We start from the raw sequence: 138,336 nt of genomic DNA, 5'->3' as shown, positions 1-138,336 counted from the left end.
GAAGAAAAATCAGTGTAGGATTTTGAAAGTCTTAGAATATTTTGTTAACTTTTGAGCGACGTAGTCTAAAACAAATGTATGGATATGTCATTTCATTGGGAATCTCCGGTAAACGAAACTTGTGTATAACTAGTATATCATGCATTATTGAAATGATATGATCCTTTTAATATTTAAAAAAAAAAAAAGCATTATTTATAATCTTAAATGGTTGATTTTTTAAAAATTAAAACACGTATACAATAGTCATACTTTAGGCCAAAATATTTGAATACCCAAAACTAAATATACACAAGTTGATGAAAAATACACACAAGAATTTTCTTAATATGTTGCAGACATTTTCCCTTATGGAACTTACTTTTAATAGATCAAATGTTAACCTTTTATTTTGTTATTTCGAATAGACAGATAAAATTTTACAGTTATTTCTTATAATTTAATTCTAAATTCCATTTTGAACCAGAGAGAATAATGAAAAAACGTTGATGACGTCACGGTCACATGACTTAATTTTGTCTGATAAACTAAACAATGTCGGCAAATCAGAAGACTCGTTTCATCCAAAATCAAATTATTCATGGAGGATAATTAGTAACGGTAACGTAACGTCGCAATAATAAGTCCGTAACAATACATAAAATGGACGTAGCCCTTACAAAAGTAGCGTCTTATATGTAAAGGTTTGGTTTGTACTTTTGTATAAACATATTTTTCTTTATACAATAAATATGTTAAAGTTTTCCTCAAATCTTGTGTAGTTCAAGCAACAAAAATAGTTTTTGTCATGCATCCAATTTCACCTTCAGAGATGCACATGATGAAGTTAATTTGTTTAGCGAAATATTGCCTATTTCTATTTAAATCTAACAGAACCTTTTAATATATAAATTAGCGTGTTTAAAAGTAAAATCACAACAATACTGAACTTAGAGGAAAATCAATTCGGAAAGGCCATAATCACATGGCAAAATCAAATAACAAAACGAATCAAAAACGAATGGACAAGAACTGTCATATTCCTGACTGGTACAGGCATTTTCAAATGTAGAAAATGGTGGATTAGACCTGGTTCTATAGCGCTTACCCTGTCACTTCAATGAAAGTTTCATCAAATTCCGTTATATTTACATTGATGCGTTAAATAAACAGAAACAATAAATAAAATAGTCAAAATATGGGTACATCAGTTATCATCGTATAACAATTTTAAAAGGGACAATTTAACAGAACACAAAAACATCTACTATCTACGAACACATTCATTGATTTGAGTGTCTGACGCAGATTATTTTAATTTCATATAGTTATATTCTCAGACATTTATATAGTTTTAATTCAGTAACTGTATTAGTTTAGTTTAGTTTATTTTCACAAACTGATCCACGCTTAAATAGATTGAATGTTGATTGCTGTTATTTTTAAACATTATATATATATATACAACTCGTCTAAACATCAACCCAACAATGTTAGATCTGTAAATTTGCTTTTGCAAAGTTTTGGTTCTTCCCTCGCCTGGATTCTGCGATATCGTGACACCAAATCGCCTGCACTGCAGCCGTCCCGCTAGACCACACGACCACCTGGGTTCTACAATAAATGAGCTTTCGCTGCCCGTGTGTTACCTTTCCTCGTCAGTTTTAATCTAGCGGCGTACTACAGTACATGATATATAAGGCATGAAGATGTTTTGGTTACAGATCAGCTAAATTATCTATAGTTAAAGATCCTACAAATTAATGTAAGATACAGTCACAGAAAATAATTATATTCATAAGTACGTCTGAGTCAGTGACAACTCTACAACAGATGTATCCATCGGATCGCCATCAATGATGGTGATACATGGCTGTGAACATAATGTATATACAACTCGTCTAAACATCAACCCAACAATGTTAGATCTGTAAATTTGCTTTCGCAAATTTTTGGTTCTTCCCTCTCCGGGATTCGAACCCATGCTACTGTGATATCGTGACACTAAATCGCCTGCACTGCAGCCGTCCCGCTAGACCACACGACCACCTGGGCTCTACAATAATAGAGCTTTCGCTGGCCGTGTGTTACCTTTCCTCCTCACTTTTAATCTAGCGGCGTACTACAGTACATGATATATAAGGCATGAAGATGTTTTGGTTACAGATCAGCTAAATTATTTATAGTAAAAGATCCTACAAATTAATGTAAGATACAGTCACAGAAAATAATTATATTCATAAGTACGTCTGAGTCAGTGACAACTCTACAACAGATGTATCCATCGGATCGCCATCAATGATGGTGATACATGGCTGTGTACATAATGTATATACAATTCGTCTAAACATCAACCCAACAATGTTAGATCTGTAAACTTGCTTTCGCAAATTTTTGGTTCTTCCCTGGCCGGGATTCGAACCAATGCTACTGTGATATCGTGACACCAAATCACCTGCACTGCAGCCGTCTCGCTAGACCACAGGACCACCTGGGCTCTATATATATATATAAAACGTCTAAATTATAGTCGACGATTTTCCTCACAAGGGCGCTTGATCGTTACGAGTAACGATACATGAACAAACTAAATGAATTAGGCGTTTTATATATGATATGAAAACTACGTTCAAACCTATGATTGCGTTGGATAAAAACTGCAATTTTTATACGTGTGCATGTCAAACAAATTTCGTTGTAGAAGGGTCTAAAAACAGCACAAACAACATTTTCCAAAAGACCAAAAAAGTGAAAAAGTATATTTAAACCAAACACATTTGACTAACAGGTCGAACAACTGATGTTCTTTAACCCTGCTGACTGCCATTGGCGATTGCCAAATAAAATTGATCACAAGATGTAACAAAATGGATCTTAATATGAATTTAATACTCAACAGAAAAAAAAATTGTTAACTTGTGACCACGATGTTGTGCCACAAACATACGGTGTCAATATTTCTTTAGTACACCAGATCCGGATTTCGACAATAAATGTCTTTTCAGTGATGTTAGGGATCGAAACGGTATTTGGAAGGCCACAAAAAATGTACCCTCATTTTTAGATAAACTCTTGAATTTTGAGAGTCAATATAGGATGGACAGAGCATACAAACCGGAGGGAAAATATGATACATGCCCAAACAAAAAATATAAACAACGAGTCTAAATTGAAAACTACGTTCAAACGATAGTCAATTGGATTTTAAATAAACCTTTGCAGATAAAGTATCTCAGTGCATATCACGGTTATATAGATTTGAAAATCTGCCAAACGGATCAATAATGTTTTAAAATAGTTATCAAACAAAGTGTCATAAATTGGATTTTGAAAAGGACTTGTCAGATAGCCAAGCAACTTTCTATTTTAAATCCTCACATATTTTGTTATTTCATCCGGGGTGATATGATTGAGAACAACCTTGAAGGGAATAATACATCCGGTTGCCATCCTTTATAAAACAAATTCTGTCATATGCATCAACTGAGAAGGAAAAAAACTATATTATAATGCATATATTTTGCCATATATAGACCAATGTAGTTCAGTCTAATGTATAAAATTGTAAATGGACTCTTTTAAATTGTTATTTGGATGGAGCGTTGTCTAATTGGCACTCTCACCACATCTTCCTATATCTAGTAACACCTGATTACTAAGCAATTTTAAATATTTGGAATGCGCAACACCACAACTTACGATCTTTCTCAAATAATGATCTTTTTGTTCCAAAGACAAAATACAAATTTAAAAAAAAAAATCTTTTCATCATTCTGCAACCAAAGTTTGAAATAAATTACCACTCAAAATAAAAAAAAACGTCGTTATGTGGAATCATTATAGAAACATTGTTATCCTGGTACCTTTGATAACTAATTATAATCATTTTCTTGAAAATTTTTAAATGCATTGTGTATATACTAGTAATATGTATTGTCATATATATTGTATTTTAATGTATGAATGTATGAATGTTAACTGTATGCATGTATTTTGTTAGAGGGTCTCAATGAAAATTAGACTAGTTCTAATTGAGTTACCCTCTTTAAATAAAGAATTTATTATTATTATTATTATTATTATTATTATTGTTATTATTATTATTATTATTATTTTTATTATTATTATTATTATTATTATTATTATTATTATTATTATTATTATTATTATTATTATTATTATTATTGTGGCCACGATGTTGTGCCACAAACATACGGTGTCAATATTTCTTTAGTACACCAAATCCGGATTTCGACAATAAATGACTCTTCAGTGATGTTAGGGGTCGAAACGGTATTTGGAAGGCCACATAAAAAGTACCCTCATTTTTAGATAGACTCTTGAATTTTGAGAGTCAATATAGGATGAACGGATCATATAAACCGGAGGGAAAATATGATATATGCCCAAACAAAAAATATAAACGAGTCTAAATTGAAAACTACGTTCAAACGATAGTCAATTGGATTTTAAATAAACCTTTGCAGATAAAGTATCTCAGTGCATATCACGGTTAGATAGATTTGAAAAACTGCCAAACGAATCAATAATGTTTTAAAATAGTTATCAAACAAAATTTAATAAATTGGATTTTGAAAAGGACTTGTCAGATAGCCAAGCAACTTTCTATTTTAAATCCTCACATATTTTTTTATTTCATCCGGGGTGATCTGATTGAGAACAACTTGAAGGGAATAATACATTCGGTTGCCATTAATGAAATGCACCGACGAGGGTTTGATCCTTCAACTGGGCCCAAATATTTAATTATAAAACAACTTAATCAATATTAAATCTTAAAAAAAAGTATTAAAAATACTTCTCACAAATAAATTCTGATTGGTTGCTTAATGCTGCGGCTGAGCTACAGGGACAGCTTTTGGCTTATATAAGATAAAGAATGACAGTCTTTTCTCGTCTCAGGATAAGACATTAAAAAAATGCAGTTCCAATCAACTGTCATTAATTCATGTTCAATTTACTATACAAATATTGCACATTGAAATTCAGTTTTGAAATATCAACTATTAATGCGTGTTTATTTGCTTTGTTAATCTGTAATATACACCATTTGTTTGGCTATACAATGTTCTTTTACAATTTTACAGAAATCCATTATCTGTATCTTATAACTTCTGCCAATTTAGGCACACATCCATAGAAGCAGAGTCGTGTCTTTTTGTAAATGTTTTCAACAAGTAAAGTTAACAATTTTTTTAAAAGCATGGGTGTATAACGCACACTCTTTAAGTAAATCTAATTTATATCAATCAAAATATAAAATACCACATTTCCAATACTTAATAAACAACCACATTCACACATATTTATACCTTAAATTAGGAAAGAGCAAATCAGTCCTCAGCTGTCTAGAAAGCACAAAGTGTACCCTAGTGTTTATTCAATGATAAACATAAGGAAATTTTAATAGAAAATCAACGGTCTTTCCCCTTGTATAGTTATAGAAAATAATTGTAAAATAGAATCCTTCGGCTCTTGGGCTTATAATGCATCTGATATGACAATCTGCAATGTTATGATCGTCATCTCAAATGTTCCAACAATGGAGAAACATTATCCTTTTTAATGATTCTCCAGTTGGAGTTTAAAAAGTGCAAAGTTTACGGACGTCGGACGGCAAATGAAGTACATCCTTTATAAAACAAATTCTGTCATATGCATCAATTGAGAAGGAAAAAAACTGTATTATAATGCATATATTTTGCCATATATAGACCAATGTAGTTCAGTCTAATGTATAAAATTGTAAATGGACTCTTTTAAATTGTTATTTGGATGAAGAGTTGTCTCATTGGAACTCATACCACATCTTCCTATATCTAGTAACACCTGATTACTAAGCAATTTTAAATATTTGGAATGCGCAACACCACAACTTACGATCTGTCTCAAATAATGATCTTTTTGTTCCAAAGACCAAATACAAATTTTGATAAAATATCTTTTCATTATTCTGCAACCAAAGTTTGAAATAAGTTATCACTCAAAATGAAAAAAAGTCGTTATGTGGAATTATTATAGAAACATTGTTATCCTGGTACCTTTGATAACTAATTATAATCATTTTCTTGAAATTTTTTAATTGAATTGTGTATATACTATTAATATGTATTGTAATATATATTGCATTTTAATGTATGAATGTATGAATGTTAACTGTATGTATGTATTTTGTTTGAGGGTCTCAATGAAAATTAGACTAGTTCTAATTGAGTTACCCTCTTTAAATAAAGAATTTATAATTATTAATCTTATTATAATTATTATTATTATTATTATTATTATTATTATTATTATTATTATTATTATTATTATTATTATTATTATTGCCACAATGTTGTGCCACAAACATACGGTGTCAATATTTCTTTAGTACACCAGATCCGGATTTCGACAATAAATGACTCTTCAGTGATGTTAGGGGTCGAAACGGTATTTGCAAGGCCACATAAAAAGTACCCTCATTTTAGATAAACTCTTGAATTGTGAGAGTCAATATAGGATGAACGGATCATATAAACCGGAGGGGAAATATGATACATGCCCAAACAAAAAATATAAACGATTCTAAATTGAAAACTACGTTCAAACGATAGTCAATTGGATTTTAAATAAACCTTTGCAGATAAAGTATCTCAGTGCATATCACGGTTATAAAGATTTGAAAATCTGCCAAACGAATCAATAATGTTTTAAAATAGTTATCAAACAAAATGTCATAAATTGGATTTTGAAAAGGACTTGTCATATAGCCAAGCAACTTTCTATTTTAAATCCTCACATATTTTGTTATTTCATCCGGGGTTATCTGATTGAGAACGACCTTGAAGGGAATAATACATCCGGTTGCCATTAATGAAATGCACCGACGAGGGTTTGATCCTTCAACTGGACCCAAATATTTAGTTATAAAACAAATTAATCAATATTAAATCTGAAAAAAAAGGATTAAAAATACTTATCACAAATAAATTCTGATTGGTTACTTAATGCTGCGGCTGAGCTACAGGGACAGCTTTTGGCTTTTATAAGATAAACAATTACAGTCTTTTCTCGTCTCAGGATAAGACATAAAAAAAATGCAGTTCCGATCAACTGTCATTAATTCATGTTCAATTTACTATACATATATTGCACATTGAAATTCAGTTTTGAAATATCAACTATTAATGCGTGTTTATTTGCTTTGTTAATCTGCAATATACACCATTTGTTTGACTATACAATGTTCCTTTACACTTTTACAAAAATCCATTTTCTGTATCTGGTCCGAGTACACAGTTATTTCGTAGTGCATTTCTTTTAGACAATAAATGAAAATTAAAAAAAATCCCACCTGCGCTTTCTCAATAATATTTTTACAGTGTGTTGTACTACTTTTGGGACAAATAATATCAAAATTATAGAAAACTTCATCAGCTCTAACTCAAAATATGGACAATTTTATGTTAAGGGGGTCTTGAAATCTTTTGACAGCTTCCGAAGTGCTATTTTTTTACCTTTTTCAGCTGGACCTTATCACTACTTTACATTAATATTTATGACCCAAATTTTTTTACAGTGTCATTTCATCCCCCAACTTGCTATATGAGGCATAAAACATGGAGAAATAAATTTGGAAGGGGTATAACAAAAATTGACATGTAAGACACTGTCCACACTAAGGACTAGATTCGTGGAAAACGAAAATCAGATGACGATAACTGTGTACTCGGACCATCTGATAACTTCTGCCAATTTAGCCACACATCCATAGAAGCAGAATCGTGTCTATTTGTAAATGTTTTCAACAAGTAAAGTTAACATTTTTTTTAAAGGCATGGGTGTATAATGCACACTCTTTAAGTAAATCTAATTTATATCAATCAAAATATAAAATACCACACTTCCAATACTAAATGAACAACCACATTCACACATATTTATACCTTAAGTTAGGAAAGAGCAAATCAGTCCTCAGCTGTTTAGAATGCTCAAAGTGTACCCTAGTGTTTATTCAATGATAAACATAAGGAAATTTTAAAAGAATATCAACGGTCTTTCCCCTTGTATAGTTATAGAAAATAATTGTAAAATAGAATCCTTCGGCTCTTGGGCTTATAATGCATCTGATATGCAATGTTATGATCGTCATATCACATGCTCCAACAATGGAGAAACATTATCCTTTTTAGTGGTTCTCCAGTTTGAGTTTAAAAAGTGCAAAGTTTACGGACGTCGGACGGCAAATGAAGTACATCCTTTATAAAACAAGTTCTGTCATATGCATCAACTGAGAAGGAAAAAACTGTATTATAATGCATATATTTTGCCATATATAGACCAATGTAGTTCAGTCTAATGTATAAAATTGTAAATGGACTCTTTTAAATTGTTATTTGGATGAAGAGTTGTCTCATTGGCACTCATACCACATCTTCCTATATCTAGTAACACCTGATTACTAAGCAATTCTAAATATTTGTAATGCGCAACACCACAACTTACGATCTAACTCAAATAATGATCTTTTTGTTCCAAAGACCAAATACAATTTTTTTTTAAATATCTTTTCATCATTCTGCAACCAAAGTTTGAAATAAATTACCACTCAAAATATAAAAAAACGTCTTTATGTGGAATCATTATAGAAACATTGTTATCCTGTTATTATTATTATTATTTTTATTATTATTATTCATTGACGATAAAAAAAAAAAAAGTCGACAAAACATAATTACAGTGGAAACTTTTATAAATTCTTTTATTGTGTCATATTTTTATTGGCATTTGTATTCTAAACGATATATTTTCCTGTATCCTAATAATTGGTTTGAAACCTACTGTGTATTGTTTTTATTTGAATTGACAACGTACCATTGATATGTATTTTCAGGAATTTGCCGAGTATCATCAGTACGCCATGCGATAAATTTACGGAAAGGCATGTGATAGAAGTCGAAGCATCTGATATATTTTCATATCAGCCCGCTAAACACCATTTCGAAAATATATAGAAATCACGTAAATTAAGTCCATAATATCAGCAGGGATGGGGTCCATAACTTAAAAATGTAATCGATTAAATTACAATTACTTTGATAATGAAATGTAATGGATTACATTACAATTACACCCTATTTCATTTGTAATCAATTACGTTAGATTACTTTTGTTTAAAGTAATCATGATTACTTTAGATTACTTATGAATACATTGTATATTGCAATATCAAAGTTTTTTTATAACTTTTTATCCTTACAAAAAAGCTAACTTTGGTGATTTTGTGTTAAAAGCCTTAATTTATTCATCTTAATCAAAAGAATTTATAGACAAGTACGGTGTAACATGTGTATTTTGATAAAATAGCTATTATAGACAAGTGTTCTTTCTCTATGTAAAAGATATAACTTTATTTTTTTTCTACAAATTTTAACCAACTGACTACTTAACAAAAAACCTGAATCAAATAAGAAAAACAATCATTAAGAATAGTTTTAATGTCTGTTGGGACATAATTGACAAATCCATTAATAATCACTACTTCCATTTTTGTTAACAAACAATAGGTGAGCTTTGGTATTAAAATTTTATTGTCTTAATAACAATATCAATAAAGTTAAAAGTGGTTGATTGTCATTGTTTGTTTGAAATTTTTCAATACTTGATCTAATTAATAATTAAAAGAATTGTTGTCTAGTGAAAACACAAAACAGCTTTGTAAGTTAGGAAAGTAAATACGTTTCTCTTTAAAGTACTATACTGATGAGCCGTAAGTCTCAAAATTGATAAAGAATACAAATAAGAAAGCACATATTAAACATGAATTTATTGAAAACGAAATTTATTCAAATTGTCAATAAATGAAAACTGGTTTTAACTTCCATTTTGAACTAAGTGGGCTCATATATTTATGTCAACCATCAAAGTCAAATTGGAACTGAATATTTTCTGCATTTGAATTTCAATGTAGTTATGTAAAAATATTGGTTAAATTTACATGAAATTGGAGTTTACATCAGAAAATCAAGGAAAAAAATGCTTTCAAGACATATTCTTGTATCATAAGAGCTCAATCTCACAACCAAATATTGGAGAGGCAATTTCCTTTAGTAAATTGTTAACAAAATAAAACACTTGGTTTTACAAATTTTTTATATGGGTGATACAATTTATCACATTAAACAAGGTCCCATCATTGTGAATACTTGTTTCATGATTTTTCATTCAAGCTTTACATTTTCTTATTTTCATCTTGTCTATCAAAAACTATATGCATATATACAAGATTTGTAATCAGCAAGTAATCATATGAACGTAATACTAAAGTAATCATGATTACACCTGTTTTTGCATTGTAATCAATTACATTACGATTAATTGTAATCAGAAATGGCATGATAAATGATTACATATGATTACACTGCAAAATGTAATCGATTACAGCTGATTATGATTACTGATTACGATTACCCTATGTCTGAATATCAGCCAGAGAGCCAACAGGGATGACTTTGACCATGGGCTGATAAGGTTTCTGATATTGAAAATGACAGGTTATGTTCTTTTCATCATAAACTTCAGCAGAAGACACAGAGAAGAAATATATTTTTAAACGCAATTATTGTATTATTTGTTTTGCATTTGTTATTAATACATTTTTCCTGATTTATGATATTTTTGTATTCTACTTAAGTATGGTTTAAAAAAAATAAAAACAAAAAATCAACGTACCATTCAGGTTTATTTTCCGGAATTTGACGAATAACGTCGAAATGCCATGTTATAACGTTTCAATGTAGAGAGCATTCAATAATAACCGGAAGCAGTTGACAAGGAAGACTTATCATATACTTCGACTAGAAAACATATATTTTTACTGCATGATAATAGAATTAAATTTACGTAACTTCCATATTTTCGAATTGGTGCTTAGCGGGCTGTCCCAGGTTAGGGTTGGGATCCCGCTAACATGTTTAACCCCGCCACATTATTTATATATGTGCCTGTCCCAAGTCAGGAGCCTGTAATTCAGTGGTTGTCGTTTGTTTATATGTTACATATTTGTTTTTCGTTCATCTTTTTACTTAAAAAAGGCCGTTAATTTTCTCGTTTGAATTGTTTTACATTGTCTTATCGGGGCCTTTTAAAACAGACTATGCGGTATGGGCTTTGCTCATTGTTGAAGGCCGTACGGTGACCTATAGTTGTTAATGTTTGTGTCATTTTGGTCTTTTGTGGAGAGTTGTCTCATTGGCAATCATACCACATCTTCTTTTTTATATGATATGAAAAGTTTATCACATGCTTCGATTGTTATCACATGCCTTTCCGTAACGCTATCGCATTGCATTCCGGTGATACTCGGCATATTCCGGAAAATACACCTCAATGCTACGTTTTCAGTGAAAAACATTAGAAAGTAGTGCTGACTACAAAACATTTATTTGGATATTGGGAAGTATATTGTGTAAAATAATAATGAAACATGAAAATAAAATAAAAAATTATTAAATAAATGCATTTTCTAAAAGTTTCAAACATAATTTAGAAGGCTACTTTGAAAAAATTGACTTTTCCAAAAGTATTCATTAAGTCTTATTTTTTTTTCGTCGATTCGTCCATATTTAAAGGCTTTTCTTCTCTGTTGAGGCATATGATAGAAAGATTTCATATCGACTGTACTAATTTGGGGTCCGACGTTCGTGAACTTTTCACTCTTTGAACTTCTCTTTGAGAACCACGCAAAAGGGTCAATATATGAATCTCTTATTTCTATCCATTGTTGAAGCATATGATAAAAAGATCATTACATGTCATTTTTCATATCGCATGTATTATCAGCCCTCGAGCCATGCGGCTCCTGGGCTGATATTGAACCTAGTGCTGATAATACATGCGATATAAAAAATGACATGTAATAATCTGATAATATCACACGGCTAAGACAAATCCCTCTATTGTTTATGCGCACATACCAGGTGTATTTTCTGGAATTTGACGAATGACGACGAAATGCCGTGTTATAACGTTACAATGTAGAGAGCATTCGATAATAACCAGAGGCAGTTGATAAGAAAGTTATATCACACGGCTAAGACAATTCTTCAAATTTAATGAATAAATATAGTTATATCAAGGGGTACACTTATATCTTTATCTTCTATAAGTAGATGATAAATATTTTTAAAACTGGAAAATATACTAATAAAAGTGTAAAACAAATATTACAAAAAATGTTTTTTTTAAAGTTTTATCAGACCCTCTATCAGCTCATGCCCAAAATCATTTCCTAAGACTGTCGGCTCTTGGACTGATAAGAGGATTGATATGAAAAATGGCATGTTATTATCTATGTTTACCATACACTTTGATAAAAATTTACTTTTCACAGTATTATGTTAGCACCAAAATTTACGTAAATTCCAAATTTAACCTTATGAAGTTTAGCCGGCTTATACTAAAACTTTATCAATTGCTTCCGGTTATTATCACATGCCTTTCCGTGAATTTATCGCTTGGCCACTCGACGTCACTTTGCAAATTCTGGAAAATACACCTCATTATATGTCATTTTAAATATCAGATGATATTATGGTTTAGTCACGTTTCTCCAACATTTGATAATTAGACTAAAACAACATTAGGGATTAGGGGGTCCTCGTAAGGACTGGCATCGTGATAATTACCTGTAATTCACCTATATCAGGTCTTCACTAAAATATTGTAAAAGGGATATCGATAAATTTATTTAATATCAAAACATTAACAAACCATATATTTTTGGTCGAGTATAACCCGAAACTGTTACGTAATTATTTTCATCAGTATTTGATTAACAAAATTAAAAGGGTTATTCAACAAAAAAATCCTTATATAGACAAGTGAAATCTTAATCAAACTGAAAATTTCATAAAAAAATATCAAGAAACAATCTGGAAATTATTTTTTTCTTAAGTTTTTTTTTTTAAAAGTAACATAAAAAATCGAAATGTTCACTGACTGTGCCTCATTTTATTTATTTATTCTATTACTTGATATATATTTGTATTTGTGTTACATGTAAATGTCAAAATCTCAACTAATGCAAAACAGCCAAGTTTTATTTATGTAAAAAGTCACCGAAAGCTATTGTCTTCTAGTGCGAAGAACCATATATCTACTAAGTCGTTCTGTCTGTATATCACAAGAGCCGAAGTCAGTTTTCATGGTATGCTGTCTTAGCAGACGAAAGAGTCAGTCGTATATCTGTCCACTTTTTCCACGAAAACGGAGCTGATACAAATTGGGTACATCACATCGCGTCGTGATCTAAATATAGTCTTTAACTGTGGGAACTGGCTTGGTGAATATTGTGCACTACATGCACTAGTATTTTCGATTTGCACAATTAATGCAAGTTGACTAATAATTTGAAATAAACTGTATCGGTGATAAAAAGCTGCGTTTTGTACTTTTATATAAGCTTAATGACTCAAGATATATATATGTATGATGTGAATAGTTTTCTCGTTGGCAATCATACCACATCTTCTTTTTTTATGTATAATTGTTAACTTCAATGTCATATGGTCTCTTGTAGAGAGTTGCCTTATTGTCTATCATACCATGCACATATTTTTTTTTATACAAAATAAAAATTACATCACTGCATTAGATAAAGGAAGGCAACAGTAGTATACCGCTGTTCAAACTCATAAATCCATGGACAGAAAACAAAATCGTGGTAACAAACTTAAACCGAGGGAAACGCATTAAATATTAGAGGAAAACAACGACACAACACCGAAACGCAACACAAATTATATCGACTTTTACAATTTTGGGAGACTATTAAAAATATAGATGTCTTTCAAAAAATATATACCTTTTTAACAATATTTTGGTTAAGAACAGGTGAATTACAGGTAGATATCAAGATCCAGTCCTTAAGAGGACCCCATAATCCCATATGTTATTTTAGTCTAATTACCAAATGTTGGAGAAACGTGACCACACCGATATTATAATGCATCGGATATGAAAAACACCATGCAAAAATCGGACAGCGTTTATTGTCATTTAAAACCCATTTTACTACTAGTTGTCTAGATTTTTTTAGTTCAGTGTTTGCTGCTAAATTAATGTATACCTCATTTCTGTTTATTAATTGTATTATCGATCAATATTTAATAAGAAAATATAATCGATTGAATTTTAAATAGAGCCACGAAGATAAGGTATATCAGTGCACAACACTAATATATGGATTTTTTGACAACCTGCCAAACCAATCAATACTGTTTTAAAATAGTTATCAAACAAAATATGACTAATCTGATTTTAAAAAGAACTTGTCAGATAGCCAAAACGATGAGTATGGTACATATATAGATTTTTAAAAACCTACGTTGTATCTTAAAATACACACTAAAAAAGAATTACATTGAATCTATCATAAGAATTTTGTTTTTCACGTTTTCTCCCTTCGTCAGTAGGAAAATAATTAAAAAAATACGCTTATATGTAACAAAGTAATTTTATTTCTTTTTTAAATAAATAAATAAAAAAAATCAACATGGAGTTTCAAAGAACATTCTTATCCTTGTATGCTATTTGCAAAATAATGTTTGTCCTGAGAAAAAAAGCAAATATTTGAAATTAAAGATAGGATATGTAGATTGTAATTTTGACTTGTCATTTTATAAATATATTCGCCGTTCATAAATCTTTACATCCTAAGGAAATGAAATGAAGACCAAAATTTAGTCTCCGACTTAAAGCGATGATAATCAAATTTCACAAGAAATATAGGTTGGTCCCGTTCAGTTTGTTGTATTAGAAATAATTGAATAATTAATTTACAATATATCCCAGGAGTTCCCTTTCAATTTATTGGTGTTTTCGTTGTTTTGTTTTGTTTTGTTTTGTTTTTGTTTTGTTTGGTGGCAGATTATAAGATGTCTCCTCAGTATATAAAAAACAAGATTTCTTTGTTCTTGAAAACATTTTGAATTCCTTACCTTCATTTTATCATATCCATACTGATTTCAGATTTTTCAAACGTCGGCCATATTTAGCTTACTTGAAAAGGTTTTTGGTTCTCTATATGCTTCACAATGGCGTAACAGTATAGGCCAATCAGAGCTTACAGCCATGGAGAATATTCAAGGCCAACCTTGTAAGGTAACAAGATATCTTTATAAAGAACCGATTTTTTTTTATATTTAAACATATGATTTGCATTTAAAACATACTTGCATATACATTCAACATGTTATGCAATATCTTGTAATTATAAAGTGGGGGTTCGGACAATGTATATACTCATTGCAGTGATATGTTATATTATCAAACACGTCTTAATATACGTACACTACCACAAGATATTAATCACTATTGTTTAACAAATAAATAAATAAAACCAACCATATTTTAAAAAAATATATCTCAGTTGCGATGTTATAATGGTTACTTTATAGGGTAAGAAATCCTAAATATCTTATAAATTGTGTTCTATCTTTAACAGTTCTAATATGGTCGATACAATTAAAATAAAAGCGAAAGTCTTCAATCAATATGACACAATATACATGTACCTGAAAAACACAAATAAAGATTGGAGTACACTGTGGTTGAAGGGGCACTAGCTGTCAAATTCACCTTCCCCGATTCTAATCAAATTCTCATATTTGATTTATAACAATGTAAAACATTTATCCAAACTATTAAAAGTCTAAATAAAACAATAAACAAGACACATGCATGAAAACACGTAGCTTCGTTTCGCGTGTATTTGAGTCTAGACGCCATCTAATTATTTATCGAGTTGACCTCTATAGTCATCCGATGACCATATAAGCGATGTAGACATACAAATAGATATGAATAGATAAAGTAACCACGTGTTGTGGAATTTTCAAGGTCTCTTTAATTTCATATTACTGATGAACGTTTTTACCTGTATTAGAATGTTTATTTGTGGATCGAATCAGTCAATCAAATTATTTACCTTTGTTTCACTTTCAATGTTGACATTCTCTTCCTGTAAATAACTTGACACACAATTCATGTGTGTTCTCCTCTTATATTTAATGCGTTTCCCTCGGTTTTAGTTTGTTATCCCGATTTCGTTTTTTGTCCATGGATTTATGAGTTTGAACAGCGGTATACTACTGTTGCTTTTATTTATCCATCTCAAGCTAGGAGGTGAAATTAAAGTTCACATGAATATGGATTCAATGAGATCGAATAATTCACTTGCAAGTGAATACTTTTTGGCTCATTTTGACAAAATTGAACCTTATCGGCTACTAAAAAGGAAGTTATATTATTAATTGTATTTTATTACTGATTGAGCCAAAAAAAAAATATATTAGGTTTTTATATATATCTCGTAGCTAGTGCCCCTTTAGGTGTAATATGACCAAATTGTGGTACGTCGCATCCGGTTGTATACGAAAATAGGTCGAAAAAATATTCCCTTGAATTTGATAGTTGTAGGTAATTCATCCTACATTTTATTGCAGTAAAAGAAGGATAAAGTGTCATAAACATATGTCTTGGGTATTTCAAAGCACCATTGTTTTTCTATTTGGGATTTCTAAAGAATATTTTGTAATATTGAGGTTACATGGTGACTAAACCTTGTACACAGATAAAATAAGGGGAGAGATTTGATTTGTTAACTACCAGTGATGGTTATTTTCTTATATGCAATGAAGTGTTATGTGAAATTTTTTCTATAGTACTGGACAGGTTAAAATTTTACTCATGCCAAGTATTTATTGGTAGAGGCTGCGGGTAAATATGTTCAAAGATAAATTCTACACATTTTTTTTGAAAAGTGCAAATTTAACAAAGACTAATAGGGGAAAATTAATGGTGGTATTACACCTTTAAAGCATTTGTTTAATATAAAATATATAAGAATTTTGGAATACAAATAAAAAAAATTATGTTCTCAATTTCACTGAATAGAGAATTCGCCAATTTTAGACAAATTTTAAGAAATGACTTGATTTTTTTTAAGTATTTATATGTATAGTTTTCATCAAAATACCTTATTGATGTTTTTCACAACTGGTTGATTTTTTTTATATGCAACGTGTTTTTCGCTGGTTAATATTCAATGTTCTTGCTTTCCTCTGAAAATCCTGTTATGACGTAATGAAAAAAGCCGACCATTCATAACGACTTCACATTTAAAGAACACATGTTTATCTTTTTTGTGAACAATTATTAGAAATTTAAGTTAATCCATCGCATTCAGCTTAAGGCCGTTTATTAGATACTTAGAACGATGTGAAACGTTTTCATCGTCAGTCGTCTCTACGCGCTACGATTAACGTCATATATTGAATATGAAAAATTGACATTCTTTAAAATCGTTTTTCCCCTGCATCGAAAGAGAGTTACACTATACCAGAGTGACATTCAAACTCACAATAATAAACTGACAAATAGATCATTTAGGTTTATATTCAATGTTCTTGCTGTCCTCTGAAAATCCTGTTATGACGTCACAAAAACCCGACAATTCATAATGACGTCTAAGAATACATGTTCTTGCATTTGGTGTTATTACAAAATACAGAATAAAGCCATTTTTATACACGAACTTATTGAGGGGAAGGCATAGACGGAATTAGATATACAGACACTTTATCTTGTTATTGCATTGAAAACGACATTATGAGACAAAATTCATTGCTTTTGTTCGAGGTATTCGAGAGCAGTCCGGGTTGTTTCGAGTGTGTCTGTGTTTTATCAATTGATTTTACAATCTTATAGCTTTTAATGTTATGTGTCAGTGTATTTACGTTTAAAAACAATAAGAAAAGGGTTCAAATTTAGTAATTTTCAAGGCACGAAACCAATACATACATTAAATTGATAATGGTATACTAACATTTACATTTATACAAGTATCGTTCATATGTACATTATGTTGTTTGTCACATCCTATGAATTTCATGTACAGTATATATTCGTTATGTAAAAAATCTTATGTAAGCATAGACAATTTGGATTTAACGTCCATACACATAGTGTGTTAAGCTGATGAACTATTCATTTCATTGTTGAAAGTACTAGAATATGAAATTTAAATTGTCAATGGGAATAAAATTGGGGTGAATTAAGTGTGTTTGTATTTCTTATTAATAGATTTATTTGTGGGGCGGGGTCAAGCCTCATTTGGTAGAATATTTTATTTTACATAGCATTTTTGTCTGATTCTTCACTGCTGTCAAGAAGGTTTCTTACTTCTTTTTTAAACAGGGGTCCGCCCAAAAAATATAGTATTAACTGTAAAACCAAAGTGTCAATAAATGAAGTTGAAACGATTATGAGTGCCCAGTGCTGTGTGTTCTAATGACGGTTTTATAAAGGTTATTGTAATTTCAAATTTTACACTGGAAACGTGTGGTAGAACGTTTTCCAAACAGAAAACATTAAATTGAAAAAGGTTAACTTTGATCCTCTTCAACTTTGTCAACTTGGAAAACTTTCGGCCTTGTAAATTTGGAAACCCGTGTAACCGTAATATAATTGCTGTATACATTTCGTTAAAAAAAAAAAATGTTCAGAGTACTTGATTAATCCCAAGTTTGACATGGTTGATATTTTTGAATTCACAAAAAATACTGAACTTAGAGGAAAATCAATTCGGAAAGTCCATAATCACATGGCAAAATCAAATAACAAAACGCATCAAAAACGAATGGACAAGAACTGCCATATTCCTGACTTGGTACAGACATTTTCAAATGTAGAAAACGTTGGATTAAACCTGGTTTTAAAGCGCTAACCCTCTCACTTTGATGACAGTCTCACCAAATTCCGTTATATTTACCATCCTTTTGAAATTAACTAAATCACACCTTTACACAGCAGCGTCAAAACCGAACCCTCAAACAGGATGTAAAATATTCATCTTTCAAGCAGCAAGCAGCAACAACGTCAATACTGAGTATCATCGTTTCCAACCTTAAGCACTGGCGACAACATCAAATCCCAGAATTTATTGACTATACACAATTCATTCACTGAAGCAGCAATAAATAATTTCGAAATCAACTTCATCATATCATTGTGCAGTATCAGCAACAAAATCCAGCACCAGCAACCACAACACCGAAATGAGTGAAACGGGTGTACTTTACCAACTGAAGCAGTTAAAAACAATTTCGAAACAAACTGAAATCAAAATAAAGAGAAAAGTTCTAATGATACCTGTAACATTAGCATGTACAATCCTGCCGTTACAACACCGACCTCAAACAATGCAAAATACCTCTCTTGGCAAAATAAAATAAAATATATGAAAGATAAAAAAAATTATATATTTGTAGACCTATTTAATGGAAATCTAAGAAATGTATGCAGCTTCCTTTTGAAACACTGATAAGTATATCAATCACATGCCTTGAGAGATCGACATAGGAATAAAATATAAAGCCAACGTCATTCGAAGTTAAGAATATGGACCTAGCTGGAATTTGAAACTTTATAGGAAATGCGTACATATGTCTTCTTGGAAAGCATTATTATCCGGACTTTAACCACTTCCGTCTAGAAACTACTAGTAAACAGAAAATTGAATCCTAGCAACCATATGTTAAAACCATTGATATATTATAATCTACATAACCAACTGAGGAAAAATTGCAGATTAATCCCATGCTCATATCTTTTTTTTTTTTTGTGGTCCTCTGACGTCGATTTCGGTTTATCACTTCACAAATCCACATTCAAAATTCAAAATAATTCTCTATACTATAGTAAAGAGGGATAGTTTAAATTGTATTTCTGAGCAAACTTTACAGCTTGGAGCAATAACAGCATATTTCAATGTCTACCAATCAATAAATATCCTTAAACAAACCATTTACCCTCCCGGCTCATGGATTCTTTTTTCAAGAATCAACACTTATTCATTACATATAACTCCTTCTGTCAGGGGATGAACTGCAATAAATTGAATATGACTGCAATTCTATCTTAGGTGTGTTGGTTAGAATTATCTGATTAATAGTTCAAATGTTCAAATCTGTACATACAAATCGTATAATGTTGAATGACAATGTCAAACGAACAATCTTTAACAATCTTCAAGTTGACGGTGTGTTTATATGAGTCATGTCTAGAGGTACTCGAGTATAGCTCGGTAGTACCGAGAATCTATACCAAATCAATACTCGTCTTATCGATTTCCTGTTACAAAATTGCTGTTTGCTTTATATAAAATTCATCTTCTTAAGAACTGTGTTCTGCTTTAGTCGAGTTGTTGACTCTTTGACACATCACCCATTTTCATTCTCAATTTTATCACTGGTTGAGCATACTGTGAAAGTACTTTTATTCGTGAGGTACCAATTTTCGTGGTTTGCATGGATGAGTTTATCCACGAATTTAAGTGTCCAAAGAAATAAAACAACCATTGTCCAGATCAGGACATGGAAAGATACCCATGTAGGTTTAACTACTGTAATGATCTAGAGAATATGTTGAATAATGCCAAGTCTGAGAATACTTTAAATAGTAGTCACAGGGCAAATGCACTATGAAATACAACTGCATGCAGGATTATATCCATTTAATCTTAAATAACCTAACTGTACAACTTTTGATCTTTTAAATCTCATAAAAAATATTTTTGATTGATGAAAGTCAGATTTCCGGTATTGATATGCTAGTAAGATAAAGTGTTCAGTTTAATCCTCATAGTTCTCGTACATATGGGAAATAATAATTTCATGCTGGGCTTGATTTTGATAAGAACTATTTTACAATTCAAGTTTTGTTTATAGCATTTGTTTATGTTACTGTTTTCTTTAGGTGACATGCTGATGGCCTTATTATCACATTTGATGGTCTTTTATCAGTTGGTCACCTTATCTTGGGTTAATTAGTTTTGTCACTACGGTTAATACGGGTTAATGTTTACTTAGCAATTTCCTTCAATCCAGACTAAGTGTAACCGTTGTTTCTAAAGGCTTCAATTTTTCATATTTTGTTTCTTTCTAGAAAACTTAAATCCACAAATTTAAAAACCCACGAACATGTAAATACTGCTGAAACCACGAAAATTGATACCCACGAATTAAAGTACTTTAACAGTACTAGTAAATAAAATACATGTTTTTCGAATTCTTCTGCTAAATTAAAATGTCAACGAAAATACGTGGGCTATACATAGTTAAACACTTTCAACTAAACATGTCTTAACCATTCCGTCACATCAGTACCGTCAGAGCAAATATTATCGTCTGCAGTACTGTAATACTGAGGCCATTTTGTCTCGGTTGCTAACCAACCAGTAAGAGCTGTTCGACAGTAATACTTTGTCTCTTTTCAGTAGTAATTTCTTTTCTTCAATCAGGGGGATTGGAATCTCTTTGACACTATTTCCTATTTATCTTTTCTGTCAGTTCTTTTATTTCTTTTACTTAATTGGCGACAAACGTTTTATTTGAACCTAACCAACTCGATACAATTTCGATATCGTTCCATAATATGACACAATTAACATTAATAGGTATCAAAATGTTACTCAATTTCTTGACATTAAGGTGGATCATTGGTATAGTTTTCTTTAGATAGGATTCTCTTGTACTTATGCTAAAATGAAAATTTTACTATGGGTTTTTCAAAAATATAAAAAGTATGGGTCTTACTAAATGAGCTATCTCCCCTTTAATGACTTAGTTGAAAAAATGATTCTAAAACCACAAATTTAAATATTTTGGATAATGCAATAAATAACATTTTTCTTTATTCAAATGAATAATCTTTCACACACATTTCTAATCTGTCTAAAAATTTGCAGATTCAGGCAAAACATTAGACCGATTGTGTAATACTATTATACAATCAAAGAAAGCGGTATGTAATTAATCTACTTTTAGAGTTTGTTTTTTTTTTAATCCGAAACGAGGTACGAACTCATAAGACTCATCAGTGACGCTCAGATAAAAATAGTTAAAAAGCCAAATAAATACAAATTTGAAGAGCATTGAGGATTCAAAATTCCAAAAAATTGTGCCAAATACGACTGAGGTAATTTACTCCTGGGGTAAGAAAATCCTTAGTTTTTCGAAAAATTCAAAGTTTTGTAAACAGAAAATTTATAAAAATGACCATATAATTGATATTCATGTCAACACCGAAGTGCTGACTACTGGGCTGGTGATACCCTCGGGGACGAAACGTCCACCAGCAGTGTCATCGACCTAGTGGTGTAAATAGTTATCAAAAGTACCAGGATTATAATTTTATACGCCAGACGCGCGTTTCGTCTTCATAAGACTCATCAGTGACGCTCAGATAAAAATAGTTAAAAAGCCAAATAAATACAAAGTTGAAGAGCATTGAGGATCCAAAATTCCAAAAAATTGTGCCAAATACAAAATACAACGACATGAAACAAATGGTAAATGAACCAACTAAAGGACAAAATACACTAGACCTACCCATGACAACCAATCCAGGACTTGTAAGTAAAATCGAAGTACCTCCTGGAATGAGTGACCATAGTAAATATAGATAAGAAGACCATAACATCAAAAATGAAACACAGACTGGTGCACTTATTTAAAAAAAACATAACACCAAGAAAAATTGGAACAAGTACAAACAGATGAGATACCTTGTCAAGGAGCCAATGAACGAGACCCACATAACTATGTTCGACAAATCCTAAACCAAGAAGACGAAGAAAACACTTAACCAAACCTTAGCAAAAAAATCTGGAAGTATATACCGGTAAATCAAGGATAAAGACAAAACGGGAATATGTTACATATCACACCGAAAGGGGTTGAGAAACTGCTTAAATTTCTAGACCTAACAAAAGCAAACGGTCCAGCTGAACTTCCGACTAGAATCTTGAAAGAAACACACTGCGAAATTGCACCCGTCCTCAAAAATGTTCCTGTGACAAGTAAACATCACAGTTATCTACGGAAAGGGTAACAACAGTCGAGCAGTAAACTACCGCCCAGTATCGTAAACCACAAAATGTCATGAAACACATAATCTATAAACAACTCATGGAACATCTTGAAAAAAACTAAAACCTATCCGACTTCCAACACGTATTCAGACCAACTGACCATGTGAAACCAAAGTCATTAACACCATAGAAAAAGTTGCAAGAGAACTGGACCCTCGAGGACAAATATGCATGCTTATTCTTCATTTATCGAAAGCGTTCGATACAGTTCCCGACCAAAGACTTCTTAAGAAAATCTCACACTATGGGATAACATAAAACGCAAAACACTCTACAATGGATTTCTGCATGGCTCACTCAGCGACACCAGATATAATGTCTTAATGGAGAACCCAGTGAGAATAAACCAGTGCGATTAAGAGTTCCACAGGATACAGTATTGGGACCACTTTTTTGTTGCCTAATATACATCAACAATAAGGGAGAAAAAATCTCATCCGTCTATTTGCTGACGACTCGCTACCATATCGATCAAGGGTAGTGAGGACAGCTTGCAACTACAACAAGATCCAACAGAACTGACTAAATGGTCGGAAAGGTGGCAAATAACATTCCACCCAGCTTAATGCTGCACACTGAGAAACAAGAAAGAAAAATCCAATAAAACAGTATTCTCATTTGGGATCCACACATGAAGTAATAACAAAAACAACCCGAGTACAAGTATTCATAAGACGTATCTGGAAGTGTCCACAAGACATCAAAGCGAATGCCTATACATCGCTAGTACGCCCTCATCTTGAGTACGCCTCTGCAGTATGTGATCCGTATCGACAACATCACATTGACTCCCTAGAAATGGTCCCCAAAAAAGCTGCCAGATTTAAGACATCAACATACAGTCGACAACAGGGACAAATACAAACATCCTGAAAATCAGACTGGCAAATAGAGTTTAGACGAAAATCCAGTAGACTGGGCATGTTTTACAAAGCAACACTTGAAAGGCGACTGTCATCATATACCATCATACGTGAAAAGACCATATACCTCAACAAAACAATACCATCCTGAAAAATTCCCCAAGACCTGTACCTCTACAGATGCTTCATATTGCAGCTATATACAACCCACCATCACCGACTGGAACAGTCTGTCTCTTGAAGTCTTCCAATCTACATCTCTGGAACGCGTATTGATTTAAATTATTGTAATCTATTTTTCATGATTTCCAAAACCAAAGTAAATTCAAGTGAGCAAACACCAGCTTTTGTGAGCCTCTAGTTTTATAAATATTTTGTAATACAAAAATTTGTAACTTAAGCCATTTCATACAATAATTTGTATAGTACTATACATATCTTTGGTAAAACAAACCACGGGGGATGGAGCACTTCCTATATACAAGGAATAGGGATATGGGATATGGGAATAGGTTGGGAAAACAATAAGAGATATGCATAATAAGGTCAATAAAGTTCCAATTACTTGTAGTATATGAAAAGCCCTGTCATTTTTTTCACAGCCGGAAGTCTCGCCGTAAGTAAACATTACGAACAGAATCTTAGCCTTTAATATTCCTATTTTCAAACACAGAAAACCCAACCAGTATGGGAAAAGGTTTTAAAGATCTGGATTTTATGAAAAGTATGGGGTAACAAAACCCCAGCGACACCCCGTAACATTTAAGTATTGAAGTGAACGTAGATTTTTTTCGCCTGATTTTCAATGTTTTGAAATGGAGGTATCCCTGAAATAGGGCATTTTCTAAAGGAATATGTTTAAGCCGGAAAAAACTTATGGGGGCCATATATTTTCTTTTGATATTCTCAAACATTCTTTAAAAGCTATCTTCGCGTATTTTATCTTACAATTCTGTCATTTAGTTAAATTAACTTCTATAATCACATAATGCTGCTTCCCTGTATAATCTATACAACATTTGTCTTTTTGTCTTTTTTGTCATAACTTGTAAATTGAGAAAATTATCGGTAACCTATTATTGTTATATTATTTACATATTGAAATATCATGATATATACTATATTTATACTTCCATACCACCTTAATTAATAGACGTGTATAGCCCCGGTCACAACAGATCGTACGATTTTTTGTCGTGAAGATCTATAAAAAAAAAGTTGTCGTGGCACTATCATGCAAAATGTCAAAATAAAATATTTCGAACAGTCACATCAGCTACGACATGTCCACGGTGGATACACGACTGAGAAAATAATTGTAATTGTAACATTGTACTGTCGTAGGTAAGTCGCAAGTCGGTCGTGCGACGGTCGGACGACAATCGTAGTTGTTGGAGCTATTTCTAAGGTTTTTATGTCATGGGATGCGCGTGTTACTGTCGTGCCATTGTCGTTCCACTGTCGTAAGACTGTCGTGAAACGGTCTTGAAACATGTCAGTCTCCATTCGCATGAACCCAACGAAATCACCGGCAGATTCCCGCTCCACCTCTTGCATCCGTTTATACTATACAGCCCAAACATCAGGCGCCGTTCGATCCATGGCCTAACCCATCAGCGTCGGGTGTTTCGTTGGTTCCTATACTGTTCCTGGGCTTGAATCAACGCTAACAGGACAATATTTTGCTTTTGTTGGAGTCCGGCAAGGCGCCTATTCAGCAGGGCCAAGTGTAACCGTTCTTATGGAATAGCCATCCCCTGTAAACTGCATACGGTATGTTTTTCGAAACATTCATTCCCGCCGAATTGTATTCTTCTAAATGAAACAAAAATAGGTGGCACGATAAACGTACCACTGTCGTACGACAGACAATAAATGGTGTGCGAGCATCGCATGAAATTTGGTATCGTGAAACAATCGTGTGACTGTATCACGAGAGTCTTGCGACAATCGTAGGATTGTTGTGCGACAGTCGTGCAACAGTTTTACATTTTTTCTTTATTGAAATGGTTTATGTTGGCACCCACAACAATGTGTTTATCACACGACAGTCGCACAAATGTGGTTAGACACTATCACGACAGCCACCAGACAGTGACACGACAAAAAAAATCGTAGAGCAAAAAAGGTTCATGTCCAATTTTCGTCCCATGACACACGACAGCGCCACGATGCTCAAAATATCGTGCGATGTGGTACGATGATCACAAATTACTCACGATTTGACCAATTTTCATGTCGTGGCGCTGGACAGATGTGTCGTGGGTTCGTTGTACCAGGGCTATGGAACGTCGTTACTGTCTTATAGTACTTCCTTCTTACGATAAGGTTTTCTCTATTACGATAAGGTTTTCTCTATTACGATAAGGTTTTCTCTATTACGATAATGTTTTCTCTATTACGATAAGGTTTTTCTCTATAATGATGAGGGTCTTCTCTCTACGCTTATGATGAGGGTTTGTTTCTATTATAATGAGGTTTTCTCTATTAAGATGAGATTTTTCTCTATTAAGATGAGATTTTTCTCTATTATGATGAGGGTTTTCTTTATGATGTTGAATGGCTGAAAGTACCTAACAGCTACGTTTGTCTATTCGCCAGGACACAACACATTGTGTTTCGGTTGTACAGAATAGGATAAACTCTACAATATTCCCTGCTCATTTGAAGAGTGGGTGCTTCTTCAGGGTTCACGACCCAATCCTTCGTGTTATACTAAGCTTTGACTACCGCGCTAGTCAGTATTTCTTTTTAAGTTCCGATGTCTACTATACGCCATCATTAATGGTTTGGGAAAAAGCTCTCTACATTTCGCATTGCGAAGTAGTTTATTTATATTTCGTAACGAAAAGAGATATTTAGTTACAAATACTAGTGGTATCTGCTTAAGTAAGTAAGTAAGTAATTTTTATTGGTTTAAAATCCAAAGTTACAGGATTGATACCAAGACATTACAAATTTGTTATACACAAACATACAAACATATATATATATCATACCAAATTTATAAACATTATATGCGGAGGTGGTACCGCAAAGTTATTTAGTGCTTAATAGAGCATTTCTAGAAATGTACATGTCGCTTATACAGGTCAGGACCACTACCTTATATGGAACTGCATAAATTAGCATACTTATGTTCTCGCACATGTAATTGTTTATTTACATGTGACGCAATTTATTTTTACCTAGGTTTTTGACCAATCCACTAAATGAGTCACAATGCATGATGGACTACTACGTGTTTACAATCAACCAAGGACACGTGTTATTTACTTAAATACAACACATTTTTCGTGCAGTGCGGGATTCACAATTTCGCTTAGTTTTTCATTTTGTGTATCCTCATTTATAGTTCGTGATATAAAGTATTACTTCCATGCTCAGATTAACGAAGAGTTGTTTCTATGCGAAGAAAACAGGGTTTGAATTACCCGATATATAGCCATTAACATGTTTGATGATGGCACAGAGATTTCATGTATTCGTCTACCAGACAGCAACGAAACAACAGCGAAAAACACAATTACCCATGAGACAAACTTACTAGTGTAAGAACAAGCCATCGATAACAGCCAGTGCTAATATTCACGAGTACAGCAATTTTCGTATAGATAAGTAAAGGCAAATTTGTGATCCTTGAACTTTGTGTTCGTAAAAAAGGCGAAGAAATATTTACATGCATAGCAATGTTAACAAAATCTATAAGTATTTATTTTTGTCACATTTTAGTATATGGGACTTCCAAACTGTTCCATTTGTTTTCAAGGTAGTGAAGTCAGCAACTGTAGTTTCAGTTTCGTTTTTAACAGGCTCGTACTTTTGCCAAACTGAATAAATCATTACAGCTGATTTCTTATACATGCAAAGTAAAACTTTGGTTGGCTTGCTTGCTTTGTTTGTATAGTTGTTTATACAAGCTTCGAAAATAAGATTGGCATCTTTAAACAATATATATGTATATTGTACAAAATATAAAATATACAAGTTAAACTATGCCGATATATATAGGCATAGTTTAACTTGTATATTTTATATTTTGTACAATATACAAACAAAGCAAGCAAGCTAACCAAAGTTTTGCTCTGCATGCATTAGGAAATAAGCTGTAATAATGTTATCCATATGTATGTGCGACAAGGTGGAAAATTTGATATGTTTTGTGAAAATTGCAGCGTTGGGCCTATGATAAAAAAAAAGAAGATGTGGTATGATTGCCAATGAGACAGCTGTCCACAAGAGACCAAAATGACACAGAAATTAACATTTATAGATCACCGTACGACCTTCAACAATGAGCAAAGCCCATACCGCATAGTCAGCTATAAAAGGCCCCGATATGACAACATAAAACAATTCAAACAAGAAAATTAACGGCCTTAATTATAGAAAAGAAAATGAACGAAAAACAAATATGTAACACATAAACAAACGTCAACCACTGAAATACAGGCTCCTATACAATATATTTTTTATAAATGGGATAGATTTCTTCTCCTTTGATATATTTAATTGGGCCGAGTTTGTTTTTTTGGTGGTTGCTTGGATTATTTTACACAAGTAATTTTTGTGTCATTTATAGCTTACTTTTCAGCATTGAACCTATGCCTGCTTACTTTACTGAATTATGTCTTTGTTGGGAAGATGTCTCATTTGGCACTCATACCTGATCTTTTTATTTCTATATACAAAGCACGTTTTAGAAAAAAAATAGTAGGTAATATGGCACCCACTATGATCCAGAGACTTTTAATATTAAAGAAATTCTACATATGTCAACAGGACAGCAGCCGAACGATAAAAAACCTCTGAGTTATATTTTGTGATAAAATTAACAACAAACGGATATTATCGATGGATGAAACAATAAAAAATGAATTGAGCTATTATATACCGTACCCGCTCCAGGAGGGCGGGGTTCGGGGGGATGGACCCCCTTTTTTGAACGATCAGTGCATTTGAATGGGAAAATGTAGTTTGGACCCCCTCCCCTTTTGTCAAGGTTTAGGAGCCCCCACCCCCTTTTTTAAATGGCTGGATCCGCCCCAGTCGCTATCATGACACTTATTTTTAGCATGCTGAATATTATGATGTTCTTACTTCGAGTTCAGGTCCTGATAAAAAAAAATACACATTCAGTACAGAAAGAAGTGTTTCAATGAAAGTTTTCGTGTTTTTCTAGGCAGAAATGATTTTGGAATGACATCATTATACTTGTTTAAAAAAAAGATTTTCTTACTGGACAGTGGTCACTTCATTGGATATTTCACTGTTTCATGTCGTGAAATTAATGCAGGTTAAATTCATAACAATGCACAAAACCGGTTCAACTACTTTTGCAAGGCAAGAAAGAAAGTTGAATCGTGAAGCCAGTAAACAATATTTTTTTAATCTGAGCATGCAAATTGAAGATTACGTTATATATTTTACATTAAATATATTTGCAGAATAAAAATATTGGTAATGAGAGTCCCAGACAATATATTAGTTGACTGTTTTCCCACTAATTCCACGTGCTTTAAGTAGTAGTTTACTGGTAGTAGCCCACAATGCATTGTAGTTCATTGACTCGATTGGTCAGTTTTTCAAGGCCATATTGGCCTTGTGTTTTGGAAATTACTATGCAAATATATTCTGACGTCAGAAAATCTAGAGTTCTCGACCTGTTATAAATTTAACAATAATTCTAATTATATCGGTCTCAACACATGTATACAAAAATTTAAATCTTGCTTCATTAGTCATACTGAAAAAAGAGGGAACTCTTTCACTAATTTTGGAAAACAGTTGGTCTCTAATTATATTTAGTTTTGTACATTTTAAAGTGAAATGAAATTCATCTTCTACTTCTAAGAGACACAAAGGACAAATTCTTTCTTCCACAGGGGTTTTAGTGTGACGCCCTTGTTCAATTCTAAGAACACTATTACTAATACGAATTTTAGCAAAATGCCCTATTACTTTTCTGTCTATATTTAACAATAAATAGGTTTCCAATTTATAATTTTCTTTAAGCTGTCTATATGTTCTCAGCTTATTACCATGTACTGATTTGTTATCACAAAATATATTTTCTTTCCAATAATTAAGATATCTATCATTAAGTTTGGTATGAATTGCATATAATAAACGCCTTTTTGAAATAGTATCATGATTTTTCCAAACATGTGAAAAATTAAATGTAGCAAGTAACTGTTCAATCTTTTTAGCAAATCCATTGGTTAATTGCAGGTTGGAACAATATACATCTTTTAGTAAACAATTGTTATCAGATTTTATGACATGCAACCAGAAGCCAATTGACAGGTTTCATCTTCTATAAAAACTGGATACATACCAGTATCTGCTTGTTTAATTCTTGTATAAAGCGGAGTAACTCTGATCGTTCGGTATTGAGAGTCGAATCACAGTTACCATGTATTGCATGCTCCTTATATTCCCTTTGCTTAAGATGCAATTATGTCTCAATGCAACTCTGTCACCGAAGGGTTAGCAAATTTATTGATTACTTGAGTACCTTCGGAATGAAGGGTTGGACCAGGAACCGATTTATTACGAACTTGATTTAACAATAATATTTGGGTCTATGGTTAAATTGCTTTATTGATAAATTGCAATGTACGCTAGATTTAATAAACTTAAACCTTCTATAATTTTCTTGCTTGATTCTTTTATTTGTACTAGATAATAATAATAGTAATAACGATACTACTATACAGTTTACATCAATGGCACTTTTGACTATTGATACTTAACGAACTGTTCAATAGAGCTTGTACTGTCACTCACCAATAAGAACGAAATTACGGTATATTCCAAAATTACGATCACTAAATACTCTGAAAATGAAAACAATATTTCCAACAGTTTCAACCTGTCGGCAAATGTCAACATCAATTGGTTTCCCAAATGACTTGTATTTAAACAACCTCACATGCTTCCAACAAAAAAAATATTGGACGAAAATATAAAAATCGCAAGAGTAAAAAAAATATGTTTCACCTGTAGCATTGCAGACATTGAACTTCAAAAAAGGGATAGTGCGGAATAAAAAATGTACAGTATGCTATACAGAGCGTTGACATTGCCGTTACACTTGTTTGTGATGGGTGAAGAGATTGGTTTTCACCAAAAACTCGTCGGACTGTTCAACATCAAAACATGCTACAAAAACAAAATACTGGATTTGTAGAAACTGTCATTGCAAATAAAAAAAAAAAATTTGTATGCAATATTATAATTATCAAATAAAAGCTCATCATAATATAGAAACCCCTCATCATAATAAAGAAAACAAATCATCATGATAGAGAAAACCCAAATCAAAATAGAGAAAACCTCATCTTAATAGAGAAAAAAACTCATCAATATAATGAAAACCCTCGCCATGATAGAGAAAACCCTCATTATAATAGAGAAAAGCCTCATTATAATAGAGAAAACCCTCATTATAATAGAGAAACCCCTCATTATAATAGTGAAAACCCTCATTATAATAGAGAAACACCTTATTGTAATAGAGAAAACCCTCATTATAATAGAGAAACCCCTCATTATGATAGAGAAACCCCTCATTATAATAGTGAAAATCCTCATTATAATAGTGAAAACCCTCATCATAATAAAGAAAAATCTCATTATGATAAAGGAAAACCTCATCATGATAAAGAATTAAGGAAGTACCATAAGATTAACGGCGATCCATAAATAATTTAAGTGTATATCGCTTTCATTATGGTTATGGTGACTGATTTTGGAAGAATATGTTTTATCATGCAATCAAAAACTGTGTTATTATTTTGGCGCAAATGAAAGATTATTTTGTCGCAAATGAAATGCCAACTTTTGGCGCAAAAGCAAAGCAACGGTTTGAATATGTTAATGAGTGAGGTATATAACATGAAGTCAAATATTGATTTTATGGTATAAATAAAATGCTTTAACTAATATTAGACACTGGTCATGTTACCGTGTTAACCAATGAGATGGAAGCGCTCGCTTAAGTATCATACACATGCACATTGAAAGAATGTCGCAAGGAAATATTCAAATGACGGCAAGTTTTGTTTTATTGTTAATTTTCAACAATTTGTTTTCCATTTTTTTTAACATGTTGTACATTTCATTACTGGAAAAATTTAACTTTAGCTACAAACGGTATCGTTATCTGATAAGAGTTATTATTTTGTTTCTAGGAGGTATTTATAAGTGAGCATTTTTTAAAGCGATAACATATCTATATATATGTCATTTGAAAAACAAGAACGCTATACGAAATGCGTTTCCTAAATTTTTGTAGGTTGGTTTATGGTTTTCGTTTAAAATTATATCTATACAAATTATTGATAGGCAACAAAACATGATTTCATTGAGACACTAAATACAGCATTTCATATTACAAATTTATTTATCGTTTGGTTAGTATATTTTTCAGTTTTCAGTTAACAGTTGAGAGGCGAGTATCTTTCATAAAATGGGGTGGTGCCTCAGTCATGCATCGAATAACATCAACATGAGCATGCTGTACCATGCATAGATTAATATCTTCGCCTATCCTTTCTTCTTAGATTCTAGTCTGTTCCGTGTTTAGTTATCTAAGCAATATGCAGTATCAAATTGCTGATAATTTTCATGGTTTGCCCCGAACAAACTTTAAAACTTATTAATTCCAAAACGTGACATCAAAAGAAAAATGCAATGACAAGCTAATAATGCTAAAACAGTATTATATATAAAGGACTCACTTTTTATATAAACATGTATAAAAAAAAACTGTCATTAAATGTTTGCACCTGTCCTAAGTCAGGAATCTGATGTACAGTAGTTGTCGTTTGTTTATGTAATATATACGTGTTTCTCGTTTCTCGTTTTGTTTATATAGATTAGACCGTTGGTTTTCCCGTTTGATTGGTTTTACACTAGTAATTTTGGGGCCCTTTATAGCTTGTTGTTCGGTGTGAGCCAAGGCTCCGTGTTGAAGGCCGTACTCTAACCTATAATGGTTTAATTTTTAAATTGTTATTTGGATGGAGAGTTGTCTCATTGGCACTCACACCACATCTTCCTATATCTATAAAACTAAATTAATGCAGAAGAAAATATGTTAACCTGCTCAAATTTGAATTCAGAAAACTGATAACCACATTTAGAATAAATTACCACAATTTCTTAATAGAAAAGGGACGCTATCTTGATGAATTCTTTTTTCAAACAGTTGGTAGAACTGTGGACAGGGAACTCTTGGAATATTTACTTTCATTATACAATTGAGAAATAAAGCGGAGAATGTGTCAAAGAGACAATTACCCGATCAAAATTCTGAAAAAGTCAAGGCTTTCAACACATCCATGACATCAGAATATGTCCTTCACCCGTGGGCTGCTTCTAACCAATTAATTCTATGATGTAAACTAGTTCAGCGAAAATGCTCATCAAACTAAACTCCGAAACATATAAATGAACCAAAATTTAAAAAAAAACAAACATACAAGACTAACAAAGGCTTCAATACATGGAACAGGCGTTAAAATGCTGCATGATTTGTGAGATCTCAAACCTCCCCCTATACATAAAGACAATGTGGAATAAAACAAAGACATAAAAATACACACAGTAAAACGCAGGTCAACAGAAGTCCAAGAACGATGTTAGAATATATATATAGGTATGTGCATGTAAATGATCTTGTTAAAGAATGTTGTTTATTTCTATTTTGTTAAGTTAATTGTTTCACATGCATAAATGTATATTATATGTAATGACAATAAATTCAGATTTGAATTTGAAATATATGCTGACTACACAAAAGTTTGATTTTGTTCCGCATCCTCAAAAAAAAAAATTACGAATGTTGTTGCACCCATGAGGTACTTCATAATATGTTTATCTTTAAGTTTCAGTCCTATTCAAAAGCAACTTAAGTACACTTCATACAATGGGTGCCAGTTGTTGATTTTCACAGGATGTGTGTTTGTTAAGATAACGTTTATAAACTTATGAGGAAGTTTGCATATAATTTTCTATTATGGTCTTAAGCTTTATAACTTGTAACGAATGATGCTCACTTCAGAAAACTGGCTTTAGATTGAATGTCTTAAAGTAAAATTCTTATTGTTACGTTGATAATAGAATAAAGTGAGCAGATACTCCGACATTTCAATAGTTCCTAAAAATATTTAAAAGGAAACTATATAAAAACAAAAATATACAGTGTGATGTATATGCCAATGCGACACTGAGCAACCCAATAACAAAAACAGCCTTTTAATATTAATTGGGACGAAAGAAAAGAGGGGCAGCATAAATAAAATATGTATGCATACTGAAGTGTTTTTGTTTGAAAATTTATTTTACAAAAATCTTCTCCTCTGAAACTAATTGGCTAAAATTAAACAAAACTTGGCCTAAATTATCCTTAGGTATATAGTTTTAAAAATATATCCGGTGACCCCGTCAATCAATCAAGTCTAAAAAAAGATCATGGCGAATACAACAGATGCAGTGCAGTTTGGCCTATATTTCTGAAAGTTTCAAACCAAAGCATTTAGAGCAAACCTACATGGAGTAAAATGTTCATAAGGTCTAGATCTATATGCCTTCAAATTTTCAGACTCATCAGACAACCCGTTGTTGGGTTGCCGCCCCTGAATGGAAATTTTGTAGTTTTTGGTTATTATCCTGAATATTATAATAGATAGCGTTAAACTGTAATCAGCAAAAATATTCAGGAAAGTAAGATCTACAAATTGTCAATGATCTCATTTATAATAGGAGTTTTTCCCCTTTAAAGCCAATGTTTCGTAATTTTTCGTAAATTTTTGTAAACTTTTCTAAAAATCTCCTCCACTTAATCTACTGGGCCATATATAGATTTAATTTCAAATAGGTTATCTTGAAAAATGTCAGTATCCGATTACCTTTTCATTCAACCAACATGGCCACCATGGCTAAAAATAGCACTGACATAGCTAGGGGTTCACTATATATAAAGAAGTTTAAGAGAAATTGAAATTTAATTTAAATATTAGGGGTCTTCGGCTACTATTGTAAGACTTCAAAAAAACTTCAATGGGGAGACCTGCTATAAATTTATGCTACTGGGTCCAAACCGTTCCCAACTTGCCTTAAACATGTTAAATTATTCATTAGGGTATAATACTACTCATTATGATTTTGACCTTATTTTACACGATTTCTAAAACCACACGGTAGAAACAAGTGAGACACAAGCTCTTGAGAACCTCTAGTTTTAGTATTCAGTGTGTTATTTTTTGTGTACTGACCGGCTCATCGGATACATTTTTTGTCTGTTTTGTTTGCATGTTTCCTATTTAGCTATAGGATTTTCAAGTTTATTTTCGACTGAATTATGAGTTTGAGTTCCTCTTGTATCTTTCGCTTGTCTTCTATAGCCGACTATACGTGTATGGTTTTTATACGACCGCAAATTTTGAAAAAATTTTCGTCGTATATTGCTATCACGTTGGCGTCGTCGTCGTCGTCGTCGTCGTCGTCGTCCGAATACTTTTAGTTTTCGCACTCTAACTTTAGTAAAAGTGAATATAAATCTATAAAATTTTATCACAAGGTTTATGACCACAAAAGGAAGGTTGGTATTGATTTTGGGAGTTTTGGTCCCAACATTTTAGGAATTAGGGGCCAAAAAGGGCCCAAATAAGCATTTTCTTGGTTTTCGCACTATAACTTTAGTTTAAGTTAATAGAAATCTATGAAATTTTGACACAAGGTTTATAACCACAAAAGAAAGGTTGGGATTGATTTTGGGAGTTTTGGTTTCAACAGTGTAGGAATTAGGGGCCACAAAAGGGCCCAAATAAGCATTATTCTTGGTTTTCGCACAATAACTTTAGTTAAAGTAAATAGAAAATAATGAAATTTAAACACAATGTTTATGACCACAAAAGGAAGGTTGGTATTGATTTTGGGAGTTTAGGTCACAACAGTTTAGGAATTAGGGACCAAAAAGGGACCCAAATAAGCATTTTTCTTGGTTTTCGCACCATAACTTTAGTATAAGTAAAAAGAAATCTATGAAATTTAAACACACGGTTTATGACCATAAAAGGAAGGTTGGTTATGGGAGTTTTGGTCCCCACAGTTTAGGAATAAGGGGCCCAAAGGGTCCAAAATTAAACTTTGTTTGATTTCATCAAAATTGAATAATTGGGATTCTTTGATATGCCGAATCTAACTGTGTATGTAGATTTTTAACTTTTGTCCCTTTTTCAAATTGGTCTACATTAAGGTCCAAAGGGTCCAAAATTAAACTTCGTTTGATTTTGACAAAAAATTAATCGTTTGGGTTCTTTGATATGCTGAATCTAAAAATGTACTTAGATTCTTGATTATCGGCCCAGTTTTCAAGTTGGTCTAAATCGGGGTCCAAAATTAAACTTTGTTTGATTTCATCAAAAATTGATTAAATGGGGTTCTTTGATATGCCAAATCTAACTGTGTATGTAGATTCCTCATTTATGGTCTTGTTTTCAAATTTGTCTACATTAAAGTCCAAAGGGTCCAAAATTAAACTTAGTTTGATTTTAACAAAAATTGAAATCTTGGGGTTCTTTGATATGCTGAATCCAAACATGTACTTAGATTTTTGATTATGGGCCCAGTTTTCAAGTTGGTCCAAATCAGGATCTAAAATTATTATTATAAGTTTGTGCAATAGCAAGTCTTTTCAATTGCACAGTATTGCGCAATGGCAAGAAATATCTTATTGCAAAATATTGTGAAATAGCATTTTTTTTTTAATTAGAGTTATCTTTCTTTGTCCAGAATAGTAAGCAAGAAATATCTGATTGTAAGAATTTTTTTTATTTGGACTTATCTTTCTTTGTCCAGAATCAACTTAAATCTTTGTTATATATACAATATACAATGTATATTCACTTTTTACTTCCAACTGATAAATCAAAATAATCTTTACCATTCAGTGATAACAAGCAGTTTTTTTACATCTTAATATTTTATGATGTATTTAAATGAGTAGTTATTGTTGCAAACTCCATTAGAAATTTTAATTGAGATTAGTTTTGGAATAAGGGAAAGGGGGATGTGATTAAAAAAATTGGGTTCAATTTTCTCATTTGAAATTTCATAAATAAAAAGAAAATTTCTTCAAACATTTTTTTGAGAGGATTAATATTCAACAGCATAGTGAATTGCTCTAAGAGAAAACAAAAATTTTAAGTTCATTAGAACACATTCATTCTGTGTCAGAAACCTATGCTGTGTCAACTATTTAATCACAATCCAAATTTAGAGCTGAATCCAGCTTGAATGTTGTGTCCATACTTGCCCCAACTGTTCAGGGTTCAACCTCTGCGGTCGTATAAAGCTACGCCCTGCGGAGCATCTGGTTCTCATTGTTTAAGGCCGTGGTTGCCTTTTATTGCTTACATCTTCATTTCGGAACTTTGATAAAAAGTTATCTGATACCAAGCACATCTCCTTATTCTTTTATTAGTAAATAATAGGCTACGACCTTGCAAGACCCTCATGGGTAGTCATGGTCGTTAAAAAAAATCCCCTTCATCATTCTGGGGCCAGGTATATCATTGTCATTACGTGTTAATTAAGTTTTAATGTCTCAGTCACCTGCTAAACATGAGAAATAAATAACTACATATCTTTCTTTCAGTCTTTTTTTTTTTACTTCAAATATGAGTTTTCCATTTGACAGTGTTCCTTCATTATTTCAGATACGGTCAAAACCAAATCATGAATTTTAAAAACCAAAAAATATGTATGATATTGTTTGAGTTGTGAGTCCTTCAAATAGAACTTTCAGTGCTTTTATGGGAGTGGTTTGCATAATTTAAATTCTGAATCAGGTAAACGCTTAGCACCTAATATCTTCTCCTTATCTAAAGCATTTTCAGGACTTAGACACATGGGGTGATTTTGTTAACAACTCATTCATAATTTTGAAGAAATTGTTTAACGCCTTATTACAAACATTGCGGTTTCTTAAATAATTGTAGATTATAGCTAAAAGGGCAATGGATATGTTCAGAAAGATAAAACCAAAGAACACAAAAAGTATTGAAAAACACTTGGGACACGAAAGTAAGTATGCATGCAACACCTGTCAAACTTGTTTATCTGCTTATTACTTTAGCATATCTTATCTGAGTCATACATAAGTCTCTACTCTTATATACCAGCATATCATGTAAATAGAACAGAAGTAATAATTTTAAACTTAAAGCTAGTGTTAGAAGTTTCTTTTTAGTTCAGAATTTTTATTGGGTAAACAATAACTATTTGGTACATCAAGTATTCAACAAGTTCATCAGGGGTGGTGTTCTCCAAAGTATTCGAAGGTTCGTCCTAAGACACATCTTAGACCAATTTTAGGATGGACTTAGGATCAACTTAGGACACTCTTAAGTTGTGTCTCGAAGCTATCTCAGACGAATCTTATGTTAGGACGTCCTAAACATATCCTAAGTCGAAATTTTCGGTCTCACTAATTAGCGACAACAAGAATTTTAGCGACAACAAGCGTTAACAAGAATTATTTTAGCGACAAGAAACTATTTAGCGACAAGAAAACTTATATTTTTTAATTAAAATTAATTATTGCAATAAATATTGAAAGAATGTGCAAAAGAAAATAATTTTAGCAACAAGAAAGTTAAAATTGATAGAAAAAAACGAAACATTATTTACCTCATATTTAATCATCTATTATGTATAACAGCCAGTATTACGTTTAATTATTGTATTATTAGATTACTTTTCCTTGTGTGTTCAGAGCATATTATTTATCTTATAATTTGTTTTTTAAAACTTTTTTCGTGCAATATATATCTAGCTCGCAAAATGAATTATTTGTGCATCATTGTCCTGAAAATATTGACACAAATTTTGAAATACAAAAAACTGAAATCAAACAAGAGGAAAAGAAAATTGAAATGTGGATGTTTTCATCTTTTTATTTGTTTATTGCCTCATTAAACGATATTTATCATGTTTATGCATATTGATTGAAGATGAAAGGAAATTAATGACAATCTTGAGTTTTCAACAGGTGTTCACTATTTACAATGATTGTATATTCTGGCACGTGCAATTGTATAGTCTGACGCGTGTACAAAGTTGAAGGTGTTAATTGGATGTTATTGTAGCAATAAAACAGGGGACACACGCGTCGTTAATCTCATTTGATGTTCCACATTGTGTGTACTGTTATTACCTTAGGTGAAGCCACATCTAATGTTGTTCCTATCAAGAACAATGAATTATACTGTTAGAAAGGAAAACATATTTTATGTTTTTGTTTCAATAAATCCTTCAAAGGAAAGTTTAACTTTTTTTTGTTTTTGTTTAAATTTTAAAGAGTGTGCATTTCCTTTGCTCTACCAAGCTAACAGAAGCCATTCAACTTTTATGTTTAGTATAAAGTAAATTGTCAGCATTTCAGTATTATTCTCGCAAAAGTACGTGCTCTCTTTCTTTTTCACAAATGTTTAATTTCTTCATCTACCAATATACTAATATAAACTTCAAAATCTCTTTTTCACAAATGTTTCATTTCTTCGTCTATCCAAGGATTTGTATAGTTATAACTATACAAATCCTTGGTCTATCTATATAATAAAACATTTTAATTAGACATATCTGCTCGTATTTAAAAAAAACATTACATACAAATTTCCTTATATATAATAAAAAAAAAATGTTTTCTTGTCGCTAAATAGTCTTCTTGTCGCTTGTTGTCGCTAAAATAATTCTTGTTGTCGCTTATTGACGCTTGTTGTCGCTTCTTGACGCTTGTTGTCGCTAATTAGTGAGACCCGAAATTTTAAGTCGTTAAAGATATTTATTTAAAAACATTTATTAATGACGAAATTATTTAATAAAATTGTTTACGAATTTTATAATAACATGTACAGAATTAAATGCATAATTACCAATGTACATGTAATTATATAAAAAGAGATTGTTATTTAAACTGGAAAACAATTTGTTTTGAAATGAGAATTAAATTTGTAGTGTAACCGTATCGTGAAACACGAAGTTCAAAGTTTAAAATCATGCACAATTTCTTTATATACGAGTTAATAACCGATGGTGCGTTTCATTTCATGTTCATTTTCACGTAAAATAATGAACAAAAAGCGAAATCCAAACTTTATTACACTAGGATGAAGATAGGATGCTCTTAAGACACCTTGTAGGGTGTCCTAAACTTAGGATGAAAAATCAGATATATCATAAGTTAAGAGAGCTTCAAGAACACGACTTAGGACACGTCCTAACACTAAGATAGCTTCGAGAACACCACCCCAGGTCTTTACTTTAAGAATTAATACACCTAATCGCTATTTATTCCATTACGGGGAAGTTCTAAAATTACAAAACTTTTTCATCCAGTTGAAGCTATCTGGAACCCTGTTTAAACAATGCACCATGCATAATACTTTTTAATGAGACCTGTTTAAACTATCGTAAATACTGGAAGCAGGACAAATCACCCCACTGGCAAAATGCCCCATACCGAATCGCCCCACTTTTTCACCAACTCACACCACTATTAAAAAAAATTGCCCCAAACTGGTTAACCAACTCGCCCCACTTTTTAAAAAATCGCCTCACTTACACATGTTACATGTATGTTGTGAAAAGGGTTAAATCCAATTAATTTTCTCCCGCCAACTCGCCCCACTTATCATGCTTATTGAAAAAGGTAAAATTACTTCTATATATAATTTTTCAGGTACATGTATACCAACTAGCCCCACTTAAATGAAAACTAATCTACACCAGTCAGGGGACTTACTTAAAACAAGTGATTTTTAAATCACTTATTTGATTTTCATGCTTACCAGATCAACCTGCATTGTTCCAGCTTTTAGGAAAAAATAAAATTATTTCCCTACCTACAAAAATGTACCTACCTACCCACACCTGGCTTGGCAGGGTCGGGATTGGGGAAACAAACAATATATTAATTTAGGCCTTTAAGAAGTAAATTGATTTGCCATGCTTTTAATTAGTGTATTGCTATAAGAATAGATACTACATTTTTTTTCTGAATGTTTACGATTGCAATTAAATTGAATTAATAAGGCACTGGCTACCATTAATTTGAAATGAAACAATAATAAAACATCCCTTGTATTATTAAAATGTTTACAAGTTGTTTTGATATTTATTATTGTTTATACATGTACATACTAAAGTTGAAAAAGATATAGTTTGACAATCATGAATGCATGTTACATCTTGTACATGATTATTGTTATTACAGAAAATTAAAGGATGATATTTCAGCTACATGTACATGTATGTTCTCGACATCACTTCATAGCCTTTCGGGAGACATCTATCATGTTAAAATTATTCCCAATGTATTTTGATTATTGTACAATGTGGTAATAAAAAAATAATCAGAGCATAACATAATGTACATAATATATGCTTCGAAGTATTAAGTAATTCCCAAGTTTCCCATTCTGAAATTAATAATATGCCTTTAAGCCATGTTGTTACAGCTAAGTTAAACTCATAAAAGCCTTGTCTGAGACTCATTGATTTACAACGATTTATCCAATCTATAGATTAGTATGGCATTCATTATCACTGAACTAGTAAATATATTTGTTTAGGGGCCAGCTGAAGGACGCCTCCGGGTGCGGGAATTTCTCGCTACATTGAAGACCTGTTGGTGACCTTCTGCTGTTGTTTTTTTTTTCTTTGGTCGGGTTGTTGTCTCTTTAACACATTCCCCATTTCCATCCTCAATTTTATGTACATGTACAAATATAAAATTGAGAATGGAAATGGGGAATGTGTCAAAGAGACAACAACCTGACCATAGAACAAACAACAGCAGAAGAAAGAAAGAAGAAGAAAAATTCCCGCACCTGGAGGTGTCCTTCAGCCATGTCAGCTGGCCCCCAAACAAATATATTCTAGTTCAGTAATAATGAACGCCATACTAAACTCCAAATTGTACACAAGAAAATAAAATTAAAAATAATACAAGAGTAACAAAGGCCAGAGGCTCCTGACTTGGGACAGGCGCAAAAATGTGGCGGGGTTAAACATCATACGAATATCAGGCACAATCCTTCCAGTTAGGGGTTTAGTACATGTATCATATTACATAACATATATGAGAAGAACATAACCCGTGTATTAAATTCCGCACAAAGTTTCAAGAATTCCCAATTTTCCAAATAGAAGTAAAATATTAAAGTTTTTTTTTAACAAATTACTAACATATATATATATGTTACTATCTATAGATTACAAACAGTTTAGGAATAAAGTGTAGAAAACTCATGAAAGCATCTGACTAATACATGGATGTTATTTCTCTCAAAACTTATGACCCTTGAAATGTTAGGGGACCAAATGTGTCTATAATACATGTCATAAGTGTCACTGTACCTATATTTATTATTTTAAAATGTACCAGTGTGTTTTACTTGTGCTTTTTTCTCCATCTACAATTGTTTAAAAACAATAATTATAATCATTGTATAAACATTTTTATATACATTTAATGTTATTATTCAGCTCAGCTTTGGACACTGTGATTAGCAATACAAATTGTTCTACTCTATTCAAAGTGGTTGATGTACACATATTTTAACATTTTCTATTCATCATGTTCATATCAATATTAAGTGTTAGTACGTATATCTGCTAAGTACTTTCATATGGGAAATCCCCTTAATTAGGGAAGTTTATGAATCTGATCACAGTATCCAGAAAAGTTTCCTGTTATCAAGTTCATGATGGTTATGTACGTAATTATTTTCATTTTGTATACATTATTTTGTCTGAATCATGTAACTTTCAAATATTTTTTGTGGTATACATGTAGTATATTTTAATTCACATTAATTGAGTGGTAGTATTTAAAAACCATTAATTCATATCTTTGTATTTTTTTATCTGCTGCCTTGTCAGAACTTGGAGAGGGTTGGAGTGAGAACAAAGAAGCTGTTTCTGATGGTCTGACATTTCATTTGAAGTACATAGGATCTACACTTATTGAAGAAGCTGCAGATGGAGAGAGCTATCGGGATGGACAGAGTGAAAAAGCTGTCAATAGTATTGTTGCCATGGTATTTAAAATTTAATTAGATCTGCTTATATACGGCATGTACAGGGTACATTTGCATAATGAACATTTAAAAGTAAATGTCTAAAAAAATAATTGTCATTTGATTATTATCTCATTTTGCAAACAATTATGTTTACTGTGTTAACATCATATCATAAATGTTATTTTTATACTGCAATTTTACATATTTGCACCAAACCTAAAAGTTTTAAACTGTTTTTATTTCCTTTTTGAAAGAAATCATGGACCATGATAAGGAACCCCTAATTCAAATATGATGTGCATGTAAACAGTAATTTGAATACATGTACATGTATAACCATGATACATGTAACTCACATAAAAGCAGGATACCAAGAGACTAGAATCACTTCTTGTTATCTGTACCCCTGTATTTGTATATTTCAAGGTTAATAACAGTATTAATAATGATCATGGTTGACTTTATGGCTGTTTGTCTAACTTATTTGATTTTCTTATCTGCGCTGTTAAGTGTACATTGATTTTGTATCCACTTCTATCATTGTCTATGTCCAATTTGAATCTAGTAAAAATCCAATTTGAATCTAATAAAGTCCAATTTGAATCTGGTAAAAGTCCAATTTGAATCTAGTAAAATTTTCTTAGAATTTCAACAATTTACTTTTTGATTTTCCTTAGCAAATCAAGGACTTGTAATTGCTTACCTAGGGGTACTTTAATTGTACTTGATTCAAACCCCTTATTGTTATGATTTAGTGTGACTATTAGAATTGATAACATAAATTACCATTTGCAACTTCTCTCCTTTTTATTATGATAAGCAAAAAGGACTACAATCTACAAATGTACACAAGTTACCCTACTACATGCGTTACAGTTATCTATTATCTTTTTTTGCTGTTGGATATCAGATACATGTTTTTCATGTTAAAAAAAAAGACATTGAATGGAGACATTTAGTTTATATTTGGAAATTATTGTGTGCATTTATTATTGCAAATTTGTCATTTTGGACTAAAATGCCATTTTAATTTTAGCGATATTGAGAAAAATCCTTTTTAGTTCATATGAATATTTCAAAATGCAAGTTTTAATCATTGCGATTATATTACCCTGTCACATTTTTCACAATAATAAAATCATTGCAATAATTTCTGAATTTGCAGTAATCTGCATTTGAAAGGGATTAATATAAGTTGCAAAACTTGTTTCCCAATCCACTAAAAGTTTATATATTTAAAGTAAACTAAACTTCATTCACTTGGTGTATGAGTATGCACCACACATCTTGTAAATTTTGAAGCCTAACACCATTACGCCTAATTACATGTACATGTATGTTTACTTCCTTGTGACTTCATATAATCTCACCAAACACATCCTGTCAAAGTTATCACCAGGAAACAACGTTATGTATTGTACTAAAACTAAGTGGTTTTATACAATATGGAAATCGAGATAAAAATCTGCCAACGTGCACTTTGCACCAACTCTTAAGGAAGTTTGTTGCTCAGTTTCAAAATAAATAACTTTCCATAAAACTAGTATATATTGATAGGGGATTAATTGAGGAATCAATGAAGCAAAAAAAAATATAAGCGTCAATGAGCTTGTTTTTGAGATATTAGCCATTGGAATTTTGGCAGGAAAATGTTCTCTCTTGATTTTTCATAGCTTTATCATTGACCAGTTAAAGTTCTAAAAAACTATGAAAAAAATAAATAAGATTTTAAGAGACTTTTACAAATGGCTTATAATTATACATGTAAAAAATTTATAAAAAGAAAAATGGGGGTTCATGGGCAAATTTTTTTAAGGCATTCAAGTGGATAAAACCAGAGGATTTCGAAAAACTGACAAAAAATCCAAAACATGACAAGTGAACATCCTTAATCAAGGTTTTGACTCCTGATTTACATGTGCCAGTTTCTGAAAAAAGACTTTTTAAGACCTAGTAAAATCACCAGCAACAAATGACATAATCAAAAGCTCAAACACTTCAAACAAACGAAAAACAACAGTCAGATAGGAAATGATGGTTCATAAAAAAATACAAAACTTTTATGCAACTTGTGCAACAAGCGTACTAAAATTATGTACTGTAACTGAATTGATAATCAAATGTTTATATATTAAATTTCTATAACTATTTCATGAATTTTTTTTAGAATACTTTATTTTTATATTGTACATGTTGTATGATTATTCTATTCTCAGGCAAAGACGGCTAAAAGTAAATTACGAAAAGTAACATTGACAACTTCACCGGAGGGTATGAAAGTTTTAGACATGGCTTCAAAAGAATTGTTGATTGAATGTAGTATATTTAGGTGGGTATATAATTCTGGGCAAAAGAATTACAAAAAGAGGTGTTTAAATCCTTATGTGGATTAATTTTCATATGTCCAACTCTTTAAGAATCTCAAAAAAGACTTAGCTATTATCAGAGCTTTTTGCGTGCTTTAAAATACAGTTGTACACAGCTACTTTTGCAGAGGTACTATTTCTGTACTTAAAATCTGTAGTACTGGAAATTTACTTGTAATATTTAGTACTATTTCTTTACTTTAAAATTATTGTTATATTTAGGTACTTGTATTTTCCAGTGCTCGATTTGTACTCAAAATATTGATACAAAAATGATGCCAACAATGATCACATATTCCTTTTTTGAACATCATAACTTCATGAGATTTGAAAAAGATAAAAGTTCAAAATGCTGAAAATGTAACCATGCAATCAAAAATCTGTAGTACTTAAATTTCAAGTACAAATCAAGTACTGTAAAATACAGGTACTTAAATGTTACAATAATTCGTAAGTAACACAATAGTACTCAATATTAAAAGTAGATTTCTAGTATTACAGATTTGTGGTACATATATAGTACCTATGCAAAAGTAGCTGTGTAATATATATACTTATACATTTACATAATATTATTGAAAGACAACAAGTTAGATTATCAAAGTACAAGATACATGTGCATGTTTGTTTTGCACCACACAATACATTTTATTTAGTTTTAGCAATAGGTAAACTATATTAGAAGATTGGAATGGTTGTAAGCTTGTCCCTCAGGGTTAATCTGAAGTTGATCTCATTTTCGTAGATTGTTTTGATTGATACTGTTCTGTTTGTGTAATCCTAGTCGTGTCTGTCAATGAGACAATTCTCCACCAGAGACCAAACCAACCAGGTCAGTAAAAAACTATTGGTCAACAATGAGCAAAACTTATACCGAAAAGTAAGTTTTAAAAGGCTGTGAAATATAAAATGTTAAACAATTGAAACCAACCATGCAGATATGTCATAGTTGTATATTTTAAGAATTCTGTGATTTCCACTGTACTTAGATTTGATGTATTATATTATATTGATTATAATGTTAGATTATTTGAAAAGGATTTTTTTTATCAAAATTTATTTGAACTTTTAATATATTTCAGAATATCTTTTTGCTCTGCTGACAAGAACCATGAAAAAATATTTGCCTTTATGGCAAGAAATAGCATTAATGAAACCATGGAGTGCCATGCTTTTCTGTGTGCGAAGAGAAAAATTGTAAGTATTTTTTGTCTACATATTCTGATTTTATTATTCAGTTTTTACGTGTTCAGGTACATATTGAAGGCACATGGTAAAAGAGGAACAGATCAGGTACAGAGATTTATAAAAAAAAATGCAGTTCTAGTTTTCTGTTCAACTTTTAAAGAGATTCATAAAAAACAATTTTATTTTGGATGTAACATGTTTTCTGATTGACTGACATTGTTTTGTTTATCAGCTCATAAACATAATTTAGTCATTTGACTGTGATGTCATCAACATTATTTCATGAATTACTCCGGTTAAAAAATGGAGTTTAGAATTAAATTATAAGAAATAACTGCAATATTTTTTCTGACTATTTGAAATATCATAAATATGGTGTACACTTTGAAATAAACCGCTACACAGGTTATTCAATGTGCACCACATTTTTTATGTTATTCCTTCTTAGAAAGAAAAAATATTACAGTCATTCCTTAAATGAACTGCTAAAATAGTCACACCAAGAAGACCTTTTCCAATAATTAATGAAATGGGTAAGTAATCATGCAAATCTTTTAAAAACATTTGATTCATATAAGCTGTGTTGGATAGAAATCAACTTATGCAAATAATAATCAATACATCTGATAAATTGCTAGAGGTTGGAAAAATATGTATGCTTAGTCTGTTTTAAATTGTTAATTTAACCACGCTTCAAAACGGATAAAAATTCATCTTTAATTTCATATTTGGATTTTTCAAAATCAACTAATTGTTAATTTAAGTCTTAAACATTCACATGTCTTCTTACTCGTGCATCAGGTCTATTTCTTTCTGACGCAGCTCATATGTAATTTATTTGAATAGATATCGGTAAAAAAATCATTAAAAACAGGGTTTTAGCTAGGATTTTGAGGGCTTTAGTCACTTTTGCGCGTGATAAAAATCAGCCTTATTTTTTTATAAAGCAAGGGATCTAGGATGTTTATCAAACTAGCTATACATATATGTCCAAGTCCTTCAAGGACTAGTCTAGGATCTTTGAAGACTTTAGGATTGCTAATGTAGGCAGTTATTTGCAATATTGAATGAATTGACTGATATGATGCTAAGAAATGAAGATAAGAACAGGGATCTGGTAATATGGTCAAAACTTCACTTCAGTTATTTTCAGGGCACACCCCTTATCAACAAAAGTTGGGTGCCTTTATTTTTAACCACTGCACAAATGAACTTGTAACGACTTTTTCACTTCACAATCATTTATATCCTTGAAAATACGTTTTAATATCTATTTGGAATCAATTTCTTTAATATTGGATAGAAGGATCTGCATCTATACTTAATGGGACAATTCTAATGACTGTAGACTGTAGATCACGTTTACTTTCGATTTTTAAACGAAATGAAATGAAAACGGGAAGTGACAATTGAATAATAATTTTAGAATAAAACCGGATTCATCTACGAACTTTTACGCATGCGCAATGCATTGAACAGGAAGCACCTGTTTGCAAGTGAAAATATTTACGTTTTGAATAAAGTTCATTCTTTTTAATCGAAGTTGTCGAAAGGTTTTGATGAATATATTTATATAAAGTATGACGAAAATACGTTGAAATGACGAAACTACGACAAGCAAACTGCAAATTATAATCCTAAGGGAAATATTGAAATTTAATAAAGTTGAAATGTCCGGGAAGTTTATCAATCTTCTTCAAATGACGAAAATACGACTGAACTGTGAGAAATGATTAAAATGAAATGCTGACTGACTGATTTAACTTAAATAGATTATTATGATGGTCATTTATGAGGTTTTATAATGATAATTAAGGGATTAGTGACCCATCTGATTGGCGATAAGCGGATTACTTGTCATCACAACTTTTAACACCTTTGGTAAACGTTAATTACCTGAGGGCCATAAACTTGTCAGAATCATAAAGACAGGTAGAATTCAAGTAATTTGATGTGTAAATACTTTTACACTTTCCAAATTTAAGTGACGAAATTGATATGAAATATTTTCGTCATTTCGAAAACCTTTTCGTAAAATACGAAAGTGACGAGCGCTAGCTAAATCACTGATTAAAAAGATATATTTTATTTTTATAGGCACAAGCAGTAACGTTGACAGTGTCCAAAGCATTTGAATTGGCCAGTGAAAAGTGGAATACAGAAAATGAAAATAAAAATTCTGTAAGTTAAACATTTTATCAGATATTCATTTTGAGATACCAACAGATAGAAAAAATAAACATTATGTAAACATGTCAACATTTAAAACCATCAAAGATTTGAAAAAAAATCTGGTTTATTGTTCCAGGCTAGGGTTATGGAACTTTTAACAGTTATGGTACATATGTTTCTGTACATCTAAGGATATCCTCATATAGTTTCATAGAGTCATATTTACAAACCTCTGATTAGATGCATTCTATTCAATTTTAATATACACAAGACATTGTTTATTATTCAAAGCTCATCAAGAGATTGGTAAAATTAGTTTTAGAGGAAGATTTTTAGAAATTTTGAAAAAGTTGTAATACCCTCAGCAATATTCTAAGAGTTTTCATTATAAAGTGCATATGTAATCAAGTTCAACAAAAACATATAAATGAGTGAATACATCTTTTTAATTTTTAGAATGAGACTGCACAGTCAAGATTAGAGGATAACAATTTCAATAATTTAACAACTAACTCAAATAAAAGAGATGGTATGTATATAAGAAAAATCTGTATAGTAATTAAGGTGGCACCTAACACTACCCGGAGATAACTCTGTAAAGTCAGCTAAATATTTTAATTACGTTGTGTTTTAAAAGGAATATTAAGCTTCTCAATGATCAAAATTGGTGTTTGTCAAACTGCTATATAACCAGTGTAATTTTTCTGACAAAACGGTTGGTTCCAAATTTTTGAATTTTTTATATTTTTGTGAAAGGGTCAAAGTAAATACTTTGACAAAATTGTATGAAAATTAAACAAGCCGAATTAATTTTAGTGAAAGTGTTTGGTACCACCTTAATACACAGTTGATTTAAGGATAAGCGGTTAAAAGTAATACTGATAATTCATTTATCATTGTGGTTACCAATTTATTTAAATTTAGAAAATTCTTTATACATTTAGATTTGTGGATTCCCTTTATTCACAAAAATGGTACCCAAAAGTAATTTTGATACTCACAGAAATTTTATTTAGAAAGCGTAAGTAGGGCTGAAAGGATTTGACTTCCATATAGTATCATGGATTTTTTTTTCAATACAAGACTCACATTGTTGAACAATTACAGTCTTTTGATGAGGTAAATATAGTGGTTTATTGGCTCTAGATAAAACTGATATTCTCTGAAACTAATCACTTGCTAATGGTGAATATCAGTCTAGAGAGGGAAATAAATAACCAGTTTCGACTATAAAACAATTTATTTATGTGATACTTTTATGTCTTCTCTATTAAATATATATTAATGTTGATTTTCAGAAAATAGTTCACCGATACCAAAACTTCAGTCACCAAAGTCTGTGAACAGATCCTCACCAACACCTAAACAGAGTAAAGAATGGGTAAGCTACATGATTACATCCTTTAAAAATATAATTATTTGGACGCTTTAGTCCAGTGTATCTATAAATGATGCAATACTCTTTTGTGTTTTAGTAAATTTTGTATCATTTTTGCCTTGTTCTTTGAGTATGATTTCTGCTCAGAAATAATACCAGAAATGACAAAAAGCTACCACAACAAAACATTTAGTATGTAACTATTTCCTGCAAACTTAATTTTTCAGTTTTTCTTCAAACTTATTTCTGGAAAGGGCAGACGAACTATGTCAGAGTGAGTTATAGTACAATTGTGTCCCACCATTTAATAAAAGTTACTGAAAAATGAAATTGAAGTTTCAGATAGTTAATAAAATTTAGAATGAAAATGGGGAATTTGTCAAAGAGACGTCAACCAAACCAAAATGCAGAAAACAGCCTAAGGCCATTAATGGATCTTCAATGCAGCGAGAAACTCCCACACCAGTAGGCATGCTCTAGCTGGCACCTAAACAAAATGTATACTAGTTCAGTGATAATGGACTTCATACTAAACGCCGAAATATACACAAGAAACTAGAATTGAAAATCATACAAGTCTAGACTAACAAATGCCAGAGAATGTAACTGCTTGTAAGAATGTTATTACACACTTCAGTGAGAGGTATAAAAGTATGCATAACATATATTTTCTTTAATAATTTTCTTTTATTTTGTAGCTGAAATTTGAAGATGACAATTTAGATGATGATTTTTCAAGGTAATGTGTATATGATGAATGATCAGTATTTATTTAGTATACAGGAACACATTTTTATTATTTTGACATTTTGCATGATTTAGTCTGACAGAGTTTGGCTATTTTGTTAAGTTTAGGGTCAACATGTTTTGTCAGTCAATTGCCCTACCACTACAAAAAGGGTGGGTCATACCTGTAGACAGGGTGGGTCGGTGGCGGACGAACCCCCCCCCCCCCCCCCCCCCCCCTTGAAAACAAATAAGCACTGTTAAAGTCATTGTTCTGTTCGAATTGTGACTGTTGAAGTCGTACCTCCCCCCCTTTCCTCCCTTGGAAATTCCTGGCTACGAGCCTGTGGGTGGTGGGGTATGTAGGTTAACTTCTGCCATCTATCTGTCTGTAGTATATTTTTGTATTAAAATGAGAAGATGTGGTTTAATTGTCAATGAGACAACTATCCATCATAGTTCAAAAACTAACACTCTATTTATGTAGAGTTCAAAGTTATATAGAATAAAACGTATCCTTTAACTGATAATGGATAATTATCTCTTTATAGATAACAGATAATTGTTGAGTAACAGATAATTGTCAGCCTCTGTATTAATAGAGTGCCATTATCAATCCATCATGCTGTCTCTTATGAAGGTCAATCAAGGATCTATAACGGTCTTGTAATCAATCATCACCAGACACTGTTAATTATATGTTTTCGACATTTACATATACTTGTTATTTGTCATTAATTTATTTTCACTGATATTTTTTGCAGTTATAAATTCATATATAATTATATGTCGTCTGTTCCTTATTATACTTTTTACAAATTTTTCTAGGCTGGCAGAAAACAGAATTAGAAAAGTACCAGTAGCTGAAGTGCCACCAAGAATGGACAAGATACCATCCTTCCATACAAATTTAAAAAAAGAAGATATGGACGATTCTATTACAAAATACCTAGACACTAAAACATGTAATGAGGAATTTTCTCGCCAAAGGTCAATGGAAGATCTGCTTGTAATATAATGCCTAACTGCCACCTGATCTCACTAATAACCACACACAGGGTACTGAAATCATCCATTCAACCATAATACTAGTGCTATAGATCTGACAGGTAACCAGTCAGAAACCAAATCATGCCATGTGCTTTTATTGCAGATCTGACTAAGTACCAAAAGTAGGGTACACATGTATCAGATAATGCCATCCAATTATTATCACAAGTGCTTTTTTGTTATTAAGTTTTTAGTGCTTTGTATTTGTCTCTATGAGATGTATAAATGCACTTTTAATGTTGCTCAGAAATTGTTTTTATAGTTTGGGTTATGCAGGATGTGAATAAACATGTATGTTTTTTTTAAGCATGTTAAAAATGTCTTAGTCTTCAAATTTTTTTTCATAAATAGGGCCCTCTCAAACAAAACTGTTGTTCTTAAAACTCACACATTTAAAATTTGACAAAAGTTAATAGAATCATATAAACCAAACTGCATTCATTTCCTCTTGTTGTTATCTGATTTATACATAACTGCTTGTTTTCCTTATATCTAAATTTTTATCAGCATATCTTGGATTACTTATATATTAATTTTATATTAAAGAAAATTAATTACTTGCACATTTGCATTCCCCGTTCTGGATTAGGAGCTTATAATTTTGTGCCAATTGCTGTTATACTTTTATTAATTTTTTTTTGTGTCAGTATTTAGCTAAGGCCATGTGTTTTTTCAAACAAACAGGATTTAATCAATATTGTGAAAGATTAAAAACAAAGTTTGTCTCTGCAAGTGAGAAGGAGTTCATGGAAATATTAGTGAAATATAGAAAGAGATAAATTTTTGTTTTGTTATTCAAGTTCATTAATTAATTCTAAAAATGTATAGCAACTAATCTAATGCACTCATGCATACACACACACAGAAAATTTGAAACTTATAATTAGAATTCATAGGAATAATATTAGAAAAAAAAGAATGTCAAAACCCTCAAGTCTTGAAATAATTCTGATCTAGCATTGTAATTTGATTAATGCACAAGTGCCTGAATATATAGATACAAAGAATCCAAAGTAAAAACTTTTTGAAAAATCATTTAATGAATAATTGATAAGAAAATAATAAATGAGTTGCCGACCTGTGTAAGAGCTGTCAATCCTTCAAAGGAATTTGCATCTATCTAGCATTGTCATTTGATATCTGGGCAGAGAGAGAGCTTTTAAAGGCTGTGCCTGTTGCTCAATCCTTTTCATATCTTAATGAATAAAATATGTTTAAAATCTAAATTTCTGGGCAAGTGTCTAAATTAAACAATGTGTGTAAGAGCCGTCAATCCTTCAAATGAGTTTGTATCTATCTAGCATTGTCATTTGATTTTCTGGGCCAGGGACAACAAAAAGTGTAAGAGCCGTCAATCCTTTAAATGAGTTGTCACCTATCTAGTATTGTCATTTGATTTCTGGCCAAGTGCCTACAAAAAGTGTAAGAGCTGTTAATCCTTTAAATGAGTTGTCATCTATCTAGTATTGTCATTTGATTTCTGGCCAAGTGCCTACAAAAAGTGTAAGAGCTGTTAATCCTTTAAATGAGTTGTCATCTATCTAGTATTGTCATTTGATTTCTGGCCAAGTGCCTACAAAAAGTGTAAGAGCTGTTAATCCTTTAAATGAGTTGTCATCTATCTAGTATTGTCATTTGATTTCTGGCCAAGTGCCTACAAAAAGTGTAAGAGCTGTTAATCCTTTAAATGAGTTGTCATCTATCTAGTATTGTCATTTGATTTCTGGCCAAGTGCCTACAAAAAGTGTAAGAGCTGTTAATCCTTTAAATGAGTTGTCATCTATCTAGTATTGTCATTTGATTTCTGGCCAAGTGCCTACAAAAAGTGTAAGAGCTGTTAATCCTTTAAATGAGTTGTCATCTATCTAGTATTGTCATTTGATTTCTGGCCAAGTGCCTACAAAAAGTGTAAGAGCTGTTAATCCTTTAAATGAGTTGTCATCTATCTAGTATTGTCATTTGATTTCTGGCCAAGTGCCTACAAAAAGTGTAAGAGCTGTTAATCCTTTAAATGAGTTGTCATCTATCTAGTATTGTCATTTGATTTCTGGCCAAGTGCCTACAAAAAGTGTAAGAGCTGTCAATCCTTTAAATGAGTTGTCATCTATCTAGTATTGTCATTTGATTTCTGGCCAAGTGCCTAAACACAGTGTGTAAGAGCTGTCAATCAGTTAAATGAGTTAGCATCTATCTAGCATTGTCATTTGATTTCTAGGTAAGTGCCTACAAAAAGAGTGTAAGAGCCGTCAATCCGTTTAATGAGTTGACCTCTATCTGGCATTGTCATTGGTTTTATAGGCAACTGCCTACAAAAAGTGTGTAAGAGCCGTCAATCCTTCAAATGTGTTGGCATCTATCCAGCAACGTCATTTGATTTCTAGGCAAGTGCCTACAAAACGTGTGTAAGAGCCGTCAATCCTTTGAAGGAGTTGACATCTATCTAGTATTGTCATTTGATTTCTAGGCAACTGCCTACAAAAAGTGTGTAAGAGCCGTCAATCCTTTGAAGGCGTTTGCATCTATCTAGCATTGTCATTTGGTTTCTGGGTACGTGTCTACAAAAAGTGTATAAGAGCCGTCAATCCGTTAAATGAGTTAGCATCTATCTAGCAACGTCATTTGATTTTTGTGACAAGTATCTCCTTTCCAAGATTCTTCAAGCTTTAGAATGAATTTGCATCTAGCGTTGTAATTTGATTGTTGTGCAGGTCCTCAAATTCATTAAAATTCTTAAATAGCAGTCAAAATAAAAATAAAAATGTCTGTAAGAGCAGTCAAACCTTTAAAGAGATTTACTTCAAGTGAAGTAATTTTACTTTATGACAAGTTTCTGAATACATAAAAACAATGAGGGTTGCAATAATAAAAATCTTGAAAGAGCCGTTAAACCTCGAAATAGATTTGCATCTTATGTAATAATTTAATTTCTGTTTTAATTTGAAACTCTTGAATAGCAGTCTTACTAATGAATAATTAAAATAGTCTGAAAGAGCAGTCAATCCTTTAAAGACATTTTCGTCAAGTGAAGTAGTTTTGTTTGCAAGAGCCGTTAAACCTCGAAATAGATTTTCATCAAGTGTTGTAATTTGATTGCTGTACAGGTCCTCAAATTCATAAAAATTCTTGAATAGCAGTCAAAATAAAAATGTCTAAGAGCATTCAAACCTTTGAAGAGGTTTTCATCAAGTGAAATAATTTTACTTTAGAACAAGTTCCCAGATACAAAGAGAACTATACTTTGCACTTATAAAAATGTTTGTAAGAGCCGTCAAACCTTGAAATAGATTTGCATCTAGTGTAATAATTCTGTTTGCACAAATACATGAAAGCAGTCTTACTAATCTTACTAATGAATAAATAAAAAAGTCTAAAAGAGCAGTCAATCCTTTGAAGAGATGTTCGTCAAGTGAAGTAATTTTGCTTTAGAACAAGTTTCTAAATACATAAATACAAAGAGAGTTGAAAAAAAAAATCTTGTTATAGCCGTCAAACCTCAAAATATGTTTTGGCTAATGTAATAATTAATTGATTTCTGTTTGCACACATACACATTCAGAAAATTTGAAACTCTTGAATAGCAGTCTATATTATTGAAAAATATTAGTCTGAAAGAGCAGTCAATCCTTTGAAGAGATGTTCGTCAAGTGGAGTAATTTTACTTTAGTACAAGTTCCTGAATACATAAATACAAAGAGAATTGCACAAATAATCAAATAAATTGCATCAATTATGATAATTTTATTTTTGAAAAGCAGTAAAAAAATAATTCTTTAAGAGTATTCAAATCTTGAAAGAGGTTTTTGTCAAGTGAGGATAGCACTAATAAAAATCTTGTTAGAGCAGTCAAACCTCGAAATAGATTTGCATCTAGTGTGGTAATTAGATTTCTGTTTGCAAACATACACCCACAGAAAATTTGAAACTTTTGAATGGCAGTCTTACTAATGAATAATTAAAAAATTCTGAAAGAGCAGTCAATCCTTTAAAGAGATTTACGTCAAGTGAAATAATTTTACTGTAAGACAAGTTCCTGTATACATAAATACAAAGAGGGTTGCACTAATAAAAATCTTGTTAGAGCTGTCAAACCTCGAAATACATTTGCATCTAGTGTAATAACTTGATTTCTGGACAAGTTTCTTAATACATGAAAATAAAGAGATTTAGGTTGATAAAAAAAAAGTCTTAAGAGCATTCAAACCTTTAAAGGGATTTTTGTAAAGTAAAGTAATTTTATTTTAGGACAAGATCCCTAATACATAAATACAAAAATGGTTGAACTTACAATAATAAAAATGTTTGTAAGAGCTGTCAAACCTCGAAATATATTTGCATCTAATGTAATAATTTGATTTCTGTTTGCACACATACACTCTCAGAAAATTTGAAATTCTTGAATAGCAGTCTTACTAGTGAATAATTAAAAAAGTCTGAAAGAGCATTCAAATCTTTAAAGAGGTTTTTGTCAAGTGAGGTAATTTTATTTTAGGACAAGTTCCTGAATTAGGTAATTAGGTAATAAAAATCTTGAAGGAGCTGTTAAACCTCGAAATAGTTTTTCGTCCAGTGTAGTAATTTGCTTTCTGTTTGCACACATACAACCACAGAAAATTTGCATCTCTTGAGTAACAGTCTTATTAATAAATGAATGAATGATAAAAGAGTCTGAAAGAGCAGTTAATCCTTGAAATAGATTTTCATCCAGTGAAGTAATTTTTTATTTCATGAATTGCTTTATTACAATGAAATTGAGATCTATGTTGAAAAAAGTTGGCCACTAGAAGTAAGATAAAGTTTTTTTGAAACTGATTGAAATATTGCATACAGATTTATAGATATTATTCATGTATGGCTAAAGAATTAAAGTTAAAATGGTTTAAGGTCAGTTTTAAAACATGAAAATTTCACGGTCTCAGAGATTTTGACAACATAATTAATGATGAACTTGAATACAAAAATGTATATCTTAGTTACACCACTTTACAACAGTAAGGTTAATGGTAGTCTAGACAAACTTAAGTGTGGAGCTTCTGATGTGAAATATATGTGATCGTGTGCAGTGTTTTTGAACTGCACCATACAGAAAGCTAAATGTCTGTTATATTTTTTATTTTTTTCAATTTTTAAAAATATGTACTGTAAATTCAGAAACTATTGAGTGCATTTAATATTGCAATTTTGTCATTTTAGCCTAAAATTCTATTTTAAATTTTTCGATATTAAGAAAATCCTGTGTAATCCATATAAAATCTTCCTAAATGCTAGTTTAAATTATTGCCATTATAACCCTGACACATTTTTCGCAATAATTAAAACATACCTATAATTTCTGAATTTACAGTATTTGTGATCATGTGCATTGTTTTGGAAATGGTCCATACAGAAGCTAAATGTCTGTTATATTATTATTTTCTTCCATTTTCAAAAAGATGTATTTTGATGTTGATCTGTTTATGCTGAAAGCAAATTTGTAGTTACATTATGCATGAAAATAGTATAACTGTCATCTCTGATTTTTACCTTTCGTGAATATTCATGTAACATTTCACTTGCATGGAAGTCTGTACCAAAAGTTTGGCAAGCAAAATATAATAGAATCTCACATGCCAGCAAGTCTGCCAAAAGTTTGGCAAGCATAAGATAACAGTATCTCACTTGCCAGCAAAAGATAATAGTATTTCACTTGCCAGTAAGTCTGCCAAAAGTTTGGCAAGCAAAATATTTAATTTAATTTCAAGGGGTAAAATGAAATATCCAAGTACAATTTTCTCTTCTTTCTAGTTTCGTCATAAGACCAACTCCTTTTGAATGAAGATTTTAGTTTGTTAGCCATCTCTTCTCCCAAGTTTCATCATATGACCAACCTCCTTTTCAATAAAGAGTATGGTTTGTTAGCCATCTCTTCTCCCTAGTTTCATCATATGACCAGCCTCCTTTTCAATAAAGAGGTTTGTTAGCCTCTATTATTAGCTTGTATTGTCTACCTCATATTCCCCATCCTCCTCAGGCTTCCTATAGAGAGTAACTGCCTTAGGTGGTTACATTTTATGATCTTCAAAGAAATAAAGTATTGTAATATACTAGTCCTGTATTAATGAAAGTGAATTCTTTGAGGCCAGAGAAAATAATTTCCTAGATTCACATCTCAGATTTCACTGTATTTATTTTCTGCAGTGATGTGTTTATTGTTTAAAAAGTAAAGGTAACACTATAAATTTTCAAGTTGGAAATTATTTGTGCTTATACCTGGAAAATAGTGAAATTTTACATGTCTGCACATGCTATATGAAAGTTGGAATGTGAATTTAGGAGCTATTTGTATGGCCTTGGAAAGTTTTTTTGCAACATTAAGCAATGCACACAGAAAAAAAATGGCTTATAATATTGTAATCAAATAATTTGTAATTCTAAGCAGTAGTCATTTTTTGGTAGATAAAAGCAAACTTTCGATTTTGATTTTTTTTTTGCTATCCGAAGTCAAAATGGACTGAACATGAGTTTTAAATCTGACAAGGTTCACTCACTACACTGATATACAAAATGTAATATTACTAAGCAATTGTCTGTTTATATTTTTTGGATTTATTGTTTTGTTAGGTTTCTGTCTCATTACAACTGCACCATTTATTCACATGCCATGCCTAGAAATTAAGCTCAATCCAAAATGAGTTGAATGAATGCCAAATTTATTTTCTTGATGCTAAAATTTCTTAAATGAAGTTTAAAGCATACAAATATCTATTTATCATCATTTTGTTCTGAATTTATCTCCAGTTTAATCAAATGTTAAATTATCAAATAAATAATTTTCAAAACAAAAGCCTAGAATAAAATGAAGGAAAACAATCTGTTGCTTCCACATGAAATTGTGAATCTAAAAGAAACCAATTTAATATTGCTTGCTCAGTCTTTATTTTTTTAGCAGAGAAATTATTATTTTAACAATATACATGCACCATTTATCATAATTTTATGTGTTGGTCTGAATTCTTTTGATTATTAGAATAACAAATTAAATCCAACATTTTGTGAATAAATACTGAAATTATATTAATAAACAAAATGCAATACATAATTATATTCTGCATAATGTATTAGAAATGGGGTCTTATTTGCAATATAATAACTGTGTTATCAAGAATAATGTATAAAGAAAATAATATGATATATATATTGTCCATATAATCTATGCATTACACAGTAATATACATGTATTTTTTTCCTGTTTCCCAATCCAATTCAATTTATTTGAATAAAATATTGTTTAAACTTATATACATGTACAATAGTTAGAAAATAATTGCTTTATAATACCTAGTTATAATTATTTTAAGTTACCATACTGTTGGCGCATGGAAGTATCTTAATTGATGCTCAACTTTTTGAATGAGGATGTAGTTAGGGTATAGATTGGTTTCGATATGACACAATTTGAGTGAGTTATTGCCCTTGACCACCATTTTCATGAGATAAAAGGTGGACTTATTTGACAAACTTTATTGAAACATGTGATACAGCCAGGTCTGATCAGAGATCCTTACTAAATCGTAGTGATGAAACAAGCAAAGCTAAAAGAAATTCAAATGGATCAAGATTTTTTTTTCTTTCTTATATCTAGCTGTCAAGGTAACAAGTTTCAAAATTTGGCTGATAAATTAAGAAATTTGCATAAATAACCCTTCAACATGGCTACTAAAGGGAAGTTACTCTTGCTCAAATGTTGTCAACGGAAATCGATCTATGGACAATAGTCCACAGTGTTTGTGACCAGGATTGTTTTATGAACTTGCTTTATCTGTGATTTAGATTTGATTAACTATACATATGTAATATCAATGCAATGCTTTATTAATTTTCCATGCAAAGGTTTATTCATATGTATGTTTTAATTGAATGCATATATTTTTTATTAATGAAAAATATGCAACAGATTCAGAATAATAAAAAAAAAAATATGTATGGCTGAATTAACATAATTTAATTTTGCCAATGAATTGCCACAATGTATTTTAAGGCCTTCCTATTAATGTGTCTCAACTACAAAGTCATTTTTCCCTCATTATTTTCATGCTAAATTCACTTTCGGAAGATGTGTATTTTTGTTTAAGATTTTTTTCATAAAAAAAGTGTTTTTTGGTAAAGTTAGAAATACATCAATGTGTTCACAAAATCCTAGAGATTGGTCAGTTATATAATTTGATATAAAACCCAGTTTAGATATATCAAGTGCCATAAGTATAAACCATATTCATCAAGGTTGTTTTGTGAGGTTAAAATCTCTTTTTTGTTCATACTCCAATAAGGATCACCATAGTCTATTTTTAGAGTGAAGGTCTCCCAAAACTGGGGATCACCATAGTCTATCTTTAGAGTGAAAGTCTCCCAACACCAGGGATCACCATAATCTTGTTAGAGTGAAGGTCTCCCAACACTGGGGATCATGATAGTCTATTTTAAGAGTGAAGGTTACCCAACACTGGGGATCACCATAGTCTATTTTTAGAGTGAGGGTCTCCCAACACGACTGTCATATTTTCTCTTCAAATCTTACAACTACTCACGCAGTCATTACCATTCATACTTTCTTTTAAAGTAAGAATGAAATTTATTTGGCACATGCGAATCTGCAGGAACCAATCATAATACTTGGTAAATAGATGCTGCATTTTCATACATGATATCCTACATGATTAAGAGAATTATTTCAAGTGATAAAGTATGTGTATAATTTTTTGTGATTTTTGTCTTGCTCATTATTCTCTTTACCAGTCACAAGTATCAGAGTGGTCTGTTCTGTGCTGGTCCCATATCTTACTAGTCTAAGTACAAAAATAATATGTTATTGAAAAGTTTCATTTTTCATAAGGAAAATATTTTATCTATTATATACTGTAAATTCTTACTTTATCATTTATAATTGTGAATTCTTGAAAATTGACAAAAATGTGAAATATGTTTAATTGGATAGCAAAATTTTTGCATGTATCAAATAAATCACTACTAAAATTATTATGGAGAACCTAAGACGGTCACTTTTTTGTCATTAATCAATGAATTTACAGTGCACCATTTTATTTTGTAATAATGCTGCTCTATGCCACCAAATCATTTTCCAAGTTGTAACTTTTCAATTTAATCACATAAGCTGATATTGATTCATGCATGAAGTGAGACGCTTATATTATAAATTTGATGTGCAGTAGAAGCAGTTATTAAACAAGCAAAATCAAGTTAAAACATGTATTTATAATTAGTAATATTTACATGTATATATTTAGTTTATATATATTTCCCCTTTTAAGTTTGTACAAGTACAAAATATATTATATTAAGCATGAAATGGATTGTAAGTATAAAATTGTATAATGAATTTATTTGCATGTAGCCAGTATATTTCATTATCTGGTTTTCATCTTAGATCTATAACCATGGTAACAGCTTTTTATACGACCGCAAATTTAAAAAAAATTTTCGTCGTATATTGCTATCACGTTGGCGTCGTCGTCGTCGTCGTCGTCGTCGTCGTCCTTCGTCGTCGTCGTCGTCCGAATACTTTTAGTTTTCGCACTCTAACTTTAGTAAAAGTGAATAGAAATCTATGAAATTTTAACACAAGGTTTATGACCATAAAAGGAAGGCTGGTATTGATTTTGGGAGTTTTGGTCCCAACATTTTAGGAATTAGGGGCCAAAAAGGGCCCAAATAAGCATTTTCTTGGTTTTCGCACTATAACTTTAGTTTAAGTTAATAGAAATCTATGAAATTTTGACACAAGGTTTATAACCACAAAATAAAGGTTGGGATTGATTTTGGGAGTTTTATTTTCAACAGTTTAGGAATTAGGGGCCAAAAAAGGGCCCAAATAAGCATTATTCTTGGTTTTCGCACAATAACTTTAGTTAAAGTAAATAGAAATCAATGAAATTTATACACAATGTTTATGACCACAAAAGGAAGGTTGGTATTGATTTTGGGAGTTTCGGTCCCAACAGTTTAGGAATTAGGGGCCAAAAAGGGACCCAAATAAGCATTTTTCTTGGTTTTCGCACCATAGCGTTAGGTAGCAATACACAGTTAGGAAAAAAACTTAAAATTGACACTCATAATTTTTAAACACCCCCTTTCCCCTCCTGTCTAACAAAGAAGGCTTTATATGTGTGTTATGCATGTATATACTTGTAGAAAGAGAATCTTCCATAGATTTGATTTCTAATGGTCATAAGGGTGAAATATAATCCCTTTTGGGTGTAACCATGGCAACAATCTGCATTTCTTAGATACAAAATATAGCAAAAAAGGGGGGTGAACATGTCACAAACGTCTCCAAAATTTGGTCTAAAGGAAAATTTCAATGAATTACAGTGATACCTTTCCTGAATCCATAGGTTTATATCTATCAAGTGGTCCAAAAAAAATCATATGTCTTCCTGCTCGTTTTTCCATAAAATTGAATTGAAAAGATCGAGCGCAAAATCTTTGTTGATAAACACTACAATAATTTATGGACCTATGAACGGTACGGATAGGAAAATACGGACTGTCAATCATTGAAATGGCCTATAAAACATGTTAAAATCAATCTAAATGTTCATATAAACCCACTAAGAAGGCTATATTATTCTTCAATTACCTAAAAATCAATTTTATTGTACAAAAACTTTCATATTTAAAAAATTCACAGGGGCCATAATGCGAAACTAAACTTCTAACTGTGTATTGCTACCTTAAGGATTAACATTTTTTTTCCCAATTCCACTTTAAATGGATTTCTGTTTTCTACTAGTTAAAACGAGCATTTTCGCCTGCTGGTTTTGAAAATCGGTTCAGAAATAAATATTTTATGAAGGTTAGCAGTTGACACTGAAATGCAACAAAAAATTGATTTTATGAAACATGCAATGTCAAAGTGCATTTTCTCCTTTTTTAGTCAATTTTCTAAAACTATACCTTCTAAGCCTGTCTTTCCTTGTTTAAAAAACCTAAATTAACCTGAACTGTAGACAACTTTTACAAGTTAAAGCTATTTTAAAGCTCTAGAATGTCAATTTTGTTGTGTATTACCATACCAAGGCCTTGGTTAAAATTTAGTCAATACTGAATTTATTTATAACAGCAGGGAAAAAATTGGGCTTAATTCATGCTAAATTGTGACTTTATACTTGCTAAAATAATAAATTTGATTTAGTCGCATGAAAAAATATAAAGCGTTCCATTCTAAGGTTTCTACATAACGCGCAATCTTCTTTTCCAAGGGGTAGCCAATAAAGTATCAATTAATAACGGAACCAAGTCTATGTGTCAAAATGTCTATATTGGTTGCTAAGGACAATAAACAACAAAACTAACATACATTGTCATACTAAAGGTTGTTTCTTCCTTATAATTGTATCTATAACCTAAATATCAATAGTTTTGTGGTATGTTTGTCTGAAAAAAAGGCAATTATTTGCTTTGTCAAATGCCATAAGGTAGCAATACACAGTTAGGAAAAAACTTAAAATTGACACTCATAATTTTTAAACACCCCCTTTCCCCTCCTGTCTAACAAAGAAGGCTTTATATGTGTGTTATGCATGTATATACTTGTAGAAAGAGAATCTTCCATAGATTTGATTTCTAATGGTCATAAGGGTGAAATATAATCCCTTTTGGGTGTAACCATGGCAACAATCTGCATTTCTTAGATACAAAATATAGCAAAAAAGGGGGGTGAACATGTCACAAACGTCTCCAAAATTTGGTCTAAAGGAAAATTTCAATGAATTACAGTGATACCTTTCCTGAATCCATAGGTTTATATCTATCAAGTGGTCCAAAAAAAATCATATGTCTTCCTGCTCGTTTTTCCATAAAATTGAATTGAAAAGATCGAGCGCAAAATCTTTGTTGATAAACACTACAATAATTTATGGACCTATGAACGGTACGGATAGGAAAATACGGACTGTCAATCATTGAAATGGCCTATAAAACATGTTAAAATCAATCTAAATGTTCATATAAACCCATTAAGAAGGCTATATTATTCTTCAATTACCTAAAAATCAATTTTATTGTACAAAAACTTTCATATTTAAAAAATTCACAGGGGCCATAATGCGAAACTAAACTTCTAACTGTGTATTGCTACCTTAGTATAAGAAAATAGAAATCTATGAAATTTGAACACAAGGTTTATGACTATAAAAGGAAGGTTGGTATTGATTTTGGAAGTTTTGGTCCCAACTGTTAAGGAAAAAGGGGCCCAAAGGGTCCAAAATTAAACTTAGTTTGATTTCATCAAAATTGAATAATTGGGGTTCTTTAATATGCCGAATCTAACTGTGTATGTAGATTCTTAATTTTTGGTCCCTTTTTCAAATTGGTCTACATTAAGGTCCAAAGGGTCCAAAATTAAACTTAGTTTGATTTTAACAAAAATTGAAACCTTGGGGTTCTTTGATTTGCTGAATCTAAAAATGTACTAAGATTTTTTGATTATTGGCCCAGTTTTCAAGTTGGCCCAAATCGGGTCCAAAATTAAACATTGTTTGATTTCATCAAAAATTGAATAATTGGGGTTCTTTGATATGCCAAATCTAACTGTGTTTGTAGATTCTTAATTTTTGGTCCAGTTTTAAAATTGGTCTAAATTAAAGTGCAAAGGGTCCAAAATTAAACTAAGTTTGATTTTAACAAAAATAAAATTCTTGGGCCTCTTTGATATGCTGAATCTAAACATGTACTTAGATTTTTGATTATGGGCCCAGTTTTCAAGTTGGTCCAAATCAGGATCTAAAATTATTATATTAAGTATTGTGCAATAGCAAGTCTTTTCAATTGCACAGTATTGTGCAATGGCAAGAAATATCTAATTTCACAATATTGTGAAATAGCAAATTTTTTTTTAATTAAGAGTTATCTTTCTTTGTCCAGTATAGTAAGCAAGAAATATCTGCAAGAATTTTTTTAATTGGAGTTATCTTTCTTTGTCCAGAATCAACTTAAATCTTTGTTATATACAATATACAATGTATATTCACTTTTTACTACCAACTGATAAATTTAAATAATCTTTACCATTCAGTGATAACAAGCAGTTTTTTTACATCATGTATTTAAATGAGTAGTAATTGTTGCAAACTCCATTAGAATATTTTAATTGAAATTAGTTTTGGAATAAGGGAAAGGGGGATGTGAATAAAAAATTGGGTTAAATTCTTCTCATTTGAAATTTCATAAATAAAAAGAAAATTTCTTCAAACATTTTTTTGAGAGGATTAATATTCAACAGCATAGTGAATTGCTTTAAGAGAAAACAAAAATTTTAAGTTCATTTGAATACATTCATTCTGTGTCAGAAACCTATGCTGTGTCAACTATTTAATCACAATCCAAATTTAGAACGGAATCCAGCTTGAATGTTGTGTCCATACTTGCCCCAACCGTTCAGGGTTCAACCTCTGCGGTCGTATAAAGCTACGCCCTGCGGAGCATCTGGTTGTTTATTTGTTGGCATCTTTTTTTACTAATCATTATGCAATGCAAGTTCTCAGGCTTAAGTTTTGTTTTAAATGTCTAGTTTGTTACTTAGATATCTGAATTTGTAGATCTTAATCGTGTATTTTTGTTGAAAACTTAATAAATTTTTTACCAATTATGTTGGATTTATTTTATATCTTTGATGACGATCAATACTAAAATCCAAATGGGTTAAAATAATAGAACTAATAACATATCCATCATCATATGGCCTTCAACAATGAGTAAAACATATACCACATAGTGAGCTATACAATTATAGGCCTCGGAATGACAAATTTTAAACAGTTCAATCGAGAAAAATAACATCAAAACAATATACTATACACAATATCAATATAGAGCAACAAACAACTACCACTGAAGTACTGTGGCTCCTGACTTACACTGTGGAAGTGTTAAATATGTTTACTATCATCAAATCCTCATCTGTACCAGGGACAATGGTGTTACAGTTCAACATAAAAAAAAATTAGAAATCAGTTGAAAAGTGCTAAACACCCATAATTGAAGAAATCAAAAATAAGAAATATCACTAAATTACAGCACAGCCAGTCTTTAGTAGTACTTTTGCTAATTAATATTCATAATATGTAAATGAGAATTGTACTTCGATTTCAATATAATTTCTGTGACCCATATCCGATTTTTTTAGTACAATATTCAAATAAGCAAAGTGGCAGTGATTTTGGATATGGAATGTTTGGGTTGTATAGTTTCCATTTACAGAAAAGAATGAGCATGAAAGAAAATGGTGTTTAATTAAAATGCAAATAAGATTATGAATTCAAAGGTTCTCACTTGGAAATAATTATCAAAAGATTTGTGATCTATTTAAATGAATTGAACGATTATTTACAAAAATTACTAGTAGTTCAGCTGTTGTCTTCTCTTTGGTCAGGTTATTGTCTCTTGACACATTCCCCATTTCCATTTTCCATTTTATTTAGTAGTCTGTTTGAAATTAAACCTCACTTGTTCCAATGTGAAACATATCAAAACCATCTTGAGGAAAATAGCATCATGTACAATCTCCAACATGGCTTAAGACTTTCACTATCATATAAAACACTAGTACTATCTTTTATTAACGTATGTTACTACAGGCTGCAAACATCAACAACACTTCAGGCCACATTGTGACATGTAAACGCGCTAGAAAATGGACTAGTATACCTCAGAATTTGGTCAGTTTACCCCCAGGATTGAGAACACAGGAAAAACGTTTTTGAAAAGAAAAAGTTCATTTTATAAATTGCATTGTAAAGATATGTCAGTGCACCATTTCATTTGTGAACAAATCTATGATATTGTTTCAAATTTGGTTCATTGATTGTTGTTTGCTTATCATCTAGTGCAAATATTTTATTCATTGACGACAATTTTTAGAATTATTTGTACCCTAGAGGCTATTTGAAGGGTCATTGCAATTAAAAAAAATTGATTCATTATTGAACAAGAAAAAACATGTTGAAGTTTTGAAAATAATAGAATAGTTACCAAATTACCAGGATTATAAAGGAAAAGTAAATCAGAAAAAATATAGTTACTAAACATGCAAATCGGTTTTGTCATTTAATCTGCATGGACCCTACTCTGAGCAATGTGTTTTCAGGTAAAAGATACACCCAGACAAGATTTTATTGAGTATAGATTTATTGCTTTTCTATCAAGCAGAGGAAGATGAATTGGAGAGAGATGTACATAGATTCATCTTGCAAAATAAAATTTCACCTTTAGCTCCCACCCATTTTCCATCATCTTTTTTTTTAAACGGAACTTAAACAAAGAGATAAGGGTTGTCTATCAATAAGACAGCAATCAAATGACAAAAACATCCGAAGGACCTCTACAGTTTTCAACAAAGAGAGGTCTACAGTATATGTCAAGTTCTAAATCATCACAAGACTATATAAAAAAAGTTACTAATTTAAAAGATACCAACTGGCCTTTACTGCATAGAGTATTTCCCCTGTCTTTGTCTGGACATGCCCTACAATAGACCTTTCTTGTGATCTTTGGAATACCAACATGTTTTCCAAATGTTCATGTAAATTGATCATATGGTGTCATGTGTTAAACATGTTATTGGCAAATCAATATATTAGTTAATCTGCACAGTCTGGATGACACTTTAAGTTTAATTAAAACTTCTTCTTCGTTCAGGCCCAGTAAGTTCACCCTTTTCATGCAGAAAATAAATGACATACATAAAAATTTGCATGATCAATAGCTTTCAAATAAACTTCAATCAATTAAAACCCTTTGAAAATTAAATCCTTTATAGAATATAGACCACCCCTATAAATTAAATAAGAGTTCATTGGAACCGTATTGTATATCAGACTGAGAGCTGTGTATTGGCGAGGATAGGCTGATCCTGGGGGGGGGGGGGATTTGGTTGATTATATAGGGAATCATTGAAGCATGACTAGAGCAAAAAAATATTTCCATGTTTCAGTGCAAATAAAAGGTGTCTATGTTTATGTTTCAGGGCAGAATTGAACAAATCTGGTAAAAACTTTGCAATGCTCCCAATCTGAAGTATTACCAAAAACTAAGCCCCTCTTTCTAGTTTCAAAAATGTTCAAGGCCCCTTTAATTCCCAATTTCATGTTACAAATTAGTCACAGACACTAAGAGCACTCACTTCAAGTTTTAAACGTCCATTATCGTCCATTTTAACAATAAAGTACCGTTGGTTGTTAGTAAGACCGTAGATTTTTATCAGGTTATCTCCCATTATTTACACGCCATCTTTTTGGTACGTTTCATCCTAATTTACAACTGAAAGTACACCCATGTTTTATGCTTTATAAACTATTTTAAATATGGACGACACTAAGGAAGAAGGAGAACTTTCAGATGATGATGAAGTCGATTCCCACCCTCAGAACAATACCGAAAACACGAAATCTTACAGAAATCAGTATGATGACCAGGCAAAATTTCACCAACAACCAGAACATTACAGACGTCCAGTGCGCGATACCAGGTCCGAAAATATGCGTCGTACAACTCACATAAATCCTCATTATTGTAACGATTACTCAACTCGTAGTGGGCCCCCTCCCCGACCACTTCGATATGACAGAATAAGAGTAAGCCCACAGGAGCACCCAGTTCATATGTCAGACAGAGACAGAAGAGATTTCAAGCATTACAGAGAAAGAGTTAAACAATCCTCTGAACAGAATGTTACCAATACTGGAAATAAAACTCAAATTATTGATTATCAACATCGAAGTGCACCAAACACGTCTCCTGGATGTATCCTTTCTTAATTTATTTGATTTATATTGTGTGTTCATGCCGAGGCCTTTCAGTCGGGTATCGGGACCGTTCACCCTTACAACATGTTCGCCCTAGGTCCATTTGCTCTGAGTTTGTTCCCCCTACTAAAAAGATATTAATATTCAGGGCATTGAAACTTATTCAGATATTTCTATGGGGCCTATATATATATATATATATATATAAACGAGTCTAAATTGAAAACTACGTTCAAACCTATGACTGCGTTGGATAAAAACCGCAATTTTTATACGTGTGCATGTCAAACAAATTTCGTTGTAGAAGGGTCTAAAAACAGCACAAACAACATTTTCCAAAAGACCAAAAGAGTGAAAAAGTATATTTAAACAAAACGCATTTGACTAACAGGTCGAACAACTGATGTTCTTTAACCCTGCTGACTGCCATTGGCGATTGCCAAATAAAATTGATCACAGGTTGTAACAAAATGGATCTTATTATAAATTTAATACGTCACAGAAAAAAAAAATTGTTAACTTGTGGACAGGATGTTGTGCCACAAACATATATATATCATGAGTACGTCTGAGTCAGTGACAACCCTTCAACAGATGTATCCATCGGATCGCCATCAATGATGGTGATACATGGCTGTGTACATAATGTATATACTACTCGTCTAAACATCAACCCAACAATGTTAGATCTGTAAATTTGCTTTCGCAAATTTTTGGTTCTTCCCTTGCCGGGATTCGAACATATATCATGTATATTCTTGAAATATTTAAAAGTTTATGGCTTGTTTAGTATCATTAATTGTTCATTCTAATGCAACAACGTTTGTAACGTTCATTTTGATTGGAAAATGTCACTTTCTTACATGGCTAACGCGTCACCAGTAAACTTAATTTGCGACCATCAAATCCCCGGGGAATTGATGCTGTCGAAGCTTAAAATACAATACAGTTATCTTCTAAATGACGAATAATTTGGATCACTGATTATTGTGATACTTGTCTTTTGATAGATAAATAATTAAAACAAACGTTTTGTTTTGATAACATATATTCAGCTTGAAATTAATTAAAACAATGATGTACCTTTTTTACGGATTTACGAGTTCATTTATTTATACTCGAAGACTAGTCATACTGCAAACATTCGTGATTGACTGAATAGAATTATTTTGTTAACAAATACAATGTATCAATAAAGATAAATGCATTGTACTCCAGTATTCTACTCTGCAAATCAAAGGGAAAATGTTAAATTAATAGTCCATTTGCCAATTACCGATTTGATTCTGTTATTACAAACTTTTAAAACAAATTAATTCCCTTTGTCAATTTTCGATTGGTTCCTTACCGGTCAAAGTTGGCTTTTGCCAATAAAAAGGATGAGGAATTGAAAGTGATGTATATTCGATTAAACTAATTTTTCATGAAAAATAATTTCTGATGTCTAAAGTATTTAGTTAAACAACAAATAAGTGTAAATACAAGATTTAAGAACCTTAAAGATTACTCACTTTACACACAGGTAAATTTGCTCTTTCTGCTAGCTCTCCATTGTAAATAAAAATTATTGTTCCTCATAAGGGAGACAACAAAGAAAATGATCTCTAATTACAGGGTCAATTACGGGATTTGGCAAATAACCTATTGCGGCGATATAAATATTCTGTCAATTTTTCAACAAACTTTAAAATATTTTGTTCAATTACTTAAAATAATGCGATAAGACAACAATTAGAAAAAAATAAAAATCAGGGCGAATGGACCCTGGGCGAATGGACCCTGGGCGAACAGGTACATGTACTAGGACTAACATGAATCAGGGTGAACAGACCCTGATTCATCATTTGCCTGTATTAAAATTGCTTTTCTGCCTAAATTATCTATACAGGCAAATCAAACCTAGCTAAACTTTTCCAAAATTTGTCCTTCATGTCTGTAGATTTCTTTTTCTTCCGGTAAGGAGTTAATCTCATACTTGCGTGATTTTATAACTCTGCTTGGTAAAACAGGACATAAGTTTAAGTTTATTGTGAAGACTAATCTTCACATTAAAAAATATATATGATTTGCTGCATATAAAGGTAATTAAGACCAAGTTTTATTTAATGCTTTTGGGTTATTAAACCTAATTATATATACATGTATAACCATGTTAACTTTTAAGATAATTTATGATATAAAAGTAATTAGTTGCACCAATGTGGTATGATTGTCAAGAAACAACCATGTGCAACTATCCATAAACCAATGGACACAGATTTGAACATACCATATAGCATTCATGTATTTTAAAAAATGTATCATGTTTATTAGAAGGGTATTTTGATATGTATTATAACTGTTTACAACTTATACATGTACAGTATGTCATGTTGCATATTTTTTGGGTCACTCTAGCATCGAAATTTGCACTCCCTCAATCCTACAAATCAGTTTTCCACACTTATTTTTTCTTGCTTAAAGATATTTATTTGATGTTTGGTATATACATCATGTATATATTGTTTTATCATGACAAGTTACAGATCAAGTTCGAATTTTTTCTTGTCTGATAATATTGTGAAGAGTTACATATGTCATCCTTCTTTGCTTACATTTTAACCTTAACCATATAAACAGTTTGGGCAAAAAGGAAACTCAGAAATGCCAAGATAGACAAAAATAGTAAGGAATATAAAGAGACAGTAGACAAATATAAATCAGAACTTCAAGGTGTTGAAGACAGGATAAAAATGCTAGAACACAAAGACAAGATAAATCAAGAGAAACAAGGGTCTTTAAGAACGACTGAAATTATGAATAATGTCGAGAATGAAAATTCATCTGATTCTAATGAAAATACAAACAGGAATAATAATAGTGAAAACTTGACTGAGGTATCTGAATTGGAAGGTGAAACCAAAAATCCTAATTCGCTTGAATCAGGGAAAGTTAGAAATGAAGAAAGTATAGAAATTTTGAACACAACAGAGGAAAAAGTTGGTGATGGTGATAGTGATGAGGATAAAGATGTCATGATCATTGAACCTCCACCACCAGAGGTCATTGTATTAGATGATGATGATGTCACTGAAGGTCAAGGTCAAGATGATGTCACTGAAGGTCAAGATGATGTCACCGAAGATCAAGGTCAAGAAAATGTTACTGAAGGTCAAGGTCAAGAAAATGTTACTGAAGGTCAAGGTCAAGATGATGTCACTGAAGGTCAAGATCATGATGATGTCACTGAAGATCAAGGTCAAGATAATGTCTCTTTAGAACAGGTTGCAGAAGATGCAGATTCAGAGCAAAAAGTTGTGGCAGATGATGAGAACCAAACAGAGGTTTGAATTGTAACTCATAGAGACCCCCCAAAAATAATAAAAATTAAAAATTCATAGAAAAATCAGTTCAATTATTTATTGCTGATAATCTTTTATCACCATGATCTTATCTCTTGATTTCAGTTATCAGATTTTTATATGTGCATGCTTCAGGAATAAGTCTTGGAAATACATGCATTTAACTTTTGTATAGAAATGGTAAAATCATATGAGAATAAGGAGTACTTAGCACAATGTACAACTGCATATTTTTTTAATAATTATAAACAAAAGTTTAATGTAGAGTTTGATGTGTGTATAGTTGCTTACAATTTCAGTGTGGTGTGATATGTCTTTTTTAGGATGAAGAAGATCTAGACGAGTTAGAGTTGAGAAGAATTGCTTTAGCATCATCACTTTCACAGACAGAAAAGTTACAAGTACAAAATGAAGAAGCGAAAAGACAAAAATCTAAATCTAAATCTCCTAAGAAAAGACCAGAAAATAGTATGTTTTTTTTATTATGACAATTATCATGATTATCATTAATTATGAAATGTTCTATTTAGATAATGTTATTGTAAATTTTAGGGGGGGAGGGAGATTGCATAATTATATGATGATTTTTGATCATTGAATAATATACTGTGGATTCATTATTATACCTATTTTCATGGATTTGACAGGGAACTATAAATTTAAATGTTCAACAAAGCACTACATTTATCATGTTTATTTGGAAGATACTTATACTTCAGTAATGCCACACAATCAAATATCATGGAAAATGCAAGTTTTTCTCAATCCATGAAAATTAATACACATGAAAATAAATCAATTCATACTAGTCAGCTAGTACTGTATTTGTTTTGTAGTGTCACATGTATTAGTTAATTGTAAATTTTGGTGAGAGAGCAATAACTTGAGGTAAAATCACATATATATCCCCTTGAAAAAATTTAGCCTTTCTCTTGAAAATCGCAAAATTTAAGTAAAAGTATCTCTAAATTATCTGAACATTTGCCATACATTTGCCATATGACATAAGTTGATCTTCTTACACTGAATTTGACTGTTGGTCTATAGTATATACATGTATACAATGTATGTGTCGACAAACAAACAGGAATGCCTGTTGTGAAGAACAAATACCTACTAAGTTTCACTGCATTTACATGAGACTAACACATGTTTCTTTCTAATAAATTCAATCAGAAAATGAAAATCAATTGTCTCACTCATGTTTTTATGCATGTAAAACAAGTAAAAATTAATATTGATAACAATGAAAATGTTTTAAAATCATTTGCCGCTTAATTTACATAAAATTAATAATGTTAATTGGTATAATAATTTATTTTACCACATTTTTAATCCACATAAGTGATTGCCATAGCAGTGAGCTGTTTTCATTGTATATGCATCATCATGATCAGCTACATAAAATGCACACAAGTTCTAGATTCTTTGAAATTTTATTTAATGGGAAATTGCCAATTTCAACATGTTTAAGTCCTCATTTTGCTAACTTATACACCAATTCCTCCTCAGTGGAAAGCTGTATCTATGGTAATCAAACCATATTTTCTTAATTTTTATGTACACCTATTTGAATGAGATTTGCGTGAAAAATTATTTAACGTTTTTCCCTTAATGGTATCATTTTTCTTTTTGGATATCAATCTTTTTTATGAAATACATTTTGAATAAATGGATTATTTTTAACAGAAAGAGTCGCTGCACAGAGACCTGCAAGAGCACGAAATCAGTCCCAGAGGGTCATCAATCAAATATCACGTAGGCGTTCTGATGAGAGACGAAAGAAAAAAGATAATGAAGAAGTTGATAGAAGAAGATATGGTGACGACAGAAAAGATCATCAGAAACGAAATCGTGAAATCCAGAAAATTCTGACTATAGACGATCCTAAGGAACAAGTTAGACGTTTCTTGTTGATGTTGGGTGATCAGAAAGCATTAGATAGTATTGACTTGGCTGGATACAGAAGGGTTAGTACTGTGTTATCCTAATTATCTTTCTTGACTCCATATTTCAAAAGATGTACCAAGATTGTCATGATTATAAAATGATGTATGTACTGGCACTGAGCCATGATATTCTTAATGTTCTTTTTTTAAAGAAAAAGTCTTAAAATTTGTCAAATTTGTTATAACTTCTTTGCTCTGTTTTGTCATAGAGATTTGAGTTATAGCGTTACATTTCTTCTTCTCACTGTTTGATTGGCAAACTAGTTATTTCCTTCAGGAATGGATTTTTTAATTTCGAGTCTGTGGCTGTGATATAAATACTTAAGCATACATGTTAAACAGTGACATTTTTCTATGAAATTCGGTTCATATTATGTTTTCATTTTGTTTATAATCTTATGAAATTCTCCAATATTATTCTTCAAAGGAGTCTACTAAGAGAAAAAGAGTTGATAGCAGTGAAGGACATTTTGTACCTCCTGTCTTACAAGATAATTATGAACCAGTTGAAATGGATATAGACAGTAACCCAGGCTCTCCATTAGATATTGGTCAAGGAATGGAAGATTTACAAATGGACCAAGAATTTTTCAATTTTCCACAGCAGTCTCTAATGATGCCAGTATGTACTCACTTTATAAGAAAAAAACATTAGTGAAGAATTTTTTATGTCAATAATATTGAGAATGGAAATTTATGGGGAATGTGTCAAAGAGACATGACTGAGAAGAAAACAACTGAAGTTCACCAATGTGTCTTTAACACAGGGAGAAAACCCATACCCAAAGACAGCTTCAGCTGGCCCCATATAAAAATGTATACTGGGGGGCAAAAATGGACTTCACTTAAAACTTGGAAACTGTAACATATGAATGAACCAAAATAAAATAAACTTTTATTGCACCACTTTTAATTAGTGTTATTTTCACTGTAAATGTAGAAATTTGAAGTAAATTTGCAGATGAAAATGGCTTAAATACAGTAACATAACAATAACAAAAAAAAGTCAACACTCCAACACTTGATAATCATGCAATCTTTTAAAACAAATCTATGACTAGCTTATTAAGGAAGGCCGTTTTTTCCTATCAATTATTTGAAAGATCTGTTTGAATAATTGTATCTGGTTAAATAAAATCATCTGTTCTTAAACTATTTCAGTAGCTGTAAAATTATTATACATTTTCAGGGATATTATCAAGACTTTATACCAGATCCCTCCTTTCAAGCATATGGATGGATGGACCACAACAGACAGATTCCATTCCTGGAGACCATGCCTCTGATGCCTGTGGAACCACAACCACCCCCACTGCCGCCACCATTACCATCAGACTGGCCCCCACCCCCACCCCCACCAGAGGAACCTCCACCACTGCCACAAGAAGATTTCCCACCGCTGCCACCAGAGCCTTATTTACTACTACCTCCACCCCCACCACCAGGGCTTCCAATCCCCCCACCCCCACCGGAGGAAGAAGATGAAGTGGAGGATGACGAGGAGGCACTGTTACGGGCCAAGCTATTACAGTCCTTGGCAAACAGGAAAATAATGATGGTTAAAGCAATGAATGAAGATGTAAGTGACCATAGTAGAACATTATGTTTTGGTGCCGCGTCCAGTACATAATTTTAGATGAAGTTGATGGCATATCATAATTTTTAAAGCTCAAAGCCACAAGGATTTAACTTTAGTAGGGATTTTTATATAGGGAGTTATGTAAACAGGGGGGACAAACGTGCATTCAGCCGCCAAACCGCCAAAGGTCAAATGTAGAATATAGTATCTGCATGGGAAAATATACAACTTTTTGGTTCTAGGAAATTGAAAAGTTTTATTAAAATAACTTGGAGTTATTCTTTTCTTTTACTATCAGACTATGAGGAAATACTATACTTTTGTGGCAAAAAAAACAAATAAAAAATATTGTGTCATATAGTAAGATTTGAAATTCATTTTTGCAAAAGTTAAAAAATGATGATGCAAAATGTGCGAACCTGTGATTATTTTTAATTTTGTTTTTCACAGTCATTAGGTGCAACTTCAGGAAGGTCTTCTCCATCAACACCATGTGTCCAATCACCAAGTTCTCGAGTTCAGTCACCAAGCTCTCGAATCCAGTCACCTAGTCCAAGAGTACAGTCACCTAGCCCAAGAGTACAGTCACCCCTTCCAAGTGATGCTGTCAAACCAAGAACAGTTGAGATAACAAGGATAAAGGTCAGTTGGAGAAAAGGGAAAGAACTGACATTACTGTTTTCATTTTTTGTTTTAAAGATTTATCATACGTAATTGGTAGAGTTATTCATTTATTTAAATTCAAGCAAGCTTAATATTTTGAAAGTATTATTAGCGTAATTATATGTTGTCCTTGTTGAACATGTTTTTTTCTGCATGAACACTCAATATTTATGTGATCTAATTTTCCTTGATATCCGGCAATTTGCATAAATTATCACATATTGAAATTAGAAATGCCTCTTAAGTCATAAACAATTCAGTGTTACTATCAATTAATTTAACTGGTATGATTTTTTTGTAAAAAAGGGTTACCATTCTTTTAATATACATTTCATGAGTTTTCAATTTAAAATACTTAAAATCGCACTTAAAAATTTGCATAATATTTCCTATTTTATCTAAACAGGTACCAATACATAAACCCATCATTATCAACCCTAATGAAGATACCACAAGTGAAGAGGATGAAGATGAGGAGGAGGAGGAAGAACAGGAGGTACAATCGAGGGTTTATTTATTTTATTGTCATTTTTGAGGCCCGGGTGTCCAAGTAATCATAAATTAATAATCAAATATTGAAAAAAACAGTCCTAGATTATCAAATAATCAAATGATCTTGACATTTTTTGTCTGGTAATCAAATAATCACTACAAATGGTCAAGTAATCACATAATCAAAAAACCCATTCTTGTGTTGATTAGAAACAAAATGGGATATGGCAAAAATATACTAAATAAGAAGATATGGTATATAAAAAAGAAGATGTGGTATGATTGCCAATGAGACAACTACCCACATAAAGACCAAAATAACACAAACATTAACAACTATAGGTCACCGTACGGTCTTCAACAATGAGCAAAGCCCATACTGCATAGTCAGCTATAAAAGGCCCCAATAAGACAATGTAAATCAATTCAAAAGAGAATGTTTGCCAATGAGACAAATATCCACCAGAGACTTAATGCATGGATGTAAGCAACTATATATATGTCATCATATAGCCTTCTACAATGAGCAAAAAAATAATATAGAAATCTATTTGAGTTCCATAAATAGGATTACAATGGCAATGTACTACATGTACTAAGGCATGTCATTTCCAAAGTCAGATCATTTTATTCAGTGATTTTTCTCAAATTTGAATAAGGACTCTCAATACTGATATTAAGATAATAAATCAAATTATAAAATCATATTCTTTTATGTTGATGTCTGACTTCAATTAGAGAAAATGGTTTCTTTCCTTTATTGCTCAAGAAATATAGAACAAAACTTATCTACTTGTAATGATCTGTTGCAGTTCTAAGTTAGAGTTTTATTAGGACTAAACTAACTGTTCAGTTGCATGGTCTCAAATCTATGATGGATGATGCTTCATGTATTTTTTTCAGGCTTATGAACCAGGACAAGACCCGTATGAAGCATCGTTTGTAGGTCTAGGTCAGAAGACAGATGGTTCTCCTGTGCAGCCTCAACAAAAACCACAATTTCAGGCCAGTGATTTTATTGGAGGGTTAGATTCATTTCTAAAGGAAGCAAGAAGAAACTCTGAGGTATGAATGGGTTTTGATTTTTCTGCGATCCGCCATAGTGGAATGGATAGCTGCAAATAGACCCACTGATTTTGCTTGTATTTATTTGATTTGGGATTGAATGAAAGGATGAAATATGGCTATACATTTTGGGAGGATTAGGGCATATACAGAATAACAGAGAATTTTAAATAGGATGGTCGTAATAGTTAATGAATCTTGTGCATGACTAAATTTTAATAAATTAATATATCCCCAGTAGTACTTCATATAAATTACCCTCACCGGATTACTGTACCCTTTTCCCGCTGTTAGTTAAATTACAAAGTAACTGCATGTTACTGCAGCTTACATAGTTATTACTTTGGTAAAGTGATAAACAATAAACTTATTGTTCTGTATTACAGCTTCAGGAGTTAGATAATAGAAGGCCGGTAGATCCAAATTCAGTTACTGAAGAAATTCAGAAAAAGATAATTCCAAAGCCAGGCGCCAGACAAATTCAGAAAAAGATAATTCCAAAACCTGTGGGCAAAGAAATTCAGAAAAAAGTTGATCCAAAGGCCACCAAGAAACTGAGTCCAAAACCAGTCAGTAGAGACTTACAATTTGTTGATCCTATGCAATCTGAGAAAACCATCATTAAACAGTTTGAAGATGATATTGTCAAACAGAGGTAGGAAATAAATATATTTGTAATAGTTTAATCAGAGCTATTTTGTTTGAAAATATTTGACAGTTGTTTTTCAAAGTTTAATTATGACTACTTGCTTGAATGATGCATGATACAATAACTGCTAGTTGACAAGGGAATCGGGGGAAAATACATAGCAGTATCATAGGCATACACCCTGTTCTATTTATATTCATGTTGTATGCTAGGGAGAAGAATTCAAAGAAAAATAACCCATCCAAATAGGATAAAAAATATAACTATATTTACCATATGAAAGGGTATTTTATAGCTCAGAAATGGTAAGAACTTCACAAAATATTTTTAGGTTCATTAATTTTTTTTATTTGGAAGTACAAAAATAGTCCCATGCACATTTAATAAAAAAAAAACTTCTGTATGCTGTTTATTCAATGCAAATATTACCTTTTAGCCAATTTTAGCCCTAAAATCTTTAGAGCTATTCGAGTTTAGTTAAAAGTCTTAGAAATTGAGAATATTATCTGAATACCTATACATAAAATCATACAATATTTAACATTGAGATGTTAGTTTTTGCTCCATGTTGATGAAAAAAAGGATCAACAAAAATATCTAAGTCCCAAGGTGAATATAAAAATTGGGAAATACATGTGAACTTAAAAACTGAAAACATAAATAGTTAAACTTTAAATCAACCATGGCATGAAATTGAGAACAACAGTTACTGTCATATTCCTGACTTGGAAGGCCTTACTGAGAATTTAAAGTGAAACACAGCAATTAAAATGTATTTTATTGACCTTGGTTTTTAGCATGCAAGTGTAAGGATTTTGTGTCACAAATTAAAACACACATATCCTTCATTTTCCATTACATTCTCTGGTGTTTTTTTAACAGTTCAACTTTACTTTTCCTTTTAGATCTGAAATCATTAAAGAGCAAGGCCAATTTAAAGTGTTGCTGGGTAATACAGCTAAATTCCAGAAACATATGAAACAGTCCCAAGATAAAGTAGATATGTTGAAGGAACAATTATCTAAAGCTGATAACTTGCTGACTTTCTTTAAAGAACATTTTGAAAAGAATCGAAAGCAGGTAAGTGTTTATTTCAAAATTCAGTTAATGAATTATTTAAGGAATGCTTGTAATATTTTTTCTGTCTATGAAGAAATAACATAAAAAATGTGGTGCACACTGAATAACCCGCTACAAATAACCCGCTATAAAGTGAGCACCACATTTTTTATGTCATTTCAAATAGACAGATAAAATGTTACAGTTATTTCATATAATTTAATTCTAAATTCAATTTAAACTAGAGTAAACCTTGAAAAAATGTTGATGATGTCACGGCCACATGACTTAATTATGTCTTTGAGCTGATAAACAAAACAACGTCTGGCAATCAGAAGATGTGTTACATCCAAAATGAAATTATTAGGAAATATTTTATTTGACAAGATACTAATTCTTGTTGATGAACATGATAAAAAGAATTGGCCACAAATTTAAGTGTTCAACAAAAAATATTGTTTTATGTAGACAAAATTTGATATCAATGAAAAATATTGATTTTCCTAGACTCGTGAAAATTTTAAAGAAATTTGAAATCACCATGGCTTCTCCTGATACAAAATAACTTAATACTTTGAATGAAAAATTAATATAACAAATTGTTTCTGACAAAACTGAGGTCTGTTGTACCACTCGACTTTAAGTATAATTTGTGGTCCATGCAAGCAGAAATTCACCAACATTTCTTAGAAATACCATCAAAACTAGATTATCTACTTTTCCTTCATTTCATTCTTTGGATAATGCATATCTTTACAGAATAGTGAAGAAAAAAAGAAAAGAAAGGAAAATCAGATATGTTGTAGTTTAATTATCTACAAGTTTATGATTTCCTTCAACGTATACATTTATCATGTTTTTACAGGCAAGACAGTTTAAAGAACAGGTTCAGAAAAAGATGACAATTTTCAAAGAGAAAGAAAAACTATTAATGGCAATGGGTCAAAGGGTGTATGGAATATCTTACAAGCCACGGTCAGTAGTGGCTAAAGCAGGTGGCAAAAATAGGGTGGCTGATCTTTCTGTTACTGTTATAAATGAGGTTAGTTGACTTATATTCCAAACCTGTTCCAAATATCATCAGTTATGGATAATTGTTAAATACCAAGATGATGGGGATTTGTATAAATTTCCTATTGCAATAAATTTTATAATCTCAAAATAACTTGTATCTTTTCACTCTTTGAGACTTTCCCTTTCTTTTATGAGACCCTCATTCCTGAATTTCAACTGAAGAATTGCACCTTAATAGTAATGTATAAAGAGTGGAACAGTAAATAGTCCAGATGCATTTAAAACAACTATTTGCCTCACAATAATTTATTTTTTGTTGTATCCATATTTTGTATTTAACTTTTCAGAATGCAGCAAAGAAAGGCAAAGAAAATATAAACTCTAGGTCTGAAAAATCAAATAAAGATTCATTAGTAAAAGAAAAGGAACGTTTAAAAAAAATGGCTGATGACTATAGTAAAAAAATTCAGGATCTTAAAGATTTACAAGCCAAACGTGATCAATTGATAAAGGAAAGCAGATCACCAGTAAAAAATAAATCCAAGATTCCAAGACTTGAGAAAATTGAACTGGATTCTAATGTTCCAGATGATATTGTGATACGACCAAATAAGCGGCGCCTTTCTCTCAGGGAAATAAATCCGAGCAATAAACCTAATATAGAAAACAGTGGTGCTAATAATGTGTCTGTGTTAAATAAGACGCTGGCTGACAATCAGGGTAAAGGTGCCGGAGATATTACGCCAAAATCTAGTCCAGAAAATATCAGTCAATTAGGTGTTTTACAACTTAGGAAGTTAAAAACATTGCAGGTACGTAATATATGGATGAATTTATGCAATACTTCATGGGTTTATTAATATTCGTTGGATACCAATTTTTGTTGATTTCGTGGGTACAGGGGAACCACAAATTTAAATGTTCAACGAAATACTGATTTTTTAGAGGAATGTATGCCGAATTTTCCATAACGAATTTAAATATCCATGAATATGCCAGTTTTCATCAATCCACGAAAATCGGTACCCATGAAAATAAATAATTCCACAGTAGCAAAATATAGTGGGAATATATCCTTGAAATAAATAAAAAAACGATAACAGGACATAAACAGGAAATGTATATAACATGATATAAGCAGATTTATTTAATATTTCTATGAAGTAAAGGCAAACATCTTGAGTGGACATGGGTGGATGCACATTGTGGATGTATGAGTAAATGGAAAATCTACATAGATATTATTGTTATATAGTGTATTTATGTTATGAAAGTTTTACATCCTTTTCATATGTTTATGGAAAAAAGTATAATTGCATAAATGTAAGTTCAAGTTTTTAGTTTTAAATGTGTCTATGGAATCTTGTTTTATTTTGGTGAAATATATATTTGTGCTTTATCTTTATTTGCAGATTGAAAATGTAGAGAAGTTCCTTAGTAATGTTGATCTTCCTGATTTATCATCACCATCTAGTCATCCCTTGCTGGTTCCACAGTACAATCAAGTAGCTATTTTTGAACTTTTTCTATTTATTTAATTTACTATTAAAATCTTGAACTTCATTGTTTAACAACAGCACCTTGTATTGCAATTTTAAATCAATGAAGACAAGTATGAATAAATGAAGATGTGATCATGGCAGGGTTTAAGCTAGGATTTTGAGGCCTTTAGTCACTTTTGCGTGCCATTAAAATCAACCCTTGTTTTTGTGTAACAGCAAGGAACCAAGGATTTATGTTACTAGCTTCAGTTTTGACTTTGTCAGATTTAAAGGACTTGTAGGCATGACTAGCAGTCAGTATTGTATGATTTGACTGTATTGGCCCTTATTATGAAAGATTTTGACATGGGATATAGAAACTTAGTTCACAATTTCTCTTCAGTTTGTTCCAGAGGACATTCCTGAACAACACAAGTTCGATTCATTTTTTTTTAATTAAGGAATTACATTAGAAATTAACTTGCAATTATTTTATCACTGCATAATCATTATCCTTACAAATCGTCTAAATCGATATTTGGAAATCATTTCTATTAAGTTGGAACTGTATAAAATCCTTTTTGGAACGAGTTTAACGACTGAAAGGAGGTTGTAAAGAAATCAAGTTTTCTACTTTCGGTTTGAAAATGAAACGAAAACGGGAAGCGACACGTGTATAGTAAATTCAAAACGCGTCCTGATTCATCAGGAAATTATAATTTTTCGGTTTTAATTCCTTTAGTAAGAGATTATGTTTGTCTCTCTCGTTTAATTGCTTCTAAATGGGATCGTATTTTACGTTTTTTTTTTTATCAGGGTCTATAAATAGTTATTTGACTACTTCCACGCATGCGTAGCTCACAGTACAGGAAGCACCTGTTAAACTCGTGAAGACAATTTGAACTGAAAATAAAAGTTCTATATAATATTTTTTAAAAGGAAATAGACGATAGTTTTTTTATGGCAATTAACTAATATCAATTGTGACGAAAATGCATTCAGATGACGAATTCTACGACAAACGAACTTCAAATCGTGATCGTTTGAGAAATAATGCAAATGCGAACTGTCCGGGTAACAAATTATTTCGATCAAAGACGAAATTATACTCTTGGTTGTTGAATTGCTAACTGACTCATCTTCCTGGGGAAATAATTATAATGGTCAATTATGAGGTTTATTAATAATTAACTGATTAGTGACCCATCGGATGGCAGAAAGCAGATTAGTTGTAATCACAACTTGTTACACCTGTTGAAAATGTTAATTACCTGGGGGTCATAAACTTGTCAAAAACATATAGGCAGGTAGATTAATGGTATTTTAATGAGAAAATATTTTTACACTTTCAATTTTAAGTGACGAAATTGATTTGAAAACTTTCGTCAATTCGAAAACCCTTTGTAAAATACGAAAGTGACGAGCGCTAGCAAAATCACTGGATCATGGTGATATAGACCAACAAGACAGAAATCCAACAATACAAACCTGAAAGAGATTTATTGTTCAATATATTTTTTTTCTGGAATTTTATCACCCATAATCATATTTTCAATCTTAAACTTCATTGTATATACCATTTTTTCAACAGACAAAACCAATTTGTAATTTACTCCTCACTACATAGAAAGCGAGAGCTAATTTAGTTCATCATCAAACTTTCACCTATGCTTATATATTATACAAAGTTAACCAATAGTTATTGTCTTTATTGCAGATTTCCTCTTTCACAGAACATCATATTTTATCTAGAATGAAATCCACACATTCGCCATCCTCTAGTCCAAAGTTAAAATACAGTAGTCCCTTACTACACTTTAAGTCATACAGGTATGTAACAAGTAACATTCCTAATGCTGAATCTAAGAAAAAAAATGGTTGTTTTTCAGTCTGTTTCAGTAAAGTTTCTTTACATCACAGCTTCAAACCTGAAGAAAAATGATATCTAAGAGTAGGGCCAAATAAAAATATATGTGTGGTTCCAGTTACATACTTTTAAAAAATAGGGTCGGTAGGTCGGCAATTTTTTTGTTTTTTTTAATATTTATTCAAAATCCGTAAAAAAATCATGTGTTTACCGAAATTGTTTCTGGTATTATACATGCCCCAACCGGGAGTCCACCATTTACATGTGTCTGTTAAATAAACAGTCCTGATACGTTTTAGTTAATTTTTGTTGCATTCTGTTATGAATTCTTGCATTTTAGCCATAACAGATACTTCTGATGGAAATTCAGATGACAGAAATCTATGAATTTAATTATTTTAATTCACAATCCTCAAAATTTGATTGTTTGAAGATAAATTTTTCAGAAATGAAAAAAAAAGTTCTAGGGTCGTTTTTTTTTTTAACTAGGGTCGGTCAGGTAACTGGAACCACACATATATTTTTATATGGCCAAGGACAAACTTCATAAAGTTTAACCTTTTTAGTAAAAATAATAAGTTGTATGATTACTAATGAGACAAAAGATGGACGAAAGATACCAGAGGGACATTCAAACTCAGATCGAAAGTAAACTTACAACACCACAGCTAAAAAAGAAAAAGAAAAACAGACAAATAATAGTACACAAGACACAACATAGAAAACTAAAGAATAAGAAACATGAACCCCACCAAAATCTGGGGGTGATCTAAGGTGCTCTAGAAGGATAAGAAGATCCTGCTCCACATGTGGCACTTGTTGTGTTGCTCATGTTATTGTAAACCCAGTAAATAGTCTAATCAACTATCCGTAGGAGACCAAATGTAGTAGATAACTTCTTGTCAAAAATTTACTTTTACAAGATTCTTTAATGATACAGGTAATTGCACATTTTATGAATAATCACTAGGCAGGTGAGAAGTTTTATTTTGTCATGCTGAATGCACTTATAAAGTGGCATATTGTATCTGTCATTGAACAGTGTGTCTCATTCAGGTGCTATACCAACTTTCTATTTATGTTTCATGTCACTATTAACATGTTGCATAGTGGTCACTCATATTTAGAACACAATTTTCAATCAACCAAATTCCCTGATATTTAAAGTTTCGAATAAAAAAAATGTTTTTTTTGTTTTAGACTGTTATGTATCTTATAACTATGAAAAAAGCCAAAAAGAGACACAAGTCATTGGACAATACACAAAAATGAACTATGTACATGTAAGTTTGTTGAAATTGCACAAACATAATACATTTAACTTGTCCACAACTTTATATTTTAACAAATTTGCAACAAACATTATTATTTAAAAATCATTATCCACTAGGCACTATGATATATGTATAGATTTATGACCAAGCATTAGGAGTAAAGTGTTGTATATTTTAGGTTCAGTCCCTACTATAGAATCAAAGAGAAGATGTCTCTATCATCACCAACAGTAGCCAATAAGATTAATCCAAAGAAAATGTTGTGTAGATTTGATATACTGGGTACATGCCATGATGAGGAATGTGCTGGGTAGGTGTTATATACATTTTACTTATAAGGGAGCTACCATTTGAATTTTAGGGGGAGGGGCTAGAATGAAATTTGAAAAAAAGGCAGGACAGGAGTTTTGAGTTAAAAAAAAATGGCAGCATGACAATTTATGCAAAAAAAGTCAGGATAAACTAATAAAAAATAAGGCAGGGCCGAATTCAGTGAAAAATAAAAATGGAGGACAGAGATTCTATATTCCTCCTATAAAAATCAAATGGTAACTCCCTAAGTTATAATTTGCAATGAGTTGTGTGTGCTTGGTAAATGATGTAGGTGTACATTTGTACCAGATACATTGTAAATCACTTCAATCTGATAAATTGGATTGTAACCGAAATCTTTCTCGTGATTGCACTATATAATTAGCATAGTATTTAGCTCTGTGGTATTTATAGCTGGAATTTTAAAGTGGCAAAACATTTTGTGTCTGTGATATTTGTTGCTGCACTTTTAAAGTGGCATAATATTTACCTCCATGATATTTGTGTCTCATGCAAGTGCTAGATAAAAATTGTATTGTAGCGTAAGAAATGTGTCAATCACACAATTTTAGTTTCAATAACACACAGTGTTTCTAAAATTCTGGTTTTCAATTGCCTTAACAAAGTTCAGAGGGATCATTTGAAATCATCAGATTTTAAGTCCATGTTCCTTTATGCATCAGCGATAAGTTCTAAGACACTAATTGAAATATATCCATTTGATTATGTCCGGTGCATAAAACTTAATAAAGTTCCTAACTAGTAGTAATGATATAGATTTTTTTTAATTATACCCCTGCTTTAAAAAAGGGGGGGTATACTGTTTTACCTCTGTCAGTCCGTCCGTCCCATGAATATTTTTCGTCTCATTTTTCTCAGGAACTACACTAGCAGGATTTCTGAAATTTGGTTTCAGGCTTGATTTAAGTCAGCTATACCGTGTGATGCGTTTTCAGATTCATCACTCGACAACTTCCTGTTAACCGAACACTTGTATCATTTTACACATGATGGCCAAGTTGAAAATTTTCATCACATTTTTCTCAGGAACTACAGTGCCAGGATTTCTGAAATTTGGTTTCAGGGTTTATATAAGTCAGCTTTACCGTGTGATGAGTTTTCAGATTTATCACTCGACAACTTCCTGTTTACCGAACACTTACATATTTTTACACTATTAACATTATCCACTTGCGGTGGGGGTATCATCAGTGAGCAGTAGCTCGTATTTACACTTGTTCTTTCTCCAAAAATCACAATAATAAATGCTTAAAAAAATGAACATTGTAAAAAATGATTAAAAAACATGTTACATTGGAAAGTATTATCTTTATTTCAGACAGCATCAGTCCAACTATCAGATGTCACAAGATGAAATATTACAAGACATTATATCGTATTGTCCATCTGTAGCAGATATAGATAAAGATACAAACCCTGTCCATTATCAAGCAGAAATAGGTAAGATATAGATAAAGATACAAAACCTGTCCATTATCAGGCAGAAATAGGTAAGATATAGATAAAGATACAACCCTGTCCATTATCAGGCAGAAATAGGTAAGATATAGATAAAGATACAAACCCTGTTCATTATCCAGCAGAAATAGGTAAGATATAGATAAAGATACAAAACCTATCTATTATCAGTCAGAAATAGGTAAGATATAGATAAAGATACAAAACCTATCCATTATCAGTCAGAAATAGGTAAGATATAGATAAAGATACAAAACCTGTCCATTATCAGTCAGAAATAGGTAAGATATAGATAAAGATACAAACCCTGTCCATTATCAAGCAGAAATAGGTAAGATATAGATAAAGATACAAAACCTATCCATTATCAGTCAGAAATAGGTAAGATATAGATAAAGATACAAAACCTATCCATTATCAGTCAGAAATAGGTAAGATATAGATAAAGATACAAACCCTGTCCATTATCAGTCAGAAATAGGTAAGATATAGATAAAGATACAAACCCTGTCCATTATCAGGCAGAAATAGGTAAGATATAGATAAAGATACAAAACCTGTCCATTATCAGTCAGAAATAGGTAAGATATAGATAAAGATACAAAACCTATCCATTATCAGTCAGAAATAGGTAAGATATAGATAAAGATACAAACCCTATCCATTATCAGTCAGAAATAGGTAAGATATAGATAAAGATACAAACCCTGTCCATTATCAGTCAGAAATAGGTAAGATATAGATAAAGATACAAAACCTATCCATTATCAGTCAGAAATAGGTAAGATATAGATAAAGATACAAACCCTATCCATTATCAGTCAGAAATAGGTAAGATATAGATAAAGATACAAACCCTATCCATTATCAGTCAGAAATAGGTAAGATATAGATAAAGATACAAACCCTATCCATTATCAGTCAGAAATAGGTAAGATATAGATAAAGATACAAACCCTATCCATTATCAGTCAGAAATAGGTAAGATATAGATAAAGATACAAACCCTATCCACTATCAGTCAGAAATAGGTAAGATATAGATAAAGATACAAACCCTATCCACTATCAGTCAGAAATAGGTAAGATATAGATAAAGATACAAACCCTATCCACTATCAGTCAGAAATAGGTAAGATATAGATAAAGATACAAACCCTATCCACTATCAGTCAGAAATAGGTAAGATATAGATAAAGATACAAACCCTATCCACTATCAGTCAGAAATAGGTAAGATATAGATAAAGATACAAACCCTATCCACTATCAGTCAGAAATAGGTAAGATATAGATAAAGATACAAACCCTATCCACTATCAGTCAGAAATAGGTAAGATATTTTAAAGATGTTTAGATTTGACAGGAGATATGCAACAATTTAATCAATACACAGTTTATTAAAAGAAATGGTCAAATCTGGTTTAAAAACTGAAACAATTTTGCTCATAGAAATATTGAAAGTTTTTGAAAACAACATGACACAATTTTCTAGTCCTATGAGACATTCTATTCAAGAAAGGGTAAAATAAAAATTTATGTGTGGTTCCAGTTACATACTTTTAAAAAATAGGGTCGGAAGGTCGGCGAAATTATTAAAAAAAAATTCTAACTTTTTATTTTGAAATCTGGGAAAAAAATAGTGTGTTTACCGAAATTGTTTCCGGTATACACAGCTCAACCGGAAGTCCACCATTTACATGCGATTGGTTGAAAAATAAACAGTCATGTTATGTTTTTAGTTAATTTTGTTGCATTCTGTTATGAATTCTAACATTTTAGCCATAACAGATACTTCTGATGGAAATTCAGATGACAAAAATCTATGAATTTAATTATCTAAATTCACAATCCTCAAAATTTGATTGTTTGAAAGTTCTAGGGTCGGGGGTTTAAACAAGGGATGGTCGGGTAACTGGAACCACACATATATTTTTTTTGGCCTAATTTTAGTATGACTACTGTATCACTAGCCTGTCCACATTGAGGTTTTGAGTATGAATTCTGAAAAATCTATTGAAAGAAGGAATAGAAATTTTTCCTAAAAATATGTTATAGATGCTAATAAATACTAATAAGTTATTATTTTGACAGGTCGTTACGTTACACAGGTTAGAAAACAGTATGAAGGAATGTTCACTATGGACAGGTTATATGTATTAATGGCCAGTCAAGTAAATGAAAAAGGGGCACATAGTAAGTACAATATGTATTTGATTGAATGGAAAATTCCATATATTTTTTTTACTGTTCTCCAAACTGTGACGTTTAATTTGCTAGTATGTTATGAAACAAGAAATTAATTGAACCTTCCTTTACTGCCTATTAAAATCAAGTTTCAGGGAAAATAGATATAGGAAGATGTGGTGTGAGTGCCAATGGGACAACTCTCCATCCAAACAACAATTTAAAAAAAAAAGTAAACCATTATAGGTCAATGTACGGCCTTCAACACGGAGCCTTGGATGGCTGAAAACTTGTCTTTACAGATTGTTTCTATATTTACAATTGCTAATGTAAAGTTGATGATTCACTAAACATGCAAGCAAACTCAAATTTATTCAAGTTAAAGTAGAAAATTGAACATGGCAAATTCAATATTTTATTATTGCATGTCTATTCTCTCACACATTTCATGCTCCTTGATTCTATGGTAGTTGCTTATTTTAAAGGTCTTGATTGGTAAACTTTGGCAATAAAACAAGTTAATTAGATGGCAAACATTCATTTAAGGAATATGTTTTGTCAATTATGGATTCATAATAAAACTAAAAAATGTTCATATACTTAGTTAAGTATATATCCATTCATAATATTAAAAAAAAATCTACATTATAATACATTGTAAAAACAAAATGCTCATTTCATTCATATGACTTTTAAGTACACGTTTCAAATAGTTTGACTGCCATGCTTTTCCAATAAATTACAAAGAATTCATTGATTTATGGCCTAATTAAGATGTTTCTATACAAGAAAAATTTGTTGGAAATTTATTTTATTCACATATTTGTTATTTTAAAATTAATTTTAGGTCGTGAAGATATTAAAATTTCGGGTAATGATTATCTACATTTCTGATAATTTGGCTATTTTCAGTAAAACCTCATATGATGTTTTTCAAGCAAAGGAAATGGAAACCCGCCCAGAAAGATTCTGTAGCAAACAAGCCAGATTTTATACATAAAGGCTTGGAAGTGGATAAACTAGGTATGTTAATGGTTACAGTAAGGGCTGTTCCAAAATTTATTGAATGGGGGATGGGAGACGCTTAATTTAATTCAATATGAGTGTGTGCATTTTCAAACAATTTTATGAGAATTGTAAGTACAATGATTTTTTTTATTTTATGGTAAAAAAAGTGCTTCCTATCCCTAAATAGGTTTTATTCTGGAACCTCCTTTACGTAAATAACAGAATTTTAGTACTATTTTTGTTGTGGGTGTGTAATTTGTTTAATTCTATTCTTTATGAATTGGAGGAAAAATAATCCATATTAATTTAAATCTGCTACTAATAACTAGAAATAATTTAATCACAATAGGCTGTAGAGAGGCACAAGAAAATTAATTAGTGCTGTTCCAAAATTTATCAAAAAGGGAGGCAGGGAGCAACGAAATTAATTTAAAAAGTGCATTATCCTTAGACTTTTGTAAGAATTATAAGTAAAATGGAAATTTCTGTATTATGGGTTCACTTCTGGAACAGCCCTTATGTATTGCTACACTTGTTAATAAACATTAAACAGATGTTATTTCCGATTAAATTACCTTGATTTTTTGCATTGCTTCAAATTAGTGATTTTATAATTCTAGAAGTCATAGCCTTTGTGATTATAAATGAAAATAACATAATTTCAGAATGGAAGAAGCCACTGAATTTCCATGATCTAGACAATGTGATAAGTGACCAAGACATGAGATATTTTGTCATGTCAGACACAGCTAACATACAGGACCTAGAATCGTCAGTGTTAGACTCTCCAGAAGATGAAGAACTATGGCTTAAACTAGCCTACAAAAAATTACATGATCCTCAAAGGTAGGGTGGCTTGGATATAAAGTATCAAAATAGTTGATGGAGATCAAATATAGAAATTTAAGAAATATAGAATTATGTTACTGTAAATTCAGAAAAAAAATTGCGTGCATTTATTATTGGGATTTTGTCTTATAGACGAAATGCGATTTTTATTTTGGCAATATTGAGAAAAAGCCAGTTTTATAGATATAAAAAATTTGAACAAAATGCGAGTTTAAATTATTGTGATTATAACCCTTATCACATTTTTCGCAATATTAATAAAAACATCGCAATTATTTCTGAATTAACAGTATTTATAACTTATATTTAAGATTAAAACAAAATATTAAGATAACTTGTTTGAGCAATCACAAATAGAGGATAATATCTTGAAACTGTTCAACATATGCACATGAAATGTCCAGATTATTCAATAGTTTTATTTCTATTTGCTTATTTTTATGTTTTTTTTGTAGTCAATGTTAAGTTTTAAGAACCTCCATCTTTTCTTACTTAGTAAACTATGTTTTTTGTATACCGGTATGTTGCATTGGTTTTAAGTGGTTTGTTGAAAATATAAGTATTGCTGATAAAAAAAGAAGACATGATTCACCTAAACGTGGCATTTCATCAGGTACTTGATTAAATGTCGTTCACTGGTGATATATAAACTATAGAGAAGCACGTAACTTTACAGGATCATTGTACTGGTACATACATTCTCTATGACAGGTAACCAGTTGTTAGGGTCGTTTTCTATCATCAGATAATCACCCACATTGTCAATGTAATTCCAAATATATTTACATGTTAGGGCTATTCCAGAAAAAAATGTATGGGGGGTTGGAAGGCAGTTTTTGTTAGCACCCGCCACCCAGACAATTGTAATTGAGAATTATAGTGCATTATAGTGTGAAAAGTTGCTCTGATACCCATCAACCATGTATTATTAATACAATGTGCCTTCCAACCCCCCCTCCCTACATTTTTTTCTGGAATAGCCCTTATTGTGAGAATGAAAATATGTTAAAGAGACAACAACCTGACCAAAGAGCAGACAACAGCCGAGAGCCACCAATGGGTCTGCAACTGGAGGTGGTCCTCAGCTGGCCCCTAAATAAAATTGATTACTAGTTCAGTAAAAATGGACGTCACACTTAATCCAAAACATATAAATGAACTAAAATTAAAAAAAAATACAAGACTAACAAAGGCCAGAAGCTCTGGACTTTGGACAGGCGTAAAATTGTGGCGGTGTTAAACATATTTTGTATCTACATAAAACTTGTTCATTGATGGATACAATCATTGAGTTCATTTTTTCGTAAGATACAGTACATTCCGGTTATTTGCATAGCCTATTTGTCAGACGAAATTATGCAATAAAGCGGAGTATGCTTATATCCGAAATGACAAATTACGGAGTCAAATCACATCGATAGTGCAGATCAGCAAAGAAGAAAGATGTACGTCCATAGTCCACTAACAACATAATGAATGCTTATTTATTCTAATAAAAGTTATTTGTCTACTGTCATACATTTTATTTCATTGTGTATTCTTTCAATAAAGTTTATAAACACATTTTGTTTTAGTTTATTTATGTACCGACTTTTCCTTTACCTGAGATACAAAAATAAAATTGTTCTAAAAATAGATTTGTTTCTATGACCCGGATGTACAAATTAAATTGTTACGCTTTGTTTAAAATAAACTGTTTAACAATACTACACAGTTTATAATCATTGTACACAATAATTGTGCAATGAACTGCCTTTGATATGCAGTATTTACCAATTACACAGTGATGTTACACTGTTACTTTTTAACACCGATAGTTTCGTTTATGCAAAGCAGTTAACAGGTGATGGGGCCATGCACGGGTTATTTGCTGGCCACGAGTGTTGAAAGTGAGAAAATATAATTATCAGAAGTTAATTTTCTTTTAGAAAAATATTAAAAAGGAAAGATTGATGTATAAAATTCTTCAACCATATATAAATGCCCTGTAATATTTAACATAAATGTAGATCACCCAAGCTGAATTACGAAATTACACATTGGATAATGATCGATAATTAGCAGGCGTTAATGTTTTAAAAATTCACCCAAAATATAATCTATGAACAATGTTTGAAATCCAATCAATAATTAACACCTTTTGAAGAATGGTTGTGTTTTTACAACAATCAGCTGATTGACATTTTATGACCTCGAGGCTTAAAATAGAATATGGGAAACTTTACCTGTGTACACATCGAGGCCTTTTCTATAATCATATAAACACGAAAGATACTGTTTTAAAACTTTATTTGAATAACACACAAGTAAATGTGAAATAATAATGAAAATTATGATGCATTCAAGAAAAATATACTTACAAATTGCCGTTTCCGGTCAAAAATCTCGTCAGTTTTAACTGAGCATATCTAGCTGGCGATTATTTTCTATGCAATAAACCGAAATGCCACTTGTAAGGCTATGCATATAACCGGACAATTTAACATTAGGTGAATGGGAAATGGTTTTGTGCAGGAGAAAAGTATGCAATTAACCGAATTATGCTATTAAGCGGTATGCAATTAAGTGGAATCGACTGTATTACACTCCATTAAGTGTCTTATGAAAAATAAAATTTAAAATAATTTCAGTAAATACTTTACAATGTAAATATGTTTTGGAAACTTTGATTTAAAATATAAAAAAATGTCCCCTAAATTCAGCTGTAAAAAGTTTTTAAGTGTTATGACCTGATATTTACTTCTTCAATATAGGTCCCTCTTCAATGCAGGTCAGGTCTGCATTTTCATTTTCTGAGGTTGACAAGTATGAAGATAAAGCAAGTCTAATATTAAAATAAAATGAACAAATATTTAACAAGGTCTTTTTCTTTCATTTTAGCCAAGAGAAAGCTAATCTAGACAATGCACTAAATGTTCTGGCTAGAGGATTAGAGGAAAATAAATGTAGTTGTGATTTGTGGAAACATTATTTGAAGTTATATAGTCGACACAAGGAGAGTTCAGATTTGGTGGAACTTTGTGCTACAGCTTTACAGTATGCTCAGCATTATGATATCTGGTGGCAGGTAGGTTGTAGCTTTCCAAAAAAGCTAGGTTTTTGTGCCTATCATTAGCTTTTATGTTTCCATCATTTGAGGATTAATTTCATATCCCTTTGTTAACTATGGAAGAAAAGCGTACATTTAAGGTAATTTTCTAAATATTTCATTTCTAAGTTGTTTTATTTATTTCTTTAATTGTATGTGATTGTATTTTGTAATTTACCTCTTGTTTCACATGTTTCACTGAGTGTTTTTGAAATAAAGATATTGTATATTGTATTGTGTTTGAAATGATTGATTCATTGTCTGTCTAGTCAAGAGAGGCAAAAGATACTAAAATATTATCAATAATATATCAAGACCAACAAAACAAACAACGGTACACAAAAAACGGCATAACTAAAGACTGAGCAACTTGAACCCTATCAAAACTTAGGGGTGATCTAAGGTGCTCTGGATGGTAAGCAGATCCCTCCAAATGTGACACCAGTCTCAAGGAAAATTAATATATATATATATATATCATCGAAATTAGAAATTGCACTTTAAAGTGTCATGTAGAATCTTATGTTATCTATGTGTCTCATTCAAGTGCAACAGAAAATAACAGAAACATAACATTAGTACTGATTTGTTACAGTACTGTTAATTGTTTCTGTAACAATTTGGTTTATTGAACATTTGATTTCATTCAATTTTCACAGGAGTTATGAGACCTCTGAGACTGTCTGACATATATCTCGTGTATTTTATTGGATTGTTTGCCATCATGTGTTGTTAGTCATATTCAGCTGATTAATTAATTTTTATAGGAATTAAAAGATCATTGTTTTTAGTACCTTGTGACTGTTAGACAGAAAACTCTCAAATACTTATTACAATTTTTTGGCCTCCATGTGTAATTGACCATTTCTTGTTTTTGCAGTATATGAATGCTTCCAGTTCTATAGTGGATAAACAAACTATCTGTGATATGATATTGAGCTTCTTGCAATCCCAAGAGTCTCTACAACCAGAGGAGATGTCACATGACCTACTGGAAACCATCTTATATAAAACCTCATTACATGTTTGGTCAGGCAAATTGAAAACTGCTCATAAATTTCTCCAGGTAAGCATTAAATATTACTTATTGAATGTAGATTTTTGTGTCAGAAATACAAGGGAACTGTAATTAGTTGTGACTATAGTGATGATTACTATTCAAATTTAGCAGTTTTAAATTTGTCCAGGCATCTCCACAACCTGCTTAATGATGGCTCACCACGAAGATGCCTGTTTGTCAAAGAAATGCTTCAAGTATTTAAACTGAGTAAAATTTTAACAGGTTCTTCCACTAGATATCATTTGATTATTAGCTCACCTGGCCCGAAGGGCCAAGTGAGCTTTTCCCATCACTTTGCGTCCGTCGTCATTAACTTTTACAAAAATCTTCATCTCTGAAACTACTGGGTCAAATGAAACCAAACTTGGCCACAATCATCTTTGGGGTATCTAGTTTAAAAAATGTGTGGCCTGACCCCTAAACCAAACAAGATGGCCGCCATGGGTTGCTGCCCCTGAATTGGTAATTTTAGGGAAATTTTGCTGTTTTTGGTTATTATCTTGAATATTATAATAGATAGAGATAAATTGTAAACAGCAATAATGTTCAGCAAAGTAAGATTTACAAATAAGACTACGGGACCAAAATGGTCATTTGACCCCTTTAGAAGTTATTGCTCTTTAAAGTCAATTTTTAACCATTATTCGTAAATTTTATATATCCTTTACAAAAATCTTCTCCTTTGAAACTACTTGGCCAGATTAATCCAAACTTGGCCACAATCATCTTTGTGGTATCTAGTTTAAAAAATGTGTGGCGTGACCCGCCAAACCAACCAAGATGGCTGCCATGGTTAAAAATAGAACATAGGGGTAAAATGCAGTTTTTGGCTTATAACTCAAAAAACCAAAGCATTTAGAGCAAATCTGACATTGGTTAAAATTGTTCATCAGGTGAAGTTCTATGTGCCCTGAAATTTTCAGATGAATCAGAGAACCCGTTGTTGGGTTGCTGTCCCTGAATTGGTAATTTTAAGAAAATTTTGCTGTTTTTGGTTATTATCTTGAATATTATTATAGATAGAGTTAAACTGTAAACCGCCAAAATTTTCAGCAAAGTAAGATTTACAAATAAGTCAACATGAACAAAATGGTCAATTGACCCCCTAAGGAGTTATTGTCCTTTATAGTCAATTTTTAACAATTTTCATAAAATTTGTAAATTTTTACTACCGGTTACATTTTCCACAGAAACTACTGGGCCAGGTTCATTATAGATAGTGATAATTGTAAGCAGCAAGAATGTTCAGTAAAGTAAGATGTACAAACATATCACCATCATCAAAACACAATTTTGTCATGAATCCAGCTGCTTCCTTTGTTTAATATTCACATAGACCAAGGTGAGCGACGCAGGCTCTTTAGAGCCTCTAGTTAACAGTGTTATCTCCCTTGTTTAACAGGTTCTTCCACTAGATATCATTTGATTACTAACAGTGTTATCTCCCTTGTTTAACAGGTTCTTCCATTAGATATCATTTGATTATTAACAGTGTTATCTCCCTTATTTAACAGGTTCTTCCATTAGATATCATTTGATTATTAACAGTGTTATCTCCCTTGTTTTACAGGTTCTTCCATTAGATATCATTTGATTACTAACAGTGTTATCTCCCTTGTTTAACAGGTTCTTCCATTAGATATCATTTGATTATTAACAGTGTTATCTCCCTTGTTTAACAGGTTCTTCCACTAGATATCATTTGATTATTAACAGTGTTATCTCCCTTGTTTAACAGGTTCTTCCACTAGATATCATTTGATTATTAACAGTGTTATCTCCCTTATTTAACAGGTTCTTCCATTAGATATCATTTGATTATTAACAGTGTTATCTCCCTTGTTTAACAGGTTCTTCCACTAGATATCATTTGATTATTAACAGTGTTATCTCCCTTGTTTAACAGGTTCTTCCATTAGATATCATTTGATTATTAACAGTGTTATCTCCCTTGTTTAACAGGTTCTTCCACTAGATATCATTTGATTATTAACAGTGTTATCTCCCTTGTTTAACAGGTTCTTCCATTAGATATCATTTGATTATTAACAGTGTTATCTCCCTTGTTTAACAGGTTCTTCCACTAGATATCATTTGATTATTAACAGTGTTATCTCCCTTGTTTAACAGGTTCTTCCATTAAATATCATTTGATTATTAACAGTGTTATCTCCCTTGTTTAACAGGTTCTTCCACTAGATATCATTTGATTATTAACAGTGTTATCTCCCTTGTTTAACAGGTTCTTCCATTAGATATCATTTGATTATTAACAGTGTTATCTCCCTTGTTTAACAGGTTCTTCCATTAGATATCATTTGATTATTAACAGTGTTATCTCCCTTGTTTTACAGGTTCTTCCATTAGATATCATTTGATTATTAACAGTGTTATCTCCCTTGTTTTACAGGTTCTTCCATTAGATATCATTTGATTATTAACAGTGTTATCTCCCTTGTTTAACAGGTTCTTCCACTAGATATCATTTGATTATTAACAGTGCAAAAAATGTTTGTGTGTTCAGGATTTCTATGCATCATTGGAATTAGAAAATAGCACTTTAAAGTGTCATGTAGACTGTTGTGTAATCTATGTGTCTCATTCAAGTGCAACAGAAAATAACAGAAACATAATATTTGTACTGATTTGTTTCACTACTGTTAATTGATTTCTATTACAACGTCTTTTACTTAGAATACAGTCAAAATTAATATTCATATATCATTGAAAGAAGAAATTGCACTTAAAAGTGTCATGTAGAATATTACATAATCTATGTGTCTCATTCAAGTGCAACAGAAAATAACAGAAACATGATTTTAGTACTGATTTGTTACAGTACTGTTAATTGGTTTGTGTTACAGTTTTTTACTTCATAGAATATACATAATTAATATTCATTTATCATTGAAAGTAGAAATTGCACTTTAAAGTGTCATGTAGACTGTTATGTTATCTATGTGTCTCATTCAAGTGCAACAGAAAACAGTTGAAACATAACATGAGTATTGATTTGTTTCAGTACTTATATTTGTTTTCCCTTACATTTTTATGTAAACTTTTAGTTTTGATTCAAGGGTAGCAGTGATCTTATTTTTGTGAAAATATTTGACATCATTTGTCTTTCAGACATGGCATTTATGTGGGTCAAATGGAAAGAGTGTTGTTTATTGAAATGTAGAGCCTGAATAATATTGTTAATTTGTTTAGTATTAAGGTCATCTTTCTTTTAACACTTATTTTTCCTTGGAGCTTCTAGTTCAAATGATTTGATAACATTCAAGTCAACTTAATTTATAGAATGCATAAAGCAAGTTTGACATCTATAAAGAAGGAATGAATATTTCAGGTGGTCTTTTTTCTTTGATTTCAGCTAAGAGGATGCTAATATCAACATTGTTATGTAATGGTGCGTCATGATGTTAACTTTTAAAAAATAAGCCAAATTAGGGTTTTGATCAGGGATTGCAAGGTTCACTGTTTATTGATTTCTGTTACAACATCTTTTACTTAGAATACACAAAATTAAATTTGTTTATCATTGAAACTAGAAATTGCACTTTAAAGTGTCATGTAGAATATAATGTAATCTATTTGTCTCATTCAAGTGCAACGGAAAATAACAGAAACCTAATATTAGTACTGATTTGTTTAAGTACTGTTAATTGATTTCTGTTACAACGTCTTTAACTTAGAATACACAGAAATAATATTCATATATCATTGAAAGTAGAAATAGCGCTTCAAAGTGTCATGTAGAATGAAATGTCATCTAAGTGTCTCATTCAAGTGCAACAGAGAAAATAACAGAAACATAATATTAGTACTAATTTGTTTAAGTACTGTTAATTGGTTTCTGTTACAAAGTCTTTTACACTGAATTTATATTCATATGTCATTGAAAGTAGAAATAGCACTTAAAAGTGTCATGTAGAATATAATGTGATCTATGTGTCTCATTCAAGTGCAACAGAAAATAACACAAACCTAATATTAGTACTGATTTGTTACAGTACTGTTAATTGATTTCTGTAACACCATCTTATACTTAGAATACACAGAAATAATATTCAAATGATTGAAAATAGAAATAGCACTTTAAAGTGTCATGTAGAATATCATGTAATCTATGTGTCTCATCTAAGTGCAACAGAAAATAACAGAAACATATTATTAGTACTAATTTGTTTAAGTACTGTTAATTGGTTTCTGTTACAAAGTCTTTTACACTGAATTTATATTCAAATGATTAAAAATAGAAATAGCACTTAAAAGTGTCATGTAGAACATTATGTTATCTATGTGTCTCATTCAAGTGCAACAGAAAATAACAGAAACCTAATATTAGTACTGATTTGTTACAGTACTGTTAATTGGTTTCTGTTACAAAGTCTTTTACTTAGAATACACAGAAATAATTTTCATTTCTCATTGAAAGGAGGGGTTTAGGTGGCTGAGTGTCTAAGTAGGTTCTACTCTCAGGCCTAGCCAGTCAACACTGAGGCTGTGAGTTCAAACCCTATTCATGCTGGTGCACTCGACTCCAATCTTGATTGACTAGGATTGTCAGTTTTCTATAGAAGTTCATGGTTTTCTCCAGGCACTCCAGCTTCCTCCACCAATAAAAAGTGGCTGCCGTGAATTAACCTTAATATGGTGCTTAAAAGTGGTGTTAAAACACCAAAAATCAATCAATCAATCAATGAAAGTATTTCAGCACTTTAAAGTGGCATGTAGACAACTATGTAATCTATGTGTCTCATTCAAGTGCAACAGAAAATAACAGAAACATGACATGAGTACTGATTTGTTACAGTACTGTTAATTGATTTCTGTTACAAATGCATTTACTTATAATACACAGAAGTAATATTCAAATGATTAAAAATAGAAATTGCACTTTAAAGTGTCATGTAGGATATTATTTTATCTATGTGTCTCATTCAAGTGCAAGAGAAAATAATAGAAACTTTTTTTAGTACTGATTTTGTACTGTTAATTGATTTCTATAACAACATCTTCTACTTGGAATACATACAATTAATATATCATTGACAGTTGAAATTGCACTTTAAAGTGTCATGTAGACTGTTATTTTATCTATGTGTCTCATTCAAGTGCAACAGAAAATAACAGAAACATAATATTAGTACTGATTTGTTACAGTACTGTTAATTGATTTCTGTAACACCATCTTATACTTAGAATACACATTAACAATTTTCATATCTCATTGAAAGTAGGGGTCTAGATGGCAGAGTGTCTAAGTAGGTTCTACTCTCAGGCCTAGCCAGTCAACACTGAGGCTGTGAGTTCAAACCCTATTCATGCTGGTGCACCCGACTCCAATCTTAATTGACTAGGATAGTCAGTTTTCTATAGAAGTTCATGGTTTTCTCCAGGCACTCCAGCTTCCTCCACCAATAAAAACTGGCTGCCATGAATAAACCTTAATATGGTGCTAAAAAGTGGTGTCAAAACACCAAGAATCAATCAATCAATCATTAAAAATAGAAATAGCACTTTAAAGTGTCATGTAGAACATTATGTTATCTATGTGTCTCATTCAAGTGCAACAGAAAATAACAGAAACATAATATTAGTACTGATTTGTTACAGTACTGGTAATTGATTTCTGTTACAAATGCATTTACTTATAATACTCAGAAGTAATATTCAAATGATTAAAAATAAAAATAGCACTTCAAAGTGTCATGTAGAATATTATGTAATCTATATGTCTCATTCAAGTGCAACAGAAAATAACAGAAACATAATATTTGTACTGATTTGTTACAGTACTGTTAATTGATTTCTGTTACAACGCTTTTACTTAGAACACACAGAATTAATATTTAAGGAATGACTAGTATTTTTTCTGTCTATGAAAATGTGGTGCACATTGAATTATTTTAAAGCGTACACCACATTTTTTATGTTATTTTGAAAAGACAGTAAAATTTACAGTCATTTCTTATGATTTAATTCTAAATTTCATTTTAAACCAGAGTAAACCATGAAAAAACTTTGATGACGTCAGGGTCACATGACATCAGAAGACTTGTTACATGCAAAATTAGGTTATTCATATATATCATTGAAAGTAGAAATAGCACTTCAAAGTGTCATGTAGATTATTATGTCATCTATGTGTCTCATTCAAGTGCAACAGAAAATAACAGAAACCTAATATTAGTACTGATTTGTTACAGTACTGTTAATTGATTTCTATTACAACATCTTTTACTTAGAATACTGTGGATTCATTTATTTTCATGGATACCAATTTTCGTTGATATAGGAAAATTTACATGTTCATGGATATTTAATTTCAAGGGTTTTGCCCAAGCCTGCATACAAGCCTATAGAAAATTTGTTATTTTTTAAACATTTAATATTGTGGTATGCCTGTTTCCACGAAATCTATAAAAATTGGTATCACACCAAGAAATATAAATCCACACTATAAAGAATTTATATTCATTTATCAATGAAAGTAGAAATAGCACTTTAAAGTGTCATGTAGACTGTTACGTAATCTATGTGTCTCATTCAAGTGCAACAGAAAATAACAGCAACATATTATTGGTACTGATTTGTTCAAGTACTGTTTATTGATTTCTGTAACACCATCTTATACTTAGAATACACAGAAATGTTTTTCATATCTCATTGAAAGTAGGGGTCTAGGTGGCAGAGTGTCTTAGTAAGTTCTACTCTCAGCACTAGCCAGTCAACACTGAGGCTGTGAGTTCAAACCCCATTCGTGCTGTGCACTCGACTCCAATCTTAATTGACTAGGATAGTCAGTTTTCTATAGAAGTTCATGGTTTTCTCCAGGCACTCCAGCTTCCTCCACCAATAAAAAGTGGCTGCAGTGAATTAACCTTAATATGGTGCTAAAAAGTGGTGTTAAAACACCAAAAATCAATCAATCAATCAATGAAAGTATTTCAGCACTTTAAAGTGTCATGTAGAACATTATGTTATCTATGTGTCTCATTCAAGTGCAACAGTAAAATAACAGAATCATGACATGAGTACTGATTTGTTACAGTACTGTTAATTGATTTCTGTTACAAATGCATTTACTTATAATACACAGAAGTAATATTCAAATGATTAAAAATAGAAATTGCACTTTAAAGTGTCATGTAGGATATTATTTTATCTATGTGTCTCATTCAAGTGCAACAGAAAATAATAGAAACCTAATATTAGTACTGATTTGTTACAGTACTGTTAATTGATTTCTGTAACAACGCTTTTACTTAGAACACACAGAATTAATATTTAAGGAATGACTAGTATTTTTTCTGTCTATGAAGAAATAACATAAAAAATGTGGTGCACATGGAATTATTTTAAAGCGTACACCACATTTTTTATGTTATTTTCAAAAAGACACTAAAATTTACAGTCATTTCTTATGATTTAATTCTAAATTTCATTTTAAACCAGAGTAAACCATGAAAAAACTTTGATGACGTCAGGGTCACATGACATCAGAAGACTTGTTACATGCAAAATTAGGTTATTCATATATATCATTGAAAGTAGAAATAGCACTTCAAAGTGTCATGTAGATTATTATGTCATCTATGTGTCTCATTCAAGTGCAACAGAAAATAATAGAAACATATTATTGGTACTGATTTGTTACAGTACTGTTAATTGATTTCTATTACAACATCTTTTACTTAGAATACTGTGGATTCATTTATTTTCATGGATACCAATTTTCGTTGATATAGGAAAATTTACATGTTCATGGATATTTAATTTCAAGGGTTTTGTCCAAGCCTGCATGCCTATAGAAAATTTGTTATTTTTTAAACATTAAATATTGTGGTATGCCTGTTTCCACGAAATCTATAAAAATTGGTATCACACCAAGAAATATAAATCCACACTATAAAGAATTTATATTCATTTATCAATGAAAGTAGAAATAGCACTTTAAAGTGTCATGTAGACTGTTACGTAATCTATGTGTCTCATTCAAGTGCAACAGAAAATAACAGCAACATATTATTGGTACTGATTTGTTCAAGTACTGTTTATTGATTTCTGTAACACCATCTTATACTTAGAATACACAGAAATGGTTTTCATATCTCATTGAAAGTAGGGGTCTAGGTGGCAGAGTGTCTTAGTAAGTTCTACTCTCAGCACTAGCCAGTCAACACTGAGGCTGTGAGTTCAAACCCTATTTGTGCTGGTGCACTCAACTCCAATCTTGATTGACTAGGATTGTCAGTTTTCTATAGAAGTTCATGGTTTTCTCGAGGCACTCCAGCTTCCTCCACCAATAAAAAGTGGCTGCCATGAATAAACCTTAATATGGTGCTATAAAGTGGTGTCAAAACACCAAGAATCAATCAATCAATCATTAAAAATAGAAATAGCACTTTAAAGTGTCATGTAGAACATTATGTTATCTATGTGTCTCATTCAAGTGCAACAGAAAATAACAGCAACCTAATATTAGTACTGATTTGTTTTAGTACTGTTAATTGATTTCTGTTACAACATCTTTTACTTACAATACACAAAATTAAATTTGTTTATCATTGAAAGTAGAAATAGCACTTTAAAGTGTCATGTAGAATATTATGTTATCTATGTGTCTCATTCAAGTGCAACAGAAAATAACAGAAACATAATATTAGTACTTATTTGTTTCAGTACTGTTAATTGATTTGTGTTACAGTGTCTTTTACTTAGAATAAACAGAATTTATCTTCATATGTCATTGAAAGTAGAAATAGCGCTTTAAAGTGTCATGTAGACAACTTTGTAATCTATGTGTCTCATTCAAGTGCCACAGAAAATAACAGAAACATAATAGTAGTACTGATTTGTTAACAGTTCTGTTAATTGATTTCTGTTACAACTTCTACTGGATAATTTCATTAAAGAATAGATAAGGAATGAAATAAAAATGAAATAGCAATACATTCATGACATTGTATGGAAATTGTAATATGGTAGATCAAGTTATTGCCCTTTGGACACACATGTCTTTGTTTCCCTTTTAAAAACATTTTATTTGATGTCTTCAAGTGGATACAATATTGTTGAGGTTCTTATTTTCCTGAATATCTTGGGTAAAGTGAACTTCAAATTTCAGTGTTAAAAAAAATACAAATTATTTATGCAAATTGGGGAGACTAGAAATGAGTTTGTTAAAAAAAAATTGCATTGATTTTTTTAACCAGCTTCTATATTTTCAGTTTATATTTATGAATAATGAAATTGTGCTAACGCTAGTCTGCAACTCCTTCAGACAAAGTTGATGGTAGATTATTTTAGATGGTTTGTTTACTTGTGCCCATTTAATGATGAAGTATTCCAGACAAACATATTAATTATGGCTGCAATATTTCAGGGTAAACTGAGGAACACTAAAGAAAACATGTGGATCCATACCAACCTTCAGCCTGTTGATAAATGTGTCTTGTGGTTGTCATATATTAATCTTAAAGAATTCAAACAGCTACCTCCACAACTTTACAATCCACAGAAACAAATGGCAGGCAGAATTGTCAATAAGGTAATTAATATTTATGTGCTCCTTGGACTTAAAAAAATCTCTCAAATAATAAATTTTTCTGCACTTTATATCTTCATGCTTCAAGAAATTGATTTCATAACATTGTTTTATCATGACAAGGTACAGATCAAGTTAGAATTGTGTTCTGGTTTGGTGATTTTGTGCAGAGTTATTGGCCTCAGACTTAGAAACTTCAAATCAGAATAAAAGTTTTCCAATTTAAAAAGAAAAATCATCATGTTCCCATCATGCGAGGGCTGTATAGCCAGTCAAGGTCGTTAATAACCTCCATTTGTTCGTTCATCATGCTTAATGATATTGATTAGATAATTGATTATTGAATATGATTGATATTTTCTATAAATATTTGTTTTTTGCAGGACAAACTTATAATTCCTTGGAACAGTTTACCCCAGTTAGGTTCCAATGTTGATGTTCTGAAATCTCTTATGTTGAAAGCTGTGGAAGATTGCATGACTTCAGGGAAAACAGTTCTGTCTATAGAAATTCTCTACGTTAATATATTCAACCTACTACAGTCACAACAAAGGTTGGTTTTATTTTCATTTTGCCTGGGGGCAATGTTGGGGCATGGGGTGGGTGAGTGTGCTTTCATATGTTCTTAAATTGTTTATTATAATAAAAGTATCCAGGAATTCTAGTTCAGAAAATGCTGGTGACAGAAAAATTGCCAGCTACTTAATATTGTTGCCAGTTTTCAAAACCAAGATTATCTAATCTCATCCTAATTGAAAGGGCATTAGAGAGTAAATGTTTTAACCCTTTCACTGACAGCTGCCCTCATAGAAGCTTCTCTGTCACGATGGCTTCCCTGGCTACTGTGACATCTTCATATTGAATATCGATAAAAACTTGTCTGTAGTTAATTATGTCTCTATTTTATTCTGAGACACTCAAACCACAGTTTTGTTTAAGTTTAAAAAAAAAATTGTCTGAAAATATCAAATTTGCTATTTTTAACCGGATTTCCATAGGAAAAATAGGTTATTAATTTGATGATCTACGGCAGGCCTACAGGCCGGTGGCAGCCAAATGTTGTCCGTGCATTTACTCATGAAAATGTTAAAAAAATCCAGTTTACTGTCATTCTGACAGCTCTTGTTCGTTATTATAATAGATGAAATTACTAAAATTTAACTTTTTGACCCAAAATTTCCAAAATAATTGTGTAAGGGTAGTTCATGATCACATCAACTTAAATCTTTATCAACATAAACTGTGCATTCTTTTTTATTACAACATTAGTGCAAAAAATGTTGTAATAATCTTTTATTTTTGTCTATTGTTTTACCATCACAATAATAAATGCATGTAGTTACAACTGGCCTCACAGTGTTAAAAATTGTCACGGAAAAAAACCCAGTGAAAAATATGTTTGTCAAAAGTAATTAGCCTAGAGACTTTTCATAAATCATCAGAACTATTTAGGTGTGGCATTGAAACCATTATCGGCTTAAGCATGTAAAATATAAAAGTTATAGATATGTACTTAAATTACAGGTGAAGAGGACAAAAAAACAACCTGTTAAAATGCCATGCCTAAAATTACCTGTAATTTATTAATTACCTGTATTACCTCGAGAAACGGAAGATTAAATTGTATAAAAATTGCAAGGTCAATGTTTTGGCGGAAATATTATACTTGTACCACCATAAATCGGCTTTTAATTGGATTAAGGACATTAATTGTGGTTATGTATAACAAATGGAATGTATTGATATATTCTTTTTTTCTTGTACAAAAAATGCAGACAAATTTCTTGCAGCTATATAAATTTTTTTTCGCTTCAAAGTTATTGCTGGTATCCTGTGTTTATTAAACAGATTTGTTTAATTACTATATGCTTGTTTAAATCAGCAATTTTGAAAAGACAAAATTTATTTAAGGTCTTCCCTGCAGAAATTAAAATAATTTACACAAGTGTCAGACTGTGAAATATTTTAATAGGTGTATACTTTAGACAGTTTTATTACACTTAGTTAAATATCCATCATATGGAGTAATTGTTTTGTCTTGGCTGGTACTAATCTACATTGTTTCTCTGGGATCAAAAGAACAATTCATTAAAAAGTTAACAATTTTGTTTAGCTAATTGATTGCTTGTATAGTAGTGCTGTATTTTTCACCTTGTGACTTTTAGATTTTTAAAAGTATTTAATTTAAAAACCATAATCTTCATCTTTCGACCATAAATCTGTTTTCTAACATGTTTTGCTGTATTCTTGAGGAAAAATAAAAACCTTTGAGAGTTATCTTTCTTTGTATATATTTCACCATGAGATATTATATTTCTATAGTGAATCTAACCTTGTGACCCTGAGATAAACTACAAACCAGAGAAATTAGTTCTAGTCATACTTGATCCATAATTATTGTTAATTAAAGAGTAATTGGTCTAGCCTTTTAGATACTTTTTTTCAATATGATTATTGGTAACCAGTCACGATGGCAAATAAAGAAATATGAAGCTCGTAATTCATTCAAGATCGTTTACATATTTAAATGCACACCAATTTTAAACTTTAAAAATCTTTTGAGTGTTAAAATTGTTAATTTATGACCTGATTTTAAATCTGATTGTAGACAGACCTTGTGTATAATTGAAAAAAAGAATGAATTAGATTGTTGACCTTTTCCTGTTGGGTTGTCATGTTGCATAAAAATTACATAATTCTGTTTTATGATGAAAAAAGTTTAAGTTAATAATTGCGTGTCATGTATTGTTGTCAGTTTCGTGTGGTATAACATACATGTCAATGTAGTTCATGATACAAAGTTTTATAGCATGCGATAAAAATGTTGTTTTTCAGTTTTAATAGGACCACAGAAATTTAAAGCTGTTAAATTGTAGAGTAACATGTTATTTTACTTATGTGGAAAGAAACTTTGAAATATTTTTCAAATGTCTGAAGAAATTACAAATGTATGCCTAACCAAGATCTATATGAAGAAATTGCAAATGTTGTTTGTTTTTCAGTCACCAAAGTATCAAGTTACTATCAACCCAAATCATTTACATATAATTTCATTTTATCTGTTGTTGTTTTTTTTTGCCAAAAAAGATGAGAGCTAATTTCTCTTATTATATGGAAGGGAGGAAAGAATAGGAGATAGATTTGTGTAAAAAACAAATACTGATTCCATGTATTCCTAAATGAAATAAAAATAAAGAGATGTGAATGCCAATGAGAGAAATATCCCACAAAAAAAATGTTCAGAACATAATATTAAAATAAGAAATGTGGTATGATTGCCAATGCGACATCTGTCACATCTCTGCAGAAGAGTATAAATGACACAGAAATTAACAACTACAGGTTAGTCACCTGAGTTCAACTTGCAGACTTCAACAATGAGAAAAACCCTTAACACTGATCTAAACAGTTTTACTTGGAACGCATTTAATTTACTTTCGCTGATCAACATGTCTTAAAACAATAAAATGTTTTTTAAGACCATATAGTTTGCATACAGTATTCTATAATAAACTATGGTTTTTCTGTGAAAATACATGTCCAATCAAACTTGGTTCCTTATTTGTAATAGTTGGTAAATGATGCGATTATTTACATCTGATGCCAAAATTAGAGATCAGGATATGTTTTACTAGATTTAGAGGTTCTACCTCATTTATCCTCTCTTGCTCTACTTCATTGGAGAAAATGATAGAATTTCTCAATCTTAATGAAAGATAAACTCTCAATATAGGCTTATTTAACCATCATGTCCCAAAGAGTTTTTCATTTTTTGTTGAACCACAAAAATTTCATTTTAAACAGCGCTAACATCTTTTAACAGATTCACATTTTTGAATTTTACAGATATGAAGAAGCAGCATCTCTCTGTCGTAAACTTCTGATGATGGATCCAACAATGATAGATATTTGGTTGTGTGTGGCAGAGTTATATTCCACGTGTGGTGACCCTGTGGCCACTAGACAGGTCAGTAGGTCTATATATGTTAAGGGTTGTGTGTGGCAGAGTTATATTGTAGTGACCCTATGGCCACTAGACAGGTCAGTAGGTCTATATACGTTTAGGGTTGTGTGTGGCAGAGTTATATTCCACTTGTGGTGACCCTGTGGCCACTAGACAGGTCAGTAGGTCTATATATGTTTAGGGTTGTGTGTGGCAGAGCTATATTCCACTTGTGGTGACCCTGTGGCTACTAGACAGGTCAGTAGGTCTATATACGTTTAGGGTTGTGTGTGGCAGAGATATATTCAACTTGTGGTGACCCTGTGACCACTAGACAGGTCTGTAGGTCTATATATGTTTAGGGTTGTGTGTGGCAGAGCTATATTCCACTTGTGGTGACCCTGTGGCTACTAGACAGGTCAGTAGGTCTATATACGTTTAGGGTTGTGTGTGGCAGAGTTATATTCCACTTGTGGTGACCCTGTGGCCACTAGACAGGTCAGTAGGTCTATATATGTTAGGGTTGTGTGTGGCAGAGTTATATTCCACTTGTGGTGACCCTGTGGCCACTAGACAGGTTATTAGGTCTATTTATAGCATAGAATGATTGTGTTTATGATGATATTGTGGCACATTTAAAAGGGTCAAACACTCAAGGTCTTGCATTAAAAGTTAGAGCTGTTCTTAGCATGACAGTTTTTGATACATTGAGCAAAATTATTTTCGTCTTTGCCCTCGTAAAGCTCCGTTTAAGCCAATAAATATATAGGTTTTCAGGAAGCTTGCATATCACAGTTAAAGAATACCAATTCTGACTGAATTTGATACCTGATATATACTACAATACAATAAAAGATCGGTAGACAAAATAAGCCGTCCCCATTTTGTACAATACATGTGATGCGAACATGTGACCTTTTTGGTTCAGAAAATGTTATTTGGAAGGAAAGTCTTTCTAAGGTTTTTTAAAGGTGAGTCCACTGGGACTCATCATTTTCTGCCAAAGCCCATGATGAGTCCAGCAATGAGAAATGCAATTTTATTAATATATGTTTTAATTTCATTCCCAGTGAAAAATAGAGAAAGAAAATTACAAAAAATTAGATTATTTTTTAACTTTTGTTATAAAATGATGATATATGTGCTCAGTTGAAACAACAGTTTACAATTTTCATGCATCTTGGGGACTCACCAGTTTTGAAAATGATGAGTCCAGACTGATTTTGATGAGTCTGGGACTCATGGACTCTTTTTAGTGAGAACACTGATAATCCATGTTAAATATGTCAGAATTAAAAATTACAACCAAATATAGACCAATTTCGAGTTCTTTTCTATGATTTTGTTACACAAATTGACATCATTAAACAATACACTCTTACTATGAACTAAAAACCAAAGTATGTCATGTATGTGAGTCTGTGACATCGCAAATGTACGGGAAAATTCACCAATGTAAATTTTTTTAAGGGTATAACAAGTTTAGAAATATCTGGCAAGTTTGACTAAATAAACATTTTGGGACACTGTCTGAAATTGACTTTGGTTCATTTTTGGAATAATAAAGAAAAATAGGAATAAAAGTTATAATTCAGAATGCTTTGAAAAATCATTGGGTTCGTAAAGAGCAGGGCATGTGCTTTTTCGGGACGTTGGGATCAGGTGTTTTTAAGCTTGGGATTTCTGGATTGATCCTTTCGGGATCCGGGAATTCTTTTTTCGAATTTCGGGATGTCAGGATTTAAATTTCTTTAAATTCAGGACCTTGGGATTTCATATTTTTAAGCGCGGGATTTTTGGAGAGGACCCCTCCAACCCCATTCCCCTACCCTTAAAGACACAATGGAAAGAAGTGAAACCATGTAAGTTGGAAAAAGGATTGATTTTGGCTGTATATTTAATTTTGATTTTTTAATTACATACAGATAGATTATCATAGTGCATTATAATAGTACATGAACTACATTTGTATAATATATTTAAAAAAGGTAAATTTATATAAAATTTGCATCATACTATAATTGCAATCATTTAACAATATAATGTATTGAAAACCATGTTGTCACAAAATTTAAATGTTTACAATAACAAGAGTTGAGAAAAAGTATTATCATTGCTATTAAAATGTAACCGTAATGTTATTATGATTTTTTTATGGCTGTTATAGGACACTATTTAAAAAAATAAAAAGGGCTTGTTCACCTTTTAGGTTAAAGTATTGTAAAATTTGAAAGTTTCAACATTTAACTACTGAGGTTAACCAGTTATATTTTTATTGAGAATTTGTTAAAAAAAAATATAAAATAAAAAAGTAACTGAAGATGAATTTTTATGAGAAAGTCGTTAAGTCTCCATTAAAAACATTCCATAAGGTTATTTTTCATTGTGAAAAAAAAGAAAGAAAAATGAAACTGTGATTGTTATTTCTTTTGAAGTGTTGTAACAAGAAATAAATTCTCATATTTTCATGATAGATGTTTACCATTTGAAAAAGCAAATCATCTGAGAAATTTCACGGGTAAAAAAATTATTTGATGTCGTTCTTGAGAAAAAAGAGAGTGTTCAAAAAGTCATAAACCTTTGACCTTTAATTATGACATAAATTTTCAGTGTGCCTTTAGACATTCTCTCTATTGAGATGTTTCATAACCAAGATACAACTCCTGATGAGTAATTACGCTGTTTGAACTTTGTTTGTAGTTTAACTCCTACATGTAAATGTACCTGCAGGTTACCACAAAATATGGGTGATCATAAAATGTGTGTGCAGTCCCTTCCTTGCATAGTATGCTGAGGCTTAAAGTGCAAGTCTGTCAAGATTTAATTAGTTGTTAGAACATTTGAAAAATAACTGCAGATTTATAGTGAATTTAGACATATAGTATAGTGTAAAACAAATTTCACCAATTTTTTATGCCCTATTTATGGGCATTATGTTTTCTGGTCTGTGTGTCTGTTTGCTCGTTCGTCCGTTCATCCTTCCGTCAGTCCGTCCGTCTGTCCCGCTTCAGGTTAAAGTTTTTGGTCAAGGTAGTTTTTGATGAAGTTAAAGTCCAATCAACTTGAAACTTAGTAAACATGTTCCCTATGATATGATCTTTCTAATTTTAATGCCAAATTAGAGATTTTACCCTATTTTAACGGTCCACTGAACACAGAAAATGATAGTGCGGATGGGGCATCTGTGTACTTAATGGAACACATTCTTGTTATTGATTTATTTTTAGTTATGTGCTGAAACAGATTTGTGTTATCTGAAAGTAGCAGATTTTTTTGTGCATTTGCTTTCAAATGAAAGGGTTGTGAATTGTTGGAAGTACTAGTACTGTACTACCCAGATCAAGTTTGAATTTTGTTAGCTTCACTTTTACTATTCTAGAGTTATTCCCCTTTACAAATGGAAAAATTGCTGAACTTTGTTTCATTTCTCTAACTTAGTTCTTGAGTTATGTCCCTTTATAACATTATTTGCAAACAGGGACATAATCTTTGTCCCATGGACATGCCCCCATTTATTTACTCCGTATTCATGTACATTGTGTACTACCTGAGTGCTTATGAAGTTTTATGTGCAAGTTTGATTGTTTTTAGTGATTGGAAAGCCTATTATGTTCTTTCAGGTTTTTGCCGATGCCTTGGCAGCTAATAGATTCAGTGCTCAACTCAGTTATTATGCAGCAAGTTATGAAATTCAACAGGTGGGTGTCCGTATAATTATGATATCTTAAATAATCATTTTTGTAAAAGAAGGTGAATTTTAAATTGTACAAAATTGACGGTCGACATATTTCTGATGGGTGTTCCATGTTTTAGTATTCTTCATAAAAACCTTTTATTCTGTTTAAAATAAATACATTACTAGTTATTCGAAATAATGTAAATTTATAATGATGATGCAGTAGAAATGTAAACAGAAATTATGCATGTTTTGCTGTTTTTGCATGTATATTTTATGTTAATGGACATTAAAGGTGCAAATGATGGTTTTTATGAATCTTTTAGTTAATAAAGATGCATAATTTAAGATGGATTGTATTACTCAGTCACACCAAGCGTTTTAATGAGGTTGTCGTTGACAAATTAAAATTATTTCAAGATTGTTCAGCCTGTTTTATTGTTGTATTATTTTCAAATTTCATGCTTTTAATATGAAAAGTGAAATTTATTAGACTTTAGTTGTTGCAGTTTCTCCTAAATTATCATTTATTAGATGTTTAAAAATCTTTTATGTTTGAATTGTTTAAAATCATTCTCAAATAGGAAGAGTAAAATTTATTGTTTGAGAAATAAAACCATCATTGTAAGTAAAGCACTGTCAAATTATTCATGGTGTTAACATTTTTGAAAGGAAAATACTGAAATTTTTGTTAAAAGTATGTCCCTCTTATGTTTGGTTGATAAAGGGGAAGTAATCATTAAAATAGAGAATGGAAATAGGGAATGTGTCAAAGAGACATAAAGCAAACAATAATTGTATGCTTTAGACATACCTTACTCAAATCCTAATATCATCTGCATACACTTGTTATGAAATTAATGCAATTTGTTTAAAAAGGTAGTATATGTATAACATTTTGTTCCCTTAATTTTAATACAAGTATATTCATACAAGAATCCAGAATTTTTTTTACTGTCAATAATTGTAATTTTTTTGCTTTGAAAACCATCATGATAACCTGTCTTTTTTTATTTATATTATTTTTTAGCTCACCTGGCCCGCAGTGCCAAGTGAGCTTTTCTCATCACTTGGCGTCCGGCGTCGTCCGGCGTCCGTCATCCGGCGTTTACAAAAATCTTCTCCTCTGAAACTGCTGAGCCAATTTCAACCAAACTTGGCCATAATCATTATTAGGGTATCTTGTTTAAAAATTGTGTCCGGTGACCCGCCCAACCTTCTAAGATGGCCACCATGGCTAAAAATAGAACATAGGGGTAAAATGCAGTTTTTGGCTTATAACTCAAAAACTAAGCATTTAGAGCAAATCTGACACGGTGTTAAATTGTTCATCAGGTCAAGATCTATCTGCCCTGAAATTTTCAGATGAATTAGACAATCCATTGTTGGGTTGCTGCCCCTGAATTGGTAATTTTAAGGAAATTTTGCTGTTTTGGGTTATTATCTTAAATATTATTATAGATAGATAATGTACAGCAATTTAAGACTCAAAAATAAGTCAAAATGACCAAAATGGTCAATTGACCCCCTAAGAAGTTATTGTCCTTTATAATCCATTTTTAACAATTTTCATAAAATTTGTAAATTTTTACTTACAATTTCCACTGAAACTACACGGACAAGTTCATTATAGATAGAGATAATTGTAAGCAGCAAGAATGTTCAGTAAAGGAAGATGTACAAACACATCACAATCACCTAAACACATTTTTGTCATGAACTGTCTGCTTCCTTTGTTTAATTCACATATACCAAGGTGAGCGACACAGGCTCTTTAGAGCCTCTAGTTATTTTTTATGCAATTTTTCAAAAAACTTCTTTTGAGAAAAATGATTTTTGATTTTTGATTTTATCAGCTTATCAACATCCTTTGTGTATTTTGTCAATAATAAGATAATATTTGCTTCATTGTAATGATATACTTTTCTCCACAGGGTGATATGGACAAAGCATTAGAAGCATTGGAGATGGGTGCCATCAATTACTTTGATGTAGATATTAAAGATAAGAGATCTGACCCCAACCTGTTGTATTGGTAAGTTCTGTTGCCTGTAGGATACAAGTTTTTTGTAGGCTCCCTCCTCTTATTTTTGGAAAATGTAAAATGCAGTCACATACTTTCACAAGCAAGCAATGTTTAACCTTATGCCTGTCCCATGCCAGAATAATGTTATATTCAGTAGTGTTATGGGCATGTACATACAATCTAATAGATTTTTGTAAGAATCCAGAGGAAAATAAATAAATAGTTGAATGCTGAGACTACAAGTAACATAAAAACATTCATTTTAGTTTGTTTTCAAACAGAAATTCAGTTATTATTTAGGGTTGAGGCAGGGCAGCAGGTCTAGTTGTTTCTGTTCCATAACTTATGAACCATTCAACTACTATTTATAAATTTTATTATTTTGCTTCTGATGGCAAATTGGATATTGATGATTTTCACTTTTGCTGTTCAGGAGTTATGGTCTTTGATTGATAAAAAATGACATTTAACATTGTTTCTTTGCAATTACTGAATTACTTTTCAACCAATACATTTCAATAATGCATGCTTTGTTACTGATGATCAAATGGAATTATAAAATTTAGTATTGACAATTTTTATTGCTGTTGTTAAAGAGTTATGGTCCTTGATTGCGATAAAATGAAAGTCAAGCAATAAGTTGAAAATTGGTCCTCCAAAATTTTTTCTGATTTTGATATGTTGCTCATTATCACAAAATTGAGGTCAAATTCAACATTGACAATTTTCCCTTTTGCTGTTTAAGAGTTATGATCCTTCATTGTTTTAACAATGACATTAACAATGATACAACACATAATCTACATTCATTATAAATTGGATGTGAACTGAGCATTTTGTAAAATTAAATTCTGTGATTCAGACTTCTTGGAGCCTCTTGTTATTTAAATAATTCTTCTTTTCCCCATCATTTAACATTACAGCATTTTTAAAATTATTTAACAGTTTACCTGTGTCCTTCAAAATTAATTAAAAGGATTTAACAATATTATAAATATTTTATTATCAAATAATGCTATTGATATAAACATTAAATTTATCAGATATTAATTATACTATTTACTAAATCAGAGTTATGGGAGCTAGGTTTAATGCATTTTGTCAGCCAAGCGTGAATGAGAGTTTATGATGAAATATTTTAATCACGTAATTGGTGTAATTATCAGTCATATATTATAAATTTTAGAATACTGTATCAAAGTAAACAAATAAATTATAATTTGTGACATCGTTTGTACTTAAGAATTTAAGTGTAAACTCTCTTTTTCTGCTCAATCATTGAATAGCCTTCTTTTAAAAGACAAGATATTTTTATGCTTGAAATTTGTTCAATTTTCAATTTTGGATAATTATAAAGAGATAAAAGTTGAATTGATTTGGTCATAAATTTCTGTTAAATCATTTGAAAATAACAAATATGTGATAATTGGAACTTAATAACCTGATTTCTTAAATATCATTTAAATTTCTCTTTTATTTTCGTACCTATTCATTTTAACGTGAAGCTGTTCCATAGCAGTGACTAAAAAGTAGTTTATAAGTATCCTGTTGACTTTTTTAATTACAATTTATAATGATTATGAAGTAAATAAAATGACCTATAACCCTTACCCTGTTATGTAATTAAAGTTTTGAAAAGAAATATTTTCTTAATATGAAGGATTTTCAAGTCACTTTGCAGTTTGCTAATTTTATCATAATTTTCAATTAATGTGAATTCCTTATCAATCCAGGTGGTCTTTCAGAAAAACAAATAAAAATTTATTGAACTCATAAATAACCTTCAGAAAAGAGAGTTTGTGTAATCTTTAATTATGAGAAGGTATAAATTTTCCCAGACAGTTTGTTATAAAAATGATTCTAAAAATATTTTTAAAAGTCATAAATCGAGTTATGCTGAAGACATAAATTATTTATTCTTATTGTACTATATATTGCACATAAATTAAGACAGGAACTGTAAAAATGTTATCTGTTATGAAAATGTCAGTAAAACCGAAAAAACCCAGAAAAAAGTTAAAATGTCATAATTTTATTATATGTCTTCATCATGTGAACCCCATGTTACAAACTTGTATATGTTGTCATAACAAACCTTACTGAACTGAGAATAAATTTACATGAAGATACAAGTACATGTATGTTTTTAGTAATATGTTATGTAAGAAATGCATTCTCATTGCCCTGATTTTTTTTTCATCACTATATTTGGAATATAGAAACATGAACTATTTTATTTTAAATTCAAGTTGACCGACAAGTCGACATAATCACTCTATTCCCTTGACCAACTCTTTCCTTTCAAAAACTGTGTGAAAAGTACATTTGTTAGTTTCATTTCTGAAGATGACCAGACATAAATGCCATAAAAAAATACTGTATTGGTTTTTCAGTACTTTACTAGATGAAGCTGTGCCCCTACAATATAAACCTCCTGACTTCAAGGAAGGTATCATGCCTGAGTCTATAGAGGAAGAGATTGTATATGTATGGATGAATTACAGGTAAATCTAAATAGTCAATTAATTCTCTACAATATAAACCTCCTGACTTCAAGGAAGGTATCATGCTCGAGTCTGTAGAGGAAGAAATAGTCTTATGTATGGATGAATTACAAGAAAATCTAAAAATATTCAATAAGCTCTCTTTTAAGCAGTTTATTTAAAAATCCTATGAATACCCCCTTTATGAGGGGAGGGGTTAACATGGAAGTTTTTTTTCTCTCACTCTAAGTACTGTAAATTCAGAAATTATTGCATGCTTTTATTATTGCGATTTTGTTATTTTAGACTCAAATGCAATTTTCATTTTTGCGATATTAAGATAAATCTTGTTTAAGGTTTATGTAGCCATTTTTGTACAAATTTTTCAAACCTCAATTGCATCAAAACTACAGATAAAATGAATAATAAAGATAGGCCATTTAGTACATATTCCAAGGGGAAACTTGATACAACTCATTATTTTTTTACTGTTTCATTGCATTTGATAGAAAAAGAGGACTTTGTGGCAAATAAATCAAGATTTTTATAGAAAATCTACAGAGATTTTTGTTATAAAATTTGAAACATAAGTTACTCACTTGATTTTCTATGATGTGCTAGTGTTTATTTTTAACAAAAAGTTCTATGCAACCTGTAAATTCCAAAACATCTCGTGTTGAGTCACTAAAGTTGAGCGCACCCTAAAAGGTGTACTTGATTTTGGCCATATTTATATTTGTTTTAAGCAATAAGTACATTTATGAAGTTGTTTTAAGGAAATCAATGCTAGCACTGCATGCAATAATCCTATATCTACTAGTCATCAAATTACCAAATATGACAGTACAAGGATAAAGGTTGTGGATTTTCTATAAAAATCTTGATTTATTTGCCACAGTCCTCTTTTTCTATTAAATGCAATGGAACAGTAAAAAATAATGCTCTGCAACAGATTTCCCCTTGTAATATGTACAAAATGGCCTATCTCTTTTATTCATTATATCTGTAGTTTTATTACAATTGAAGTTTGAAAAGTTCGTACAAAAATGGCTACAGAAGGGTACATAAACCTTAATTTATATATAAACAAATTTGAAAAAGCCAGTAAATTATTGTGATTATAACCCTGTCACCTTTTTCCCAATACTAAAAACATCGCAATAATTTCTGAATTTACTGTACATGGTAAAACAGTAAAGAGTTATGTAGGATGACATGTATGTATTTTAGAAATAAAGAAGGATGATTTAACAATGGAAAGTGTGTATTATTTTGATAGGTTCAAATGAAACACAGATTAGATTTGTTTATAGTAACATTCTGAACTCAGTTTGTAGAAAAACATACAAAACATATAAATGCATTTATAAACTTGTTACAAGGAATGTATTTACACTAGTTCTTGTGTTCCACCTGTGTAATGTATTGTTACCTCAGGTAATTTGGCAGGTATCTGCACATTCTTGTTATGACTTTGCCTAGAGTCAGTTATCAAAATACCGCAATTATTTTGCAAATTACAATCAACGAAAATTAAGATTTGAAGATTTTTTATTTGAAGATTTAGCCAAAATTGTTGTAACAATTAATTCCTGTCCTCTTTACCTCTGCAATTTAAAAATTTGATAATCAATAGTGCATGCCAACTTTAGTTGACTGCATATAAAATAAGTAATACTATTTTACCAGTAGTTATATGCTGTGAAAGCATTAGGTTGGTAGGGTACCAGATTTCATGAATTGTGTGATTACGCAATCTCTGTCCTGGGAGAAGTTTGTTTTTTTACTCCGCAAAATGCATCATTTCTTTTTCGCAAATATAAACACTTTAAAACCAAAAACCCAACAACCCTTAATTAGTTCATTGATCTTAAAAAATTAAAATAACAAACTTGACTTTTTGCATGATTTAATAGAAATTTGGAAAAAATCTTTTGTTAATAAATCAGAATTTTAATAAGAGTATTTAAGATGCAAATTATTTTTTTAAAGGAGACAGATAGTTAAAATTTCAGTACCTGTTAGTAGATATGGCCCCTATATCATTTAATTTTAACTTTGATTGGATAGCACATTAATTATTCAAATATTTAATAAATGCAAGCATTATAGTAGAATATGGATATCAAAGTTCAAATGTCTATCATACTGGCCATTCTTTGTGATTATTTTACAGTTTGTTATTGGAACTACAAGGAGACAGTACTCAAGCTGTAGAGATGTATGAAACTGCTCTCAGTAAATTAGAAAATGTTACAGATATTACCAAGATTTGGACTAGGTAATGTAAAATATCTTCCTTGGGCCTGATTGGGGGGTGGGTGTCTGAACCTGGATCCCGCTAATTGTTTAGTGAGAATACCATATTCTGCATCTCGTTTCCATAATAGTGCATGTAATTTGCAGTGTCCCTCCGAACTTCGTTTCCAGTTTGAATTATTCTACTTTTATGTGTCACGCTTAAAAAAATCAGCCAATTCCATGTCACCCTTAGATCACAATGAGACCCACTCTTCATGTTATTCTTGTGTAAGAGTTACCTCCTTTCAAAAGTATGAAAACAAATTTATACTGCATTATAATGTTACAGCAAAAAATGGGTGGTCAAAATATAAAAAAAAACAGCAATGAAGAAAGAGAGAAAAAAAAAATGAAAAAGAAAAATGATAGTAACACGTTTACTGATGTTATATCTTTTTTTTGTTGGTGTGTTTTGATCAAAGGTAATTACTTATGTCAGGAAATTTGACCATTTATATCTTCCTCCTAGGTTTATAAGTGATGACTATAGTTATGACTTATTTGTCATAGTGTCTAGAGGTAAAATATTTGGATGATAGGATTGAAAGGTGATGGCTATTATCACTATGTGTAACCTTTTATGTCCTTGGGTTAATAATATATGATGATGTTGAGGCTTGGCCTGGTGTGAACTATTGATTAATAACATGTATGTTCCCTGATGATGTGATACATACGGAACATACAATTCTTAAAATTTTGTCATGACAGAAATTGTATATTATGTTAATGTGTTGTTTAGCCTTATTAAAAATAAGGGGGAGGGTTAGCTGTCTTGACTTCTTGTGTTCAATGACACAGATTTTAATTTAATGATCCAGAAATATATACATAAAAAAAGACTACAACTTGGAAATAAAATCTGAACCTATGAATCATTGTTAAAATTGCAAGATTATCAATAGACCGATTACAGAAAATATGAACTTTGATTATTTACTTCCGTAGAATTCATTATTATTCGTTGGATACCACTTTATGTGGTTATACGGGAACCACAAATTCCAATGTTCAAGAATTACAAATTCTCTATAGGAATGTATGCAGACTTTGACAAAACAACAAAATCAAATATCCCTTAAAATGAAAATTTAAATCAATCAACAGAAAATGGTACCGAAACTATAGTTTGATAAGACAAGTATTGTTTCTGCCTTTTCTGCTTATCTATCTAAATATAATGTGTATTTTATTCCAGCTATTTACAATTTCATGCAAGACTAGTTCTAGATAATAAGACCAATAAAGAAGCAGCTAAAACCTTTACCAGTTTGGTCTACAGGGCTGTCACGTCTATACCTACCAAGTTTGACTGTAGATTTGTATGGGACAGTCATTGGTATAACTACAATCATGTCAACACAGTGTTAGATTTGTATCTGAACAGTCTTCCCAAGGAGTTACTACTGACAGAATATGAGAGACTTATTACCATAATGCCTTCTAATGTACAACTTATTCTGAGGTAAAGTTGAAGTGAAATTACTCATTTAAAGAGAAACTTAATATTTTTGGGAAGATTAGAATATTCAAATTTGAGTGAAATTATTTGATTCTTTGGAATAGTCGATAGCCAAATGATAGTGGGTCCATAAAAAATGTAATCAGGTGTAAAAACAAAAATTAAAACACTTTATTTTGAAAATTTTACACAAAAAAAAACATTGGGATTGCAGAAATATTCATTCTTATATCTTGACATATGCATCATATTGTGACTAAGTATTTTGTAAAATACCATGGCTTACTGAATTTAAAATAGAGTGCTGCACAATTCTAATGATGAGATATTTAACTCAGTTCCTAAAGTTTTCTACTGTTTGTTACTGAAATTTAATTTAAATCTCTTTAACTTGTATCAGCTTTCTATAAATAATATAATTAAACAATTCAAATGCTGGGTCACCATGAATTAAGGTTTTTATGTGATTTATACAGTTTTATGCGTAGTTGATTATTTCCAAGGCTCTTTGTACATGCTTTATTTACAGGGCATGCCATGAAGCCATATCTCAAGATGACCTTCAGCTAGCTAAGAGTTTCTGTAATGCTGCTATCTACGACAATGTGGGCCACTTATCACTTTGGAAGATGTAAGTTAAAACAAGCCACAACTGTAATTCAGGTGAGCTAGTTAATTAGGACAGTGTTGTATAAGTGCTAACAGTGTATGTTGTAACTGCTCTGTACTGTATTTTAATACTTTCAGAAAAAGTTTGAGGAAAATTCATAGGAATTACCATTGTCTTTTTATTTGTTATTTTTTTATGTTCCCAACTTTTCTTAACCCTAATCTTTTTGTAAGGCATTTCAGAAGTAAACAGCACTTATTTGAAATGTTTCAAAACCTAATTAATGAATCCTTCTATATTATAAGCAATAGTATACCCATACTGTTCTTAAAATTGTTTGATTTGTTGAAGAATAGATTTCCTTTGGAAATCTTAAAAGCGATATTAAGTAAGTTTGTATGATAGTTTTAGTAAAATTTTTAACAAAAGATAGGTTGCTATGTTAACATATGCATGGACAGATATTCTTTATTACACTAGAAGTTATCACGTAGGGGTGTAATTTCTAACCAGGGAGCATGGGTTATAAATGTTTAAGCTTTTCTAACAGTACTTTCAGGAATATCAGTCTCAAGTAATAGTTAGATGGGTTTATCTTTATTATATCCATAAATGTGTTTGTGTATTTATCCTTGAATTTGTTGTCAATATTGTACATCTTAAGTGCCAGTCTGCCTAAGAATCAGGCAGTGGTGAAAACATGATTAGCTCGGTGGGTTTTTGCTGACCATGTTTTGATTTTTACCTAAATTGCCTGAGTCTTACGAAGACTAGCACTTAAGTGACAAACTTGTACCACCTCTATTATAAATTTATCAGTCCACAAATATTTTATGTACGCCATTGAATATTGGTCTTTGTTTGTTCTACCTTTTCCTGCTTGTATGTTTGTATGTTACTGTCAGAAACTCCTTTCAAATGATTGACTGGAAAGTGAAAAATTCTTATGATTTGTTGAATATTAATTTAGTTTTTCATTTATATTTTGAATATCATTAATAAATCATACAACATCATACATTTCAGGATGATATCGTTGACCATCAAACTAGAGAATATCAGAGAGGTTAGTCTTAGAACAGAACTGTTGTAATTAGATTGATATGAATATAATCAAATTAGAACATGTACTAACACAACTGTTGTAATTTTTTTGATTGTTTTCTTTGTGTTTTAATTTTGTGTCGATTTCCAGTGTCCTGTTAAAGGTAGGTGGGCATCTTGATGATGTGCTAAATTTTATTTAGGGACTTAAGCATGAAAAGATTTTTTTATGATCAATTTCATAGCAGAAAATATATTGTGATTTTATAATAATGACTTATTTCTTGAACAGGAACAATATCAAATAATATTGTTGAATGTTGATTATTCAAAGAGAAGTAGCTAATAATTTTTCAAATATTGGTCTGCTTTCATGCAAAATGAAAGCATGCGATGGAGTCAAGTGATTTGTCTTAGCCAATGAAAGATCAGCATTTGTATGAGTTATACACCTAATGTAAAGATTGATAAATGGACTTATTTTTGCCGTTTATATTAACATACAGACTTAGGTTTAAGTTATTTAGACATCAATAAATCAATTACTTTTTCAGATCTTCAAGGAATTTCATGAAACATAACCAGCAGACTCTTTATGATAAAAATATTGTATGCAGCGCAATTAATTTTCTTTCATTAATAACTTCATGGAAAGTGTTTAAACACGATACAAAATTCTTCTTGTCAGATCTAGAATTTGCATCAGAAGTTTTTTTTTCTTTTTTCGCTTTTCGGATAAATAGATTAGTTTTTGACAGTCAACAGTGTACTTTTACACTGACAGTACCTAATGAAGGGAAATTAAAATATATAACAAACTAAAAATTTACTGCATAGTTTAAAATATAAAAAAAACCTGAAAATTTAAAGATCTGAATTTTTATAATGATATTTTTGTTTTTCTGTTGTAGGCCAGAAAGTTATACCAGAGAGCGGTCCAAGTTCTTCCATATTGTGTCACCTTGTGGAAAGATGTAAAAACTTTTTCATTTCTATCATATTATTTAATTTTTAATCATTTTATTCTTCTTATTTTTATAGAGAAAAATTTTACTCAAGATATATACCTTTTATTCTTAAATTAAAAAAAAAAGACCTTCAGAATCTGAAAATTTATAGTAATAGTGATATTTTATAAATTGAAGAGAAAAAAATCAACAGCATATTAAAAGATATATAAGAGTTAATAATATTTTCATCAGCAAAAATCAATTAAACATGATTCTATAGCATTATTTTATTGAATATTAACATTTGTGTTTTGTTTCTGTTTTCTGATTTCAGTATCTGATGTTTGAGGTTTCCCACGGCTGTAAGGAGATTGTACCACAGATACTGTCTAGATGTCAGGAGTTGGGGCTTAGTTTGGATGAATATGTCAATTTTATTATAAAGGTCAAATAAAAGGTCTTTGTAAGCAAATTGACATTCAAGGAATTCTAATATTCTTGGAGTCCAAGATTCTACGGGAAATCATGATTTTTAAAACGTGCAAATGGAAGTGTATTTTTTGTGTTTTCCAAAAAAATAAAATGCCAAAAATTCCTCAAAAATGTAGCATATGGCATGGAGGTCATTATGCTATGTGTGAAGGAAACTGATTTACCATATCAAAAATTGCCACGTTGGCAAATTTGAATCCGAAAAATTTCAAAGTAAATGCCAAACCATGGTAAGTATTAGTATGGAGCCTTTGACACTAGTTTTATGATTAATTATCATGACAATTATAGTGATGAAACGAAAAAATAAATACTACCAAAAAAATGAAAGTCTTTGTTAAAGGCTTCATTTGAATAGAGTGTGTTTTATATGTTGTTTTCATCTTTTTGTTTTTTCTCTACTTAATTTATTTTTATTTGTTGTTGTGCATTATGTTGCTACTCAAGGGAGATTAAAATTCTCCCAAAAAGCTTTGCTAAAGACAGGATGTGGAATTAGTGAACAGAACTCTCCAAGAAGGAAGCAGAATTAGTGGAGTAATGAACCATCCAAACCATTAGGAAAAATAGTGCATTACCTAGAAAAAGGATTTGCCAAAAGTGTTTTAATTGGGGAGATAATCCTGTTAGAAGCAACTATGATTATAAAAAACATTAAAATGATGATAATAAATATTGGTCTCATCTTAGGAATAAAATGGTGGCATATAGGATTCATGACCTCCTTCCTATACCTGTGCATGCTTAACCTTTAACACCAATGTCAATTTCATATTGTTTATCATGGTTGTATTAAATATCGTAAACAGACACCTAATTACATGAACAGAAAATCTATTGAACGAACCAAAGAGGGATATCTTACGACACATATGCCATATTGTGTGCTGTTTATTTCAAACAGGAACAATAACGGCTGATTGTCAAGTTATCTAAAGCAAATTCTGGTGACTTGAATTCACAAGTCTAGTGAAATTTTTAGGTATGGAGGGGTTAGAATGAAATTTGTGTGTGATTTCTTTTGTATATTTTAACTGAATGAAATTTCAGATATTTTGAATTTATTTTCCTAACCATTTTACTTGGATTTTCTGTTCAGTAGATTCCATACACCATATATTTTATATCATGTCTTGAAATTGCAATAATCAAGTCCCTAACGACTTTTATACATGTGATAAAACAGTATTGCAATTACTTTTTTTTTGTTTCATTTCAATGTAATTTTATTATGCATATTGTTACTTCTTAGTTGTTAAAATTTCTTATTAAATAATCAAATTGAATTATTACATTGTCATAGTTTTCTTTTATATTTTCATTTGAAAACATATATATTGATATAAGAAGATGTGTATATGAGTGCCAATGAGACAACTCTCAATCCAAGTCACAATTTATAAAAGTAAATTATAGGTCTTCAACACAGAGCCTTGGCTCACACAGAACAGTATACTATAAAGGGCCTTAAAAATTACTAGTGTAAAAGGGAAAACCAACAGTCTATAGCTTTATTATTCTGTCCTTCATCACAAAGTCACAGTGAGGTCTTCAACACTGAGACAAAAACTCTTACCTCTCTCATACCCACTTAATTGTTAAAGCAGAAATTTCATTGGTTGATGTTATCATGAATATCTGAACCAAAAGTACTGTTGTCAAATCCTTGTCAATGAAATGTGAACTTCAATCAAATTGTTCTCTTGTGTGTGTGGTTTCTGATTTGTTTTTGTGGAGGTGAATATTTGACACTTTCTGTTGGATTTGTCTTTTAAATTAAACAAAATCTTCTGATGGGAAATGTCAGAATATGCTAACTTTGTTGACACAACTGGTTTCAATTCATTTAGAGTTGAGATACTTGCCACTGCTTTTATTCAATGTTGGTCTATCTTGACCTGGATTGATGTAAAAATGGGATATGATTGCCAATGAGACACAAGAGACAAAAAGAGGAGGATGAGAACAAATATAGGTCATTGGATGGCCTTCAACAATGACCAAAATGTGAAATAATTCAAAAGATAAAAACAGCATGATTTATTTGATGAACATTTAAAGTGATGTTGGTATTCATTCCTTATGATACAGGACTAACAAGTTTCTATTATTAGAATTATTATGTTGTCAATTCAAGTATTCTGTGTTTCTGAGTCCATTAATCATATTATGTACAAAACAAAGGCAACTAAAAATCACAATTTTAAAGTAAAACATACATTTCCATGACAAACAATACAAAAAGAAGTACAAGATATACAAGTGCGAAAAACAATATACAACAAGAGTGCACATGCTGAAATGTCTCGCATTCTTTAATAACCATTGATATAAATTTGATCATCCTATATATAAAGCTTTACTACAACTATCACATCAATTTGCTTTACTACAACTATCACATCAATTTGCTTTACTACAACTATCACATCAATTTGCTTTACTACAACTATCACATCAATTTAACATGATCCAAGAAAACGAGGTCAAGTTCAGATAAATCAGACTGGAAATACATTTACACCTTACAATTATTCCATACATCGAATATGCTTTAAATATAGTTGACAATTTGCACATTGAAGAAACAAACTAAACCAGGAAGACCAAACCATTGATCAAGGAACCATGCAAATGAGGACAAGGTCAGATGAAAGCTGCCAGACAGACATGTACACCTTACAAACATTTTTTAAATAGTTTACCTTTTTGCATAAAGTATCAAATAACAAACAAAACCAAGAAAACAAGATTGACCAATGAACCATGAAAATGGTGTCATGTGCAGATGATAATTGCCAGACAGACACATACACCAAATATAGTTGATCTATTGCTAATAATATTAGAAAATTAAACATGGAGCAGCAAACCATAAGAATAAAATATACCAGAGTGACGTGTACATCGCAAAATATTTTCAGACCTTTTGCTTTAACTCCTGAATCATGAAAATAAGGTCGAGCTTTCTGCGACCAAATAATATTACGTTTCTTTTTAATTTACTGATAACAAAGTCAATATTAATACCAATAAAACAATATTCAAAGATTTAATTACAGTGTTGAATTGGTAAAACCCGGGTTGGTTTTAATGAGCAAAATGTATTTCATTGTTTTCTCTCAGTCTCCTGGATACTATTTAAAAGGAGAGAGCATTGAACTTGAAATAAAAATTAACTCCACCTCGTGTCCAAAGTCGAGAACCAGACCATTATCATTGGCGAGGTAAACGATCTGTTTAGTTGATAATTCTACTTCTTGGGCGATAGTATTCAACGAGTGGAAGATTTTTTTTTTGTGATTGTTACATTTTTCGAGAAGCGAATTATTTATCAGTTTATTATGCAAATTGAAATGAACAACATAATTTGTGGTTGCTAATTTGTCATAAATTTCTACATACAGATTTGTCTTTCAATGAAAGAAGCCATAAGAAACATTCGGTCACCTAGTACAATTGAAAGGGTGAACTTAAGCTTGTCATACCAATGTTTAATAATTGATTGGTGGGCGCAGACGTTTTCAAATGACATTTTCCCCATTTCGATGAGACGTTACAACAGTGAAATTGTAAGAGAAAGAGGTCCGAGACCGCCACAATTGTCGTCCCTTGATTTTCGTTGTTCGAACAAATATAGTCCCTAGTGTTGACAGTGGGTTATTTGTCATTAATTTTCATACCCCTAAGGCCTTCCAAATTTATTTCTCTATGTTTAATGCCTCAAATTGCAACGAAGTAGGGGGTGGGGGAATTACACTGTAAAAAAATTGGGTCCAGAATTTCAATTGTGGTCTCGTACATAAGAGAGAATAGTACCAATTTAAAATCATCAATCAATAAAAAACCGAAAACACAATGGCAAAAAAAGAAAACGACAAAACTGTCTATCCACTACTTTGTACAAAACTAAGGACTGAGAAACACGAACCGTACAGGCTTTACACTGTGGGTGATTTGGAATGCAGATCCTGCTGAACATGTGGCACCAGTCGTGTTGTTTATGAGAATACAAATTTGGTCAGTGATAGATCTCTTCGGTAATGGTGTTATTGATTGACTCTTACTTGGCTTAAAGATCATCTTCTGACTCGTAATGGGCAGCAGCCCAAAGACAAAACACGTCTAGAGGTACCATTCTACTTATTTCCTTGTTCATAGATTTATACTACACAGTTATGCTTCGGTATAAATGTTTAAACTATCTTAAAAACATCTCGTCTATGCATGGAAAGGGTGCTTGACCGAGAAAATAAACACAACCACAATATCTTTTAGTTGCCAAAACTGTCACATATTTCTTAATTCTTATTTGTCTTTTAGTGAAAGAACATATTAAATCATCTAGTAAAATTGTTGACTTTTAACTGGTATGACATGTTAACCAGATGCTAGTACACTAGAGTAATTTGTTCTTTTTTGCAACATTACCTAATAATGTTTGTCTTTTAAGTGTTTAATTTATAGTTTATTTTGTTATTTATTAGGTAAGTAATAAATTATTATCACTGGAACGTTAAGATGAAATGGACTTACTTTATTTGAGTGACATTGTAATAAATATGGGCTTGTTATAGTATTGGGACAATTTCATAAAGTTTTCTACCACTGAGTTATATTTCCGGGTTATGAAAAAAAACATGTTTAGTCCCAGTTTTTAATATACACAATTTAAATGAGTTACTTTGATCGTAGTTTTTCAGAGGATAAATATAATTTTATGTACTGTCACTTTGATATATATATATATCATTTTATGTTAAGACTGCAAATCGGTATCACAAGCGGAATCAAACACTCGCCCTTACCATAATGTTCATAAAAGAACCGCTTACCAAAACCACAAAGTAAAGGCACCCCTAGAGTAAGAGCCTAAATTTATAATGGAAAAATATGTACATAACTTGAAAAAAAGTTTCACAATTATCAATCTATTTATTTATTTTTTTGGGGAGGGGGGATTTTTGCCTTTAGGGTGGAGAAATACATATGTGTAATATAATTTCCCATGATATATATGCCTTGCTTGGATGTCCGAAATAATTCTCACATGATGAAAATATAATCCAATCCTCAATTAGAACCTGGTTTGTAAGGTATCATAAACTTGGGGTTTGGGGAGTGGAAAGAAGAGATGTCGTCGATGATAATATACTAGTAAAAGGGAAAAGATATATTCATCAGTACACTGCAACAGTTATTGCTACACAATTTCCCGAGCAAATATATTCCCGAACAATCTCAACCGTCAAATGCCTGAAATGGCACCAACAAATCAAAAAATGGTACGACAACATGTTTACAGGAAAAAAAACAGCAAAAACACCAGGATTCATATGATTGAAGCCTAAAGTTGTTATTTCAATCCTTGATTGAAGATTTCGTTCTTTTATTTAGTACTTTTCAACATTAAAAACAAACACGAAAACACAATGTCACTGGAATGTCAGCCATTTTTGTTTACATTCGTCTAGGATGCTCTCTATCACGTCCGCGTCTTGAAAATAAAACCTAGCGACGGTGGACTGTGACAGTCATTCCCGCCATCGACTGCTTTGGGAGAGGACGTGTTGTTGCAGAAAGTATAGTACCTAACCATTTCATTGTTTGCCCAGTGTTGAAATTGTGATGTGCATTGTTTGTTTACAGTAGAAAATATGACAATTTACGTTTTTCACTGTGTAAACGTGTGGCACTTTGTGCATCCACAGTTTATTCATGAAATATGACAACAATACGAGAATTTTAGACTGTAATTAACTGCTGCTATAAGCAAAAGTTTTTTACAAGAGAAATTCGACAAGATTTCGCTGGTGAACTTGTTAGAGATCGCCTGTGTGCATCCTTAGTTGCAGCGGAACATGACGGTTGATTACGGATGACTGGTTTTCATTGCGAACTTGTTAGAGATCGCCTATGTGCATCCTTTGTTGCAATTGAAACATGACAAATACTAGTTTTCAATGTGAACTTGTTAGAGATCGCCTATGTGCATCCTTAGTTACATCTGAAACATGACAATTTTCTACTGTAATCAGTCGGTGTCACCGTCATAGCTACCACAGAAATGATGTTTCAACTCAGCGACAAAATGGTTGGTTTCTAGTCCAGTCCACAGAGAGACCAGAACCATGTCTTGCAGCAGTCAGCGGGGAGCATACACCAGGCCCTTAACGGGGCCGCAAATTATTCAAAAAGAGTCTACAATTGTTGTACATCTGTGTTATTTATTTATTCCCCTTTTTAACTTTATGTTTTTAACATACCCCCCCCCCCCCCCCAAAAAAAAACAATTAAAAAAATAAAAACCAAACCAAAAAACTCTTCTTCTTAAACAAATTAGATGAATCTTATGTCTTTCTCCTGTAATTAAAGTAACCTCTTTTAATTTTTTTAAAAATAAAAAATAAAAATTGTTGCCAAAAAAAGACCTAGTTGTTTAGGTTCCCTTTCTTTGCATCAGTTGCTTTGCTGGGATGATAAGAGGTATAATCTACCCAGTTTGGTTAGAGTTCTCTCTCCTAGACAGATTGTCTTACCTGGATTACAACCCCTATCAGGCTGATTATTTACCCATAGCTGGGACAAGGTTGATGACTGCTATGGCATATCCACACACCGATGGGCCTACACACTGCATCTCTGGGGTCCTTGCTACTCCAAAATCATCTGCAGTTGAGCCTAGGACACAAGGACCTAGTTACCGTGTTCTGTTGCTAGCAGGCACTGTAGATAAAACGCCTGGTCCTCCAAGTTGGGGGTTAAGCATGAGGTTGATAATTTCATCTTATAAAACAACAACTTATTACAGAAATTAACAAACAGAAGGTACCCGTGGGATGATGGGTAGCACAGGCAGCAGCAATATGATTGTACAAGAAAAAGCCAAGCTCGTGAGGCCTTTGACATGAACCGGAATTTCATGGATTTGAAAATGACCATTAAGTTCAGTCTACAAGATTACTAAAGAACTATGTGGACAATTCAAACAACCACCTCCAGTAAAAAAGACAAAATATCTCATTGTTAAACTTATAAAAAGACGATCTTGGGAATTGTGACAACTGGAGAGGGATAACACTACTCTCGTAAGATCGGCGCATGGAATGTGAGAAATATGTTCCAGACCTCAAAAACTGCGCAAGACATAAGAGTCAGGAAAAATTATCACATAGGGTCATACCATCATCTACCCTGGCAGAAATGACAACCAACATTCAGAAGGAGTGGCAATCATTATGAATAAGGAATGTGCACAGAGCCTATTAGAATGGGAAACTATAAATGACCTATTGATCAGAGCTTGCTTTGTCAATACAACAACTTTTCATACTACTCGCCTACAAACAATGCGAAAGAAGAAATCAAAGACGCTTATTACGAAGCTCTTCTAATTAGCAAAGCACCACAACTTGATGTCCTTCTTATTATAGGAGACCAAAGTTCCAAGGTTGGGAAAGTAAATACACGAAAGAGCTATGGAAAAGAAGGTCATGGCGTATACGAATAATAATGGAGAGAGACAGGCAAACATGTGTTCAACAAATGGATTAGTTATTGGAGGAACCCTATTTAAACATAAAAGACATATACAAATTTACGCGGGAACTCTACTAACAACAGTGACAAAAATCAGATTGACCACATCATCGTAAATGGCAAATGGAGCCGATCATTATTTGATACCCGAGCATTTAGGGGAGCAGATGTGAACTCCAACTGAAGCTAAAAAAGGTACCAGAAAATAACAAACCTGGGAGAAAGATCCTCAATGTAAACCGTCTGAAGGAACCCGAAATCAAACAAAAGTTAGTCATTGAACTCAAAAACAGATTTCGAGTATTAGAGGAAATTGATCAAACTAAAGACAGTTCCATAGAAAAGAAATGGGAAAACATCAAATAGGTGTATCAAAACACAAGTGGAAAAAGAATATGCAGAGAAAAATAAGGAGATATAAAAACCATCTGGAAGAACGAGCTGAAGAAGCAGAAAAGGACTGACGCAAGTGGTGATTTAAGTTCAGTCTACAAGATTACAAAAGAACTATGTGGACAATTCAAACAACCACCTCCAGTAAAAAAGACAAAATATCTCATTGTTAAACTAATAAAAAGACGATCTTGGGAATTGTGACAACTGGAGAGGGATAACACTACTATCAATCACAAGTAAAGTGTTATGCAGAGTACTGTTTAACAGGAAAGATAAAATTGAGAATGGAAATGGGGAATGTGTCAAAGATACAACAACCCGACCATAGAGCAGACAACAGCAAAAGGTCACCAACAGGTCTTCAATGCAGCGAGAAATTCCCTAACCCGGAAGCGTCCTTCAGCTGGACCCTGAACACATATATACACTAGTTCAGTGATAGTGAACGCCATACTAAACTCCAAATTTTACACAAGAAACTAAAATTAAAAATAATACAAGACTTACAAAGGCCAGAGGTTCCGGACTTGGGACAGGCGCAAAAATGCGGCGGGGTTGAACTCTGAACTGGATGACAGGTTTAGACAGAAACAGGCTGGGTTTAGAAAAGGGAAAAGATGCATTGATCAGATCTGTGAAACTTCATTGAGCAGTGTATAGAATGGAATACACCTATATATATCAACTGTAAATATTTCAAGAAAGCATTCGACAGTTTACACAGAGAGACTCTTTGGACAATCTTAATATCATATGGAGTACCACACACGATCGTAACACTGATAACATGCTTTTATACCAACTTTGAATGTGCTGTGATACTCAACAACAAGGAAACTGACTGGTTTGAAGTAAAATCTTGAGAACAACAGGGCTGCATCATCTCACCCATCTTATTCCTGATTGCAATCGACTGGGTGAAGCGGAAGACCACCAGTGACAAAAAAGAGGCATCACACGCTCAATGTTTTTTCAACCCTGGAGGACATTGACTTGTCTGATGATATAGCGCTCCTGTCATCAAAACAAGATCATATGCAGGAAAAGACAAATCGGCTCAGCCATTTTTGCAAGCCAAATTGGCTCAGCCATTTTGCAAGCCAAATTGGATTGGAATTGAACACAAAAAAAAAGACTCAAGAAAATGCGACTGAACACACCATCCAATTTAAGATTAAAAGCTGAGGACACCGAAATCTAACAGGTTAATAAATTCACTTATCTAGGAGCTGTGGTTAGTACAGAAGATCCAACAGGTAGATAAATGTACATATCTAGGAGCTGTGGTAAGTACAGAAGATCCAACAGGTAGATAAATGTACATATATAGGAGCTGTGGTTAGTACAGAAGATCCAACAGGTAGATAAATATACATATCTAGGAGCTGTGGTAAGTACAGAAGTTCCAACAGGTAGATAAATGTAAATATCTAGGAGCTGTAGTTAGTACAGAAGATCCAACAGGTAGATACATGTACATATCTAGGAGCTGTGGTAAGTACAGAAGATCCAACAGGTAGATAAATGTACATATCTAGGAGCTATGGTAAGTACAGAAGATCCAACAGGTAGATAAATGTACATATCTAGGAGCTGTGGTAAGTACAGAAGATCCAACAGGTTGATAAATTTACTTATCTAGGAGCTGTGGTTAGTTCAAAAGATATTAAAAGTGGGCTAGCGAAGTTAAGATACCACGATCCATTGGTAGTTCCAAACAATACAACAGTTAAACAAAGATGAGGCTATATAACAGTAATATTAGATCTGTCCTTCTTCTACTCATTGAATGTATAATTCACTCTGCTCAGTCGCGCCTTTTTTCTAACTAGGCCTTATTAGTAAGGGTTGTCATAGCAATGTTGAAATTAAACCTTTGAATATAGTTTACATTGGCACTTATATCAATTTTGTCATCAGCAAATTAAAACATTACTAAATTTGTATTCCTTTCAAACGGGATGCATAGAGACACGCACACGTTCATTTGTATCTATAAAGAAGTAAACTCCTAAATCCCTGGCTGTGATGTGGTTTAGTTGATTTGAGTCTCTGATGCATGATTTTTTTTTTTATTATTTGTTTATTGGCTTTTAACTAGCTGTCAGTAACAGCGAGTACTTTCTTTTTGATTTGACCTGTTGATATTAGTTGAAATAAAATAATTAAAAATGATGGCCACAAATATTCTAAATGTAAAAACAATTCGGTCGCTTCGCTCTACACATTGACATTTTATATGCAAGAGTATACAGTTATTCAACCGTGTTGGGGATATAGGCATATTTTCCGTGTTCTTTGCCACCATGTAATTAGGGACGACATCAACAGTTCAATGTAGGATAAAAACTTATTTCAAAACGTTTTTTCACTGAACCCCCCCCCCCCCCCTCCCTCTTAACTTAATTTTGGAAAAATCGATTTACCTATACGGATGTATGTAAAATTTATTTTGGATTAACAAAACTTGCAGCAATGTTGATATATATCTGATGATTTCACTCCTACTAAATATAACATTTGGTGACATAGAATCAAAACAAATTATGAATGCGTAGAAAAACTATCTCTGCTTTATGGACATTATTCATACTAGTAATTAACTAATTGCAGGGACGGATTCAGCCATTTAAAAGAGGGCTCCCAACCCAGGATAAAGAGGAGGGTTCCAATTATATTTTCCTATATTCACTTGCATTGATCGTCAAAAAAAAGGGGGGCCAACTGCCAAACCATTTCTGGATCCGCCACAGAGTGGTGCGCTACGAGCATATGTGAATTTACGTGTTGGTCACTCGTTGAATATTTTTTTCAAGTATAAATTGTATTATAACTTGATGAAGTCAGGGATAATCATAAATGATACACCCTGTAATGAAGCTGAACAAAACTTCATCACAAATTATCCATCAAGTTTTTCTAAGGACGCATGGTCCTTCATTCTTCCACACGAATACAACGGTCAATGCCACGTGTCATTATAATGTATGTGGTATGCGTTTTAATGATGATACGAATATTCATGTAACTTAATCTTGTTACAAATGAATTCATACTGAAGAATAATTTATCTCAATCATCCACACGAAAGCTGTAAATTAAAAACACACCATCTTTGTCTATCATTAATTTCTTAAAATGGTTGCGGAGATATCCTTAAGTTAGTTTCCACCACATTTCAAATATTTTATGTTTTACGATGAGAGAGAAGATATAGAGAGTGAAAGAGAGTCGAGTTTCAAGGGTCGCCGTAATAACTATGTTTTACAAATTTCTAGCCAAATTTATTCGGTCTAATGAATTTTATAATCAGTATGAATAATAAGAAGATGTGGATTGAGTGCCAATGAGAGCATTCTCTCCACCAAAAGTTCAAATACAGTCGATGTAAGCAATTTTTGACAACCGTGCGGCCTTCAACAATGAGAAAATCCCATACAGTAAAGTCGGCTATACAAGGCCATCATATGAGATGAATAGATGAATGCGCCTTTTTCGGCGGTTTGTTTATAGAACTTTCGGATTTGGCTATACTTTTTAGTCCTGTTGTATTATAGCTCTTCATCTTTTATATAAGCTTTGGATTTCAAATATTTTGGCCACGAGCATCACTGAAGATACATGTATTGTCGAAATGCGCATCTGGTGCAAGAAAATTGGTACCGTTAATTTTATTGTTCTAACGATATGATGTTAAACCACTGGACCTTGTTCTAACCAGCAGGACATGCAAAGGCACCGTGTTCTAACAGCAGTTTTAAAGCCATGAAAAAGGGACCATGTTTTGCGGCACTCTCATATCACTAAAAATAAAGGAAAATCCCCCCCCCCCCGGAACCCGGCCATATTATATTCTTGATGTGCCTGTCCGGGCCAAAGTCAGGAGTCTAGTTTAGTGCTGGTTCGTATGTTTTTGTTTTTCATAATTATAATACATCATAATATCACAAAAGTTGTTCTTTTAACAAATAAACATAAATATTTAGTTAGGATAATTGAAATAATAATTATACAATATAAACTGACTCTAAACTTTATACGATTTAAACTTTAAGCCTTTTGTGTACATACTCTGTTCGCTTTATATGCAAATGATGAAATGACATCAACAAATCCACCGTGCGTAAACCAATAGCATTTTACCGAAGTTTACAGGAAAATAATTTACAAACATCATGCAAATTGTGATAAAATAAGAAGATTGAAGTCTAAATTTTTCATTCGATTCCTTCATCAAAGATTCCGTTCTCGTACTTTGTACTTTTCAACAGGAAAGAAAAACACAAAAACACAATGTCACTGGAATGTCAGCCATGTTTGTTTACATTCGTCTAGGATGCTCTCTATCACGTCCGCGTCTTAAAAATAAAACCTAGCGACGGTGGACTGTGACAGTCATTCCCGCCATCGACTGCTTTGAGAGAGGACGTGCTGTTGCAGAAAGTATAGTACCTAACCATTTGCCCAGTGTTGAAATTGTGATGTGCATTGTTTGTTTACAGTAGAAAATATGACAATTTACGTTTTTCACTGTGTAAACGTGTGGCACTTTGTGCATCCACAGTTTATTCATGAAATATGACAACAATACGAGAATTTTAGACTGTAATTAACTGCTGCTATAAGCAAAAGTTTTTTACAAGAGAAATTCGACAAGATTTCGCTGGTGAACTTGTTAGAGATCGCCTATGTGCATCCTTAGTTGCAGCGGAACATGACGGTTGCTGATGGATGACTGGTTTTCATTGCGAACTTGTTAGAGATCGCCTATGTGCATCCTTTGTTGCAATTGAAACATGACAAATACTAGTTTTCAATGTGAACTTGTTAGAGATCGCCTATGTGCATCCTTAGTTACATCTGAAACATGACAATTTTCTACTGTAATCAGTCGGTGTCACTGTCATAGCTCCCACAGAAATGATGGTTCAACTCAGCGACAAAATGTTTGGTTTCCAGTCCCGAAAAGACGGAAGAACCAAGTCCAGTAGTAGTCCTGAGGCAGCAGTCAGCGGGAAATTATTCAAAAAGAATTTACAATTGTTGTACATCAGTGTTGTTTTCCTTAATATTTTTTTCCAAATTTTTCCTACAATTAACAACTTTTTTCACTAATTTCACTCATATACATCTATTCATTCATAAGACAAAAGTGAGTTCCGTTAAAAAAAATGTCCTTTCATTTTAAATATAATCAATATTTTTCCAAAAAATATTGCCAAGTAACTCTATGAGCAATTTCGAAATGTAGAAATGTTTTATTGTTTATTTGGCCATAATTTTCGTGAAGTTCTTTTTCATTATATATTTGATGGCACAATTGTAAATTTTTACGATTTTTACGATTTTTTTTTCTTTGTGTTCACCTCGTCAGTAAATTAAAAAGAGGTTCTTTTAACATACAAAACACACAAACAATAAAATTTTAAACTGTACTACATCTCATGGTAAATCAGTCGTGTAGTTGCTTGGCAATCTTTTCTTGAAAAATATTGATTTTAGTTGAAATGATAGGACATTTTTTTTTGAGCGGGAACTCGCATTTGTCCAATAAATGTATTTGTACTATAAGAAGGTTGATATGTAAACAAAAAAGGAACAACAAAAAAAAAAAACCCAAAAAACAACACACACACACAACAAATAAAACCAAGGAACAATAAACACACACACAACAAATGAAACCATACAAGGAACAACAAACAAACACACACACAACAAATAAAACCATACAAGGAACAACAAACAAACACACACACAACAAATAAAACCAACAATCAGTCCAGTGTCAAGTTCATATATCCCTATTTTGAAATAAATTTTAAATAATGCAATCCAATATCATATTCACTTCAAGGCGAAACCATTAATTTAAATTAAAAAGTGATATTCGTCAAGCATGCATACAATTGTATAATGGGGGGGTGAAAAACAATTGATAGAACAGATTATACATTATAATATATGTATAATATTTTGGCCGCTCAATACATGTTTTAGCTTTTCTGCTCGATTGCTTTTTTAAATAGAAATATACTAAGTCTTCAAATTCATTTTAGATCTCGAAATATAATGTTTCAAAATCAGAATACTTGTTTGTATTGCTAAAATATTTTTTCACCGTACGGCCTTAAAAAAGGAGCAAAGCCCATACCACATAGTCAGTTTTAAAAGGCCCCGAAATGACAAATGTTAAACAATTCGAACGAGAAAACTAACGGCCTTATTTATGTACAAAAAAAAAACGAACGAAAAACAAATAGGTAACACATCAACAAACGACAACAACTGAATTACAGGCTCCTGACTTGGGACAGGCAGATACATACAGAATGTGGCGGGTTAAACATGTAAGCGAGGTCCAAAATATCTCCCTGACATGGGACAGTGGTGTAACAGTACAACAACAAAACGAACTATAAAACATCAGTTGAAAAAGGCTTAACTCGTCAGATGATAACAAATAGAAATAAATCTAACAAAAATCACAGTACGGACGTGGCAGAGTACTTGTATATTCCAACAAAAAAAAGACACTAAATACTGCAAGTTCAAAGCCAAAACAACTAAAAAAAATAATGCATTTAAGACTAAAACGTTTATTTGTTTTTCGATGTACAAATGTAGCTTGATGAACATAACAATAATAAACGACCCCTGAATATAAAAATAAGGAGATGTGGTATGATTGTCAAACAGACAACTATCCGTCAGAATTAAAATGGAGTGGTAGTACGCAATTATATGCCACCTTATAACTGAGGACGGGGGACTCTTGAAATTTTTACATTCAACTTGTTTTATTTGTTTTTAAGTTCTTATGTTTTGAATTGAAAAAGAAT

General features: G+C 31.6%; 2 protein-coding genes and 1 long non-coding RNA gene across 4 annotated transcripts; all 3 read left to right on the top strand.

Annotated features, from left to right (window-relative positions):
• The first annotated feature begins 31,842 nt into the window (after positions 1-31,842).
• LOC134686866 (low density lipoprotein receptor adapter protein 1-B-like) lies at positions 31,843-59,379 on the top strand. Its single transcript, XM_063546683.1, has 10 exons — positions 31,843-31,894; positions 37,848-37,932; positions 42,793-42,950; positions 45,149-45,261; positions 46,381-46,495; positions 48,584-48,667; positions 49,115-49,187; positions 49,957-50,039; positions 50,735-50,775; positions 51,591-59,379. Exons 1-10 carry the CDS (start codon positions 31,853-31,855, stop codon positions 51,778-51,780), a joined length of 984 nt encoding a protein of 327 aa, XP_063402753.1. The 5' UTR covers positions 31,843-31,852; the 3' UTR covers positions 51,781-59,379.
• A 1,939-nt stretch (positions 59,380-61,318) lies between these two features.
• LOC134686039 (uncharacterized) lies at positions 61,319-65,451 on the top strand. The gene is made up of 2 exons (XR_010101510.1): positions 61,319-61,872; positions 63,948-65,451. It is a non-coding gene; the product is annotated as an uncharacterized LOC134686039 (long non-coding RNA).
• Positions 65,452-68,068: 2,617 nt separating this feature from the next.
• Positions 68,069-124,845, top strand: LOC134686865 (zinc finger C3H1 domain-containing protein-like). 2 transcript variants are annotated; one of them, XM_063546682.1, is made up of 34 exons: positions 68,069-68,603; positions 71,225-71,928; positions 72,270-72,414; positions 73,636-73,916; positions 74,323-74,517; positions 75,085-75,474; positions 75,925-76,116; positions 76,544-76,633; positions 77,533-77,694; positions 78,081-78,349; positions 79,249-79,423; positions 80,268-80,444; positions 80,764-81,228; positions 81,829-81,921; positions 83,615-83,727; positions 85,217-85,348; positions 86,690-86,811; positions 88,922-89,023; positions 89,927-90,037; positions 90,688-90,868; positions 93,752-93,938; positions 94,840-95,025; positions 104,411-104,575; positions 104,956-105,125; positions 108,419-108,539; positions 112,136-112,213; positions 114,126-114,226; positions 116,611-116,721; positions 118,877-118,981; positions 120,200-120,466; positions 120,993-121,094; positions 122,100-122,139; positions 123,029-123,091; positions 123,402-124,845. In XM_063546682.1, the coding sequence occupies exons 1-34, from the start codon at positions 68,165-68,167 to the stop codon at positions 123,519-123,521; spliced, it is 6,354 nt and encodes a 2,117-aa protein (XP_063402752.1). In that variant the 5' UTR covers positions 68,069-68,164; the 3' UTR covers positions 123,522-124,845. The 2 variants fall into 2 exon arrangements, 1 of the variants encoding a protein (XP_063402752.1); XR_010101679.1 differs by lacking the exon at positions 123,402-124,845 and having other exon boundaries at positions 120,993-121,126.
• The last annotated feature ends 13,491 nt before the right edge of the window (positions 124,846-138,336 follow it).

Source organism: Mytilus trossulus, chromosome 10 (genome assembly GCF_036588685.1).
Source record: "Mytilus trossulus isolate FHL-02 chromosome 10, PNRI_Mtr1.1.1.hap1, whole genome shotgun sequence".
In the NCBI taxonomy this organism is placed as follows: domain Eukaryota; kingdom Metazoa; phylum Mollusca; class Bivalvia; order Mytilida; family Mytilidae; genus Mytilus; species Mytilus trossulus.
The sequence above is the reverse complement of the archived record's forward strand: the minus strand, read 5'-3'. Positions and strand labels throughout refer to the sequence as shown.

Bases quoted from the DNA above. Each gene is read 5' to 3' on its own strand.
- LOC134686866 (XM_063546683.1), top strand. From the start codon at position 31,853: ATGCACATTGAAAGAATGTCGCAAGGAAATATTCAAATGACG. The intron at 49,188-49,956 runs GTATGTATATAA...GTTGATTTTCAG, and splicing joins TAACTCAAATAAAAGAGATG to AAAATAGTTCACCGATACCA. The intron at 50,040-50,734 runs GTAAGCTACATG...TTTATTTTGTAG, and splicing joins CTAAACAGAGTAAAGAATGG to CTGAAATTTGAAGATGACAA.
- LOC134686865 (XM_063546682.1), top strand. From the start codon at position 68,165: ATGGACGACACTAAGGAAGAAGGAGAACTTTCAGATGATGATGAAGTC. The intron at 80,445-80,763 runs GTTAGTTGACTT...TTAACTTTTCAG, and splicing joins CTGTTACTGTTATAAATGAG to AATGCAGCAAAGAAAGGCAA. The intron at 90,038-90,687 runs GTATGTTAATGG...ACATAATTTCAG, and splicing joins CTTGGAAGTGGATAAACTAG to AATGGAAGAAGCCACTGAAT.